At 37.5% G+C, this 144,179-nt stretch overlaps 1 pseudogene; it reads right to left on the bottom strand.

The window, feature by feature from the left end:
* Nucleotides 1-31,926: 31,926 nt before the first annotated feature.
* Nucleotides 31,927-137,750, bottom strand: LOC124529103 (CWF19-like protein 1; annotated as a pseudogene).
* Nucleotides 137,751-144,179: the final 6,429 nt, after the last annotated feature.

The following is a 144,179-nucleotide window of genomic DNA, read 5'->3' as shown; positions in this document are numbered from 1 at the left end:
CTGACCACCCTATTCAATACTGCCCCAGCTCTCTTCCCACCTTTCTGTCCTCTGGATTTCCCTTCCCCTGTTCCACATTTCTTTTTTCCCATGACACTCTTCCTAACAACACTCTGAGATCCACAATCCCTGTCCCAAACCCTTGGGAATCCCAGATGCATTTCAGAATTTATCCTTTTTCAGATTTTACTAGAGAATGCAATGCACACCATGTATTACATCTCATCCTTAGCAAAGTTCTGTTATCAAATACATGACTATTTCTGAAGCAATACCTAGAAATATGCAATATGCGTATCAACTAGAATAAAGACTACACACAGCTGTTCTGTTCAGACCAGGTTTACTGACAAATAACTTCAGGGAAAAAATTCCAATAATTAAACCTGTTTAGACTTTGTTTTGCAATGAAAGGATTATGGACCTGTATATATTTGTTGGGTTCATCCCTGCCCTAGAGGGCAAACTCCATGAGGCCAGAGTTCATTGTCTTTGATTTGCCCATCTACCCCAGACACTGAGTGCAGTGCCTGGCATCTAACACACGTGTGTTGCTTAAATTAATGAACTGTCCCATGAAATTGATCCTTTCCTTCTTTCTAGATTTAGCCAGCTAATCATCTTTTGTTGATGTGTCTTAAAGGTATGCTTTTCCACCTGGACCTTTTTGTTGGTACTCCAGTCCTCCCTTTGTTCACTTTCCGCTTTCACAGTTTAGGTGTGATCTCACCTCCGCACAAGCCCCTCTGGCCAATAGTTTGTGATGCCTTATCCTTATGAACTGCAATAGTAATTTGTGAAAACACATGTATCATTTGCATCTCATTCTCATGGGCTTCATTTCTTTTTTGAATGATTTTTCAGATGAATTATCAGTGCTCCAACTAAATTACAAACTCTTCGAGAATAATAAGTAGGGCACTAGGTAGTTTTTATTTTACAGTAGTAGACTCACCATTTAATAAATTATTACATATTTTAGTAGATGCCGGGCCTATAATGGCATATTAGATTACTTATAATGACTACTGAGTGGTGGAGGGAAAATAAGAGAAGAAAAGAGATCATTGTAATTGAATTGATTAGTGCAATGGAATTGATTGAGCGATGGGCATTTAGTCCAGTCTTGGAGGACCAGAGATTTTTCCCAAGGCAATGGTAGCTGAGACGACAAAAAAAAAAAAAAAAAAAAAAAAAAAATTAGGAACCACCCAGAGGAGGAGGAGGGCAGGGGGGGAAAGAATATTGCAAGCAGAGGACTCTGTGTGCTTAAAGCCCTAGAGGTGGCAGCACTAGAGGCAGCCCTAGGTGACATACCCTACAGGGGTATGTCATTATGTAAGGCAAACTGAGATGAACTAAAGGCATTATGGTGTGGTTGATGCACAAATTGCAAGGAAGGTGGGATAGTGCATGAAGGATAACACTGGTCCTGGAGGGAGGTAGAAGCCAGATCATAAGATGTGTGACACATCTTGCTAAGGAACTGAGGCTTATTATGAGAGGTGTGGTGAATTATTCAGGCATTTTCAGCTGGGGTCTAATGACTCTAGCTGCATTGTGAGGAACAGATTGAAGAGGGCAAGTCGACAAATAGAATCCAGTTTTTATCCCCCCCCCACCCCACCCAGTATTTATGGCAATGCCTTCTTGAAGAGTCTGCTAAATGGATGTGCTTGCGATTCATCTCCTGTAGGATGAAAAATAAATCTTAGTGATTATGCTGAGGGGAAATATGGTAACACATTTATTGATTAAAATGTATTAGCTTTTGTTTTATCATCTTGGGGAAATGGATTTCCTCGAAATAGAAGAAAAATGCAACTGTGAAATATCTGAGTGGCAGGTATGTGTTCTGCAAAACAGGATGTGATGGAGGCTGAGCCATCCCTCTGGGAGTAGATATGGGACTCCAGAGGGCAGGGAAAGGACTGATCAGAAATGTGATGGAAAGACTGACGGTGACACATGGCGTGTGAGCTCTGAGAGAGTGAAGAACGTGGTGCCCCCCACACTCTATCCTGATGAAAGCAGCCTTCACAGACCCTTAAAGAAATGAATCTGTTAAACAGATGCCTTCAGCATGTCACTTGCAGACAAAGCTTCCTTTACTAAAACCCCTCTCAGAAAGGTCGAGAATGGATAAGTCTGGTGAGAGGAATAATTTGTCAAACTAATTTATTATAGTCCAAAGAAGTCTCTGAATAATACAGGACTCCAGGGGATAGAAGGCTGTCATCTAGTGGTGGTAGTGACCCTCCTCCCACAGGCTGGGGCCTCTGTTTGCTTATTTGCTTTTGGTTTTGTTACATGGAAGGGGTTAACATCGTTCCCAGTTCTTTGGTTCTGTTAACAGTCGTCCATTTTATGTTCATTTAGAAAATGAGAAAATGGGAGCCCGTGTGTAGGAATGCAGGGTCTCAAACAGGACTTACCAAGGAAAATTGAATCCAGGAGTTCAAGTGACCGATAAAACAGGAACTGGATCAGCCTGCTGTGGTTCTCCTGTTTGGCTGTGAATAATCTGTAAGACCTTTTGGGAAAGGACAACACAAATGGGGCTTCTAAGGTGGTAGTTTATGCCTTTATCCTCCCCTAGAAGAGCTCGCAAACCAACCCAAACTGCTGAGCACTATGGGAGAAATTTATTGACTGCCTTTATAAAATGAGAAAGATCACCCAGCACCCCACCTCCCACCCTGCAAGTTAGCAATAACTAAATGAGAAAATTGTCACCATTCTGACAGAAATGATCATTTTTCAAGAGAAAGGTTTAAAATTCCTATTTCTAATATAATGGGAATTGGGCTGTGCATTTCTGAAAGAATAGTTTTCCTTGGTCGTGTTGTAACTGTTTCTGTCAAACTATTATAAAGAGAAAACAAAAACAAAAGGAAGAAAGAAAATAAAAAAAAAGAGAAAATAGGAGAAGAATACATGAGCTTAGTCTGGTGCAAGAGCTCCCTGGGAGCCCTGTTTTCAGGGATGGGACTTTCCAGATTGCACCAGGCCATTATCGGTCCCTTATGTTGGCCTCAGTTTTCTAACATGTATCTCATGATCTCCCTATTAGCATTTCAGGATTTACAAATAAATGTCCTACTAAATGCATTGTGGCAAAATTTAACACTTTCAGAAATTGATAGAAGTTCTAAAAGAAGACTATTTGCTAACAAGGCAAGAAATCATCATGACAGTGATCCAAAAGGCATCTTTGCAGTGTGGTAGAAAGAGGTAGGGGCTCTGAATCTGCTATTAGTATCGTTTTAGAAAAATATCCCACTTTCTATCACAGTTTCTTACTCTGGTAGATGAGAAGCTTGGGCTAGATGATCTCTATTCTTTTTCAGATCCCAAATGTGTGGACACATTTGAATTCAAACAGTAAATATTGCTATTGCCAGGTTTTGGGGATCTTAGGATACTAGGATATGATCCATACTTTTGCAGAGTTCATATTACACTATGTGTAGTTCTCACTTGTGTAAAATGAGTAGTATTTATGCTCTTTGTTTTTGAAACACATTAATATAATCAATACACAGGATTTGCATTGAGATATAAGTAGATGGAAATCAATATGGCCCATTGGTATAAGGCACATGGATGTGAGGTTATACGAGTTGATTCAGCTTATGCTGTTGAATTGCCAGAGATGAAGTTTAGAGGAACTCAAGAGATACTAATTTGTAGGGGCTTGTTTGTACACGTTTGCACAAACATGTACAAATTTATTCTTTCATTTGCCGCGAGCTCTCCCAATGCTGAATTGTACTCACAACCACTCCTTCCACCCACACACATATTTTCAGCACAAAAAAATTATTGAACTCAACCCTAGATGGTTGGCCAGATGAATCAGTAAGAGAGACTCTGTGTACTTTCCTCCTGGTTCCCAAGTGGAGTGCTAACACAGGTGGGGAAGAGCGTTCTCATCCTGAATCTGACAGCTTTTCCATTTTGTTCCCTGACAGGCAGAGGCATGAGCAGATGATGCCATTGTTGGTGCCAGCTTGGCACAGTCACTATCCAGATCTGTCAGCCCTAAGTTGAACTTCCTATGTTGGCGCATGATGTCCACACTACAATAAACTCTCGATACCGATCAAAGTCTTTTATTCCACCTTTCTATTTTTAGGATGTTCTGACTTTCGTGAAATGTCACGACGCATTTTCTCTGAAAATTAGTTTCTGGGAAGCTGCTTAATACTCCATGTTACTTTTCTTGAAAAAGTCCATTTCAGATGATATACCAGGCCTTTGGACTTTCAACATTCCTTAGCCAGATGTTCAACAGCAAATATTTTCTCAGCTGGGAAAAAGAAGAAAAAAACAGTGAAACTTGTCAGCAGTGGTGGGAATTATCAGTATCAATGAATGCTTATTTTTTGCTTTTGCACGGGAGACTGGCAGAAATATTTGAAATATGAATCTGGGTTCTATCCCTAATATACCTTAATAAATTCCAGCTCTGGAGTAGCAAACGAAAACTGATACTGGAGACTGCAGAGCGTGCAAAAATATGGAACATATTCAGAAGTTATTACTATTCATTTTACTTCCAATCATAGGTTCACTCAACCTCTATGTGATAAATGAACCTTCAGGGTATGTTTGCATTGACATTTATGAGTTTCAAGAATAAATGACCTGACTTTTTTGGAGGGACGTTCCCCAGAGGGCTTAAAGGTAACTGAAATATCTTTGGCCCAGAATATTTCTTAAGTAGCTTTGAAGCTAGAGAATTTAATTGAATTTGAAAACCCACTTAGGAATAAAAATCTGAAGGCACTTTGGGCATTGCATTATGGGGCTAAGCCAAATATTTCAAAAATATTTAACTTCAAATGAAATTTTCATTCATTTGACTAGTTAATTACATATGATTCCCCCCGCCCCCCCCTCCCCCCCCAGCCAAACTTCCCTGAGAAGGAAAGAACTCTTTGAATGCCTGGTACTAAAAGGAATTCTAAATAAATTGGAACACAAGAGGCCTTTGGTTTGGGGCAACTTTGAAAAGTAACAGCTTTTTATCAAGGAAGGAATTATATTACTTTCTTTGATCTGCTCCTTCCCTCATTTGCCTTGAAGCTATTAGGGTCCCCTTTTTGGTCTCTCCCAGCTTGGATGGTCACTTATTCTCCAATGAATGTGACTTGGAAAGGAATTACAATAAACTGCTGATTTGTCTCAAGATCCTCAGATTCTAAAGGGTTCTCAAGTGAGATTTAGCAAAGAAGTATACTTCTGACTCAAAATATCTTTGGATTCAGACTTGGTTTTTTGCAATTATTGACTTGGAATCTCTTCAAATTTGGTTCCTCTTGTGAAAAAAGCTCATCTTTAGTGACATGATAAATTATCTTGTAATTAAAAAACTCAACTTTCATCTTAAAATCACTTTTAAGATACAGCGATCAAAACTGGCAAACCAGGGCACCACGGATCACCATTCATTTTTCTCAAATGATTCCTTTGTTTGTAGTTTTGACATTACAATTTCGAGAATGTGACATTGGAGTGTATACTGATATGTTACTTGAAAAGTTGAATGTTCAAATTTAAATCTTGGAAATTTGGGGGGAGCTGGTTAAAGAGCAATCTCAACTGACAAAACGATGATATAGCCATGGAGTTCTTTTTGGTGGATGATAAAATACTTCAAGAATCTTCTTTTTATTTGAATGAACATGACATTTTAAATATGAAGATTGGAAATAAATATGCTGGACTTGAATCACTAGGATTGATGCTTCTCAAGTTCCAAGGTGTAGGGAGATAGAGTCCAGCAAGTTACTTGCCTGGTCAAATCATTCTTACAGTACAGAATGAGCATAGGAAACTATTAGTTTCTATTTAAACAGTATCTTTCCCCCTGCAGTGAAAAAAAAATTGCTTTCATTTTTATTTTTTATTCATTTTTCAAGACCCACAAATTTTACATAATTTAGGTAGAAAAATCAGAAGACTTATTTGTTCAGAAAGGGATTGGCAAAGTGTTTGAGAATTTCTCCTTATTATATTACCCATTCCTTAAGTAACACTAGTGTCTGTAACTTGATTGAAAAGGTGCTTTTAAGGCAAAATTAAAGCTCCTAAAATCAGTAAAGTTGGATCAGGGCATACTTTTATAGCACTTTGATATTATAGTTGGACTGAAAGATCTGGAAGATAGCCAAACAATTCACATACAAATAATTGAACATTCATTTGCTGTTCACATAAATCTGATGTAATAATGCCTTGATAGAGAGTCACTTTCCACTTCCTCTGAACCCTTTTCCAAACACCTTTCAACTTCAGAACTGGTCCAATGAAAGGAGCCAAAAGTACTGGGTGTCCTGCCAGAAAATCTCTTTGCATTTCTGTTACTGGAAACCAATAGGCTTAAAACAAAGAAATCTTCTAAGGGAAATTGTGAAGGACTTACCACCCAAATATTGGAGCAAATAAATAAAACTAAGATAACATTTTGAATGAAGATTATTTCACCTACCAACAATTATGAACATTCCAATTTACTCAAGGTGATGGAGAGCCAACCAAGTAGATTTAAAAATACATGACACATATAGAACATACATATAGATGTAGTATATACATATTATAGTAAATAACATGTATGATATAAAATAGAGCTGTATAAAATTGTTAAATTTCAGACAAATACTTTCTCCTAATATTACCTGGTCCTAAACTGTAACTACACCAAGTTGTCCAATTACTAGTGTCACTTAGGTGGTATTAAAAAATGCAGGTCGAGGGGCGCCTGGGTGGCGCAGTCGGTTAAGCGTCCGACTTCAGCCAGGTCACGATCTCGCGGTCCGTGAGTTCGAGCCCCGCGTCGGGCTCTGGGCTGATGGCTCAGAGCCTGGAGCCTGTTTCCGATTCTGTGTCTCCCTCTCTCTCTGCCCCTCCCCCGCTCATGCTCTGTCTCTCTCTGTCCCAAAAATAAATAAACGTTGAAAAAAAAAATGCAGGTCGAGGTGCCTTTGTTGGTCAAGCTTCCCATTTTGGTTCAGGTCTTGATCTCACAGCTTGTGAGTTCAAGCCCGTGTCAGACTCTCTGCTGACAGCTCAGAGCCTGGAGCCTGCCTCAGATTCTGTCTCCTTCTCTCTGCCCCTCTCCACCCCCACCCACCCCCCCCTAAAATACAAATAAATATTTTTTTAAAATGCAGGTCTTCCTTCCTCTTCACTTCCTTCGTGTTTCTGATTCATTAGGATTGGAGAAAGTCCTAAGAAGCCATTGTTTCAAAAAATGTCTTGGTGTTTCTGAAAAGGAACCAAATTTCCCATCTCCTCGCTTAGGCCACCTGTTAGCCTGGCACCTTAACTCCTTTAGAAATGGCGTGGATAAAGCAAATTCTCTGACTTGTATACCAAACGCTAGGATGGGCTGCTTTAATACTAATCTCTAGTATTTGTTGGTGTTGCTAATGCAGACAAGAGAAAAACTTGAAAGGGTTATAGTTACATTAAATGGGAAACCCATTCCTGGAACTGTTGTGAACAGACTTCAGTCTTGAAGTAGCTGGAAACTTCTTCTTAGAGAAATCAAGTTGAGATACACAAATTGAAAGCTGTCCTTCAACTAGGGATTTGTAAAAAGAGATCAGAGTCCGGGGTGTTTAAGGGGGCATGGAATGAAAGCATTCCAGGGATAGGTACCAAAAGCTGGAACTTTAACTTACTGATTTTCTTTTATTTCTGTTTGAAATTCTATTTTCTTATTACCAAAGTAAATTTTGGAAAATAGACCAATTATTTTTAAATTGGAAATTTTTTTCAAAATCAAAGAGAAAATATGTACTCACAATTATTCAGCATTTTGTGGTAATTCCCTTCTGTTTTAAAATATGCATATCTATATGTCATTGTTGAAATGCATATACATATTTACAAAATTTTAAGCCCAATAATTATGGGAGTTACTCTAGTTGACACCATTGCTGTTTAAGATGATTTATTTATTTATTTATTTATTTATTTATTTAAGTTTATTGATTTATTTTGAGAGAGAGAGTGCAAGCGGGAAAGGGACACTGAGAGAGGGAGAAAGAGAATGCCAAGCAGGCTCCATGCTGTCAGCACAGAGCCTGACTTGGGGGCTCGATCTCAAGGAACCGTGAGATCATGATCTGAGCCAAAATCAAGAGTCTGATGCTTAACTGACCGAGCCACCCAGGTGTTTTAGCTGGAACTATGATCCAACTAAATTAAACAATACAGCAGCTACCATTTAAATGTTGTTTATACTAGGCACTATGTGCTTGACGTATGTTCCGGTTTTTACTCTCCAAAATAGTGGGGTAGATACTTTACCATTTCCTACTTAATTGATGAAGAAAGGAGGTGCAGAGGGTTTGAGTGGTTTTGTTGCTACTTTGCAGTGGAAACAGGACTCTGGGCCTGCTGGAGCCCTGTTCCTCTTACAGCCTTGTGGGCCCACTGGGGGGTGAGTGGACAGGACGTGGATTTGGAGTAGCAATTCCCTGAAACCCTCTTCTGCTCCCGCAATTCTTTTAACATAAACATTTAAGTGGCGGAAATGAATTAGGCGCCCTTGAGGTTCTTTGAAGGCACGCTGTAGTGCTACAAAAGCAGTTTAAGAACCCTGAATCTCAATGTTTCCATCAGGTTGAGTTTTTGCCTCAGTTTTTATTTTTTAAACACAATAGTGAACGAAAGAGAGGATTTCGCGAACAACTAAAAGCCTACCAGAGGCACATTTCATTTTCTTTTTCTCAGTAAAGCGACTCTGATCTTTTCTTCAGATCTGAAAAGCGACTCTAAATTGGTCTCTGCAAAAGTCTTTGAGGCAAATTTCTAAATCCTTGAAAACAATTCAAGAGAATATCTTCATTTTCTTTCAGATTAATTTAACAGTCGGATTCCTAGTTCTGATAAACAGTCTCTTTTAATTTAGGCTGTGAATTAAGGCAAGAGGAATCTCGGACCCTCCAATAGGGCTTGGTATTTTAGGACAATCTCCTAAGCCTTTGTGCTGGTCCTGCTAAGTTAACAAAGCTCTTTCCCTGGGAAATCAGCCATCTTAATTGCTCAAGCTTCCGCTGAAGGATATCTGAAGTGACCAGACCCCAGAGGGACAGAGCCATAATGAAGAATGTTTGTTGCTCTTCTTGTGTCCTCATTGTTCAGTGACACACAGAAGCATCTCTGTTTTTTAGTATCATGTAATCAGTATCAAATTATTTTCTCTGGAAACCTTGACGACCCTATGATTATTAAATCACATGCACACTGTTAAGTGATTTGCAAGCTGTCCAGCTTAGTTTCATTTTTTACATCTCTCCAATGAGGGCATTTTCATTTTATAACAACAAACTTCTCATAAGTCAAAGAAAGCATCCTCTCAAGGAGGTCAAATGCCCTTTACTTCACATTCAATTTAATGAAACAGGATAGGAAATCACTGTTTTTGACCCATCGTTTCCAGCTCTCAGTGATAGGGCAGCCCAGTACTCTTGAGCGATGGAAACCTCTAGGCTGACAGCTGGTGTTAGATGATTTCAGACACACAAAGGAAATGCACTTGTTTTGGGGCTGCTGTAGAAGCAGCTGGGCCTGGAGAGTTAAACAACAGCATGAAGATCATGCTTGCCCAACTTCTGAATTTAAAAAATAAAAAATAAAATAAAATAAAATAAAATAAAATAAAATAAAATAAAATAAAATAAAATAAAATAGTGATACTGCTAAGACCAGTATAATGTGAGAGAATGATAATGTGGGAAAATAAAGTAGTAACAGCAAGAATCTTATCCCCTTTGAGGTAAATTCCTGTCCATCTAAGATATAGAGATCCAGTTTTGGTTTTGGGTACATCTCAAGACATCTGGCCCAATAGGCCCTCGTTTTAGTCTCAGGTTTCTTCCAAATAGTTTATTTTATATCCCCAACACATAGTTTTTCCTATTTTCAATACCTTGTATGGTTCTTCACACACAGTTGATATTCAATGGGTGATTTTAGAAAGACACATAATCTGTTAAATTTGCCAGATACTTAGAAAAGCTTTGATCTTCTCTTAGATCTCTTTCTTTTTTCTTTTGTGGAAAGTTTCCAACAATCCACAGTTTATATTGCATTTGAAAAAAAAAAACCAACTTGGATTTACTTTTATGTATTTTAGTATGGAATATTTCAGACACAAAAGAAGATATAGAGAACAATATAATGAACACCCACATACCTACAAACAAGCTTTAAGAAATATCTTAAAGTTTTGTCATGTTTACTTTAGAGATATTTTAAAAAGAAGCAAAACACTGAAGATACAGTGAAGCCCCTACCCCTTCATGATTCTGCTCTCCTCCCCACCCATCTTCTGCAAAGCCTGCATCTATTCAGCGGTTGGTATATGTCATTCTTATGCACGGCTTCTCAGTACATACTCACAGATTTTACTATATGAATTGTTTATATTTTACTATTTTATTTTACTATTTGAGAAATATACATCTGACTATGTACATGTTTATGTATAAAATCATTGACCACACAGTGTGCATATAATTTTCAAGTTTTCTCTTTTCACTCAATATTCTGTTTTTCAAACATATCCATGTTTATTCACCTGATTAAAGATCACTGCTTCTCCAACTCTGGTAAAGATTTTTTTTTTTTAATTTTCAGCCTATCATCAGCCATCTGTCTAATCAAAATACAATAAAATGGATTATTAGAAAATATAATAAAACAAACATGTACGAAATACAAGTCGCACTTTTGATTATTATATTTAACAGATACAAATCACTCTGTCAAGTTGCTATAAAAGTTTCTAAATGCTTGCTCTCAGCTTTGGTACTATCCTGATGCAGATTGGTGACAAATAGTTTGCGAACTGACGTTAGTCCATAGAATGTGCCTTGAGTAACATTGGTCTAAATCATCTACTTTCACCACGATACACATATATTTGTCTGCATTTGAACCATTTGTTCGTTCATTATTCTTTTGGTAAGTACTTGTTTCCAGTTTTTGTTATTGCCAACAGTGCTATGATGAATATCCTGACCTATCATATCTCCTTGTACAGGGGGCATTGTGCCCAGAATGCAATTGTTTAGTCAGAAGAAATGATCATCTTCTTCCTTAGTAGTCCTAACACATTTTTGCTTTCATGGCCCTAAAAGAATTTTAAAACCCAAAGAATGTTAAAAAGCTACACTAAAAACTAAAACCAAACCCCTCACACATCTTAAGCTCCTATGTAAAATTTTTGGACATGAGTTGAATCACAAAAGATATGAAGGCTGGTATCTTGCAAGTACAGACCATCCCTGGCATATGAAGGTTGGACTTACGATTTTTGACTTTACGATGGTGCAAAAGCAATATATATGCATTCAGTAGAAACCATACTAAGAAGTTTGAATTTTGATCTTTCCCCAGCTAGCAATATGCAGTGGATACTCTCTCATGATGTTGGACAGTGGCAGAAGGCTGCAGACCCAGTCAGCCACACAGTCACAAGGATAAATAACCAATATATTTACAATCATTCTGTACCCATTCAATCTTTGTTTTTCATTTTCAGTACAATATTTAATAAATTATATGAGATAGTCAATAGTTATTATAAATTAGACTTTGTGTTAGACAATTTGTCCAGCCGTAGGCTACTGTAAGTGTTCTGAGCATGTTTAAGACAGATTAGTCTAAGCTATGATGTTTGGCAGGTTAGATGTATTAAATGCATTTTTGACTTAGTGATATTTTCTTTTTTATTAAAATTTTTAATGTTTACTTATTTTTGACAGAGAGAGAGAGAGACACAGTGAGAGTGGGGGAAGGGCAGAGAGGGGGAGACACAAAATCTGAAGCAGGTTCTAGGCTCTGAGCTATCAGCACAGAGCCTGACATTGGGTTTGAACTCATGAACCATGAGATCATAACCTGAGCTGAAGTTGGATGCTTAACCAACTGAGCCACCCAGATGCCCCGACTTAATGATATTTTCAACCTACAGTGGGTTTATTGGGATGTAACCCCATGGTAAGTCAAGGAAGATCTGTACTGACATTTAAAAGCAAAGTCCATAAAGTAGTCTTTAAAATTTATTAAATGAAATACAAACATCAGCAATATTACCCTCTATTTTCTTTCTAAAAATACATGAACAGGTTCTATTTTAACACTTGGTAATTTTGCACTGTAACTTTTACTTTGCAAATTCACATTTCCACCCCATTTTCCTCAAGGGATTTTATGTTAATATACTGTTATATTTGAAAGTGTTTTATTGATCATTCGACCATAGTTTTCTTCACCAATAATATATAGATATATTGAAACAAAACTTTTTACTTTCTTGTTACATTAGGCTCTAAAATTTTTTTGTACTGGGTTAGCATTACAATTATAGCTATCACATAAGTGCTCAAGACCACAAAAATATCTTAAAATTTTTGATAAAGGTAAATTATATTGGAAATATATTTCTAAATGAGATAGACTTGGTTAATTAGTTCATATAAATGAATAATTAGTTCATATAAATGAAATGATACATTTCAGTATCAACTTAATTCCCACTTATTCATATAGATGTCAAGATGAGAACAGGAGTCTTTTGTTGTAACAACATGATATATTTCTCTAAACTGCTTTTGTGTTTAAACTGAAATTAAAATCATGATAAGGCATAGTAATTATTAACAGGCTTTTTTTAGCCAAAAAATTAATTAAGTTCTTTAGTTTTGTTGAATGTAAAGAATTAGAAGCCATCTCACTTTTTGTTCTTTGGTTAAATAATCTGCTATATTAACAAACTGAATACCACATTGCTCTTTGAAAATATGTAAATGAGGTAGGGATGCAAAAACCTAGATTCTGTAATGTTAACTAAAATAAAACTTTAAAATAATATGGGTATGTTGATTGCAACTATGAAAAATTATACCTGTATAATATTAAAGCAAAGAGAGACCATTGTATCTTATTTATTTATTTATTTATTTATTTATTTATTTATTTATTTATTTTTGAGAGAAAGAGGGAGAGCACAAGCAGAGGAGGGACAGAGAGAGAGGGAGACACAGAATCCTTAGCAGGCTCCAGGCTCTGAGCTGTCAGCAGAGAGCCTAACAAGGGGTTTGAACCCACAAACCGTGAGATCATGACCTGAGCCGAAGTCGGACACTTAACCGACTGAGGTTCAATGGTGAAAAAGGCTGAGGTTTTTCTCTTTTGATTCTGCTTATATTTCACCATAAAGTTGTTAATATATAATTTAAAAACTTAAAAGCCCATATGGAACATTCTTTGAGCAACTCTAAAAGAATGGCACTCCAAAAATGAAATCACAGTCCTCAAAATATTATCCCATCGTGAACACGCACAAGTATGGTCATTAACTTCCGGTAACTAGGCTCCTGTCAGGGTGTTGGCGTGAAGTCTCTGCGAATCTGCTTGCGTGATCAGCGTTGCAGTGCTTGCAATGGTCAGCCTGCAGTGGGGACTAACTTAGGTTTTTTGGAGGCTGCAGGAGGGCTAGAATATGTGTACATATGTGGCCCATGAGGAGAAATCATCTCACTTTGAAAGGTATTGTCGTTTCATCCAAGTTATTAATTTTATCAATTTCTGGGAAGTGTGCCAAAAAGACTTTTCTAAGACTTAACAAATACTTGTTAATTACCTATTAATTTTTCACTTAAAGTTACCCTACCTAATCCAATTAGTAAAGATTGGGAAAAATAAGAATTTTTTATTTTCAATAAGTCTTGAAAATGCAAGTAGTTTTCATGAAATACTTCTACCTTATCATGTGCTTTAAATAATTTTGTTGGGGCACCTGGTTGGCTCGGTGAGCTAAGCGACTAACTCTTGATTTCAGCTCAGGTCATGATCTCATGGTTCTAGCGTTCAAGCCCCACATCGGGCTCTGAGTTGACAATGAAGAGCCTGCTTGGGATTCTCTCTCTCTCCCTCACTCCAAAGTAAAATAAATTTAAAGTTAAAAAAAATAATTTTGTTAATATCTTGGAGACATAGGCATGAATCAAGACATCATAAGGAAATGAGAATGCTTACCAAGTCCTTCTCCAGCACAGACAATGGTCACATGTGGAGAGAACACACGTAATGACAGACTGGTATTTGCCAGCATGCTATTCATTTATCTTTAATATTCTAATTTTAAATAGATAAAACATAAAGTTTTGGCATGAGTGTGTCCTATGGATTAAATAAGGCAAAACCATAGGTAACATTTTTTTTTTACAATTTTCTTTTTCTTTGCTTTTGTGAATGTATATATGGAGGGTAAAGTTCTGGAAATTAATATGTATGTATGTATATATGTACATATGTATACATTTATTTTTTGTAGTTTCAATTTTTTATTTAAATTCCAGTTAGTTAAGATAGAGTGCAATACTAGCTACAGGTGTAGAATTCAGTGTGGAAATTAATTTTTAAAACTTCTTCACGTCTATGTACCATTCAGAAAGGCTTCACATCTCTCTAAAGTTTGTATTCTGAAGACTGCTGTTTTATTTAACTAAACATGATCAAATTCCTCTTAAAAATACTTGTATACCCCTACCATTGGTGTTTGAATGTTACCATTTCTCCACATGCCTGCCAAAGCCTGTATTATCAGACTTTTCTTCATGTTTGCTAATTGGATGGGTTTGAAAGGGTATCACATGGTTGTTTAAATGCGCATTTTCATAATCGCTTGTGACGGTTAGTGTCATTTAATATATATGATGGCCATTTGTATTCGCTTTTCTCTAAATCAGCTGGCCATATATGTTTTCCACTTTTGGGTTTTTCTTTTTCCTGTTGATTTTTAGCAGGTCTTGATACCTTCTAATCTTTTGTCAGATTTAACTGAAATCAGCATTGCCCATCTTCTTTCCCACTGACGTCATCACTTTCCCTGTTTATATTATGTTGTGCTGTATTAAGATCAGAAATTTTCACAGTTTACCTATCTTTCTTTCATAGGTTTTTGTTTGTTTGTTTTGTTTAGGAAATCTTCTTAACCCCGGGATTATAAATGCATTCTCCCATAATTTCTCCCAAAAATGTTAGTCTTCTTTTTGTACTTTCCAGGGTTTAATCCATCTGGAAACTATCTTTTTATGTAGTATGAAATAAAAATAATTGATTTTTTTTTTATGGACAACAATTGATCTGGTACCATTTATACTATATCCCTTTTTCATCAATGGATAAGGCCATTTCACCGTACGTCAAGTTTCTGTATATTTCCACTGCCGGTTCTCTACTCTCTTGTTTAAATAACTACACTATGCTTCATACCATTATTACATATTCTTAGGTTATTTGGGCATAACATAAATATCATAAAATTCATTCTGTGCAGGTGTACATCTCAATAATTTTTAATAAATTTATACAGCTGTGCAACTATCACCATGGCCCTGGTATTAGAACATTTGCGTCATCTCCAGAAGTTTCCTTATGCCTGTTTGCAGCCAATCTCCACCCCATCCCCAGCCCCTGGCAAACACAGATCTGCTTTCTGTCCCTTACAGATTTGCCATTTGTAGAAATTTCATACACACAGACCACAATATGTGGTCTTTTATGACTTAGCATGTATAATATTCTTGAAGTTCCTCTATGTCTCAGCATGAAATCACGGTTCATAATTTTTAATGATGAGTGCCTATTATCCATTCACATATCTTCTTTGGTGAAATGTCTATTTAAATCTTTTGCCTATATTTTAATTGAATTGATGCCCTTTTAATACTGCATTATGAGGTTTTTTTTAATTAGGTATATGATTTGCAAGTATTTTATCCCAGTCTCTTACTTGTTTCCTCACTTAATGGTAACTTCAGAAGAACAGAAGATTTTTATTTTGACAAAATCCAATTTATCAATTTTTTCCTTTTATGAATTGCACAGTTGGTGTCACATTGAAGAAATCTTTGCCTGCTTTGAGGGCACAAAGGTTTATCTTATGTTATAGAATGTTTATAATTTTAGCTTTTACGCTTATGTCTATGACCCATGTTAAGTTCATTGTTGTAATGGTGTAAGAATTTAAGTTAGTTTTTAAATATTTTTCCTGTAGGGGGCGCCTGGATGGCTCAGTTGGTTGAGAATCAGACTCCCTCTAACTCTTGATTTTGGCTCCAGTCATGATCTCATGGCTGTGGGATTGAGCCAGGTGTCAGGCTCCAGGTCAGGCTCCGGGTCAGGCTCTGGGTCAGGCTCCACATGGGGTTCTGCGCTGGGTGTGGAGCCTGCTTAAGATTCTCTCTCTAACTCTCCCTTTGCATATTCTTTCTCTCTCTCTCAAAAACAAACAAATGAACAAACAAACAAACAGATACGAATTTTTCCTGTGGTTACGTAATCGTCCCAGCCCCGTGTGTTGAAACGACTCATTTCCCCCACTGAATTTCTTGGCACCTTTTTTTGAAAATCAATTGTTTATTAAAATTAAAGAGGGAGGCTAGAATGAACCATGTGGTACCCAGTTAGTGATGGAGACACTATATCAGTATAAACTTATGTTTACCTTCATATAAATAATGATCTATTTATCTATCTAATCATACCATTATATATAAATTTGTATAACTATAGATGTATGTATGTTGGTTAGTATATATACACATATCTCCTAGCTTTGTCCTCTGAGAGGGCCTAGAAACAATGTCATCTTTAGAAGCAACATGCAGATTGGCAGTTAGGTTTTCGTTTTTATTTATTTATGTAAAAAATTTTTTTTAATGTTTATTTACTTTTTGAGAGAGAGAGAGAGAGACAGAGCGCAAGCAGGGGAGGGGCAGAGAGAGAGGGAGACACAGAATCCGAAGCAGGCTCCAGGCTCTGAGCTGTCAGCACAGAGCCTGACGTGGGGCTCGAACCCACAAACCGTGAGATCATGACCTGAGCCAAAGTTTGGCGCTTAATTGACTGAGCCACCCAGGCACCCCTAGGTTTTCGTTTTTAATACCATTCTCCAGTGAAAGAAACCAGGGCTCCTTGGAGAAATAGCAGATTCTAGGTCTGGGTCAGGGAAAATATAAGATGAGCCAAGAGATCTTGTGGGAAAGTACAAAAGCCCTTGAAGATAAAATGATGGCAATATGTGAAAGTGACACAGGAGTCAATGTGAAAAGTTCCTAATGGCCAAAGCTGCAAAGATTTGAAGAGCAAAATAAATAATGTATATCAGATTATAACCCAAAGTACAAAATAAGTGCTCATTTATATCAAGTTCATACTGATATAAATAAATGATCAAACAAATACAAGAGTAAGAAGAGACAAATATCCCATTCTAAGGAATCAGAAATAAGTTGTGTAGATATGACTACCTGAAGGAGGTGGTGTGTAATTCTATACTCCTTAATTGAGGGCTGTGTTTAGTAACTCCCTTCCAAAGAAAGAGTACAGTGTGGAATAGGTTGGGGAGGTGCTGAAGAGTAACTTTCCACTAGAATAACCTGACAAGTATTACTGTGGCCAGGTGATCAAAGTCAAAATCCTCTGTGATGTCGAGTTGATAACAGGTATCCTTTTGACAATGGTGTGATAAGACAAACATTTTACTTTTGTGGTCTTTCTTCCCTGACATGCATGACCACGGTCTAAACAATGAGAAAGACAGTAGGAAAACTCAGTGTGAGGGACATTATGTAAAACACCTGACTAGTAATCCTCAAAACTATCAAAGACGTAAAACAAACAAACAAACAAACAAACAAACAAAAAACTAAGAAAGTTTGAGGAACTATCACAGTCCAGAGGAGCCTAGGGAGACATCACAACTAAATGTGATGTGGTATCCTGGATGGAATCCTGGAACAGAAAAAGAACATTAGTCCAAACAAAGGGAATCCAAATAAAGTATGGATTGTAGCTAATAATATTGTATTAATATTTGTTCATTAGTCATGACAGATGTACCATAGTAAAGCAAGATGTTAGCAATAGGGGGAACTGAGCGCAGGGTATGACAAAACTCTCTGCATTTTTTTTGTGGATCTAAAACTACTCTAAAACAAAATTTTGCGTGTTTTTTTTTAAAGGCTTTTGAGAAAAGTTAATATAACCAGGAAAATTTACATAAATACTGTTGCCCAGAAAATGAATGAAAACAATTGACCATAAATAGAAACATTTATTTGGAGATTTTCTAGTCTTTTTTTTTTTTTAAGATTTTATTTGGGGGGCACCTGGGTGGCTCAGCTGGTTGAACGTCTGACTTGATTTCAGCTCAGGTCATAATCCCAAATTCGTGGGATCGAGGTCCCATGTTGGACTCCACGCTGAGCTTGGACCCTGCTTGGGATTCTCTCTCTCTCTCTCTCTCTCTCTCTGTCTCTCTGTCTCTCTGTCTCTCTGTCTCTGTCTCTTTCAAATAAATAAAATGAAAAAAAAATTGTAAAGATTTTATTTTTAAGTATCTCTACACCCAACCTGGGGCTCAAACTCATAACCCAGAGATCAAGAGTCATATGCTCCACCAGATGAGCCAGCCAGGCACTCCAGGACTTTCTCTTCTGATCCATGATCTATATATCTCCTTTTATAAAACCACAGTATCATAATTACTGTAGTTTCATAGAGACCTTTGAATGTGGGTAGTATAAGTCCTCCAACTACCTTTTATTTTTCAAAGATTCTTTGACATTCTAGGTTCTTTGTTTGGATCACCTTGTCAATTTTGCCAAAAAAAAAAAAAAAGGCTACAGGGATTTTACTAGATTTTAATAGAGATTAGATTAAATATATACATCAATTTGGGGAGAACGGACATCTTCAAAATAATGTTTTACAGCCCATGAATGCAGAATGGCTTTCCATTTTATTAAAGATCTACTTTAATTTCTCTCTGCAATCTTTTGTAGGTGTTTCTATACAGATTTTTCATTTCTTTTGTTATTCCTTAGTATTTCTTTCTGATGCTATTGTGAATAAAATTGTTTTCTTAATTTAAAATTTTGATTATTTTTTGCTGTATTACACAATATAGTTGATTTTTAAATTTTGATTTTGTATTCTGTGCCTTTTCAACTTGTTTACTAATTCTAGATTTTGCTTTGTTTTGCTTTGAGTTTTGGAGGTGCCTTAAGATTTCCTAGACATAGGATCATATTGTTTGCATATAGAGTTTTATTTCTTTTTTCCAGTATATACTTTTAATTTATTTTTATGACATGATTCTACTGTCTACAATCTCTAGCACAGTATTGAATAGAAGTGGTGATAACAAATATTTTGGCTTTGTTCCTAATCTAGGTGAAATTATTCAATTTTTTACTATTAAGCATGATGTTAATTTTAGGTTTTTCTTAAATTCCCTTTCTGAGATAGAGGAAATTCTCTTTTATTCTTAGTTTATTGCAAGTTGTTTTTTCATGATAAGTGGATATTGGATTTTTTCAAATGATAGTGTGATTCCATTGAGATGACCAGGTGATTTTTGTCCTTTATTTTATTGATATTGCATATTTGAACACAAGAAACTTTGTATTCCTAGGGTAAATCCCACAAGGGCATGATACATAATCCTTTTGACATGTTGACTACATTTGCTAACATTTTGTTAAGGATTTTGTATCTATAGTCATTTAGGATATTGTTTTACAGCTCATTTGATATATTTGTCTGGCTTTGGTATCAGAGTAATATTGGCCTCAGAATGAGTTGAAAAGTGTTTCTTTCTCTTCTGATAAAGGTTGAGCAGGACTAGTACGTTTTTTTCTTTAAATATTAGATAGAATGCATAGTGAAATCACCTGGATCTGAGCTTTTTGTGTGTGTGCATGAGAAGATATTAATTTAATTTCTTCATTTATTTACACATCTATACAGATTTTCTGTTTCTTCTTCAGTCTCTTGATAATGGCATATTGTATCAACTTATCCATTTCATCTAATGTGTTTAATTTGTTGGCATAAAGTGGACTGTAAAATTTTCTTGTAATTATTGCCATTTCTGTAGAGAAATTACTGATGCCCCCTCTTTCAAATTCCTGATTTTATTGATTTGTATCTTCTTTCTCTTTTTTTTCTTTGTCACTCTCTTTATCAATTTTGTTGACTTTTCAAGAACCAGCTTTTTGTTCTCTTGATTTTCTTTTTTTTTTTAATGTTTATTTATTTATTTTGATAAAGAGAGAGAGCAGGGGAAGGGCAGAGAGAGAGAAAGAGGGAGACAGAGAATTCCAAGTAGGCTCTGCACTGCCAGCACGGAGCCCCATGCAGGACTGGAACCCATGAACTGTGAGATCATGACCTGAGTTGAAACCAATAATCAGACACTTAAATCAGTCCACACTCTGATCTCTTCTTTTGTTCTTGTGGTAGGAGCTTAGATAATTTCCTTAGATCTATCTTTCTTTCTAATGTAAGTGTTCAAACCACTAAATTTCCCTCTAAACACTTCTCTCTCTCTTTTTTTAATATTTATTTGTTTTTGAGAGAGAGAGAGAGAGACAGAGTACAAGTGGGGGAGGGGCAAAGAGAGAGGGAGACACAGAATCTGAAGCAGCCTCCAGGCTCTGAGCTGTCAGCACAGAGCCTGATGTGGGGCTTGAACCCATGAACCATGAGATCATGACCTGAGCCGAAGTCAGATGCTTAACTGACTGAGTCACCCAGGTGCCCCCTTCTAAGCACTTCTATAGCTGTGTTTCCCAATTTTTATGTTGTGTTTCCTTCTTCAAGTAATTAGAGATTTTCTTATTTTCCCTGTGGTTTCTTATTTGACTTTTGGGGTATTTACAAATGGTCAATTTCCAAATGTTTGGGATCTTTCAAATTTCTTTCTATTGTTAATTTTTAATTTAATTTTTTTGTGCTCAGAAAACATATTTTACATGATTTCAATTCTTTTAAATTTACTGAGACTTATTGTGTGGCCAAGACTATGGTCTATCCCAGGGAATGTTTTGTTTATCCTTGAAAAGAATGTACATTCTGCCGTTTTGGGGTGGAGTGTTCTATAACTGTCATGTTAGGTTGTTTGACAGTTTTCAAATCTTCTGTTTCAATGTTGATTTTCTGCCCATTTGCTCTAGTAGTGGGTATTGAAATCACCTTTAATTGTTGAACTGTCAGTTTTTCATTTTAGTTTGTGTATTTTGGGACTCTAGGTATACTCCAGTATAACTTCCATATATACTGACTCATATCATAAAATGCCCTTCTTGTTGTTAGTAGTATTTTTTGCTTTAAACTGTATTTAAAACATTGATAACAGTATAGTCACCCCAGCTCTTTTATGGCTCCTGGGTACATGGTATGTCTTTACTCACCCTTTTCCTTTCAACCTAGTTGTATACTTAAATGCAAATAGTGTCACTTTTAGACAACACACAGTTGTGCGTTGTTTTTTAATTCAATCTGACAATTTCTGCCTTTTCATTGCATTGTTTAATTCATTCACTTGAAAAGACATTAATATAGTTGGATTTAGGGGCACTTGGGTGGTTCAATCGCTTAAGCATCCGACTTAGGCTCAGGTCATGATCTCACGGTCTGTGAGTTCAAGCCCCATGTCGGGCTCTCTGCTGGCAGCTCAGAGCATGGAGCCTGCTTTGGATTCTGTGTCTCCCTCTCTCTCTCTCTCTACCCCTCCCCCACTCATGCTCTGTCTCTGTCTCTCAAAAATGAATAAACGTTAAAGCAAATTGAAAGAAATATAGTTGGATTTATTTCTGCCATTTTGCTCTTTTTTTCTATAATGTCTCATGTCTTTTTTTTTTGTCCCTTTGTTCTTCCTGTACTATAGTTTTTGTCTTTAATCAATATTTTAGTATATTTTAAAGTTTTCTTCTTTTAAAAATAACAGCTTTATTAGGATATAATTCAAATATAATACATTTCACCCATTTAAAATGTGCATTCCATAGTTTTTGGTGTATTCACAGAATTGGACAACTATCACCACAATAAATTTTAGAACATTTTCATTACCACCAAAGAACCTCCATACTCATTAGCAGACCTGCCCATTTCCCCCTAACCCACCCTCTACCCCCAGCCCCTATCCAGCCCTAAGCAGCCACAAATCTACTTTTTGTCTGCAGAGATTTGCCTATTCTGGTGAGAGTAGATATCTTTGTATTATTTCTGATCTTAGGAGGAATGCATTTAGTCTTTCATCATTAAGCACAATGTTAGCTATGGGTTTTTCATATAAGCCTTGAATCAGGTTAAGGAAAAAGTTATCTTCAATTCCTCATTTGTGAGTATTTTTATCAGGAAAGATGTTAAGTTTTGCCAAATATTTGTTCTGCATCAATTGAGATAATCATGTGATTTTGTTTTAATGTCTGTTGTTATGCTGTATTGCAGTAATTAATTTTAGGATGTCAAACCTTGCATTCCTGGAATGAATTCCATTAATAGTATATAGTCCTTTTTGGAGGTTGCTGGATTCAGATTACTAGTATTTTATTGAGGATTTTATCATCTGTAATACTCAGAGATGTTAGTCTATAGGTTTTTTTTTTTTTTTCTTGTGATATCTTTTTCTGGTTTTGGTATTTGGGTAATACTGACCTCATAGGATGAATTGGGAAGTAATTCCTATTTTTCCATTTGGAAGAGTTTGTGAAGAATTGGCATTACTTCTTTAAATGTTTTGTAGAATTCACCAGGGAAGGCATCTGGGCCTGGGTTTTTCTTTGTAGGTAGTTTTTGCTTATTTTTTTCAATCTCTTTACTTATTATAGGTCTATTTAGATATTCTTTTTGAGTAGTTTTGGTTGTTTTTGTTCCTCCTGGCTTTTGTCTATTTCATCTAATTTATGTACTTCGGTAGCATACAGTTGTTCATAGTATTCCCTTATAAATCTTTTTTATTTTTCTGAGGCTGATAATAATCTCTCCTCTTTCATTTTTATTTCTTTAACTCTATATTTTAGTGTTATTTTCATAGTGGTTATCTAAGCATGCTACATCTTAACTATCACAAGCTAGGCGAGGTTAATATTGACTTAATTCCAGTAAAATATAACAACTTCTCCTAATTTTGTGGTATTATTGTCATATATTTTCTGCCTATATATGTTATGAACTGAATAATACAGTACTACCATTTTTTCCTCTGATGGTCTATGGCCTTCTCAGTCTTAGGGTTTCTCTACAGCTGGGATTACAAACTCAAGTTAGTAGAGCATAAGGTTTTCCCTGCTCATTACCTAATGAATTTACTGCTTTCATTGACAACACTGCTATCCCTGAGTTATTACCCTTTGCTCCAAATCACGTCTGCCTCAGCTGGCAGCAAAGACACGGGCTTTGCTGGGCAGCTCCACTCTTGTAAAATTACCATGTCAACTAATTGGATGTGTTGTGTGTGTGTGTGTGTCTGTGTGTGTGTGTGAGAGAGAGAGAGAGAGAGAGAGAAGGAAGCAGGTAAAAAAGGCTGCAGACAGACTCTCACTGTTCCTATACAAAGCATTGTCATTTTTCATAAATAAATTTCTTAATTTTGTTGTTTGTTATGGTCCACTTTTTACAGCCCTAGAATGTTTGTGTTTCCCAATTTTGTCCAGTTTTGATACTTGTATTCTGCGGGGGGGGGGGGGGGGGGAGGAGTCTCCACTATCCTTATGCTGCCACATCCAGAAAGCCAAACTTTCTGTTTTACAAAGAGAATGCTTCTTGTAAAAAAGTTAAATAATACATAGAGGAATAAAGAGTAAAAATCAATTCTTCTGTACTTTCACAACTATTATTGACCCCAACTCCTATTAACCTCAATCCGAAAATCCTTTCGTACTCTTAATGTATTACCATACAATTTTATATTAAAAGGACCACACATTACAGAATGTTTTACAACCTGCTTTTTTTTTTCTTTCAACGGAGTAGTGCGTATTTCACTGTTAGTGTGAATAGATTTATATCAGCCATTTTAATGGCTGCACAGGAGTCCATTTTATGACATGTTGTTCTAAAATTTATTACCCTGTCCCTTATTAAGGAATTTTGAGATGGCCTCCTCTTTTTTGTTTTTTTTTTCATTCTATAAACAACAGTGTAATAAATGTACATCTTAGCACATTTGTTAGGAATCTTGGCAGGATGAATTTCTAAGGGAAATATTTCAGGGTGTGGTCATTCTGATTTGGCGAATAGTTTGTCATATAGTCCTCCAATTTACAACCCCTCCATCAACACGTATGGATAGCTATTTCTTCATATTTTCATAAGCTTCAAGCATTATTCATTTCTTTCATGTTTCCCAGACTATTAACTGGCATTGATAATTCCTACTTTTGCTTGTATTTGCTTGATTACTAGTGCTTTCAAACATGTTTTCTTGTTTCTATTGAATATTTGTGTCTCTTTTTCTGTGTGAATTTCCCATTTCTATTCTTTGCCTATTTTTTTTCTATTGTTTGTTTGTCAGGTTCTTTGTCGTTTGCCGTATTATCTTTTATGCTATCTCCATTATAGCTCTTTCGTATTTTTTCACGACTTCTACTTTATAACATATATTTCCTTTTAATGGTCTTTCACTTAAAAATATTTTATTTTGGGGGCACCTGGGTGGCTCAGTTGGTTAAGTGGCTGCCTTTGGCTCAGGTCATGATCTCGCAGTCTGTGAGTTCAAGCCCTGCATTGGGCTCTGTGCTGACACCTCGGAGCCTGGAACCTGCTCCGGATTCTGTGTCTTCCTCTCTCTCTCTGCCCCTTTCCCACTCATGTTCTGTCTCTCTCACTCTCAAAAGTAAATAAACATAAAAAATATTTTATTTTTATGGAAGGGCACAGGGTGTGGAGTCAGAATACTGAAGTTCCAGCCTAGCTTGTCTAATTAGAAGCTATATAACTATAGATAATGAGCAACTCTTGCCTCAGTTTTCTCAGATATAAAGTGTGAGTAATGCTAGCAACTACCTCATAGAAACTGCGTGAATGTTAAATGTTATAATAATTGTAAAACATTTAGAATATTGTTTATAAGTCCTTAAGAAGTGTTAGCGTATTGTTATATAATAAAAATCTATCTATATTTTTTAATGTTTATTTATTTATTTTTGATAGAGAGAGAGAGAGAGAGAGAGAGAGAGAGAGAGAGAGAGAGAACACATATGAGCATGCACACAGGAAAGGGGCAAAGAGATGGAGAGAAGGAGAATCCCAAGCAGGCTCCATGCTGTCAGCACAGAGCCCTATGTGGGGTTTGAATTCACCAACCATTAGATCACAACCTGAGCTGAAATCAAGAGTCAGACCCTTGAGCTAACAGATTGAGCCACTCAGGCGCCCCCCCTCCAAATCTATGTATTTTTGAATTTGTTTTTCACATCCAGCCTTACCTAAGAGTTTGTGATCACTCTAAAAATTTAAATATATCTACTCATACTTTATTCCAGTACTTCTATAGGATTAATAGTTATATAATTACACATCCAATCTATTCGCATTCATTTTGAATGAGATTGTATACCAAATGTTAATTTTTTTCCAAATGGCTCTTTTGTTTGTAACTCATTTCATTAAAAAATTACCACAGAACTTAACAATTTGTTGCACAGTACACTTTATCTTAGTAATTTGAAATGACTGCTTTATATTAGATTGAATGCCCCCATACAGCTGAGTCTCAGTCTGGACTCTGTTTTGTTCTAACTATGTCTATCTACTTCTGTATCCAGATCATATTACTAATATTTAATTATTGAAACAATTTTAATACATTTATGTTTATGTGATCTTGTTTTCTCATTTATAAAACTGTGAAAATAATTGAACCTATCTCAGGGAGTTGTTTGAGAATTAATATATGTTATGTACAACAGTTGTTTGACACTTGTAAATATTTTAGCACTTATTATCAGTTGTCATAATTATTATTCTGTAAGAATAGTCTTAGGTCTAGACTGTTGGGTTATTATACTAAGACCTTCCAGTGAATCATACCTGCCTGTGTTCACGCCTCTTTGCAATGTGAGTTTCTCAGTCCTCATCAAGAAGTGGAATCTATCTTCTACTTCTTGGATCTGGGTGGGCCTGTGCCTTGATTTGACCAGTAGAGGGTAGAAGTGACTTTGTGTGATTTGTATGCCTGGGCCCAAGATCCCTGCTTTCATCCTATAGGAAATATTGGATATTCTGCTGAATAGGAAAACTGAGGTGCCTTGGGTGGCTGTCCTGGAAAGCCACTAGACACATGAGTAAAGCCAATTTTGGACCATCCATTCCCAGAAGAAATCTCAAAGTGAGTAGTTACATGAGTGACTTCAGGAGAGATTAGCAGAAAAACTATCCAATGGCGTACACCCAAATTGCAGAATTAGGAACAAATAAATAAATGTTGTCTTAAGCTTCAGTTTTATTTTTTATTTTTTTAATTATTTTTTAAATGTTTACTTATTTTTGAGAGAGAGAGCGAGCACAAGCTGTAGAGGGGCAGAGGGAGAGAGAGGGAGACGCAGAATCTGAAGCAGGCTTCAAGCTGCCAGCAGTCAGCACAGAGCCGGACGTGGGGCTTGAATTCATGAATTGTGAAATCGTAACCTGAGCTGAAGTCCGACGTTCAACTGACTGAGTCTCCCAGGTGCCTCAGCCTTAATTCCTTTGAAATGCCACAGCAGATAACTGATATACAGACTTTAATTTCTTATTTTATTTTAAAGTTAAATCATTATTATTACTATTATTATTTTACACAACTATTTTTAATTGGATTTGAAGATATTTATTGCATTTTGTGTTTGGTAAAAAAAATGAAACAAATATGTATTTAGTACAATTTTGTGAAATACACTCAGCATAACTGGGTAAGAAGCAGTCTCTGGCCCTCACCCTCCTCTGAGAACTGAGTTGTGAGCTGTCCCACTGTGATGAAGTATTTTCTGCAACAATTGGGCACCAACTGTAACATTCACTAATTCTCTCCTTTCAGTACTGACAGCAACTCCCCATTGTCTTTCAGTTCCTTAACTATATCCAGACCTCCAACAATCTTCCCTTTCACATACAGCTAAGGATATGTGGGCCAATTCAAGTAAGCTTTTAACCCCTGTTGAATTATTCATCCTCCAATCTATCAAATGTCTCATATTGAACACTAGTATTATTTTGTATTTCCAGAATTTGTTTGCTGAATCCACATCTTGCTTCCTGTTTGTTTCCTTCCATAAAGAGCATCACAGAAGCTTTATTTGTTAGTGCTTTGAGCTTTTCTTCTAATTTGGGAGCTTTGGGGCAAGTTGAATGTAGCTTGTCAGATGCTTCCATTCCAGCTCCTTAATTATAGGAGGGGGAGGGGTCAGGAAATCAGAGGAAAGACTGTGTGCAAGGAGGCAGTGGGTGTGGGCTTTGTTTAAATGGGGAAGGCGAGGGGGCAACTGGGTAGCTCAGTCGGTTAAACCTCTAGGTCTTGATTTTGGCTCAGGTCATTATCCCAGGATTGAGGGATTGAGCCCTGAATGGGGCTCTGCACTAAGTGTGGAGCTTGCTTGAGATTCTTTCTCTCTCTACCTCTGCCTTTTCTGTTCTTGCTCTCTCTCTCAAATTAAAAAATAAAATAAAATAAAATAAAATAAAATAAAATAAAATAAAATAAAATAAAATAAAACAAATAAAATAAAATAAAATATAAAATAAGAGGGAAAGGTGAAGATTAGGGTAACATAAGGAATTTTCCCTTTTTTGGTAACTGTGCCTGGTTGTAAGTAGCCCATTGGTTAACTAGGGCCTATGGATACTTTGAGATGGGTTGCCTGATGGGCCTGTCTATATTCAGTCAGGTGATCACTGGGGGCCCTTTCCACATTCTATTGCCCAAGACTGTTTGCCTAAAAGCAACTTCTACATTAATGAGCAGCTTCAGCCTCCAAGTTCACGAATGAAACTTGAGGGTTTCTTTAGCTAACTCTGCTATCTCGTTCATCCCATGGTGCCCGGAAATGAACCGAGGAGGGACTTGGCTCTGAAGCGAGGCAGCTCCTCCAATTGCCTAGCCGAGCTGACCTCCATCATGGCTGCGGCCACCTCAGTCACACCCGTGGCCATGCTGCCACCAGACAGAAACACTGGAGCCTAAAGTTAAATTATTACTTCAACATCTCAATAACTAACATTTTGCATTCTCTAAGAATATTTTACTCTCTGTTCTGTAATTTGGGTTTGAATTTCTACTTAAACCATCATTCTGGCAATGCAACTATCTATGAAGATATAGAAAAAGAAAACCCACAATAAAACCTAAAATGAAAATCGCAAAAGGATTAGATTACCTGTGAGCATTTTTTATCATACTAATTAAATAGGGGACCGCACTGTATTTAGAACAAATACTGGCTCACCTGTGCTTCATCCCAGACATTCTGGTCATCCCACTCCAAGCCCTACTGCCAGCCTTTGTCCACACTCGGCTGTACCATCTAGAAATCTAGTATCAGTAGCAAGTAAATCATGTTATTCTGCACAGAAGTTTGTCAGTTTTTATTCGTAATATAAATTTCGGTTGATTACAAAAGACAAATGCAAACCACTGCCGCTTTAGGACATAAACCAGAACAAAATATGATAATGAACTCTTCCAAATCAGTAGCTATTATTTTCATGTAGTCAAATCTATTTAACTCTGCTTCTTTATTATGCATGAGAGATATTCTGAAGTCCAAGATTTTAAGTCTATTCACATACAGTTGTTTTCTGATACTATGCCCCTTACTTAGTGTGTGACATATTTTATTTCAGAATTTAGGAAAAAGAATAACTAACACTGTTTAGGAAATCAAGAAGAAAATTAAGACCAGCATAAAAATGAGCAGATTGGCATAAAAAACTACTTTTCCTTAAAGTAGTTCCTAAAATAAAGACAGTCAGAAAGACTGATCTCTGGTATGTCTAAAGAGACAACTAGAAAACAAGCAATATTCTCCGAAGAAGACATGTGGATGGCCAACAGACACACATAAAGATGCTCAACATCACTAATCATCAGGGAAATGCAAATCAAAACCACAATGAGATATCACTTCAAACCTGTCAGAATGGCTAAAATCAAATACACTGGAAATAACAAGTGTTGGTGAGGATGTGGAGAAAAATAAACCCTTGTGCACTGTAGGTGGGAATGCAAACTAGTGCAGTCAATATTCAAGACAGTATGCACGTTCCTCAAAAAGTTAAAAATAGAATTGCCATAGGATCCAGTAATTCCACTGGGTATTAACCCAAAGAATACGAAGCATTAATTTAAAAAGGTGTATGCAGGGTGCCTGGGTGGCTCAGTTGGTTAAGCGTCTGACTCTTGATTTTGGCTCAGGTCATGACCTCATGGTTTCTGAGTTCGAGCCCCGCTTTGGGCTCTGTGCTGACACTGTGGAGCCTGCGTGGAATTCTCTCTCTCTCTCTCTCTCTCTCTCTCTCTCTCTCTCTCTCTGCCCCTCCCTTGCTCATGCACTGTCTCTCTCTTTCAAAAGAAACTTAAAAAAAAAAGATATATGCAGCCCTATGTTTATTGTAGCATTATTTATAATAGCCAAATTGTGCTAGAAACCCATGTCCATTCAGTAGATAAGTGGGTAAAGAAGAGGTGGTGTGTATATGTACAATGGAATATTAATCCTAAAAGAATGAAATCCTGCTATTTACAACAACATGGATGGAGCTAGAGAGTATTATGCCAAGTGAAATAAGTCAGTCAGAGAAAGAGAAATACCATATGATTTCAATCATATGTGGAATTTAAGAAACAAAACAAATGAACAAAGAAAAAGGGAGAAAAAACAAACTCTTACCTATAGAGATCCAACTGATGGTTATCAGAGGGGAGCTGGGTTAGGGACTTGGTGGAAAGGTGATGGGGATGAAGAGTACATTTATCTTGATGAGCACTGAGTAATGTATAGAATTGTCGAATCACTATATTGTACCCCTGAAATGAATAGAACACTGTGTGTTAACTATACTGGAATTAAAGTTTAAGAATAAGTTTAATTGCCATGAAAAAACTAGCAAAGTTAGTAATGATAAAGCTGTCAATAACTACAAAAAAAGATGATCCAATAATTCAACCACAGGGTATGGCATTTTAAGCTTTTGTTGTTGGATAAAAAGGAAAGTAAATTAGCTGGAATTAAATCCTCCAAGTCATAAAATTCCTATTTCTCTAATTTTTAGTAGTAAAATTATATCTATTTTTAATATTTATTCATATATTTTTGAGACAGAGAGAGAGAGAACCTGAGTGGAGGAAGGGCAGAGATAGAGAGGGAAACAAAGAATCCCAAGCAGGCTCTGCTCTGTGAGCACAGAGCCCCACTCAGGGCTCAAACCCACAAACGGAGAGATCATGTCCTGAGCTGAAATAGAGTCAGATACTTAACCGACTGAGCCACCCAGATGCCCCCGGTAGTAAAATTATCGTGTATTATTATATTATTATAAAATAATAGTGAATTCAATTCTGTTCTTTGTGATAATTTTCACATTTCTTGTTATTTTTCTAGAAGTCAATCATGATAAAGTTCATTTTGTGATTTCTACGAGATGGTACCATCCCATATTCTTCTAAATCGAGAATCGAGATGAAATGATGAATTTTTCCCTCTCTATCTCACTAAGGAAAATCTTTTGGGGGCTACAATATAATTTGATAATTTAGCTTGATTTTCTGCCATATGTGCCTTTTGTAGCATTGAATGAAAGGCACACCATTCTCCTCCCTCTGCTATTTGTTTGACATGCTAAGAGAGATTACCAGTAAGATAGAGGTCAAGGCAATTGCTACAGTCCGTCAAACTTATGGGTCTTTTTTCCACACCCCACCAATACCCCTCATGATTCATGCATTTTAACATGGACATGTGCATCGTATACATGGCATGGCACTTGGTTCTCAGGCCTGTGTGTGTGTGTGTGTGTGTGTGTGTGTGTGTGTGTCTGTATATAAAAACATTTATAGTGTGTGTATATATATCTAGACAAATATAGAAAAACTCAGGAGAATTTTTATGATAACTTAAACTTCTATATCATTTTAGTTTGCAAAGTATATTAACATCAATCATCTCATCTTACATTTCCCTACCTCACCTGTGTTTGAGGTAGAAAAGCAGGAAGTAGTCGCTTCCCCCTGTGGAGAAATGACTGTGATCAGAGGAAGCCAAGTAACATGTCCAAGGTCATAGAGTTAAGGAGGAGCACAGGTGGGACCCCTGAGTCCTTGATAAGTGCCCTTTACCCAATGCCTTGCTGGCCCCATAGATTTTCATGATGCCGAATGGGTGCAACTGAAGAGTGAGGTTCTTCTCTTTACTTCTTTTTTTTTCCCCCAGGGACATTTTTTTCAAGAAACATGTTCAGTTTGTCATCTGGGTAGCATTGTAAAGGAATATATAAGGATGAAATCTGGTTAGTAAATAGCGTATCTTTTATTTTTCTGAGTACTGATACCCATTAAAAATCAGGTTCTAGAATGCCTTTGTCTTATTCAATTTTGAGAAAGAGATCTGGAATAGCATGCTACACCCTTCCCTACAGCACACACACACACACACACGCACACACACACACACCCTGTCAGTATCACTGTATCAGCAATTAATAATAAATAAATAGTCAACCAGATACCTGCTAATTTAGTATAAAGCAAAAATATCAGAATTTGTGTTAACCCTACTCCAGATGCATTTTTTTTCATGGTAAAGCATTTGGATTTTATTTGATAATTTAAATGTTTTTTTTTTCTTGATTTTATTTTTAATGTTGATAAATACAATCTGTACTTGGAGCTGGATAACAGACAGGCTTTTAACATAAGGTTTTCAACCTAGAATGTGACTTTTTCCAAAAAAAATTTCAATATTAGGCTTTTTGCTGCAGACAGTTTCCATGAGAGTCTCCTGAGAAACTAGTTTCTTTAAAAACAGGTTGCTACTACTTCCTGTGAAATTCATAAAGTGGCTTTCCTTTTGCTCAGTCATCCAGAATGAAGTCAAAAGGCTCAAAGTCTCTCCAGAAGCTATAAGCCAGGGTCACCTCTTACCTTGCTTGTCTGACACTGCCTCCAGTCAGACCAGTCAGGGATATTAAGAATGGCTTCACTGGCCAGCACCTTCCTTCTCAACTGCAAGGGAAAAATTTTTGTTTTAATTCTGTGGAGAAGTTTCTCTCCTCTGTCAAGTTCAACATAAATATATGTTGCTCTCGGTTGTGCAATGGGCTTGATGTCAGAGTGCTCTGGATTTCCAACAGCTGGTTCTATTTGTTGTTCCTTTGCCTGGGTAACGAAGGCATCTTTAATGCCATTCTCGAAGCAGTGGCTGAGTGGCACGAAAATGACCTGTAGCTGGAGGTGATAGCTCTTATAATTTCTCTAAAATAAAACACACTATTTCCTTCAACTCTTAAAGAAAGGCCTCAGTGTAGTCTTATACTCCTCCACCTCTTCCGCCATCTTGCTGAATGAAAGGTCCATCACTGACTGATAGTGTCCGATGGGCAGGATGAGGACATGGTCATCAGCTAAGCCTCCTTTGACCAGGGAAAGGTAGCAATGTGGGTCAGTGTTGACCACCAAATGCTTTTCCACTTTAGGACTGGCAAGGCAAAACCAGCAAGGTCCTGGAAGCTAAGCAACTTTGGAGGCTGCTTTGGGTGAAGGTTAGTCCCTGCCTGTAGATGAATGCTTTCCTTCTCTGCTTCAGTCTATCTATCCCCTTAGCCATCTTCGAGAATAACAGAGTAGTTACAGATGATTAAAGAGATAAAAATGTACATAGATAGTCTTTAAAATCTCATGTAAGCAGGAATGGTTTCATCTTCTGTGTGTGGGTTGAATATAAAACACCTATTTAATTTTAACCATCATTATTGTGATCCAGCTTTGTGGAAGTGGGAGAGAGCCATCTGCTCAGAAAGGTGATTATGAGTAACACATAATGAAGCTTCATTCAAGCAGCACTGACTGGGGCAGAATTACATGGTGACCAAGACAGAGCTTGGAGATCAGGAAACAGAGCTTTGAATAGGAATTCTCCCACGTACCACCACTGTGACCTCAGACAATTAGTCTTTCTCCCTTCATCTACAAAATGACAACAATAGTGTCTACTTCATAGAGTTCTTGTGCAGATGAAATAAGAAAGTGCTTGTATAGCCCTGTGCATGATGGCACATCATATGCAGTCAATAAGAGGTTGCCCTTGTAAGAAATTTGCCAAGAACTTCATAAAACAAGATTTCCTACTGATGCAAGAACTTGTATATGTTTTTAAAACATCCCTGAGACTTTTGTTCTTTGACATAAAACTTAATATAAGCGCTAATACTGTAAATATTTGCCTGTTACATTACTGATAGTCATTATACATATGCATACATATACATGTACATATACATATATATATATCCTAACCCTACATTTCTTAATCTTTTCCTAGTCCTTACTTCTAGATATTCTGTCAAATTCCCCCAGATCATGACTATTTCACTCTGAGAAAAGATTAATTTGTTTACTCTTCTGTTCAGTGTCTCAGGGAACTGATTTCCATAAACTTGATTTTCCATACCCCCTTTGCCATTTGTTTTCTGGATAGATATGGCTAATGGGAGACCAAATAGAAAAAGTGGAGGACTAAGGGAGAGAAGCCAGGTTACTTCACTGCCTTTTTTCTTGGCTTTTGGCTATATATCTAGCATAGACTGAGTCTCCATAGTTCCATCCCTTTCTAGCAGACCTTCTCTCTGTGGCCACAATTTCTGTTGAGGCAATCCTTGCCATGATCCCAGTCCCCACCTGGGCCTTACTTTCATGAGTGGCTGTTTCTCTGTGGTTCCAGCTTCTGTCTAGATGCTCTGTATTCTTGGGCCTTTGAAGCATCAACTCTAGATGTCTCTTCAACTCTATAATAACTTTTGGGGCACCTGGGTGGCTCAGTCTGTTAAGTGTCGGGCTCTTGATTTCGGCTCAGGTCATGATCTCACAGTTAGTGAGTTCGAGCCCTGTGTCTGGCTCTGTGCTGACAGTGCAGGACCTGCTTGGGCTTCTCTCCCTCTCTCTCTTCTCCTCCCTATCTCAATATATATATGTATATATATATATACATATATATATATATATATGTATATATATATGTGTGTGTGTGTGTATGTGTGTGTGTATATGTATATATATATATATACGCACATATATATTTATATATGTATATGTATATATGTATATATATTAGATATAGATATAGATATATAGAAATAGAGATAGATAGATAGATAGAATGACTTTTGTCTGACACTAATCTTTGGCTCCTGATGTGAAATTCTGGGTGTCTTCACCATTCCCTGATTGTCCTGTAGACCTTCCTCCTCCTTTGTAGCTAGTAGTCTGTATTAATGTCCTCAATTAAACTACTTGGTTTGGATTCTCCCCTTGATTAACCCTGACAGATTCAATGATGGTAATTCCACAATTGTTTTCTCATCAACTGACCTAGTGTAGACATTTGATTTTTAGAATTTTTTATAGAATTTGAATTTCAGAGGTCATTTTTATTTATTCTATTTATTAAGTTTTTTGAAAGAGAGAGAGAGAGAGAGGGAGAGAGCATGTGCCTGTGCACTCATGCATGTGTGCAAGTGCCCTCACAAAGGGGGGGAGGGGCAGAGTGGAAGGGAGGGAGAGAATCTGAAGCAGGCTACACGCTCAGCCGAAGCCCCACCAGGGGGCTCAAACTCAGGACTGTGAGATCATGACCTGAGCTGAAATCAAGAGTCTGACACTTAGCTGACTGAGCCACCCAGGCACCTCAGAGGTCATTTTTAAAAGGTAAGTATTGAACTATGAGTCGTTTCTTTTTTTATTCAAGAAAGTTAAAAAAATGCCTGCTCCAGACTAGCTAAATAGAAATTCTGTGCCCAAGATCTATCGGTGAAAATGTACAATGAAGTCCAAGGCATGAGTACATTATCAAAGAAGAAAAGATTATTTTCATAATTTCTTCCTGTTAGTATTATAGTTCATAATATTTTGGAATTTTAAGCAGGAATAATTTAATTCGTTTTGAGTTTATCCTAAATAAAAGAACTTGAATTCTAAACTAAACCTCAAAATTTGTGTATTAAGATATATTTTTTTCCCTGTGACTTTCATGCATGTAGTTCCCACAAATTTAATAAACAAAAGAAAAAATATGAATCAAATACTAGAAAAAATTATAACTAATCTCAGAATATAAATTTTCTGCTAAATTACAGAGAATATCATAAAATAAGCCTGATATTTTCAACTTGCTGTTTAACTCAATGCAAAAGAATCAAACTTATGACTTCCTTTAACTTTGTAGATCATTTGTAATTTAAGGGGAAAATTTCTGTCCAAAATGAAAAGGGTGGATTGAATTCTGAAGTTCAAGAAAATCATATTAACCTAACATCTCAAGTATAATAAAACCAGATTCTCTTAGGCAACCAGAGGGCTATATACATAAGTTTTCATTTTTGTGCAGATGGGTTGCATTCAAAAGGAAAGAGAACATGAAATAGGGTGTCCTGAGACATATACTTTTGTTTAATTGCCTAAATTGGTTCTTTTCTGTTGCCCATGGTCATTGGGAAAATATTAATATATCAGGGTTATGGAACTTGTCTAAAGTTGCAGAATATCTACTCTGATGGATTTATGTGACCAGCGGTGTTACTGTAAATAAATAAATTTATTAAATTGATCATTTTAAGCAAAAATACACTGAGGTAAGCTAAGAATTATCTGAGTTGGTGCAGCTGGTGCTTAGCAAATGTTATTGACCTTGAAAAATATTGCAATTCGCCAACAATAATAAAGCTCTAATTAAAAAATGGTTATTCAGGAAGGAAATCAACATTAATGAGAACATTTCTTAAAACTGTCTCTCAAAGTAATATACCCATAAAAATAAGTCAATTAGGAAAAAATGTAGTGTTTCAATGGTACATAAAGAGTTTGTAAAAGAAGAAACTAGGTCCAAGACTTAGACAGCTGTGGATTCCATCATTATAAAAATGTAATATACTAATGGAAAAATATGTTTAAAGGTTGATGCAATTGTAAAAGGAACTAGGAAACATCTTATGAGAAGAGGTAAATTAATACAATACTTATTTATTTATTTTTTAAGTTGATAGACTATTTTCTATTAGTTTTAGTTTACAGAAAACTGAGCAGAAAATATGGAGAATTCCCATACACCCATTCTCTCCCCTGAGCATAGTTTTCCTTATTATTAAACCTTGCATTAATGTGAATATTTGTTACAATTGATGAGCCCATGTTGATACATCATTATCTGAAGTTAACAGTTTAGAGTTCACTCTTCGTTCTGTGTATTCTATGAGTTTTGACAAATGTGTAATATATATCTCTACATTACAGTACCATGAAGGATAGTTTCACTGCTCTAAAAATCCCCTGTGCTCTCTATACACCCTTACCTCTGCCTCTCCCAACCTCTGGCAACCACTGATATTTTACTGTCTTCATAGTTTCACCTTTTCCAGAATGTTCTATGATAGAAATTATACAGTATGCAGCCTTTTCAGATTGAATTCTTTCACTTGCCAACATGCATGTAAGCTTTCTCCATGTCTTCTCATGGCTTGATAGCTCATTTATTTTTATTGCTGAAAAATATCTCCTTGCATGGATACACCACAGTTTGTTATCCATTCACCTAATGAAGGACATGTTATGCTTCCAAGTTTTAGCAATCATAAGTAAAGCTGTTATACATATCCATGTGCAGTTTTTGTGTGGACCTAAGTTATAACTCATTTGGGTATTTCTAGGATTTTTAATATTTGTAACAGTTTTATAAAAATTTTATGCTATAAATTAAAAAATTCAACTAGGTTGACCAATTTTCAGAAAAAAATATATATAAGCAAACGTCCCTAAAGAAGAATTAGAAGGGCTGAATTGTCCTGTAATTACTAGAAAATTGAATCAGTAGTCAAAAATATTTCCACTAAGAAAATCCCAAGCACAGAGTCTCTATCAAGTCAAACCAGTGTTCAAGTAACAAATTATTTCAATCTTAATCAAACTTTTTCAGGGCACTGAAAACTTACTTATGAGGCTAGTGTGATTTTAATACCATAATGCAACAAAGATGGTAAAAAAAGAAAATCATGAGCAAAATTTATTTATGAAACATAGATGCAAAAATCATAAGTAATATGATTAGCAAAAAGCATTTAGAACATATGTATAAAGTGTAAGTGGCATAATCCATGATGACAAAGTTGATTTTACTTCAGGAAGATAAAGTTGTATCAATATGAAAAAGTTAATTAGTATAATTTGCCATATTATGAAATTAAAGATCATAAGATACCTCAACAATTACAAAAAGAGCACTTAATTCGTTGATGTTGATGTTATTGAAAAATTAGACACAGAGGGGAACTTCCTTAATATGACTCTAAATCAGTGGTAAACTTTATACACAGTGAGAACCCACTGAAGGCTCTACCTCTGAGTTCAGAAAGAAGACTGAGATTCCAAGCAATACCTCTTTTATTTGATATTTTACCAGTGTTTCTAACTAGTGCAGAATGACAAGAAAAAGAAATAAGTGTGTAAGGATTGGAAGGAATAAGGAAATAAAAACTCATTTGCAAATCATTTGCAAAGGAATAACCAAAAATACTTACAAATAAATTATTGCAATCAATACAAGAGTAAGGAGAAGTTGCTAAATAAAAATCTGCATAGTCAAATAAATTATGTTCCTAAGTTACAGTAATAAATGTAAGAATACAAACAGAAAGTTTAAAGGTAACATTTATAATAACACCAAGCATACAAACTACGTAAAAACATACCTGGCGGAATGTGTTCAAGAATTCTGTGAGAAAAATTTTAAGATTTATTAAAAGACTTTAACCAACATGTAAGTGAAAAGATAAATTATATTAATTTATTCCCCCAAATGATTCCAGTTCAGAATCATAGCATGTTCTTGCCATGGAAATTGACAAGCTGATTCTAAAATTTATATGTAAAGTCAGAGGGTGCATATAACTAGACAGTGTTGAAATAGAGGAATTAGTGCAAAGACTTGCTTTATTGGATATTAAAACTCATTACACAGCTATGATAATTAAGGTAATGTTGTGTGGGTACAGAGAGAGACTAATGAAATAAAATGGAGGGCCCAGAAGAAGACGCATAGTTATACAGACATACATGTGACAGAGATGGCCTGAAAGATTGGTGGACGATGAACAATCTCTTCCAAAAATACTGTTCAGACCAAATGTATCCATCTGAACAACAAATCAAAATACTATTTTACAACACACATAAAATCAAGTCTGGGCTGATTAAAGATCTGAGTGGAAAAGACAAAATTATCAACACAGGAAAATATCTTCATGATGTCAGGGGGAGCAAATGATCTATATCTGTTGGCTTCGGCTGGAGTATAAATTATGAAAAAATATACTAGTAGTCCACCAGTAATATTCTTAGAATTGAGTTTTTCATTCTTTTATGTTTTAACATGTAACTTTTATGTTTTAATATGTATACTTTAAAGCATTGTTTCATGAAGAAAATATAAAGCACTTCAAATGTAAAACAGTATAACAGCAATATTTCCTCAGCATTGCACAGTGAAAAATACAAAATTTGTATAAAGGCCTTTGTATATGCATTGTAGTAAAACTTTAGTGTAGGAATATCTAATAGACTTGAAACATTCTTTGCCATTTACTTTATCTAACTGTTTCTATTTTGTTATTCAAATAATATTACAAGTTGACAATTTATTTCTAAAATATAAAAATAAAAATATGTGAGAAGGGAAATAATAAAAATGCCAAGTAAGATGTGTATGTGCACTTTGAAAATTAATTTTCTATTTTGCTTTATCAAATATGATTTGATTTAAAGACTACTTTTACTTGCAAAAGACTAATTACAGAGCTATGATAATTAAGATAATGTGGTGTGAGTACAGAGATAGACTAATGAAATAAAATGGAGGGCCCAGAAGCAGATGCATGGGTATACAGACATATATGTGACAGAGATGACCGTATTTATGTGAGATCATAAGGGTAGGGCCTTCATTCTATGGGGCTCGTGCCCTTATAAGATGAGGAGACACTGTCATGTGAGGGCACAATGAAAAGAGGATCCTTTGCAAGCCAGGAAACATTCTCACCAGGAACCACTGAGCTGGCACCTTGACTCTAGGTTTCCCAGCCTCCAGAGCTGTGAGAAAATAAATTTCTGTTGTTGAAGCCACTCAGTCTATAGTATTTTGTTATGACAGCCCAAGCTGACTAATACAAGACCTAAACATGCACAGCCATAAAACCTAACCCTCTCTGCCTAAATGTAGCATTTATGACACCTGGCATTTGTTCCATAATAATAAGCCTTTCCTTTCTGTCACCATTTGTAATTAATTAGCAGAGTTCCTTACAAACAATATGTATTCCATCCCTATTTTTTCAACCACTTTTATCATTTCACTGATCATCCAAAAGTTAATGAATCAAAACATCCATTTACTCTGCTCATAATCTTGTGGGTCTTGCATACAGGTCTCAGCTGGGGAGTTCTATTCTTCTAGTTCGTCTGGTCGTAGCTGGGATTCCACATGTGTTGGCAGCCACCTAAAGGTCTGCCTGGCAGAGGTGTCTCTGGAGGGTGGCTGGTCACCAGCTGGGACAACAAAAGTGATTGGGCTGCATGCATCTCACCCTCCGGCAGGCTAGCCTAGACCTATTTACATGGCAATTCCAGCATTCCAAGAAGCCAGGCCAAGCCTAGGCTTACGACTTGAACTCTGTTCCTTCCACCTCAGACTGTTGTCCAAATCAACTCAAAAGACTAGGCCAGATTGAAGGGACAGAGAAGACCAAAAGCCGAGCATTGTGGCCATTTTTGCCATCTACCACAATTAAACAATGCATATGGATATTCAAATAGCATAGCTGAGGTAGTGATGGTGTTCCATCCCAACTGCCATGGCAGAGATGGCCAACAGTAATCTAAGGCAACGAAAATTGTCTTTTTAATTAGTTGATGGCATGACAGCCTATTCAAGTTACAAAAAATCTTCCAGAGGCGTAAAATCTTAACTCCTGGAGGGTGGTAGTCCTTTCCATTCCTTTGTGAATTAACCTTATCCATATCTGAAGCTCAAAGGAAGTAAACCTGTTTTTAAAAATCTATGCACTAATATTTTCCTTGTTACATGGAGTGATCTCTTAAATAGGTTGATCTAGGCTAGTGAGAATTTCCAGAAACCTTCCATAATCAGCCTAATAGAAGCATGCATTTTGAGGCTGAAATAATAAAGCAATATGCTTTTTTGTCTCCCAACTGCTCTGCAAATCTCTGTGTGCTAGTTTTTCCCTGCCCTTGGATGAAATCTCAAAGAAGCTCCGAGATAATAAAGCCCTCTAGGCTCTTTGACCCCTAAAACAGTTTTAGACCAATAATTAGTATGTTCAGTCCCAAGTAGTAATAGAAACTCCAAATTTTATTCTAGGTTAACTCTTCCATCCTTGTATTAATTAGGATGGATCAGGTTATACTGTGGTAACAGACAAACCCCCAGTAGTTTTGGGTTTTTGTTTGTTTGGTTGTTTTTGTTTGTTTACTTACCCTAAGTCCTCTCCAGACCAAAGTAGTATCTCCTCTTTGCAGTAACTCAGCAACAAAACCCATCTATCTTGGGATGCTGCCATTTTGATATGGCACCTCCTTACTGCTGCTGTGCAAGGGTCACACAGAGTCTTCTCGCTGCTACCGTTTGAAAGCGACACATGGCATTTCCAGTCCCATTTCTTCAGTTGCGCATGGTCACATGCCCCATGTAAATGAAAGGGTCTGGAAGTTGTGCCTTTCATAATTAGAAAAAGAAACTAGAACGATATTGATGAGTTCTACTTCTGGGGGCCCTACCACTCTCCCTGCTTGCGCCTGCTAGGAATAGGAGATATGGGAGACTTCGTTTCTATTTTATTGCCTCGTGTTTCTGCCCCTGATCCTCTACCCCCACAGTTCATAAAATCAAGGTATAGATGCCATTACTCCTCCAAGATGGAACGAAGAAGAGAAGGGAAAGTAAGGGGCAGTAATGGCCTTACTTTCCTGGGACTGTTGTGAGCTGGTGAAACACTGTCTGGCTTGGCCAGTGTTTTACAATGGATTCTTTCTTCTGTCGTGGGCTGCATAGGTTCTTTGGAGGTTCTCCCATTACTGAAGACTGCTCACTGGTAGTTCTCTGACATTTTCCCACTGACAATTTTCAACTCTTGTTGGTCCGTCTATACCTGGGTCTCTACCACACTTCCTGGACAAAGTCCCTTTGTCTGACTGAGGTCTGACACAAGGTCACTTTTCCCTAGTTCAGAGGAAAATCACGCACATCGACTTGTTGATAGAAAAGATTATATCCCACATTGAAGCCGTCTTCTTGGCTACCATCATCCACTTTACCCACTTCCAGGCTTTTAAATTCTTCAGCTCTGGGACAGACACCAGTCTTCTGTATCACCCATGCTTCAAGAAATATAAATCAAGTCGGACGCCTGGGTGGCATAGTTGGTTAAGCGTCTGACTCTTGATTTTGGCTCAGGTCATGATTTCACAGTTTGTGAGTCCCAGCTCCACCTGCTCCACCTTGGGCTCTATGCTGGCAGCAAGGAACCTGCTTGGGATTCTCTCTCTCTCTCTCTCTCTCTCTCTCTCTCTCTCTGTCCCTCCCCCACTCGTGCTCTCTATCTCTCAAAATAAATAAATAAACATTAAAAATGTAAATCAAGTCTTCTGATTCATCCTCTTAGTGTCATCGGGTGAACTGGGGAGACCTGGGCCCCGGGGCCTCAACCCAGCCAGACTTGGAAGAGTCACTGAAGATTCTTGGTTTTGTCTCAAGAAGAGAAGGAATTCAAGGACAGACACACAGCACAGATGAGTAACATAAGCAGGAAAATTTATTAAAGCAAAAAGTACACTTTCAAGCTAAGAGAGTGGGCTAATTCAAGAGAGGGAGACAGCTGCATCCCTGGGACGTGAGTTTCTGTCTTTTTATCTGCAATTGTTAACTAGGGGGTAGAATACTCATTATTTGGAGTGATAAGCAGGGTTTCAAGCTTTTTCTTCCTAATTTGGTCACAGTATCCATCATCTTGGGCCTGTCTGATTGAGCTTCTTGTGGAGTGCTACCAGGACAGGCCTTTGACCTTGCCTGGCTGGCCATGACTTCCTCCTTGCTGCCCTCCAGGTAGCCTGTTAGAGCCTCAATGTCTACTCTAACATTAGCATCCCTTTTAACTAGTCTTCATTGTCCCATTCTTATTCTTGTATTTCACTGTGTTTCACAGTATATCATATAGATATTATAAAAATAAATTGAGTTCTATCACTCCCTACTTAAGACTTACAGTGGTTTCCCATTGCACTTAGAAGAAATTTATACCCTGCCCTATAAGGTTATGTCTGATTTAGTCCTTGTCTATCTTTCAACCTTACTTTATATCAGTGGTTTCCAAACATTTTCGATATTAGATTTACATGGTATGCTTTAAGGGAAAAAAAAAGAAAAGAAATCCTGATGCCTTGGTTTTACACTTTGCTATTTAAATGAGAATATCTGAAGGTAGCAGTCAGACATCATTGCTATTATTTTTTTTTAATTTTTTAAAAGGTTTATTATTTTTGAGAGAGAGAGAGACAGAGCATGAGCAGGGGAGGGGCAGAGAGAGAGGGAGACACAGAATCGGAAGCAGGCTCCAGGCTCTGAGCCATCAGCCCAGAGCCCGATGCACGGCCCGAACTCACTGATGGTGAGATCATGACCTGAGCCGAAGTCGGACGCTTAACCAACTGAGCCACCCAGGCGCCCCCAGACATCATTATTTTTTAAAGATACCCACATGATTCCAGTGTGCAGCAAAGTTTGGCAACTCCTGTTTTACACCATTCTCCCTTGCTTCCTAAGCTCTACTTTCATTGGCATTCTTTTCATTTCCTAAAGGTTTTCTGGCATAATAAACAATATATATGGTCTTTGTCCTCATTTCCTGGCACAGGAAAACCCTTGGCATTTCCTAAGTGATAGGACTGTCTTCATTATGCTACTGAGGTGAGCCAAGGTGCGCTACTAGATAGCTTCAGGAAGGCAGCTGCTCACTGAAAAGAACAAGCGCCAGATTAGAAGGTGGGAACTTTGATTCAGCCCAATACCGTTGGAGGAAAGGGAGGTTAGAAAATGAATTCAGTCACCTAGCCAATGATTAATCAATCATGCCTATGTAATGAAACTTTCTTTTTTTTTTTATTACTTTGATGATAATGATGATGATGACGGTGATGATGGTGACAGTAAAGTTACTTTTAACTACTGCTCGACTGTCTTGTTGAGAAAATCAATATAAACATATATTCCCCGAAATGATGCCAAAAAAAAAAAAGAATACTGGTAAAGAAAAAAGTCCTTTACACTGCATTTATATATTTACTGACGGAAAATTATTGAAAGTTGCCATGCATAGTGACAGTATTTCCACAAAGCAAAATGAACGTGAAACTGCTCTCTCGGAGCACAGGAGCTTTCTAGTTTGGCATGCCTCTAAGGCCATGTTCTGTGTAATGAACTCCCTATTCCACTACCTCACTCTTTTTGAATCACTTATAAAGGCATACTCACACACCGTGCCTTGATGTTATTTGGCTCTATTCTTCTCCGAAACACAATCTAAACACCAGTGAAGTTTCATAACAATATTCTGTTGTAAAATGTTCACTTAGATAAGAGGTCATCACACTTTGGTCTACTGGCCTAATCTGAATCCCCCCTCCCCGCACAATTTTTAAATAAAGTTTTATTGTAACATAGTCATGCGTCAATTTTTTTTTGTTATTGCCCGTGGCTGCTTTCTTGCTATAATGGCAGAGTCAAGTAGCTGTGATAGAGATTGTATGGCCCATAAAGCCTGAAACATTTACCATCCAGTCCTTTAGAGAAAGAGTGTGCTGACTCTTCGTTGAAACAATTGACATTATCTCTGAAATGAAAGAATGCGTATGCACAAAATTCTCTCAGTACTCCCCTGATACTTGAGACTGTATCTGTGGATCCCAGGTTTAGAAATCTTCATCTATTTCCTTGAAAGCACTGATCCGAATTACTTTCCTCTAGTCAATGTTGCATCTCCAAAAGCAAAACTACAGTTTGAGAAGTAAAGGATGCTTTTCCTTACATTTTGTCCCAAAGTCTGAGAGGTGTAGTTTGTAGGCTGGCAGGGAGAAACTATCTGTGTGAAGATATTTGTGAAATTCAACAGCTTATTTACTAGCTTCTTTTGCAGGAGAATTTTAAGGCAGGTATTTGAGACATGTTGCAGAAAAATCTTTCAGAATTTCTCTCTTACGTTTAGCTTCACGTGTATTTATAGATGGGTTTATGCTGAACTTATGGTAGTAATATGATGAGATTTTGGCCTCTATTTTTCAAAAATTTTCTCAACTGAAATATATACTAATCTGAGAACATTTCTCTAAACATGCATTAATTTTTTTTTAATGTTTATTTATTTTTGAGAGAGAGAGACAGACAGACAGAGTGCAAGCGGGTGAGGGGCAGAGAGAGAGGGAAACAGAATCTGAAACAGGCTCCAGGCTCTGAGCTGTCAGCACAGAGCCTGATGCAGAGCCCGAACCCATGAACTATGAGATCATGCCCTGAGCCAAAGTTGGATGCTTAACCTACTGAGCCACCCAGGCGCCCCTAAAGATGAATTTTTTTTAAGATCAAAGAAAAATGGGCATTACTTTTGGCCAAAATGAACTGACTTTCTAAGCATCAAAGCTGTTTAAAGTGTTTTGAAAATACAATTTTGCTATTCATTTGTTTTCCCTTTAGAATCAGTGTATCGTGCATGCCAGCTATGATACTTTGCTTTGGATGGGATGCTAAAGAGTGATCTCAGTTCAAATAGGTTGAAATCCCTCATTAGATACTAAACAGCAGCATGAGGGAAATTGGTTTCTTTTAATCTTTCACATAAAGAGGCAATCTCTTTATATGCAAATACAGCGTTTTGCATATTGATTGTATTTTCTGATGATTGAACTTACACATTTATAAGCTAAATGTCATTCTTTTAAAAGAGGGTGCACAGTAAATATCAATTTCCATAATTTCCCCTAACAAGTTACTACTCCAGCGTGCCAAACACTCTTAACAGTGCAATTCATGTCTTCTTTTTATACTTCTGTAAATGCATAAAGAATTCTTAGCATTCAAACCAAACAGCAAGGAAACTCCTCTCTTCCATGTCCAATGTAAATTCTCATCCTGTATTTGGGGAGTAAGGTGACCAAGTTGCCCTGGTTTGCCGGGAACTTTCCTGGTTACAATGATTCAAGTTTACACCCAAGGATACCTCTTATTCCTGGGCAAAATGGATGGTTGGTAATTTGGAGTGCTGATGGTGACCTGTGTTTTTTTATATACTTTTAAATTTGTATGTAATTTCAAACTTTTAGAGAAGCTGAATACGTGTGTGTGTGTGTGCATGTGTGTGCGTGTGTGTGTCCACACACACACACACGCACACACACACGCCTTTTACTCAGATGAGTAACTGCTTAATTTTTCGCCACTTGTTTACTTAAAGTAATTCTTTCATACCTAGCACATTAGGTTTAAACTAAATTAAATACTGCCCTTTGTCTTTTCTGGATGCTCACGTTATAATAGGGATCCGTATTATAACTACCAATATAATTTATGCATTTAAAATTTATTTCTTGGGACTTGGACCTTAATGATCTTTTCCAGTAGTTGATAATTATTGTATGTTTACTTAAAAGACATATTGTTGGTCATGTTTATGATTCCTTTGTGGCTGACTCTGGTTTGGAATGACAACCCTAAACAGTACATTGTTCCTATGGGAAACTCCATCTGCTTGAGAGTGATTCACTTTTATAGATGTGGCTTGTGGTGAGAATCTGGACTGTCTTCCTCTGCTTACATCTAAACAAGCTGGGGTTCACCCACAGATAGACTTCCCATGAAAGATCCTATGAGAAAGAAGGGAGAAAACAATCTGAAAGTAGTAGTCTCCAATGTTGAGGGGAAAAGGAAAAAAAATAGTAGAGAAAGAAAGGAAAAAAGGGTCATCTGAAAGTAGAGGAGAGTAGAGACAGAAAGAAGGCAGAAAAATGCGAGCTAAGTGATAGGTGAAATACGGAAAGTACTTTCAGAAAAACAACTTATATATCATCAGAAACCCCGTTTACTATTTCAAAACTACCAACACAAGAACTTTTATATTTTTAAAATCACCCCTATTCTTCATAATCACTTCTTATCTATGCTATTTTGTTTTATGGCACCACAAACGTACCAGTTTAGGCAGATACCACAGAAAGATATGAGCACCAGGAGAAGAGAACAAAGACTGTGGGTTAAGCACTGTGCAAAATGTCATAATGATAAACGGATTAGATGCATGCTATATATGAGGAACAAGATTTTAAGCCAAAGATTGAAAAAGTTCTAAATAGTTGGATTGATAATAAATGAATGACATTGTTCATGAGGCTGTACTGATTTTTTAATTTTTGCTGAAATTCCAGCATTTTATTGGCCTGAGCAGAATTGCATGTAGCTGGAACCAGGTTGATTTATATGTGGAGGGTTACTACTAATATGGTCACAATTTCCACTTAAATGAACGTCTGTAAATAGTAAAATATCCTAATAAAATAGTGTCTTTTAAATACGCCAAGATGGATTGATCACCAAATATTATCCTTTCTCTCTCTTTCTTTCTTTCTTTCTTTCTTTCTTTCTTTCTTTCTTTCTTTCTTTCTTTTTTTTTGTTAAAGTGTTTTACCTGCTCAATTCAGGGTCATTCCATCACCCTCCCCTCCCCTCCCCTCCCTTCCCCTCCCCTCCCCTCCCTTCCCCTCTCCTCCCTTCCCTTCCCCTTCCCCTTCCCCTTCCCCTTCCCCTTCCCCTTCCCCTTCCCCTTCCCCTTCCCCTTCCCATCCTTCTCAGATAATCCTTGCCATCTTCCTTTTAGGGTGAGTCACATTTCTTCTTTTTTATACCATTACTGAAATGTTATAGACTAGTACATGAAGTATGGTCCACTGACATGATGCAGTCACACAATGCCTGTTTTGAGGACTTGTATAGAAAGTTTGCTCAATGCCATAATGCTCAGAATGTTCCTATTCTTGGACAATACATGTTATCTCTGAAGGTGTGATTCAGATGTTTAAACTGTGAGAACAGGTTTCTGATTGTCTCTTGATCACTGTCATTATGGTGCTGTGCCTTATTTCCAGACCTGGATATCTTTTCTTTCTTTTTTTTTTTAGTTTAATTTTTAAAATTTACATCTAAATTAGTGTATAGTGCAACAATGATTTCAGGAGTAGATTCCTTAATACCCCTTACCCATTTAGCCATCCCCCCTCCCACAACCCCTCCAGTAACCCTCTATTTGTTCCCCATATTTATGAGTCTCTTATGCTTTGTCCCCCTCCCTGTTTTTATATTATTTTTGTTTCCTTTCCCTTAAGTTCATCTGTTTTGTCTCTTAAAGTCCTCATATGAGTGAAGTCATATGATTTTTGTCTTTCTCTGACTGACTAATTTCACTTAGCATAATACCCTGCAGTTCCATCCACGTAGTTGCAAAGGGCAAGATTTCATTCTTTTTGATTGCCGAGTAATACTCCATTGTATATACATACCACATCTTCTTTATCCATTCATCCATCGATGGACATTTGGGCTCTTTCCATAGTTTGGCTATTGCTGATGGTGCTGCTATAAACATGGGGGTGCATGTGTCCCTTTGAAACAGACCACCTGTATCCCTTGGATAAATGCCTAGTAGTGCAATTGCTGGGTTGTAGGGTAATTCTATTTTTAGTTTTTTGAGGAACCTCCATACTGTTTTCCAGAGTGGCTGCACCAGCTTGCATTCCCACCAACAATGCAAAAGAGATCCTCTTTCTCTGCATCCCACCAACATTTGTTGTTGCCTGAGTTGTTAATGTTAGCCATTCTGACAGGTGTAAGGTGGTATCTCATTGTGGTTTTGATTTGTATTTCTCTGATGATGAGTGATGTTGAGCATTTTTTCATGTGTCGCTTGGCCATCTGGATGTCTTCCTTGGAGAAGTTATCTATTCATGTATTTCGCTCATTTCTTCACTGGATTATTTGTTTTTTGGGTGTGGAGTTCGATAAGTTCTTTATAGATTTCGGATACTAACCCTTTATCTGATATGTCATTTGCAAATATCTTCTCCCATTCTGTCAGTTGCCTTTTAGTTTTGCTGATTGTTTCCTATGCTGTGCAGAAGCTTTTTATTTTGATGAGGTCCCAGTAGTTCATTTTTGCTTTTGTTTCCCTTGCCTCCAGAGACGTGTGGAGAACAAGAAGTTGCTGCAGGCAAGATCAAAGAGGTTTTTGCCTGCTTTCTCCTTGAGGATTTTGATGGGCTCCTGTCTTACATTGAGGTCTTTCATCCATTTTGAGTTTATTTTTGTGTATGGTGTAAGAAAGTGGTCCAGGTTCATTCTTCTGCATGTCGCTGTCCAGTTTTCCCAGCACCACTTGCTAAAGAGACTGTCTTTATTCCATTGGATATTCTTTCCTGCTTTGTCAAAGATTAGTTGGCCATATGTTTGTGGGTCCATTTCTGGGTTCTCTATTCTGTTCCATTGATCTGAGTGTCTGTTCTTGTGCCAGTACCATACTGTCTTGATGATTACAGCTTTGTAGTATAGCTTGAAGTCTGGGATTGTGATGCCTCCTGCTTTGGTTTTCTTTTTCAAGAATGCTTTGGCTATTCAGAGTCTTTTTCTGATTCCACACAAGTTTAGGATTGTTTGTTCTAGCTCTGAGAAGAAAGCTGATGTTATTTTGATAGGAATTGCACTGAATATGTAGATTGCTTTGGGTAGTATCAACATTTTAACAATATTTGTTCTTTCTATCCAGGAGCATGGAATCTTTTTCCATTTTTTTGTGTCTTCTTCAATTTCTTTCATAAGCTTTCTGTAGTTTTCAGTGTATAGATTTTTCACCTTTTTGGTTAGATTTATTCCTAGGTATTTTATGGTTTTTTGTGTAATTGTAAATAGGATTGATTTCTTGATTTCTCTTTCTGTCGTTTCATTGTTGGTGTATAGGAATGCAACCGATTTCTGTGCATTGATTTTATATCCTGCAACTTGGCTGACTTCGTGAATCAGTTCTAGCAGTTTTTTGGTGGAATCTTTTGGGTTTTCCATATAGAGTACCATGTCATCAGTGAAGAGTGAAAGTTTGACCTCCTCCTGGCCGATTTGGATGCCTGTTATTTCTTTGTGTTGTCTGATTGCAGAAGCTAAGACTTCCAATACTAGGTTGAATAACAGTGGCGAGAGTGGACATCCCTGTCTTATTCCTGACCTTAGGGGGAAAGCTCTCAGTTTTTCCCCATTGAGGATGATATTAGTGTTGGGTCGTTAATATATGGCTTTAATGATCTTGAGGTATGATCCTTCTATCCCTACTTTCTTGAGGGCTTTTATCAAGAAAGGATGCTGTATTTTGTCAAATGCTTTCTCTGCATCTATTAGGCTACCACACAACATGGAAATTGTAGGTAGTATACACCATTGTTCCTAGCAAGAACTTTGGTCTAGAATGAATATTTGAAATCACAGATGACACCACAGCTTTACAAAATCCAGTTGTTAAATCTTCCTTTCTAAGGCCATGGTACTGGGGCTGACAGAGGAGACACTGATTGGTTTGAATTTAGGGTCAGATTATAAACATCGAGGTAATCTGTGCTTTATGTTCTCCTGGAAAAGTCCTACTCACCCAGGGAAAGGGAAGCTCCAAGATTGGAAGGTCAGCTACCTCTTAACCCCTAGGGGAATGTGGGGAGGTGGGCTGGGGAATGGTTGCAGCCACAGAAAGAGGATAACAATGAGCTGTGTCTTTTCTTTTTTTAAATTCTCGACCATAGGGGCACCTGGGTGGCTCAGTTGGTTAAGCGTCTGACTTCAGCTCAGGTCATGATCTCATGGTTCATGGTTTTGGAGCCCCGTGTCAGGCTCTGTGCTGACAGCTCAGAGCCTGGAGCCTGCTTTGGATTCTGTGTCTCCTCTTCTCTCTGCCCCTACCCTGCTCATGCTCTGTCTCTATCTGTCTCTCAATAATAAATAAACATTAAAAAAATTCTCAACCATAGGCTATTCGTAGGACAGTTAGCTTCATATTATGAAGCACAAGCTTTAATAATTCTGTGACTCATACTTTTAAATTACTCAGAGAATATGCAGTATATTTCTAGTACCTTAAAACTTACTATAATAGGCTTTCATGCACATTATTTTGTTTGATCATCACAAGAATTTTATGAATTATCTCTTATCCCTTTCGTGGGATAGGAACCAAGAGTCTGAGAAGCTGTGATGTCCTCAAGTCTATACAGCAAATAAACAGGGGTTCACTTGTGTCAGGTGTGCTGCTAATCAGTAAGAGTAGAGCCAGGATAGCGACTAAAATTTAGAATTCTGAGTCTCCTATCCTATCTTGTGTCCAGATGCTTCTATTCCTGATGAGTATAGTTGATAGAACTCTTTCTTCTTCCCTTTAAAGTATGTTTATGGTCCATGCTACTTTCATTTCTGGCTGTGTCATTTCACTTATTAGAATGTAAAGTCCCTGAGAACAAGGTTCATTTTTGCTTTTTGTTGTTGTTTCTTTTATTGTACAGGTTCTGTAGGACAGTTTCGCTCACATAAATCGTGCAATGTAAAATCACTGTGATATAGGAAGTTCTGTAAATATAATTATTAGCCTGTGGGTAATTAAAAAGTAAATCTTTTTTTTTTTTTAGGGGAGGGGATGAAAACTAGCTTGAGCTGCTCTTTTCCCAGGCACTTAATTATTTTAATTGATTGACATCTAGTACTGAAGCATGAATAGGTGGAAGTAACACATTTGTCACAATATGTAGAACAAATAAAATCTTACTCATAAAAATATACATTATTTGGAACATTCAGGTTTGTCGTTTGACCTTGTAGGTACTCGTTGTGTGTGTGTGTGTGTGTGTGTGTGTGAAAGAAGAGAATGTAATACTAGTTAAATCCAGAAATGGAAGTAATGAGAACTATGGACAGGGAAGCTGTAGCATTTTTTTCATCCAAAACAATGTCAACTCCAACAGCAAAGCTTTATGAGAGAGTTCAGTTATCTGTGTGAGCTGATGAGCACCCCTTCCTTTTCACTTCCCTTTCCAAAGTATACAGCTGAAAACCATTATTAATGGAAACACCCTGTGAAGTCAGTGATTCATACACCCTATCTGTTAGTTTTTGTTGCTAAAATGCCATTTTACCTCTTAACCCTTTGGGAAAACTAACAGGACATTCCAAACATAGTCCCCAAGTTTTTACTCGCTTACATCCAGTTGCAGAAAGTTTCTGAGTTACATGTAATTACTGCGTCCGGGAACTGACAAAACTTGACAAGAGATCAGGTATTTCCTGGCCAAACTCTGTATCTCAGGCTATTGTATCCTTAAAGCCAGGGAAGGATGATTCCAGAGCAGTCACCAACAGAATTTGGGGTTTGGGAGGATTGAAATAAAAACTGTGAGTGAGTAAATGAGTGAGTGTGTGGTGTGTCTGTGTACGTTGGGATCAGAGGCCAGGAAGGGAGGAAAACAAGGAGGCAGAAAAAGTCATGATTTAAACGCATTTAAAATAAATTCGTTAAGAAATAAATCAAGGGGCGCCTGGGTGGCGCAGTCGGTTAAGCGTCCGACTTCAGCCAGGTCACGATCTCGCAGTCCGTGAGTTCGAGCCCCGCGTCAGGCTCTGGGCTGATGGCTCGGAGCCTGGAGCCTGTTTCCGATTCTGTGTCTCCCTCTCTCTCTGCCCCTTGCCCATTCATGCTCTGTCTCTCTCTGTCCCAAAAATAAATAAACGTTGAAAAAAAAAATTTAAAGAAATAAATCAAAAATAAAATTTGAATATTTTGCTGCAGTTAAAATGAATAAACTAGATCTATGTACCAATATGGATAGACAAGATGAAAAATAATATTGAGTAAGAGTCATGATTTAAAACTCATTTAAAATAAATTCGTTGAGAAATAAATCAAAAATAAAATTTGAATATTTTGCTGCAGTTAAAATGAATAAACTAGATCTATGTACCAATATGGACAGATAAGATGAAAAATAATATTGAATAAGAGTCCATCTTGCACAAAATTATTTAGCAATGATGTCCTCCAACTAAAATTTAAAAGTAAAAAATTATATATGGATATATACACGTGTAGCGTGATTATTTTTTTAAGTGCCTGGATATTCTGGTTAATGTTTTTTGGGGGGGGTTATGGAGAAGGGGTAGGGAATAAAACTGGGGAAACATTGATTTAATTTTAATATTTTATTTTCTCCAGTGAAGAAAAATTTTAGTGTCACATGTGGCAGACTCAATTATGAGTGGTGGTTCCATGGGTGATGGTTGTTCTATTTATATATGTATGTGTGTGTAAATATATATATATATATATATTTTTTTTTTTCCAAATTAGGAAGAAAAAGTGAATTTTTATCCTTGAACAGCATTCGTACCTTGAGAAAACTGATGGTAATAAAAGTGTGGTGGTTTAAGATGTACATTACAAAAAGGAGTAATTGATCTCATTTTTAAGTGTTCTTCTGATAACACTTTAGTAATTTAAGAAGTGACAGCATTTTCTTTAAAAATGTTCACCACATTACTTAATCTTTAAGGTCCATCAATTGTATGAAATACTTTAATGTTGGGTTAACAAAGATTTTCTGTATTCACTTTACGTTCAGTGCTGATACATTAACTCAGAGGTGTTTCCTTTGGGTTTTCCATTCCTGAGACGATTGGTAACGTACTTTTGTTTACCTATTTTATTTCATTCACCGTTGGTGTCCTTGTGAAATTTCCACTAAATTTAGGCAGAAAAAGAGATCCTCCTTCAGATCTTTGTGTGGGGCAGAGCAGAGATTGGGTCTACTTCTGCCCCCACGGGTCAAGTGTTGGTTTCTGAATCAGCCCAACAACTCACCTCTGGGTGGGCCACACGAGATGGACAGCTCTGTGGTCTTATTTCTGCTTTAGTTTCTGGTTCCTGGGTTGATATATTAACCGCTCAAACATAAAAGAATGTTTTAAATTTAATAAATTGTTTCATTTAAAAAGGCTGTTGTTCAAACATGCAAAATAATGCTGGACACAGTAAAAAAATGGGACTCTTCTTGGGTCCCGTCACCTGCTTCTCCAGGATCTTTTCTGCAATCTTATTTGCCATTAGGGGTTCTGCAGGTGAAAAATTCTGTGTTCATTAGGAAGATATTTTTTAAGGAGGTAAACCTTTTCTCCATACATACCATTTTCCTCCCTCCCCTCTGCCCTCTCATCGTTTCTAAGCAAAGGACCTTGTTCTTAGTTGACTCCTATCATTTGACGTTATTTCTACTATAGGGTATTTGTATTTATAATAATAGTATCTGCTTCAAGAGAGAATCTTCTTTAATATCAAAGGGAATGATGCTGTTTATGAAGGTAAAGAGATGGGCAAGAGGGTCAAATTCCAAGTACTGGTCCTGCTCAGAAGCTGCTCAAATCCTACCTTAAGTCTGGATATCTCTCTCCCCTTTTGACCAAAAAAATGTTTTTAAAGATAGTACATCAAAGTTTACTTTAGGAACCGAGGATATTTATTGAAGCTGAGACCTTGCTGGACAAGAAAAGGCATTTACCCTGCAGCATTTTCAATATTATATAAGAAAAGTGCTAGTAGTATCAACATTTAAAAGTTACAAACCTTTAATAATTTGTGTTTCTTAACTTCCTTCAGTCCGTCACCAAGAGATGAACATTTGTTCACGTTTTAATTGCTTGGCACATAGTGGAAACAAATTCCATACACATTCAACAATTTGATATAATATATTTGAGAATGATATATTTTTATAAGCTGGCAGGTCCCAGTTTCCCAGTAGATTTTAAAAGAATCTTAGGAAATATAAGTTTTGATAGAAAAAAAAAACAAGGTGCTAGTTGGACATTGACTCTATTGAAAAAGAGCCACAGTTCTTTTTTTTTTTTTTTTTTCTGTCTCAGGTACTATTAACATTGTGCTTTAACAATTTAAATACTTTGAATGGAAAGGACAATCTTTTTATATATTTTTCACGTCTGTGTTAATATATATTACAGGAGAATGGAAGTAGCTAAATGTTGATAGTGAAAAAAAAACATCTTGGTGATTTCAAATACATTGGAATGAAAAACTGAAAATAGGAGAAATGTCAATAAAGTCAATTAAGTTTTGAGGTTATATCGGTAATAAATAGTACATGTTGCCCGTCAACAATGCTTCGCCTTTCCTCAGCAATGTCCCTTCTGTGTTGACCATCTCCAAGATCCTTCCAATTGGAATAAATCCTTATATAATAACGATACCTAAAATATCCACTGCTAGGCATTTTAGAAGTAGGAATCATTCTAGTTTATAATTGCAGTTTGTGGAACATGTTAATTACCTCTGGATTTCCAGTGTGTGTTCCACAGAACTTTAGAACTGAGAGTGACTGCATAAATACAAGGGCTTTGAAGCCAAAGGAATGTGGGAAATATTTCGTATTATGTTTTTCCCTTGGAAATTCGTAATGAACTTCTGTAAAATTTAAGAACTGAGATCTGGGGTATAGAAACTTGTTTAACTTGTTTAATTACTGACTTCCCAGACAATAGAGCTGTTTCATTTAGTGTTATGGAGCTAGTGTTCCAAGAGCCATAATTTAGGAAGCAGTGGATTAACCCAACATTTATATCTCAACAGTTTTGGAGGTTAATTTTTCAGGCTATTCTTCTTAACTTGCACTTTGTTTTTTTTCTCTTGTTTTATTTGTAAATTATCTCCAATGTGGGGAAATTATTTCTAGCAAAACATAATTGAAAGCAGTTACCTCAATGTTACCTAAGCTACCATGTACAGAAATAAATTTAAAAGAATCAATAATATCATCAAAAACCAGAATTTCTACTAAAAAAAAACTTGTTGCTATTAGTGCATCTAAAAAATTCAGGATAATACTATTGGAAATTTTAAAACTTTTATGTTGGTAGTTATGAGATGCTTAGAAAAAATGAAAAATAACCAAAAACTAATGTATTACTAATTACAGCCCAGGAAAATTTTTTAGGAAGAAGTAGCTGCCTTTTTCTTGAATTTCCTAACCCAGTGTGTTATTACAATAAAAATGCATTACCACGGAAGAACAAAATGGAAAATACTAGCTTGGCCTTACTCAAAGTTAAAGAATTTTTGTACTTCCAATGTGGTATCTGTTAAGAGACAAAGGAAGTGAAAACTCATGAAGAATAATTTGAAGAATAATAATAATTTTATAAAGTGGATAAATGGGTTCTGTGTTATTACAAAATTGGGAGAAAATAGAGCTTAATAAAAATAATTAAAAAGAAACACAAGAGTAAATGAAGACATACCTAAAAATTTTAAATTAATGGAAAATGTGAGTAAGATCCCAATTCATCAAATACAGAGCATGTAAAATAAAGGGGCTCTCTGCCTCTTAAAGTAGTAGTAAGTATCAAAAAAGACACTTTACATAACGATATAATGATCATTACAGAGTGAAAATGTAAATAAGTTCAAGAAAGATTTTAAAATGTTCATAAATAACTTTTGTGACTTTTAAACATGTTATGACTACCTCAAATAACTATTGGAAACAGATAGTATGGGTGTCTGTATGTATGTATGTATTTTTAGCTTATTAATTTTATTTTTGAGGGAGAGAGTACACTCATATGAGCAGGGGAGGAGCAGAAAGAGAGGAGAGAGAGAGAATCCAGCATGGAGCATGATGTGGGCTTGAACTCATGAACCATGAGATCATGATCTGAGTTGAAATCAAGAGTCGGATGCTTAACTGACTAAGCTACCCAGGCACCCCGAAACAGCATTTAAATAAATAAGAACCCTGACTTCCTGAGGCAATATAATCGAGTGTAGCCTCTGGAGTATATAACCATCCAGTTTGTTACCACATCTCCACTTAGGTGTGATATTAGAATGTTACTTAACTTCTTTAAAGGTCATTATTTTCATCTGTAAAATGGGGAAATAACAAGCCTATCTTATTGGATTGTTGTAAAGTTCTTAGCACAATGCTAAGCACACAGCGAGTAGGTAAAAATGCTATTTTTTTTACTATTATAATATGCATAATTGGTGACACTTCATTGAACTTTTGAGGACAAAAAAAGACCTTCGACAACTCTTCAGAACTATTCTAAAAGACCAGATATTGAACTTGGGGAAAACTGGCAAGATCTATCATATTTTTAACCTCTTATGTAATATTCCCAATGGTACAATTTTGAAATTATGTAACTATTTTAAGATTTATTATATGCCTAAATCTTTCTCAACTGTATTTGATGATATCCCACGCCCATCATTTTTTCTACTTGATTATTTATATTATACGAAGCATCATTGAATATTTTAACAACTTTTATTATTTTGCAAATATTTACTTATCTCTAGACTGGAAGAGAATTCTTTGCCCTGTCCTAGTGATCAAATTCTTTCTATTTTAATTTTGTCTGGTATGATGTTAAAAGAAGAAAGTTGCTTTTCCTTCACTATTGAAGTTTTCTGAATATATTTACTGTAAGTAATGAACTTTAATTACTTTTGCAATTACAGCTTATTTGATTGAATTTTCCACTGACTGCACAAAACATCTGTCCTACTGGGACCATGCATAGTCTCTGATCTGGGTACAATATGCTGTTAAAATATAGTAACATCTGTAGTCCATTAATTTCTAAAGCAATAGGCAAGTTGGGCTTCCAAATGGTTCAGCCAAGTTTATACTTGGGAATTCTGTTTCTTTGCTTTCCATCTCTAAGTGGACTGAGACAACTCATACTTTCTGCTTTGTTTTGGTCTTTACTTAGTATTTGATAAAGCAATATCAACAATTAACAAAGTACTTGATTTTATGCTTTACTTTATTCCGACTGCACTATTCCCAAAGATAATAGAAATAAAAGTGGTGCAAAGGTGCTTTATTACAATTACACTGACATCAGTATGCTGTTACTGAATTGTTAAGTGATGTGAAGATATTTTGTGATAATGGCTGTTTTGTGTGGACTTCTTTGAAGATTAAGTCTAAGGGTAGTTGAAAGGTGGGCAAGAGGCTCCTAGGATTGCAAGTTTTTAATTTTGTCTGAATGTACAATGAAAGGCTATCATTACCATTATCCTTGTCTCTTGTTCCTTGCAGAAATATTTTGTCTAATACAGAAATATTTTTCTAATAAAGTCTAGAGATAATTTTTTGCACCCTTATGTTTTAGCAAAAAATAGGTGAGGCATAAAGAAATCATAGAGAAGGACTAATGTTAGCATAAAAGGGCCCAATGCAGCTACCAATACAGGTCATTTGTTTGTCATGTGGATTTTGAAACTGCCATATCATTTTACCCAAGTCTGGTGTGTATTCTTCAGCCAATAACAACAGTGACTCCAATTTCCAAAATAGAAAATACTGCCTAACAAAGTCTCCATTAGCAAACCGTAGTTGTAGAAACTGCTAATGTTCACATATGTTTTCTATGCTTTCTTGCAGTTCTGATTGTCTTTTGACTGGTTTCTGGCCAATGAGATATGGGTAGAAGTAGTATGCCACCTCCAAGGTTGTCCCCTCAACCTTCTCTCTTTCCCTCCCAGGTCAACCTTGGAGATCAAGTACTTTAGATGGCAGAGCTACACGGTAAGGGGGCTGCTCTACTCATATCAGGCAGGCCATCGATAAAAAATTAAGACTTTTAGTATTAAGTTTCTGAGATGTAAGTCTGTTGCAGAACCCATATTAAATCATTCCAACATCATTACTACATATAATGTATAATTCTAGTTTAGTAGTTATCTATAAGAGTGAACATTACTTCAAGGGGATTATCCACGAATCTCTGGCACTCCCTAATCTATATTATGTCTATTTCTCAGTTCAATAGGATACATAATTTATGTTCACACACATATTTTTTTTTTTTAATTTTTTTTTTCCACGTTTATTTATTTTTGGGACAGAGACAGACAGAGCATGAACGGGGGAGGGGCAGAGAGAGAGGGAGACATAGAATCGGAAACAGGCTCCAGGCTCTGAGCCATCAGCCCAGAGCCCGACGCGGGGCTCGAACTCATGGACCGTGAGATCGTGACCTGGCTGAAGTTGGACGCTTAACCGACTGCGCCACCCAGGCGCCCCTATGTTCACACACATATTATTGTTGGTGTTGTTGTTATTATTTTGAAAATGCTTATTCAATTGCCAACTTAGCAGAGCAGTGACAAAAATAGTACAACACTGCTTTTGTGAGGGGGGAAGAGAGCCTAGGAGTAGGCCTAGGAAAGCCCATTAAAGGATGACCTTGTATATTGACAGGAGTAAGAACTAGATAATCGTCAAGAGTCAAGGAATGGGTGAAATGCCTCCCTCAGGGAAGAGTATTCCTTGAGAAGAAATTTTCAGCAGTCCAGAGCAACATTAAGGCCTTGAGGAAAAATCGTGGCCATGGCATCTTCACTTTGGGACTTGCTACATACAAACCGCCAGACTCACATGGAAGATTCTTTCTTTCTCCCTATCACAGACATGGATGAAAATACACTGATGGGGAAAAACTGAGCCCCTTGAGGTAATCTGATGCACTCTTTCTACCACTTTTGCACATCTTAAATGGGTTTTAAACATCCCAAAATGACTACAATGTGTTCATTTCCTGTGGTGGATTTACAGTGTGTGACAGGAAATCCATTTCTTTTCCTGTAGATGCTAAATTCATTACCTTGACACAGAATGCAGACTCACTTTTTGCACTTGCTGCCATAGCAACCAGTATCAGGCATTTTTTTTTTTTTTCTACTTTTCCTTCTACTCAAGCAGGGTGCTGCAAGAACTGTACTCCATTTAAAAAATTATTTTAAAGACACCTAACAGTGTTATACCAAGGGTCTCTTCACACTATCACCTCTGTAGACTATATACTTCATAAATCTATCATCGCATCATAGACCACAGCGTCCTAAACTAGCAGAGTATGGCATTAAGATCTCTTCACGAGAAGATTTCCTTTTTTTTTCTTTTTCTAATTTATTCACATCAATGAGCGCTATTTGAAATAATGGGTGTAATATATTTTCCCCCACCTAACAAACTGCTCTGCAGAGCAGTGATTGTTATTGGAGGCAAATCCTGGACAGGTTCTAGACTTAAATGATCTAAGTGTCGCTGTGACTCTGAATAATGTCATATTACAATTCCGCGAGAGCTAGAGTGTCATCTGCTGCTTTCTGCTTCAAAAAAGAGAAGAATGCCACCAACTCATCATGCCAAGTATTGGCCTAGTTTCCTAAATGGCAGGGGGGATAATTATAAAAAGCAAAACAAAGTTGATGGTTTGCCCTGCCCTGAATATCAGTCAGGTTGGGTTAGCATGGTGGCTGAAGAGGAAGAGAAAGAACACTTGATGTGCTTGCTTGAGTCTTAGGAGGTCTTGCTGTCGAGGGTCCAACATGAAACATATTCACATGTATCCTATTGCTAGAGTTTGGGGCGTACCTATCCAATGGCACAGAGAAAAGCATACAGACGCTGGGAAATTGTAAGCGTGTGGCATCGCCAGGCTAGTTACCAAACAGCAACAGTCATCAGAATTGTATGTACTAAGGGTTCACACCATAAAGGTGAGGTAGTTTAATTTACTCTGACTGTTTAACTTTTATTTCAGTGTGTGAAAGGCATGGAGGGATTCTATTTATTACCTGATAGCTACAATTTAATTTGAGGTAAAATATAAGCAACACGTAAAATTGCTAACTTTGGGGGCGTCTGGGTGGCTTGGTGGTTGAGTGTCCAACTTCAGCTCAGGTCATGATCTCATAGTATGTGGGTTTGAGCCCCGCGTCGGGCTCTGTGCTGACAGCTCAGAGCCTGGAGCCTGCTTCAGATTCTGTGGCTCTTTCTCTCTCTGCCCCTCCCCAACTCATGCTCTGTCTCTCAAAAAAATGAATAAACATTAAAAAAAATTTTAAATGCTAACTTTTATTTTAAATGTAGTATCCAGAAACTGCTGGAGGTGGGATGGTTGCTCTAGGAAGAAAAAACCATTAAGTTATAAAGCTCAAAGCAGATACATCATGGAAGCTGGAGGACAGATGATGCTTTATAATCCTTTTTACTTCTTTCTCTGGTTACTTCATGTTGTCTCTTATCTTCCCCACAACTGATATATTTTGCATTTAGTGATTATCTCATTTTCCTCCATATTCTTAGGTCTGAAATAAATCCAGATCTGTACTATGAGATTCCACTATTACATATTTCCAGTTCTTTCTTCCTCAAATTATCTCCTTTATTACACATTATTTTGCTTATTCAGTAAATGAGGGTTGAAGTCTTAGTAATGCATTATAGTAAGGCAAAGCACATATAATCCAAATAATGCAAATGTGATTTAAAAAGTAGAGCATTTTAAGTCTTGCATTGGAATTAGATTCAGCTATCCAAGGTTTACTAACGCATTGATTGCACTGATTAGGGAATATTCTGTTGAAATAGTATGATAAAACCTGTAACAACGATATATAAGGCAAACATAAAACCTAAGAAAAGTATGATGAAAGTAAACTCAGAATCCATAAGAGCTTTAAGAGTTGTAGGCTAAGCAGATATAGCAGCAGATATAAAGCTATGGCACCTTTCCTCGGGCTGCTGGCCTAATACACAAGAATTGCAACAGTAAAGATTTATATAATACACCCTGAATTATATATGCTGGCAGGAGGAGGGGGAAACTCAGAGCTGACTAAACGGGGAAACTTCATAGGGAACTGGAACCTGATAGATGTAACTAAAGGAAGAGTTCAAGATTGAAAACAGAGCTAGGGGAGGGAGAGGTATTCTAGGGTATGAGAAGTGCAAGAACTGGGACCTTGTCAGGAAGAGCTATTGGTGGGGCCTCTTGGATGAGGGCGGGATATGTGTGAAAGTCAGGCTTTAAGGAATCGAATGAAGAGATGAAGAGAATTCAGTCTGTTAGTCTGGGGACATCCGAATGGGCCAAACACTGAGGGACTGTACTAGGGTAGTGGTTGTGATATGAGGAGTAAAGGAAAAAGATGAGTTATTTTAAGGAAAACAAAAGTTGATGGAACTGAGTGATTAAATTGAATCTAAAGCACACATGGTAATTTCAGAGTCAGTATTTGTAGGAGATAAAAGAAGCCATCTATAGTTGATATCTTTTTTTGTTTCCTCTGAAAAGCACCACATTCCCTTATTCTTCTGGAAGTACCTTAAATCTTCTCTTGAGAACCTTTTCGTCCTTGATTCCAACCAAGTAGTTTGGGGGGCAGCTCTACTGGACTTCCTCCACTTCGCGTCCTGTGGGTGGTCACACTATGCTTGTGTAATCAGGGGTTCTCAGCTTCTAGCTAGCTTGATTGCTTTTTCAATTTTTTAATGTTTATTTTATTCTTTTTTTTTGAGAGAGCGAGAGACAGCAAGCCAGGGAGGGGCACAGAGAGGGGCGGGGAGAGAAATCCCACACAGGCTCTGTGCCGATGTGGGGCTCAAACTCAGGGACTGTGAGATCATGACCCGAGCAGAAATGGAGAGTTGGAGGCTTCACTGACTGAGTCACCCAGGAACCCCTGAGCTAGTTTGATTTAAAGGTTGGGCACAAGACACTAGATAGACCTTCTTTCTCTGTTGTTGGAGTTTCAAGGATGGAACCTCAGAGCTGCTGGTGGCCATGTTTCCTGGCAAAGATGAAATGTGGTGGGAAAATAGAGCTGATAAACGGAGGGCAGTCAAGGTGAGGTGAGTCTGCACTCACCACACACACACAGAGGGAGAGAAGGAGCCAGAAAGGGACCAAGAGAGATAGAGATAATACCTTCATCATTTGAATTTTTGACGGTAGTCCCCAAAGTCTGTAAAACTGTCTTCATTTCTGAATTTCCTTCTCAATTTAATGAATTATTCCAGTATACACCCAATGAACTCTGTTATTCTTGTAAGAGAGTTTGGGTTGGGTTTCTGTCATTTATAACCAGAATTCTAATTAGGGGACTTCCCAATTAGGTTGAGAGAAGATTATTAGAAAAACTAAAAACGTATGCTTTGATTATTAATTGGAAATGATGCATCTGTGCGTATGTCAATCTGACTTGAAACCTATAAACAGTTTATGTTTGGGGCAGTAATTATAAGGACAGATACAGAAGTAGAGGCCTAGACTTTGCCCTGTCAGTCTGTTATTAAAAATGCCTGGGAACTGTGGTGGTAGTGGTGATACAAAAGGTGATTTCTGGAAGAAATATACCAGAAATAACTATGAAATCTTTCATAAGATTTGATAACTTTACAACTAAAAACACTGCTTTGGTTCAGATTATTTCTATTGAGTTGTGTTATGCTCTGGAAACCTATTTAATTACTTCAAACATTACATAGAGTCTCTAATGAGAAATGGTTGGGTCAGGAGCCAGGCTAATGCAGAGCTAAGAACTTTCTGCAGGCCTGCTGCTTTAGACCAGTGGAATGGTGGTGATTAAAGTATTATTTCATTCATTTTCTGCGGCTTGGAGATTTAAATGCGCTTTTCTTTTGGGGCGCCTGGGTGGCTCAGTCGGTTGAGCAACCAACTCTTGGTTTTAGCTCAGGTCATGATCCCAGGGTCATGGGATCAAGCCCTGCATTGGGGCTCCACTGGGCATGGAACCAGCTTGGGATTCTCTCTCTCTCTCTCTCTCTCTCTCCCTCTCTCTCTCTACCTTTGGCCCTCTCCCCACTCATGCATGTTCTCTTTATCTCCCTAAAATAAAAATAATAAAAAGTAAACTATTAAATATGCCTTTCTTTCATTTTCTAAAGGACTTTCATAAAGATATAAGCTTTGTTTATGACAATTAAGTAGTCATATGTTATAGGTGAAGAATATCAAAGCTAAATGATATTAATTTAAAATTTAGGAATACATAAGAAATTACAATATGACACAGTATTTGAACTGAGTGGCAGCAAAGCCTTTAGGATTTGATTTTGATAAGTGAAAATACAGTAGGAAGATGACTTAATAAATCTTGGTAACAAATTTCAGAGCAGTGGGATACAATCCAAAACATTGCCACCCTTTGGCTACTTGGAGGCAGCTTATAAAGTTTCCTGATCAGGTTAGTCCTACTTTTATTTTTGAAAGTTTTTTTGTGGGTCCTAACCTATTGTTTCCTCCAATAAATGTTATATCTTCCAAGTGCATGTGCTAAACGTGGAAATAAAAGATGTCTTTTGGAAACAGGAAAGTATGACACAGATTGCTTAAGGACTTTATGAACTCACGGTATTGCTCATCTTTGGATGACCAAAGAAGAATAATTATTTTAAGTGAGTTGATAAATAGTCTCAGTTTCAATTCCAGTTATGGTAAATAGTAATGGATATATCCCAATTCACCAAAAGCTCTTTGGAGTTCTCCATAATTTTAGAAAAACTTATAGCATACAGGGGTCCTAAAGCCAATAAACATAAGAACTGTTGTTGCTTTACAAAGTATTCATGTAGTCTTCCTTATCAATATGGAAAAGTATAGAGTTAAGCTCATGGACCAATGAATGATAATTTTCATGATCAAGTCCAAGAAGAGACAATATAAACCGAGAGCAGTCATAGTGGTGAAATGAGCCATCTTTTATTGAACTGTATGACAAGTCCTCACTCCTCAGCCGTCGCCAATTTTAAGCATACCTATTTTATATTACAAGAATTATATAACATTTAAAAGAATCTTTTCCCTTCCCCCATATTGTTACATTCAGTGTTTAGAATGTCCTCTGTGAAAAATTCCAGTGTGATAATTATAGCTGACCCAGGGATTAGCCTAAGTAACATCAACTGCTCTATTGCCCTGACCATCTAAGGAATTAAAAAGGTCATAACATAAAACTGGAAAATAACTGTATTTAATTTAGATTATAAAACGTGGGGACACTGCATGTCATACCTAGATCATAATAGAAATGTGGTATTTATGGCTTTTATCCACGCAAGGAATTCATCTGGAGCCAATTATCTGGAAATGCTCAGGAAGAACATATACAGGAAAACAAACTAAATTCCTTTGTAGGCCTCTCAAGATAATTGGTTTAGGGCAGAAAATGCTTGAGAGATCGTATTCATACAAATTACCCAGTAGAATGAAATATGTCTCTAATTCATTTCAAACCAGAAGTGCTCTGAAAAAGGATCGCCGCTCAGGAGGGTGCCTGCAGTAGAGGGCAGCTGATCCTACTTGCCACAAAGATGCACCCATGGATTCTCCCTGAGAGGCCAGGTCTTGTGCCCCATCAGATATGGCGTCAGATGTGTATCCGTGCTATCTCTTTGTGTGATGTTGTGAGCATTTCTCACTGATGAAAGTCCAGTTTTCCTGAGCCTTAAGATTGTTTTGGGTAATCAAATGGACAGTTGACAAAATAATGGGGTCAAAGTATCAAGATCATGAAAAACAAAGAAAAATAGAAGAATTGTTCCAGATAAAGGAGACTAAGGAGACATGACAACTAAATGTAATGTTTGGTCTTGGATTGGATCCTGGGTCAGAAAAAGGTCGTTAATGTGACAGTTGGCAAAATTTCAATAACATTCATAGATTAGTACTGTATTAATCAATTAGTACTGTGTTAATATTAATTTCCTCATCTAGGTAATTGTGCTATGGGAGTCTGGGTGAAGGGAATATAGAAATGATTTATATAATTTTTGTAACTTTTTTGTAAGTCTGAAATTAGTTAAAATTTAGATAAAAAAAGGGAGGGGAGGGTGGGTGATGGGTATTGAGGAGGGCACCTTTTGGGATGAGCACTGGGTGTTGTATGGAAACCAATTTGTCAATAAATTTCATATATATAAAAAAAAAAAAAGCATTACAGCCATGGAGACATTTACTAAAGAACCTAGATCTCCGTTAGGGTAGTTCATTGAAAATGCACATTGTGGCAACACAGTTCTTGGGTTTGAACTCCAGTTTTATTACCTGCTAACTGTTTAACTTCCCAACTAATCAATCTCTAAAATGCTTCTGTTTCCTTACCAGTAAAATGGAGACAATAATGCTCTTGTAGTGTGGTTGCGAATATTAAATGAACTAAGGTGTATAAAGAGCTTAGAAAAGTACCTGATTCAATGAATATAAATAAATAAATAAATAAATAAATAAATAAATAAATAAAATATTTGTTAGGATTCTGAAAACTGTGCAGTGGCGATTGTTACATAAGGAATATTAGAATAAGATACGATACGGTTAATTCTATCTCCAGGTGAGAAGCTCTATATAAAGCTTTTTAATTGTCAGCTATACAGGAACTTAGACAAATTATTAGTGGAGGGAGAAGCAACTAGATACAGTGATGGAATGTTTGATGTTGCAACAGAGGAGCACAGAGGCAAAGAGGTTAGGTCAGGGGAAAACATTAATGTGACTTTTCTAAGAGATTTGAACTTTTGGCAAGGCAACTCACTGTTAGCTCAAGACATTATTTCTGAGAAATAATGAGATGTAGAAGAAATGAATTCTCATTTAGTCTGAGAAAAGTTTGAGGTCTATTTCCCGAAAAATCTTATTTTTCATATATGCATCTGCTTTGATCCATCCTAGTGCAGCACACAGAGGGGAGAATGTGGTTAAGATTAGCATTAGAAACCTCAACATTCCAATGCAGCAAGGCCTGCAGGAACGGGGAAAGAGTTTCAAATCATGGAAGCCATTAGCTGTGGGAGGATATGCTGTGGGAAAACCGGACCTGGGATCATAAAATACAGTTGGTCTGGCACAGCGTAGCTTGAGGCTTAAGATTTCTACCCTGTGGCTTTGCTATTAAGACCAGCTGTGGTGCATTGGGCAAATTTTATATCCCCAAATTTTGCTCCTTCTGTGAACCCTCGCAGCACAAACTTTGAAATTAAGCATTAGTCTGTGAAATGAGTGTAATGAATACTTGTATGTAACAAAGTATAAGAATTAGATGACTGAAACTGACTAGGGGTCTTAGTAAGTTACCTGGCTCATTCTTTTATTCTCAGTGTTAAAATCCTCACCTATCATGGCAGTGTCAGCCAGGGTCCAGCCAAGAAGCAGGACTCACTAAATATTTTAAACAAAGGGATGAACCTCAGCAAGGGCAGAGGGGCACAGAAGGTGTTGTTAGCAGAACCCAGAATTAAGAACTATCTCTGTTGGGGCGCCTGGGTGGCTCAGTCGGTTAAGCGGCCGACTTCGGCTCAGGTCATGATCTCGCGGTCCGTGAGTTCCAGCCCCGCGTCGGGCTCTGTGCTGACAGCTCAGAGCCTGGAGCCTGCTTCAGATTCTGTGTCTCCCTCTCTCTGACCCTCCCCCGTTCATGCTCTGTCTCTCTCTGTCTCAAAAATAAATAAACGTTAAAAAAAAAAACCATCTCTGTGACCAAGGACACAGGACCATAAAGATACGGGATGTCTGGCAGGGAGCTGGAATCATGTAAAATGCTGCCTTGAGACATGGAGAAAGAAGGAGAAATTCTCTATTTTTTTTCCCTCCTTCCACCCTCAGTCATCTACTAGTGCCTCTGAGTGGCCAAATATGCTATCAAGGCAGTTAGCAAGGGAGCCTGGGAAATGTAGTTTATAGGAACAGGGCACACTTGGCATATGTGTGCAGACAGGCAACAACCACCATGATGCCTCTGCCAGTGCAGGAAAAAATTAACGGAAGTTGAGTCCCTGCTCTGGCATAGGCACTGTCCTCGGAGAGAGACTTGCCCACCCGGGCTGTGCCTTTAACTTTTCAGAGCAATTCTGCGAATTGTCTGCTAAGATCTCAACTTTATAGATGAAACAAACAGAATCCTGAAAAGGTTCAGGTCTATGTGAGGCTGCACAGCCAGAAAAGAACAGAGGCCACCTGGTTCTACACATACTCATTTTCCTGTCCTCTGTATCTGTTCAGCACTTCAAAGCTCATTTTGTATTATGCTGGAACTGTAGAGTTTAAAGCACTGGGACTAAAAGAAACAACAGAATTCACCCAGCCTGACTTTATTTTTATATTTATTTATTTATTTATTTATTTATTTATTTATTATTTATTTAATGTTTACTTACTTTTGAGAGAGGAGGAGACAGAGCATGAGCCGGGGTGGGGCAGAGAGAGAGGGAGACACAGAATCCAAAGCAGGCTCCAGGCTCTGAGCTGTCAGCACAGAGCCCAAGGCAGGGCTCCAACTCACGAACCGTGAGATCATGACCTGAGCCGAAGTCTGACGCTTAAACCACTGAGCCATGCAGATGCCCCTCACCCAGTATGACTTTAAAGAACACTGAGAACACCGAGGTATGGGAACATTTGCTTAAAGTCACATATCTAGTGCCAGAATGGGAACAATAATGTAAAGTTTCCTTAAGGAGCTGAGTGATTACATCAATATTTAACTTGGATGTCATCTGGTGCTCTTGTTTTTTAACACAAAATCACTGAGAAATCTTGGAGGGTATGGGTTGAAGAGATCAGGTGGAAGGGATTTGCCTTGAAGAGGCACGTGTCTGCCTGTTGTGCATGCTTGGTCACCTCTACTTCCTGCGAAATAAGGAGCTGGACGGTCTGTTAAGATTTTGGGGGTTGAGGTACAGAATAGCATGGGGCATTGGAAGAGGGATCTACCTACAAATGGACTGTCTGCTGAAGGAATGAAAAACCAATCCTGCTAGGAATGACTACAGTGACAATATCTAATGGAGAGTGGAAGACCCACTCACACCTGCTGAAGGTAAAAGGGATAAATGTGAGATGATGCCAACCAACATGGCTGTATACTCTCTTCAGTAGTGCCCAGGGTCTGGAGAAGAAATAGGAAAGTGAATGCTTAAACTGATTTGGCATTGCAGAATTTTCTGGCAAGCGAAGCACATCGGCTAGAGAGCTTTCCTAACTGAGCGCTTTCCTAACATAGGCCTAAAGGGAATCATTGGACTTGGAGAAGGGTAGCATCAAAGTAAAGGGTCTCTTTGGGGTTTACCTTTAGATTTAATGACAGAAAAAATATTGGGAGGAGTAAATGGGTGGAAGATTGAGACCAGACAATCTCATTTCTTTTTTGAAAAAAATTTTTTAATGCTTATTTATTTTTGACAGAGAGAAAGAGAGAGAGAGCATGAGCGGGGGAGGGGCAGAGAGAGAGGGAGACACAGAATCCGAAGCAGGCTCCAGGCTCTGAGCTGTCAGCACAGAGCCAGAAGCGGGGCTTGAACTCACAAGTGTGAGATCGTGACCTGAGCCGAAGTCGGACGCTCAACCGACTGAGCCACCCAGGCGCCCGTGGACAATCTTATTTCTAAGGTTAAGTTTTCAGGACTGTGCAGCCCAGTACAGCAGCCACGTGTCACAGACAGCTGTTCCAAATTGAGATGTCAGCATGAGAAGTGTTGTAAATGTGCAATATGGACCAGATTTGGAAGACTTAGTATGAAAAAAAGAATGCAAAGTATCTCAATGTTTTAAAATATTTAAAAATATTTATCCCATGTTGAAACGATAATATTTGGGGCATTTAAAAATAAGGATTTTATTTCAGTGAATCTCACCTGTTATCTCTTACTTTTTTAACATGATTACTAAAACAGTTAAAATTACACAGGCAGCTTATATTGATTTTCTATTGAAAATAGTTGAAAGCGGTCGTATAGTCATAGATTTAAGACGGAGCTTTTCAAAATGTAGTCTTAACATCATTTAATGGATACGTGAAACACAATGGACTGATAAATGGAAATAAGAAAAGTTATCGCAGTATAAAACATAAAGAGTAAAAAACATTTTAATGTGTATTAAGAATAATGATCATTGGGGGATGGGCAAAATGAGTGAAATGGAGTTGGGGGGGAAAGAATGATGATTATTGATTAGTATTAGTGAGGGGGTCTTCCTAGCTTTTCGCCAAAGTCTTGGTATCAAGCTGAGTTATAGCTTTATGCACAGATCAGGAACTATGCTCAACAGTTTTCTATTCTCAGTCTTTATTTGTATGAAATTGATCCTACCCCTGTCCTCACAATCATGAGTTTGCAGCATGGAAATAATTATTTGGCAGCTGTCACATAGCGTTGACTACTCAGTTTGGATGTGTTCAGAAATTGAGAGAAATTCCTCACTTAAACTACTTTCAGTGCTGTTAGTAAACATTTCCCACTCAAAGTAGAAGTTGGGAGATACATGCAAAAACATTTCTAATCCATTCTTTAGTTGCATTTATCTCTAGAAACTAGATTTTCATTTTGAAGAATTTGAATGTGGTTTAAAAATAAGACCCTTTCATATATGGTAAAATGATCTTCAACAAGGGTGGCAAGAGCACACGATGGGGAAGGGTCAGACTCTTCAACAAATGGTGCTGGGAAAACTGAATATCCTCATGCAAAAGAATAAAGTAAGACCCTTACCTTACACTGTATACAAAAGCTAAGTCAAAATAGATTAAATACCTAAATGTAAGACCTGAAACTGTAAAATTCCCAGAAGAAAACAGGAGTAATGCTTTATTACATTGGATTTGACAGTAGTTTCTTGGGTACGACAACAAAAGCACAGGCAACAACAGTAAAAATAGACAAATGGAACTTCATCAAACTTAAAAACTTGTCTACATCCAAAGAAACAATCAACAGGGTGAACAGGCATCCTACGAAGTGAGAAGAAATATTTGCAAATCATACATGTGATAAAGCGTTACTATCCAGAATATATGAAGAACAACAGTTCAACAACATCAAAAATCAAACAATCCAATTAAAAAGCGAGCAAAAGATTTGAATTGGACATTTCTCTGAAGAAAACATACAAATAGCCAACAAGCCAAGAAAACATGCTCAACATCACTAATCATTAGGAAAATATAAAACCGTAATGAGTTATTATCTCATACCCATCAAGATGACTATCAAAACAATAACAAAACACCAAGCCACCAGAAAGTTGCAGGGCTTGGTGAGGATGTGAAGAAATTGAAACCCTTGTATACTTTTGGTGGAAATATAAAATGGTGCAGCCCTTATGGAAAATAATATGGAAATTCCTCAAAAAATTAGAAATGCAATTACCCTGTGATCCAGCATTCTCACTTCTGGGTATATATTCAAAAGAATTGAAAGCAGGACCTGAAGAGATTTATATAGCCATGTTCTTTGTGGCGTTAATCATAATAGCCAAAAGGTGGACACAACCCAAATGTCCATCGATAGATGAATGGATAAACATTATACTAATATATTATTCAGCCTTGAAAAAGGAGATTCTGTCACATGCTGCAACACAGATGAACTTTGAGAACATTCCACCAAGTGAAATAAGCCACTCACCAAGGGACAAATACTGTATGATTCTGTTTATATGAGGTACCTCAAGTAATCAAACTCCTAGAAATGTAAGGTGGAATGATAGTTGCCAGGAAGGGAGAGGAGGAGGAAACGGGGAGTTGTTCGATAGGTATAGAATTTCAATTTCACAAGATGAAAAAGTTCTAGGAATCTGTTGCACAATGATATGAATATGGTTAACACTACCAAACACTTAAAAATAGTTGGGATGATCAGTTTTGTTTTGTGGGTTTTTTTACCACGTATTTTGAAAAAAAAGCTTGATTATATGATATCACTTTCTCCAGTGAGTGAAAAAAAATGATGAAAGGTTGGGAAAGCATGAAACTTTGAGCAACCAAGCTGTTAATACAGCGATTCCATCTTGGTGAGAACCCTGGTAGTTTTTTCAAACGATTCTCAACATTAAAATGTGTGATTTTTTACATTTAAGTGCAGGTTATTCAAAGTAGAGTATTCCACTGGAAATCATTGTGAGTGGTATCAGTGTTTATAACTTACTCCCTAGTTCAAAAATAGATATAGTTTTCCCATCAACAACTAGCGAACTTTTGTATAGTTCCTGCCCAACCTATTTCTCCTTAAGGTATTCAAAAAAATCATAAACTCAGGAATCTCATTTAATTGTGTTCGCAAAGTTTCATGTTTCTTTCAATACTGAACCTACATCAAGAGATATAGTGCTCGTTACCAACAGTCTCTGTGAATGAAAATGTGTACTGCTCGATACACAGGTGCAATTAGTTTTATTTGTGTAGCAACATATCCTGTTGCTGTACACATGGTTGGAATTTGTCAGCATTGATCTAAATGGACTTTGCCAGTCTACATCCGGCTTGAACAATATTCGTTATATACAAAAAATCACATCTTCGTCATTGTAGATCTTCTACAATGATTGTAGATCATTGTAGTTCTGATAACCAGAACAAATAATCACCTAGTACTTTTCTCTCATACACATCCCACACATACCTACATATTAGTGACCTAATTCATACTCTACATATTAGTGACATTTGTTGAACTACAAAGCAAAATACTGGTTAGCACACAAACATAACAGCAATTGCTCTTTAAATTATACATTGTTATATGTGCAAAATATGCTGGTGTCTTTTGTGTAACTCTTTTGACTTTCTTTCCAATATACACACTTACTCTCTCTCCCACTCTCTCTCTTAAATTGACTCTGCTGATAGTCTTATAAACTTCCCAGTAATAGTAGGTTTATACTTGTTTGTGCTATGAGGCATATGACTTTGAATGTTGCATCTGTTGTTTTAGTTCCTCCTCTGTCTCTGGCAAGCAAATTCATCTATTCTATACTGGAAACCAATATTTGTTCCTCATTCTGGAAAAATTCAATTGGCTTACCAGAGAGGTCACAGTGCTCTTTTGAAAACAATGTAAAAGCTTTTATGGTTTTGTACCATTATTTGATGTATTTTCACCAGGAAATGCACTGAGACTAATTGATCACTGGTTCAATAAAATTGAATTTTTAGATATTCATTATTATGTAGAGTATTTTTGTTTAGTCCTCTTTTATTTATGTGAAGTGATTACACTTCAAGATTCACTTGTCTTGCACAGAGAGGTTCACGTAAGATGATATCCTGGAGTTGGGTATACTATAAATGACTTTCTTGGTTGTAGTGATTTGTTGATTATTTTTGCCACTTTTATGCTTTAATAAACAACTTTTGAGTCATTGATCTATTTTTTTTTCTGACTTTGAGATGTTTTGTAGCATAATAACAACTGCAAACAGAAACAGACAAGTTCTGAACAATGTATTAGCCAAGATGACTCTGGTACAAGATGGTACAAGATGACTCTAAGTTTGAATGTTGGATAAAACATAGAGACTATTTCAGTTGTTGTACACGTGTGTCCTTTAAACATATGATGATTATTAAAAACAATAGAATCTCTGGCACTTCTCATTTTTCAGCTCTCAGGTCTTCTCTCTCTGAAGGGTTCCCTAAACACCATATTTATTCTCTTCTTCCCACACCTCAAACCCTAACCCTCATCTCTATCACATTATTTTCATATCACATACCTATTTATTTATCACATGTTATTTATCACATGTTTTATTTCCTCAGGCACTATCCTCTGAAATAAATTTATTTATTACTATTTGCTTATACATGATCTCCTCCACTAAAAAGGAGTCTCCAAGAGAATAGGAGCATTGATCATTTTGGGGAAAACAAATGAAAAACACCACACTGTTCAGTAGATAAGAAACAGTAGACCTTCTCAACTTCATGGCTGAGGAGAATCATGGCTAAGGAGAATCATGGCTAAGGAGTTCTCAGCTGAACACTTGAGCAACGGTCCTTATACAGACGGTTGCACAAACACCTGCATGTCTTAATCCCAGACACCTTGGTAATGATAAAGAACAAGTTTTTGCAATACGTTGAACATCATGGACCAACTCTGTCTAAAATAATTTCTACTCTAACGATGAGGTCATATGATAGGTTTTATACCATTATCTCTCTTAGGAGTGAATATTTCTCTGGCTTTAACATTTTATGGTTACTGCTACATCCCCACTCTGTATAGCAGTGACTGATACAGAGTAAGAACTCAAGGAAATAGTTGTTGAATAGATGAATATTACATTTGACTACTTGATACTGTGTTGCTTTTTTTCTTTCTTTTCGTAATTATTTATAATTATTTCTTTCTCCCTAAGATCATGAGTCCCATGAAAACAAGATCTTATGTGTCTTGTTCACTGCTATATCTTCAGGGTCTGGCAATTCATTGGCACATAGTATTTATGGAATAATTGAATGAGATTTGTGAAATGAAAGTCAACAAGATAGCTTCATTGTCTTTTGCTTGAAATTGCCACACATTTGCTGACATCATTGGTGATCATCAAAGGTCTTCCAGGTCACATTTTGAGAAACGGGTTAAGGTACACCAATGAGAGTAGGTTTCTGAAATATAGGAAAAGGTGAACAGGGCAGAGCTTAGAGAGGTACTCAGATGTGTGCTCAGGGTGAATGCTGGCATGCCCTAAGACGTCAGCAATGGAGAGGAGCAAAATGAGTCAACTGAGAGTCTTCAGGGACGGTGGATATATATGAAAATTGGTAGGTGGTAGAAGTAAGAGTGGAAGTCGGTTGGATTAACCAGACAGAGAGGACGTATGATGCTGTGAAGAGAATCTCAATGGGTGTTCAATTTCCAGTCCACTTCAGAAATGAGGTCAGATCTCTAAGCTGTTTGAAACTTACCTTCAAGGAGTGTTATTTGGAGATAAAAATGAAGTGAAGTGAGATTTATGGAAAACAAAACAATGTCCTCAGACAATGGCTGTCATGTTATTAGCTGCTCATAACACTTTTTTAAATATGGGTGAAGATAGGCATTGAGGAGGGCACTTGTTGGGATGAGCACTGGGTGTTGTTTGTAAGTTATGAATCATGGGAATCTACTCCTGAAGTGAAGGCTACACTGTATACACTGTATGTTAGCTAACTTACAATAAATTATAAACAAACAAACAAACAAACAAACAAACAAATAAGGGTGAAAGAGTAATGACCTGAAAATGTTGGTGGGAAATTGGGAGTGTTATGATCCTTGGAATATAGGGAAAACAAAAACAAACAGCTTCTACTCGGGGGAAAGAGAAGATCATGAAGAGGTAGTGGAAAAATTATTCTATGAAGAGATAAAGTTTGAAGTCAAATACATTGATAAAGAAATGGTGGTACCATTGGATTCACTGAAATCGATTTTTTAATGGGGTCAACAGAGGGAGGATGGGGAAGGGTAGGGGTTGCAATGGATCAGTCTTGGCAAAGTCTGGATCACAGAATGCAGGAAGCAGCAGGTAAGAATAGACAGTAGAAATGTGGGCTGCACCAAGATTCCATTAGAACTTAGGAGCACAGTTACTTTTACTTCCACAGAGTTTTAACTCTGTTACATATGAAGGGCTGAGCGTGGTATTTGTTAATCCAATTTTGGATTTCAGGTCCTGGCCTTCATGGTCTTCCAAAGAGCAGAGCTGAGGGAAATCTGAAGCACTGTTCCCTGGGCTTTTAGAGGGGTCCCAAAGACAGTACGAGTATGATGACAAATCCTTTGCATTTTTGTTCTTTAGGTTAGAACAAAGTGGGAGTTAGTCAATGCTATCTGGTATAACGTAAGCAATATGGAAAAAGTGAAAAATCATGAGTGGGTTGGGTTTGAGTCTCAACTTCTTCAGTGGTGTAAATTTGGGCAAGTAACTTAGCTTTCCAGGAATTCACTTTTCTCAGTTATAAAATGGGAATGATAACATCTCTCTTCCCAGGTATTGGTGAGTGCTAAATCAGACAACATGAGCATGTTGCCTATTATCTTGGAGATGGCAAATAAAGGTTCATTCCTTTCCTGTGCATTTACAAGTTGTGTCTCACAGTCTTGAAAAATGGTTCATCTTACTCTTTCAATAGTCAACAAATAGGTACCGCGCACCTGCTATGGGCAGGCTCTGTGGGGGTGCTGGGAATATTATGTGAGAAAGGTAGACATAACTGCTGCCTCACAGTATATAGACCAGTGAATATTCTGATCCAGACCTTTTCTGTTTAAATCATTGGATGGTGGCATAAGTTTAACTCCTATACAACCAAGCCCATAATTTATCAGGGCACTTCTACTTAGTGCTAATTTCCAATATAATCTGACCTTAACAAAAGGGCTTTTCTTCAGTGGTAATGTGCTTATTTTTAGAGCATTGAGGAGAGTTAGTCAGCCACCTGTCACCTCCTCTTGGTGCCATTACTATTTTACTCTTTACACTAAGCCATTTATAATCAGAAGAAAATACTCATAAGGATCATTTTCATCAGATAAATACAGTTCTATATAGTTGTATTCCTTAGGAACAATATACTGCCTTCTGACACATGAAACACTGTTGTCAGGATTGTGAACCAGAGGTGTATAGTCAAAAGTATGAGAAACCATATGTATCTGCCTTTACATGTCCTTCTCTTCTTCTTAAGAGAAGGAAATAAAAATTCCCCCCTCCATTCCCCCCCCCATAAACTTCACTCCTGGGTACAATGATAAGGAGAAATGCACACAAAGTTCTAGTCACCTCATATTATTTTATTGTGAAGGCAGAAGACAATGTACACATGAAGATGAATTCAATATCTTTATACATCTAAGCTGAAAACTGTAAGCCAAACATACATTCCCAGGCAAAGTGATCTTTAATCACTGAAGCAGTGCATTACCAGAGGATGTCAGATCTCTCAGAATATACACTCTGTTATGGATCACGTCACAGCTTTACACAAAACACTTATTCAGCATAAACTAGCCTTTCAGAAGCTGCCACTGCCCTTCCCCCTCCATTTCCACTTTTCATGCTCCCTTCCTCCCTTGGGAAGATGCTTGCTTGTTCCATTTGCTCTCGGCACCAGCGTTGCCATGGAAACTAGCCTCCTTTTCTTCCCCCTCCCCAGTTACCAAGTACAGCTTCTGGACTCAGTGCCAAGACCTCCTCTGTACAACCTCAATATTCTTTCAACGTTTAGACAAATCTGGTGGAAAATGTTGTTTACATTTTTTCCGCCGTGCTATAGCGGCACGTTTTGTGCAATCCATTTCCCATGGATCTACCCGTGTTCTAAAAGAGATCCCTTTTCCTATAATAGCTTTAAAAAATGTTACATTATTTGGTCTGATTTTTAATGAGGCCTGAAAAAAAAAACCCTCAGGATCACAGAATTTCATCCTTGTCATCAGTTTCATTGAATTCTAAATTTAATATGCGTGCATTATTTTGGTAATTTGGGAGATAACATCTGTTTTGCAAAAATTGTAGCATTAAATCCAAAACAGTTATTTAAGTTAGCTCTCATACCTTAGAGGTCCACTGAAGTACATCTGTGGCCTTTAGGTTATCCCAATCATTATAAGTCGGATGCTTAAATAATATATTGACATTCCTGTTATGTGTACTTATTCCTAGAAGCCTTAGTACATTTTAGGCAGACATGTAAAGTATTGCCTATGGTTTAATTAGTCATTCTTACACTCATTTATTCTGGCACAAAACATTTTGTTGGCGAAATGACTTTTTTGTCCCTGCCCCCACCTTGAAAAGTGTCAATTTTGCTTACAAATTTCTCAAACATTAAAAAGTAGGCTCAGCAAAGAACTTATTTACTTAACGTATTTTATTTTAAATAAATCAGATAAGCCATGCCAGTCATCCCACCGTGCTGACACTACCATTTTTTATTATAAATATTTATATTTAAACATTTAAAAAAAAATACGTGTTCCAACAACTTGGAAAAAAATCCCTCTGATAAACAGAAGAGGGAGCAATATTTCCTCCTTTTTCACGCGGGATGGAGTATTGTTTTTAAAATTCTTATTTCACCTTTTTTTCCCCCTAAATGTAAACCTCCTCTGTCATAATCTCTGCTGTGGATTTTCTTTTCCCTTCTTTCTATTTTTTTTTTAATGGGGGGAGGGGTGTCTAGTGGTGGCGGGAATAGGACCACCCATTTCGATCCAGGAAACAAAGGCTAAATTCTTTCTGGTTTGCTACTTTCTCTTAGGATATAGTTAAATATTGGAAATCTTTGTCTCTACTGTATATTTTTACTTGCAACAATACTTAAAAAAAAAATCTACTGCATCACTTTACAAAGAAGCCCCGGCATTGTGTAGCCAACTGGAGTGAATGTGTGCATTCTCCAGGGCCTGCCCTGTGAGAGACTGTCTCCCCGTCGTTCTCACTCTGGTCTGAGTAGGAGCCGTGCACATCTGAATAACAGAGTCTTTTCTGCCTGGTGCAATCCTGGATTGTTACAGTCTAGAGGCCAGCCATGCTGTCACCGGCACAAATTGATTTAACCATCAATTGCTGTGGTCATTAAAGCTGCTAAAAGTCCTCGCCAAACTGATGAATTGCAACTGAATGTGAAATGAGTCTCTAAGTCCGTTTCCCACCATCTCATATCAAAGGCTATTGTATCCCTGCAAAGTAAAGGGTCGGAGGTTCAGGCTGGAGTTCAACAATGGGCTCTGTCGAAGGATAGAGCTCCATTCACTCTGGCACTCCCAATTACAGTGTGCTTTCCATACCTTATTGTATAAAATTTGCATCCAACTAATACATTGAATTATTGGCATACTTTGGGTGTCAAAGGAGTCATTGAATGGTTTGTCCTTAAAATACATGGAATTCTAAGCATCTGGTGGCCACTGGGTCGTGACAATGAAATGATTCCCTGGTTTTTCACTGCTTGCAAAAGGACTAATTTTCTCTCAGCTCAGATTTAACACTTCTGAACACTCTGCACAACTTCGTCCACATTCACAGCCGTGAACTCATTTCTGGATTTTTTTGAAGGGAGCGGTAGGGGAGGAGTGGTACTGTTCTTGCCTAACAATAATGTAATTAAATTTTTAAAATGATTCACTATAATCTCTTTAGGGCCAAAATAACTGGATAAAACTGGAACTACAATTTGATAGTTTTTTTTTTTTTTTCACCTGAAGGAAAATGGGGACTAAAATAATAGTGAGGCAGAATTAAAATCACATTTGGGTACACATTGCAATGCCCAGATAACTTTTGTTCATTCTTTTAGGAAAATATATAGGTTACAGTATAGTTTTCCACAGTTAAGCCAGTCAAAGAGCTATGAATCAATTGGACAATGAGCATGTCTCTGTTGTTACTGATGATTACTTTTTTTAGTCAATAATGAAGTCTGTGGAGATAAACGATCATAGACAAATTCTTGAAGCTTTGATATTGCAAAATTAATAGGGAATATCAGAAGATTTCAAATTCTGTAGCAATATGAATGTGCTCCTGTTGATGATAGAACTCTAATTTTTCCGTCCGATAATCATTTGAATAGTTCTTACATTCTGAGTCATAGCTCTGTCAACATTTTTATTTACACATTCACTTGAGTTTTTTTTTAAGTATATATATATAGAGAGAGAGAGAAAGAGGATTTTTAAGTATATATACATATATATACATATACATATACATATATATGTATATGTATATATATATACACACACATATATATACATATATATACATACATATATATATATACACATATACATATACATATATATATATATGTATATGTGTATATATATATATATATAGGTTAATATTTAAGGTCCTTATTTTTAATTCCAGAGACTTCAGTGGTCTGTTCTTTCTTCTTCTCTCTTCCCCAAGTTCACAGTAGTGTGACTTCAGCAGCTAATGTTTGCCAAGATGTGCAGAGGAAACTCTGCAGGGAAAACATGGCTTGGGGATCAAAGAGAGCTCCATTTTTACTCTCACAACCCCACACGTTCTGCTTATTTTCCTTCCCTAGCTCATCTTGCCATGAAGTGCTATCATTAGGGCTGAGAAGAACAGATGTGGGAAACAAAATAAATCTGACTTGATATTGGAATGGGGTTGCATGAATGCATAGTATAGAAGGAAATAAGCAAAGCCAGTAAGACTACAGTGCATAGAGAAGAGAGAGAGAGAAGGGAAATTTTGCTTAGAGACTCAGTGCATAGGTCAGGGGTTCAGGCCATTCAGATGTATTAATAATGAGCTGGCAGACAGATCCAGGTTTGTGTTTCCCTAGACTCTATTTACCATAGACTTTGAGTCTCCAGTAACTTTGTGTAGAAATCCATCAGGAAGAACTGTTACATTTTGCCCAAGGTTCCAAATGACCCTTGAAAAGGTCGTTGGATTCTTGTCTTTAAAAGATCTATTGTTCAAAAAAAAAAGGGGGGGGGGAGGGTGAAGTACAAACTCCCTTGGCCAAAAGGAAAAAAATCAGCCTCCAAGTTGCTTAAGCATTGTAAACCGAATGGAATGTCTATGTTTTATGACCCAAGGAATTATAGTACATTTTAGATGAAATTTAATGTGTAAATCAATTCTTTTTATAACCTTAAACTGAACAGCATTAGAAATATCATGCTTACTTGGGAGATAAAAGCAAGAGAATACAATCTCTCAAAATCTCTCAAAGATAATTTACTTCTGGTTATTTTTAACATTAATGTGCTGTTAAAATGTCTACATTTATTATGATTATTAATTTATACCTTGGTTTACTTAAAAGTTTCTAAGCCAGATTGATATGTAAATAGCTTTAGGCTGCCTAGTACCTATGAAAGCATACACTAAAATATATATGCTTATTGAAAATCCTAGCATAGCATAGCACAAGAGCTTTGGAAAGCCTAAAATCAACCCAGAAATTAATTTAAATTTAATTATTATTTTACTGGCACCTACATTTTAAAACAATTTAAGAAGACTTCAATGAGAATTTTATCATTATTTCCTTCCACTAGACTCAGGATAGCAGCAAGCCTGTCTACTAGGTGTATGTAATACGCACTGGATAAATATGTGTGTGATGAACAAACACAGTCTAACAATACTGTTATAAGTAGAACAGAGATTTATGCCCATTTACAGCTGAAGAAATTGAGAGTCAAACTTCGTTATTTCCACATGTCACATGGCTGAGACAACACAGATTAGAGCTTTGGGTCTTCTGTGTAATAGATTCATTCTTTAGTACACTGTTTAGTGTCTCTAGAATAATTTGAGGTTGAAAACATGATAGAGATTATCTTGAATCCCTTTTTAAAAGAACGAACACTGTTCATGGCAGATATATGTTCATTCTCAAGTTAGAAAACATTGTGTCTCCCTTTATGCGTGGACACATTTTATCACAGAACCAGAACTCATAATAGTATTTTGTGTTACTTTCTTTAAAATGCTAATTTCATATTCATATACATTTTCTAAAAATTCTATTTAAAGATTATTTCTTTGTGTCCTATGGCCTAAGAATTTTAATTTTAAAAGTTCATTGACTTGCAAATGCTCTACTTACCACTTCTTTTTGATAGCATACTTGTATAAACAATTATAATGAACAATTTACTTTTGATGCCTGATTTTTCTGAAGAAGAGGGAAGGGAAGGGATGAATTGTAACACTTTGTTTAAATAGTGTTTCTTTCCAACATTTCCTGGGCATCATATGTGCCAAAGACATCTTTTAAAATTAATCATGCATTTAGTGGGTACTCTCAGTTTGAAGGCTCATGGCTCTACATCTGTGAATTTTTCTTTTATCATTTTGTTTAATTTCTTCTCTCTTTTTTTCTTTGTTTTCTCTCTTTGGAAAACGTAATGATTGGATGTGGGACATTCTTCATGGATTCTCTAAGACTCTTATCTTCTCTCTCAATTTTTGTTCTTATGTAGGTATATATTATGCATTCTTGCCTAGGGATAAATTCTTGAGTGACCCCACTTTTAGTATGGAGAGGGATTATCTTATTCCAAAACTTCCAATTAACTCCAGTTTTTAGCCCCACTTCTCAGTCCATACTCTATACTAGCTAATTCTGTATCTGTAAAATAGCTAGATTTCTGCTGGAAAGACCTTCTTTCACAGGTTTAGCCACTCAATGTATTTTAAGTATTTATTTATTTATTTTGAGAGAGAGAGAGAGAGAGAGAGAGAGCAGGGAAGGGGCAGAGAGAGAAGAGAAGCGGGAGAGAATCCTAAGCAGGATCTGCACAATCAGTGCAGAGCCTGAAATGGGGTTTGAACTTATGAACTGTGAGATCATGACTTGAGCCGAAATCAAGAGTTAGATGCTTAACCGACAGAGCCACCCGGGTGCCTGTGTATACATCAAATGAATTACATGCTATGTGAACTCTATCTTAAGAAAGCAGTTATATAAAAATATAGGTTCAATGTTTGGTCTTGAAAAAAAAAAGAATCTGCTGACATTCATGTCAACCTTTCTTAGTAATTCAGAATTGAAACTACTAAGTTTCTTCATTTATTTTGACACAGAGCGAGAGAGAAATCAGGAGGGGCAGAGAGAGAGGGGGAAAGAGGGAATCCCAAGCAGGATCCACAATGTCAGTGCAGAGCCTGATGCCTGGTTTGAACTTACGAACTGTGAGATCATGACCTGAGCCAAAACCAAGAGTCAGAGCTTAACTGACGGAGCCACCAGGCACCCCCAGAATTGAAACTATTAACATCAGATATTGTACTTTGTTTTAGTATTGGGGTATCCATTTAGCTAGTTTGTCCCCATGCTTAATGGATTAAAGAATTTTTCCATTTTTTTCTTTACTAAAATTTTTAGACACATATTTTCCCCCCTGCCAGTTTGCCTTTTCTTATAGCCACTTTACTTTTGTTCTGTTAGAGGCTGGGTACAATTGTAGGAATTGTACATAAATAAGAGTTCATTGGTTCTATGTTGGATAGTGTTAATTAGCCCTCAAGCAAAATATGTTGCTTTATTTTTAAAAAATAATGAAGTTGGATGCCAAAATCTATTCTGTGTACATCAGTCCTTATTCGTGTGTGAGTAAGGATTCTACCGAGTGATCCTGAGATGAGTATTGGGATTGAATGCACCACATGGAACCTCCTCAGAACTTTCTAGCAAAGAACGCTTGGTGGCAGAAGACAAGGAAGATGAATCTACCAAGGCTGGGCCTGGAGAGGTAAGAGAGGCACTCAGTACTCTAGAGACAGAACATTTCTTTCAACCTCATGCTTGTATTAAAAATTAACACAGCTGTTGCAATTTAATCATTCACTCAGTAAATATTTATTTCCAGGCATTGTTCAAGACCTCAGGGTAAAAAAGTATACAAAACTGCCCAGATTTCACTCTTTGTGAAGCTTTATTCTACTGGGGAAAGGCATATAGTAAGCAAATAGGTAAAAATACACGGTGTATTGGATGATGAATAAATGGAGACAAAGTGCATAGAAAGGAGGCAGTTTAATGAGAAAGAGTGTTACAATTAGCATACAGGGATCAAAGCAGACTTTCTGAGAAGATGGCATTTAAAAACCTGAAGGAAGTTAGGAACCAAGAGACATTATTGTCGGGGCAAGAGTGCTCCAGAGAGTGGAAACAGTCAGTGCAAAGACCATCGGGCAGGAATGTGGCTGGTGTGGTCAGGGAATAACAAGAAGGTAAGTGTGGTTAGAGCAGCAAGCAAAAGGGAAAATAACAGTGGCAGAGCTGAGAGAAGGATTGGGGTTTGGATTGAACAGGCCTTGTAGGAAACTTATTTTTTCTCCAAGTAAGCTCTTTAAGGGTTTACTGTATTTTGGATAGGCTTTGAAAACATCACTCTGGCAACTATAAAGAAAAACCAAACAGTAGCAGGCAATGAAGAAATCATGTCAAACAGTTGGGTGGCTAGTGCATTACTGGTGAGATGATGGCGGCTTGGACTAGAGTAGGGTTTTGGGGTTTTCAGCAAGTACTTATTGTCTGAATGCATATTGAGAGTTGAATTGACAGGGTTCACTGATGGATTCAGATGTGTGGTAGGAGAGGAAAGAAAGAAGTTAAGAATTACACAAACTTTATAGTTTGAACAACTGTAATAATGGGGATGCCATTTACTGTGATGAGGGGCACTAAAGGAAGAGCAGATTTATTGGGAAGGGGTAGTGAGAGGTTGAGATTCGGGTGGCTTGAGTTGAAGCATCTGTTAGACATCCAAGTGGAGATGCTGCGAAGCCATCTGTACTCATCGAGGGAGTGAGACCTGCTGGAGAAAACAGATGTTCCAAGAACAGAGCTCAGTGGCACTTTACCTCCTTCATAACCAGAGGACTGCAGAGAATTTAGATGTGGATACTTAGGTAGATGTAGGTGGGAGCTTATGAAATCTTCTTAGCAAGTATTTCTGTTTCTTAGTGAAGTGAGAAGCATGGATATCATCTGAGAGTGATAACGGTAGAAATGGAGGCTTCAGGAGAGAAGAGATGTAGGAAAGAGCCATCTAGAACAGTGAGATGGTATTGGGACCAGAGTGGCACAGACAAGAGACTCGTTGGGTCAGAATTCAAGGTCATAAATTTAACCTGAAGCCATTCAGTGTGGTTGTATCGCTTACTCCAGTGATGCTCAGCTGTGTGAAACTACAAAGTGAGTAGAGAGTCAGATTCAACAGCAATGGGCTTTTGTCAGGTAAGGATGCTGAAGGAAGGAAGGGACAAGGCAGCTGGGATCATTCAAGGAAGTGATTATTATGAAGAACTGTGGAATTTAAGCCGAGTAAAGAAGAATTAGATGTCAAGGTAGTTACAGAAAGTGAAAAGATAGGTCAATAAATGGGTTTTAGGTTTCAGTAAGTTGGAGAATTGTTGAAATACTCTGGGTATACAGGAGGTGTGTTGCTTGTAATTGAATTTTGGAGGGGTTGCAGCTATTGATAACAAAATGATCCAAGAGGGAATGATAGAAGTTCATGGCTTAGTGGGGTAAAGAACAAGATCTTTGGAGGGAAAATGGTCAAGATGCTGAGATGACAGGATAGGAGAGACGTTACACAGGAACATTTTGACATCTCCATGAGTCATGACAATAATTAAATAAGAGAGAAAAAGTGAGCCAGGAGCTAATATCCTCAAGGCATGAGCCAGAGTAACTTATAGCTCTGAGCATGACTATAACAAGAATGAATGAGTGCTATAGTCTGGCAATGTGGGATTCAAAACTGGGATTTTTAGAAAGGAGAGAATGGAGATGTGGAAGCTGCAATGAAATACTAGGTTTGTGGAAGTGGAAATCACCTTCTAAGAAATTACGAGGGAAGCAATGTTGTGATTCCAGTTGGAGCTAGAAAAAATGTGAAGGGAATGTTTAAGATGTAGGGAATATGGTGGATAACTGACCAGAAGTGTCAGAGGGGACGGTGGTTGAGTTTCAGGAGCTGGAGTTGGAGAGGGATTGGGAGATAGAGTCATATATGGGCATTAGAGTCTTAGGACTGACAGATGGCCTGGGAGTACTGGTCTTCCCTCTAGGCTTTGATCATAAGATTAGTTCTGAAAGTGCCAAGGTAGACAGTGGTGAGACTAGGTGTGCCAGGGAGGCAGGCCAGGGTTGGGTCTTATTGGAAGCATGCAGAATTTGAAGTCCTTTTCTTCCTTCCATCAATGGTGGTGAAAAGGCACAGGAAACAGCATTTTCATGGAACACACTTTGGTTGGAAGCTCTGTCTTTAGTCCTTCTCTGGGAAGGAGGAGATTAAAACAGTGGTCTATGGCAAATGGAACACTGAGGCTTCCTTTTACTCATGGTCAAGCTAGAATGCTAAAAAACGATTTCATATATATGTTTCATGTATATATGTATATATTTCATATTTCATTGTATACATACATATATATAAAGAGAAAGATTGTAAAAGATAATTATATGAAAATCAATCATAGGAAGATATGCTGTATTTGTTTCTATGGCACTGAGTGCCCCTGGGGTTATAAATACTCTTCAAACAGCACTACCCAATGATGCAAATATGGTTTAGGATCACGTTATTGTGTACAATTTTATTCAGTGTGTACAAAAACACCATGGAGGAGGTAATGATATTCCAGGTGCACAGTTCCTTTCCTGCAGTACTGACATCCAAGAAAGCACTGATCATGGAAAATTTTTTTCCTGACTCATTTGGTAGCAAAATCTGACCTGGCCTGAACTGAATTAGTAGTAAGCTGTTTGTTATCTTTATTTGATTTATTGAAATAACCCTGCATTTCTCTTCTGAAATATTAGTGTGATTATGGGGAACTGCTTGAGACCCCAGCTAATGTAATGGTACGTCCTATATGGTATGTGTGCCCTATTAACTTTTTTTTTTATTTTATTCTAATCTTTTTTTTAAATCTTTTTTATTATTATTATATGAAATTTATTGTCAAATTGGTTTCCATACAACACCCAGTGCTCATCCCAAAAGGTGCCCTCCTCAATACCCATCACCCACCCTCTCCTCCCTCCCACCCCCCATCAACCCTCAGTTTGTTCTCAGTTTTTAACAGTCTCTTATGCTTTGGCTCTCTCCCACTCTAACCTCTTTTTTTTTTTTTTTTTTTTCTTTTTTCCTCCTCCTCCCCCATGGGTTCCTGTTAAGTTTCTCAGGATCCCTATTAACTTTTTAAATTCTGGGCAAGTCGCAGCTTCAGAATACATTAGGCCCTGAGAGTTTTCAATACAGGATTGCAACCGGTACTCAAATTCTCTAGGAATGAAAACTGATGTTTAAGGACTTAAGTAACCTGCCCAAGGCTGAGTGGTAGGTGACAGAGCCAGGCCTGGCTCTGTGTGAATCCAGGGAACGCTGGGATCAACAGTGGAATCTGCCTTGGTCAGTTGTCCTCGCTGGATATACGCTGAAGTGGAATACAGCCACTTAACATCCATTTTGTACAACCAGGGACCTCCATGCAGAGGAAAGAGAAGTCCTCGTGTAATCATATCTTGGGTGTACTTTAATTTGGATGGGCATGAATCGAGGGGTATGTGTCTCTCTGTCATAACTAGGAAGACGAGTTAGAATCAGAAGGAAAGAAACTAGTTTTTAAAATGCAAAGTAAGCAGCTCAGAAGCAGAATGTCTCCAGTTCGAGAGGTTGCCTTGTCTAGCCAGCACCTGCCTTCCCCCAAATTACCCAGCTAAATGGCTCTATGTGCAAAATGTGTGAGTTCTTAATCAAAATGGATTTATTTTCCAAAATCCACTGTTTTTTTGTTTTTTTTGTTTTTTTTTTTTTTACAGCACAGCCACTGCTAATAGTAGTTAGCACTGACTGAATGTCCACAATCTTCTAAGCACTATGGTGAATATTTTATATGCATTATCTCGTTTGATGCTTAAAACACCTGTACGAAATAGGCAATATTTATTATCCTCCCTTTATGGATGAGGAAATCAAAGATTAGAGAGGCTTGGAAAAGTGGTCAATGTCAATAGCTAGAGAATGGAAAAGACAGGCTTCAAACTTGTGCTGCCAGATTCAAGAGCACTCTGTTTATAACTGTTAAGCATACTGCTTATATTTATAACCACTGAGCATCTGGTCAAGAAAACTTGGAAACTTGAATAAACTAATAACCAGTGAATCAATGGAGTTGATAATCAAGAATCTTACCCCCAGTGATCTCACTCTCCCCCAGCAAATCTCCAGGCTTCCATTGTTTTATATATTTCTTTTGCCATGCCAGCAAAGGAAAAAACAATAATTCCTATCACAACAAATTGCTTCAAAAAATTTTACAAATGGATACAGTGCTTCATTTTATAGGACCAAAAGGACTTGAAACTAGAATCAGAGATAGTACAAGATAAGAAATGTTTAGACCATTCTCACTTTTGAACAGATAAAAGTATGCTATATAAAACTCTAATTGTATAATGATATTTAATATAATATTATCCTAATATAATTTTCTAAATATGCAAATCTAAAACTTTTTTTTAAATGAGAGACCAAACTGTTTCTGTTCAACAGTATACTGAAAATTTTAGCTATGGCAATAGGATATTTTTAAAAAGTAAAAAACAACAACAAAACAACAAAAATCCACACAAACAGTGTATTGCTACACAAGTGGCAATAGAAAAAGCAACAACAACAAAAATCCACGCAAACAGTGTATTGCTACACAAGTGGCAATAGAAAAAGCTACTCTTTTTTTGCAAGCCCACTGTGGGTAATACTCTTTATACACATCTCTTTTCTTTCTTATAATAATACTAGAAGGTTACTATTATTATTTTCAAGTTACAGCTGCAAGAACTAAGATTCAGATAGTTACTGTATTTGCCTGTCTTTGCGGCTACTTGTTCTTTTCTGTCACCAAGCCAAGTCCTTAAATCCTGAGAAGGAAGAGGGTTCTGTGTATGGTTGACCATTCTGCTACACCCTGGAGAGTGTTTTTAGCTAGTGCAGTGTAATTTTTATGATAGGGCCAGAGTCAGAAGCAATGAATGCAGGGACTACTGACCTTTTTAACCTATAGTCCTGACACTCTACCGGGTTTTCTTACCTACTTATCCCTTTCTTTCTTTTTCTTCCTCTCCTCCTCTTGGAGGGTTTTTTTTGTTTTGTTTTGTTTTTTGGTAAAAGAGAGAAAGAGACACTGACTCTGTTAATTTAAGTCGTTCTGCTACTGAAAGCAGAGAGAGAGGGCGCACTAGCAGGGGAGGGGCAGAGAAAGAAGGAGATCGAGAATCTCAAGCAGGTTATGCACTGTCAGCGCAGAGCCTGACATGGGGTTCAAACCCATGAACTGTGAGATCACGACCTGAGTAGAAGTCGAGAGCCGGTCGCTTAACCGACTGAGCCACCCCAGCTCCCCAGGACGTGTGTTTTTTCTTGCAGGTGTTTATCTCTAAAGAAACTGAAGGATGTAAAGTCACCTTCTGTGGAATGGAAGATCGGTGGGTCTGCTTCTCTACTGTCTCCAGGGAGCCTGAAAGGGGCATAGGATATGCTGGAGGAGATGGAGAAGGGAAAAGACTGGGGTGATCAGGGAGAGAAGGGACTTTTGAATGTCCGTCTGAATGAGGTCGCCCAAGTTGAGTGCTTACTCAACAGGCAACATAAAGAAATGTTTAACACAACCCCTGAGCTTGAAGGGTAGTAAGAAAGTCAAATGGCAAGACTTCTTTTTGAGTCGTGGCCTGTTGTTACCCATCCTTCCTGATATTAAGGACAGAATTAAAGGTTATACACTAAAGTGAGGATCGCCCTTTAGTCTGTCTCTAAACACCACGAGCAGAGGTTCAATAAGAACTTGAGTAAATGCAGAAGAAAGTTCTATGTTCTTTCCTTTGGAAATATTTGAACATAAATGGGAGAAATAATGAATGTTGCGGGGTGACCAAAAGTGGGGGGACCAAGATGAATTGTTTGTTAGCCTGCAAAGGGTGTAGGTTAGTTACCATAGAAGTAGGCTGAGTTTCATTTGTGAACGCTCAAGTGAAAATTGGATACTAAGAAATTTAGCAAATATAATGTCGGATGATATTTCAAGAGCCTAGTGCCTTAAACATTATCTGTAGTTTTTAATGCAGAGATGCTTTATTTTATGCTATGATTCGTTAGTTAAAATTCGTTAAATTTTAAATTTAAATTCTAGTTAGTTAACATATAGTGCAGTATTGGCTTCAGGAGTAGAATTTAGTGATTCATCACTTACATGTAACACCCAGTGCTCATCCCAACAAGTGTCCTCCTTAATGCCCATCACTCATTTAGCCCATCCTCCCACCTACCTCCCCTCCAGCAACCCCTAGTTTGTTCTCTATATTTAAGCATCTCTTATGGTTTGCCTCTTTCTCTGTTTTTATTTTATTTTTCCTTCCTCTCCCCTATGTCCATCTGTTTTGTTTCTTAAACTCAACATATGAGTGAAATCACGTGATATTTGTCTTTCTTTGACTGACTTATTTCACTTAGCATAATACCCTCTAGTTCCAACCATGTTGTTTTAAATGGCAAGATTTCATTGTTTTTGATCGCTAAGTAATATTCCATTGAAAGATATATACCACAACTTCTTCATCCATTCATTAGTAGATGAACATTTGGGGTCTTTCCATAATTTGGCTAATGTTGATAGTGCTGCTATAAACATTGGGGTGCATGTACCCCTTTGAATCAGTATTTTAAAAAAAATTTTAATGTTTGTTTATTTTTGAGAGAGACAGAGACAGAGTGTGAGTGGGGGAGACGCAGAGAGAGAGAGAGAGGGAGGGAGACACACAGAATCTGAAGCAGGCTCCAGGCTCTGACTTGTCAGCACAGAGCCCGACACGAGGCTCAAACTCACGAACCGTGAGATCATGACCTGAGCCAAAGTCGGATGCATAACTGACTGAGCCAACCAGGCGCCCCAGCTCCTTTGAATCAGTATTTTTGTATCCTTTGGATAAATACCTGGCAGTGCAATTGTGGGCTCGTAGGGTAGTTTTATTTTTAACTTCTGGAGGAACTTTCATACTGTGTTCCAGAGTGGCTGTTTGCATTCCTACCAGCGGTGCAAAAGAGTTCCCCTTTCTCCACATCCTCACCAACATCTCTTGTTTCCTGAGTTGTTAATTCTAGCCATTCTGACAGGTGTGAGGTGGTAGCTCATTGTGGCTTTGATTTGTAAACATTAGTTCTGAAAAAATAATCTTGAGGCCACTCAAGAGTAACAAAAACTTTCTCATGCTAAGAAATTTTGACTGTACCTGGAGTTAGATCAGATTTCATAAGTTAAGGGTATAACCTCTACAAATATTTCTTCGTTTCAGATGCCAGCTGCAGGCTTTGGAGTTCCCAGGCCATTTGTACTTCTGACCAGTTAGCTATAAATTTGGAGCTTTTCACTACCCTTCTGGCTTGATAATTTGCTAGACTGACTCGCAGAACTCAGAAAAGCACTGTATGTACTTTATTTTATTAAAAAGAGTTCAAGTCAGGACTAACCAAAAGAAGAAATGCAGACCTCACCCTGGGAGGGTTCTAAATGCTAAGCTTTCATGTCCTCGGGATGCATCACCTTCCTGGAAGATGAATACAGGTCACCATCTTGGAAGCTCACTGGAGCTTTGGGTGTCTGGAGATTTATCGGGGTTCCAATACAGATATGATTGGCTATGTGGCTGAAGTCAGGTTCCAACACCCCTCTCGTCCCCAGAGATTGGGCTACATCAAAGTTACAACTTTCTGATCATGTAGTTGGTCCTTCCAGCATAGCCAGCCCCTTGTCTTAAAACTAGGGACCCACCATGAGTCACCTCATTAGCATAAGCCCTTGAGTTCCCAGGGGGGCACCGTGAATAACAAACATATCCTTGTCACTCAAAAAATCCCAAAGGTTTAACGGGTCCCTCGGAAGAATCAGGAGCAAAGCCAACCAAAATTTTTATACAATACTCAGGTTACATTAGAGAACAAAATACCAGTAAACACACTATTTTCTGGAGTGTTTCAGAAAACTATTCTCTTTTTTCCTAGTCCCTGTCCCTACTCACTTCCCACTTAACTTCTCAATTAGAGAGGAGCACATTCAGCTACTCCTACTTTCTGGCACAGGCTCAGGACCTCACCCTCCCTTCAAGGGCTGATGTGTATCGATGCTCCTTCTCCCTCTAGGTCCACACTTTTAGCTGAATCAGGCAGCCCCTGTACTGAGGACAGGGACAGAACCAATGGCAGCTCATCAACTTTTCATTCCACACAAGTGGATTTTCTGTCTTACCCATGTTCCCCTTCCTCATGCAGTCCTCCAGTGAACTCTAGCCATCTGCCCATTCTCTATCAGAAACTGATCTGTCTCCTAATTTTTAAGGAGCTGCACTCTGCCAATGATCAATGAGACTCTTGACCCCACCTCATGTTTCATTTAAGGCCCTTTTCTCTTCTTGGTCCTCTTTATTCTAAGGGAAGTAGTTTAGTTAAAGCTCTTTATGGAAGTTGGGAGTTTTTCATAAGAAAGTTGTACTATGGGGTTTCTAGACTGACACTGGAATGTTAGGCATGGCTGGAACGTTTGGGGTTCTGTCTTCTTAAAGAAGTTGACAAAACTGAGTGTATTGTAACCACCTCAGTTCTAAAGATGGCAAAACAATTCCTGCATTTATTAGCTTCATTGTGACTTTTATGGATGAGAAAAAGGAATTGAGAATATCTATACACACAAAGAATCTTTGGGAAACCTAAGCTGAGGGAAGGTTGAACATCAGTTAAATTTTTTTTCTAAAAGGGAGCACATTACAAGAGATATTCTAGTATTTTTCCTAAGAAACTCTGGTAATATCTCTCAAAAATTACTGTGAAATGTTTTAGGACTCTTAATTCAATCATCATTAAAACTGGGGAGGTGAGTGCATTGAGGGTTTTCATTGTGATATATTCTGATTCCTTCTTGGTCCATATTACAGGGTATTGCCCAGTAGTCTTTACTTTTCTATAGGAGAAGATACAAAATCAACATTTCGATAATCCTGCTAAGCTATAATAGGATCTAGTTTTTATCGTTTGGGGTAGAGCATCTTAACCTGAATCCCTGCTGAATTCCCAAGAGCAGTGATTGTCCTTCCCTGAAATGTCTTTCCCTTACACTACACAGGACTGTCTTTAGGGGTCCTGAGACCATCTGACTCCAGAGTGGAAGACATATTTGGGGGTACACTTTGCCTTTGCAACGTTGTGCTGCTTTGTCTTGCCAGGCACATTAACAGGAGTGTTAATGTCAATGCTTTTAATCTAGTAGTTAAAGGTTTAAATGAAAGAAAAGAAATGAAATATGAAATACAATATCCAACTAGAAGAAATACAGCAAAATATTTATTTTACTAGCAGCAACCCCAGAAGTCTGACTTACCGTGGGCATTTTAGAGTTTAGAAACAGTTACTCAATGTTACAGATTTACCTAGAACTCCTAGGAAGCAAACCATTAAATTAAGGGATTGAAAGCCGGGAACCTCTAGAGACCCCATGGTTGAAGGGTCACAGGCACAGAAAACTGAAGCTCTTTCCTCTACTTGCTCCTTATGTTGAGGCAAACATGTTATATCTGAAGGAAAGAGACTGAGTGCAGCTAATAAAAAGCCGAGGCAGCTGACCCATCAGCCAAGTCAGCCTTCTGGAAAATAACAGTCCACACATTAGGTAAAGAACATGTCTTTTCATTTGAAAGGCAGCTTGAGACTAACCAAGGATGATTTTAATTCAAGGATAGAAAAGCATTACAGACTCATTGTTGTATGATACAGAGTTGTTGCCCAGAATAGTGGTTATCCTTTGTTACCAGACAAAAAACACAAAAATATCAACTGTTAATAAAGAGAGTGGAATTTAGGTGAGATGGGAGATCAACAGCATGTAATTGATTTCATAATTACTAGGTTTGTTTAAAAAACTTTATATATGTTTCTGCTTAAAAGCCTTAAACTGTACTTTAAAAAGAAAAAAGAATTATAACCTTTTTTGGAATGAAAATTAATACACGTTCTTTTTAAAAAATTCAGAAAATATAAAAAAGTGTAAAGAAAACAAAAATCCCCTTTAATCACCTCCAGGGATAAATGCTATTAACAAAATATTTGTATAACAATATGTGTGAGTTTAAGAACAGAGGCGTATTTTATATGGTTCTTTAAAGCTTATTTTACTTGATATGTCCTAGCTTTTCTGTAGATTAACAAATATAGCTATGCATCATTATTTTAATGGTTTCTTTTATTTCATCACATGTCTCTACCATATGCTTTTCAAGAAATGCTCTTCTTAAAATGACCAATCTCTGTAATTCTAACCATTCTATTCTTGGCTTCCACCCATTGTGCACAATCACATGTGGCTGGGATACAAGTCTACTGGTTCCTGGGCCAATACAGATATTTATCAGAACCCTTTCTTTTATCAGAAAACTGGCTTAAAGATGATTTCTCTCCACTGTTGAAATATAGGAAGACAATGGCTGATTAGGCAGACATTGTTTCAAACAACACCCTCTAAATGAGAAACCTTAAGACAAGGTACCAAGGAGTAAAAACTAAATTATATTCAAAGAGAATAAAACATTGAAGTTATATATATTTCTGAAAGGATGCATGAATAGAAAAATAAATATTCTGGGAAAGTTTATAAAAGCATTCAAGCATGGGGAAAACAACAGTTAAAGTAACAATGACTTCTTATAATTGAAGATTGATTAAAAAGAAAAAAAAACCCCAGCTACTTGAGTTTCCCTAATTTGGTTCTATTTGCATAGTCTTTGGTAATATACTGATTGCAATTATTGGTTAATATTTTTATTTAGTTGTATTTAAAAAATTTTTTTTTTCTAACGTTTATTTTTGAGACAGAGAGAGACAGAGCATGAATAGGGGAGGGTCAGAGAGAGAGGGAGACACAGAATCTGAAATAGGCTCCAGACTCTGAGCTGTCAGCACAGAGCCCGACGCAGGGCTCGAACTCACGGACCGCGAAATCATGACCTGAGCCGAAGTCAGACACGTAACCAACTGAGCCACTAGGCGCCCCTATTTAGTTGTATTAACAAAGAAATGTCTTCCTAATTTACGTAAAGGCATCAGTTAAAAAAATGAAAATAAATAAACATATCATTTACTTACCAAATTAAAACCTGTAGTAAGCCTAACAAGTCAGTTCTTACAGCAGTATTCACCTCAAAGGCATATTTGGTCTTATACAAAATATCTATTTAAAAAAATAACAAGCTTTTATTGTAGGCATCCTCAAGCTATAAGCTATCAATAAATTTCATTTTGACTTATCTTAAAATATTATGGTATTGTAGCATCCATGAACATAATCGACAGAGCAACTTTCTCTTAATGTGTCCCTATAATAACAATCGGAATATTTGAAATTGGTAACAAATGTCAATGGATGAGTTACTATAGAATTTCCTGCAGAATATGATTTCTGTCTATTAATATGCAGTGAGGTTACCAAACTTTGCCTGAATCTTTGAGAGAGTACAATTCTCATGTGGGGCTACCTATCAGATAACATTAGTGTTGCTATAACCAGGAAGGTTTTTACATTATAAATAAATAACCATACTCAGACAAAAAAATCAAGTGAGCTTCCAAAACTTCTCATTCCTGATACATCAAGGAGAAAGGCACTTAGCAACTGAACCTACTGCACCTTAGTTGTAGAGTATTAACACAATTACATTAGAATGCATAGAAACATGAAATCTATGGAGTGTAAACTTGTCAACAAGGCACTTTCATCAAATGATGCAGAACATCTAAGGGGTCAAATGTATTGCTGAGATATCAAATGGCTCCTGCCTTTTCTTCACTTGGAAAATACCAGGCGATATTTCTGTGGATAAGGAGACTTCCTGAAGTGGATTTTTGTTACCTGTTAATTATCAATTCCTCCTTCCCCCTTCATTATGGTTTCTTGGTGCTCATTCAGAGCCTAATCCTTGTCCATGCAGCACAGAAGCTTCAGGAGAATTCTATCCCTTCCCTAGTGGAATAGGGATAGGATGAGTGGACCTGTTTAAAGGGTAATCACATATTCCTTTCCACAGTAAGTAATTCAACATATGGTGTTTCTAATCCCCTCCCCCCCGCCACCCCGCCAAATTGATTCATAACCAAGTATGTGATCCAATCTAGCTAAATGGGAAGAAAGTTTCCTTGGGCTTCTTGAAGGTTTCATCATTGTTAAGAGAGAGGTATCAGAAAAGAAGTGTTCTTTTCCTCTGAGTGCCATCCTCAGTAGATATAAGGCCTGGAACGCTACACCAATTTTCCTACTCAGGAAATTAGTAGGGGGATGAGTCAACAGATAAAGGAGGCTCAGTCGGGAGAACACAAAGAAATTGAACAAGATCCACTAAATTAAGCCAACTCTGAAAGTCTTCCCTCTAGAGTTCCGATACCATGAGTTAACAAACTCTCTACTTTTAAATCACTTTGAACTGGGTTTAATACTATTTGTAGACAAAAACTCTCATATTTTACAGAACTTTCTAGGTTTTTTTGTCCTATAATGTGTAGTGTTATTTTATTCAAGGCCTCTTTTATAGGCATTAAGTCATACCTTCTATGAAGACTTTTTCTAAATGTGAACAGATAATTACATAAAAGTTTCAGGATTTTTTCCCCTCAGGTGATACAATAGGTCTTTGGAGAATTTATATATGGGTCTTGGTTATTTTCAGTAATTTTTAAAAATTTATGAAGGAAAGTTTCCTTCCTACCTTATGTGAACTAAACTTTTGAGCCTCCATGTCTCTTTCCACTGACCTGGAGTAAACAGCTTACTGAAATAGTTCTACTCTGAACATGAAAATGGAACATATTTTTCACATTCACTACACAAGGATATGAATCCTTGTCCTTGAACTTCTGACTATGCCCTCTTAGGACAGTAAGATAATTCTGCACAGGAATACCTGTCTTCGGGACTTTTAATTCACATACACTCTCAGTGCATGGCCTTTTACATAAATGATAGCCCATCTTGACCTTTGAATCTATTTATCCCTGTACCGTTTCTATGGCATGTTACAACGCGGTTCATGTTCTTTTCTCTTGCCTCTGACACCATACTATACATGCGTTGTTCAAGTTTATGGTTATACTTAACCTATAGCAGAAGATTCAAGGCCTCCTTAATTCTAGACTCTGGGTTGTGACTAATTCTGGGGGATCCATTCTAGCTGGTAGAGGTGGGTAGAAGGCTCTAGCAAATCAGCAGATCAGAAATTAATCTCCTTGCATCACCCAATTTCTACAGAAACCAGATAACCATGGAAAATGGGGGAAACGATTTCATGGGTAATTTTTTATAGATTTCTATAGATTTCCTCCACTTGATAAACTCACATACCACAGCCTAAGTGTGGTTCTCTAGCTAGTCCTGCAATTTTGACAACATGCCCCAGAAGTTGTAACCCCAATTTTAGAATCATCTCTGTGACATTCCTTTGAATTACTGCTGTTATTCCAATTATCATTATATTTGGGGCTTGCCTGGCACCCAGTTTTTGTTATATTATCCCACCAGTGTAATGGTCATGTTGAAAACATACTCTTGGACAGTCTGATAATTTAAATTCATTGATTCTAGACTCAGGCTCCCCAAGTCCCATTCCAGACTGAATCATTATCTTTGAAGATGCAGGTTTTATATACTTAAATTTCTCAGGTGATTCTAGTGTACAACCAAGTTTAAGGACACATATTTTAATTCAAGATGCAGCACAATGAGAAAATTTAGATGCACGTTCCTTATAATTGCTACTTCCTGACTATAACATGTATATATACTCAATCCTACGTTTAATCAATTTAGGACAGACTCTGGCTTAAATCATATATAAAGAAGAACGGATGGCAAATGGAATGTATAATGTTCATCATTGCAACTGGTTTTCTTCAAAGGAGCTGCCTGTGGTTTTACATGGTGTATCTTACAGAAGGTTCCCGAGGTTTTTTCTAGATGTTATTACTTTTCCCCAAAGTTTCATATCTACAGACCACAAAGAAAAAAAAAATCTTTTCACGATCTCTCTCATTTCTTTATCTCTCTCAGTCTCTTTCATTTATTCCTTCTGTTCCCCTCTTGTCCCTCTCCCTCCTGTTGTCTAGTTCTGTCTGGTACCAGAGGAGACCTGGAGAGACCATGTGACCCCATGCTCCTGACACATAGAGCCATAGGAAAATGGAGTCTTTTCTTTTTGTGTGTGTGGTACAAACTTCTTATGGAACATTTTCTCCAACTCTATAGATTTCTGTTTCTTCTACATTCTACACAGCTTTTAGGAATAAATATGTGCCCCTGAACATTTTCCAGGGAGTATATAAATGCCTCTTACTCAAAAAGTGGTAAGTCCTTTTGTCTAAGCCTTCCCTAAGGAGTAGAGACTAACGGGACCTTACACCTCTCTGAGGTGTCAAAGGTTCTGTTGTTGTATCCTCTGGAAAAATAGGAGCATAATTAAGGTATACACCAAAGCAATGTAGAAAAGCAGCATGAGATCTTAATACATCTCTTAATACATGACTTCACAATAAAGAAACAAATTGCTAAACTGTTGTATAGGTTAAGGTTGCCAGATTTAGGAGGAAAAAATACTGGACATCCAGTTAAATTCGAATTCCAGATAGATAATGACTATTTCTTAGTATGAGTATGTCCCTTACAGTATATGGGACATACTTATACCAAAATTTATTTGTTGTTTATCTGAAATTCAAATTTCACTGGGCATCTTGTAGTTTATCTGGCAACCCTAACATTTAGTTAACTTACTTAAATTCTATTCTAAAAAAAAATTCACTTTTCCTCCTTGGGTTTTTCTTAGAAATTTTTATGTGCTCTCTACCTCAGTGATTCTCAAGGTACAGTCTCTGAGAACTTTCAGGCTCCATCTCAGACCTATTGAAAAACACACTTGATGCGGCAATTTTTGTTTTGACAACCCCTCTAGGTGCTTCTGATGAATGCTCAAATTTGAGAACTGCTGTATCTCAACCCAGGTTGCCTTTCTACCAGTGTAATTAACTTCTACACATCTGTATGTCCAAAGAATCCAAGTTAAAATAAAATAATACTAGCGTGGAATTCTAACAAGTTGAACGACCAAGGAAATATTCTTAATATTCACCTGAATAAGTCATATGGTAGAATCAGCTTCAAATAATTAAATTTTTTTTACGGCTCTTATCACGAAATTACCACTCAGTAACTGAGTAGAGCTACTTTCTTATGACCATCATTATCATTCTATATAAGCATTATTCACATTCTTTGATGAGTGGCATGAAATCAATCACCCAGGACATGGACTTGATTCTAATAGGCAATACTTAATAGTAAACTAGAGCAAGAACATTTGACTCAAATACATGCCTTGCTTGAGTGAATGGGATTGTGTTAATACTTGAGTTCCTAGAGGAAGCACCAAAACCAGCCCCAAATTATGATTTCATTTTTTACAAGGAAATAAAGTGAATCATTGGAAATGAACATAGTAGTTTAAATAAATGCTGATTTCAATAAAGTGGGTTTTTCATTAAAGTGTACCGAATTGTATAACATGGAAGTAGTTTGTTTTGTTTTGTTCAATTTTTTTTTAATAAGGCAAGAATCCAGGGCAACTCAAAGGTTCATTGTACACTGTGGGGAGTCAGGGGAGGGTATAATTTGGGTCGTTGTTTATTTTATTTTATTTTATTTTATTTTATTTTATTTTATTTTATTTTTTTAATTTTTTTTTCAACGTTTATTTATTTTTGGGACAGAGAGAGACAGAGCATGAACGGGGGAGGGGCAGAGACAGAGGGAGACACAGAATCGGAAACAGGCTCCAGGCTCCGAGCCATCAGCCCAGAGTCCGACACTGGGCTCGAACTCACGGACCGCGAGATCGTGACCTGGCTGAAGTCGGACGCTTAACCGACTGCACCACCCAGGCGCCCCTGGGTCGTTGTTTAAATTGCATTTTATAAAAACAGATCTCACTTTGTGGGGGCACATTCAACCAATGTGAAATACGGTTTCAATGACATACCAGGACCAGAAATAATGTGTCCTGAATTAGAACAAATGACGGCTTCCTTTTGGAAGTATGAGAAAGGATGCTAGAATTTATATTACTATAATTTAGATTACAAGAACAGGCAAGTTTCTTCATTTGTGTCCTGAGTATATTTATAAATATGAATAGAATATTTATATTTGCTACCTATTTCATAAACTAATTGTTAAGGCAAATAAAATTCTTGGAGCTGATGTTAGCTACTGTTTTAGTGTGCAGGGCACCTCCAGAGGCCTGAGACTAGCATCGGATCTGCTCTTTAACATACAGATACAGGCTAGTTGGTCCAAGAAGTTTTGTGAAATCTACTGTGGTTCTAGCAGACTCTGGCGTACAGGGTTCCTAGGATATCCAGGCTTTCTGAGCAGAAGCAGGCCCACTGGATGAGGGACAGAACAGACTGAAGAGCAGCTGGCTTGGGAATGGTGGTAGTGTTCGGAATTTCTGAGTTGTCATTGAACTGAACTTGATGAAGTTTCATTCAACTCATTCATCAGCCCTATTCCATTTCCTCCCATATCCAGGGTAATACTGTAAACAAGCAGCCAGGACTTCCTTTGGATGAGTCTGTTCCGAATGACTCAGCTATTCTCAGGTGGTAAAATGGCCAGGTGAACCCTTCCTGCAAAAATATAGGGATGGTTTCCAAATCTTTGGAATTGCCCCTAGCTCGGACTCTTCCATCCATGATTAGTTTTTACATTATAAAATACGTGCCTGACCTAAATGAGTACTATACCACATATCTCTACAGCTGGAGTCCAGGGAAGGAAAAGCTTACTGCTTTCAAAACATACATGTCAGAGATTGAGCTCTTAAGGATCAAATTAAAGAAACCCTTTCTCCATGTATTCAGTCAGAGTTTTTCTCAAAATCACATTCTTGGATGTAATATAACTTCTAATGAGTATTGTGATTATAGATTAAAAAAGAATTAAATTAAAATCAGAACTGTGAGTTAACATAATTATTTAAGTAATACCTAAGGCTGTATTTTGGAGAGTTTCTTCCAACTAGCATTAGGGATGATTACTAAGGAAAAAGGACTAGTGCTATTAGAAGAAAATATGCAGGGGTTCCTGGGTGGCTCAGTTGGTTGAGTGTCTGACTCTTGATTTCAGATCAGTTCATGATCCCAGGGTTTTGGGATAGAGCCCTGTGTCAGGCTCTCCACTTAGCATGGAACCTAATTGAGATTCTGTCTCTCTCTCTCTCTGTCTCTCTCTCTGTCTCTCCCTTTGCCCCTCCATGGCTTGCTCTCTCTTAAAAAAAAAAAAAAAAAAAAGAAAGAAAGAAAACATGCAAATGCAGTCATACCTTGAAGTTTTGGAGTTCAGTTCAGTTTCCATGAAGATGAAAATGAGTTAAATCCAAATATGAGAGTATAAAATTAAAACAATCTGGTTATTTTAAGAGAGGAACTTAATTACAAAGCCATGTTTATAAATTTGGATTTTTGTTTATTTATTTTTGCCAGTTCTTTCACCATTCAAGTATATTTTTCATAGTGGGAAAATTTAAATTGTAATCTCTATCCTTTAAAGAAGTTTGTTAATCTCTCAACCAAAAGAAAATAAAGTAACGTTTATTTGAGTCTCACATGTGTGGGTCATTTGAGAACATTTTTTTAATGGGGAGGTTTTATATAACATCATTATTAGCTCTGAGAATGGATGTGGACACTGATTTCTGCATTGAGATATTAATATGATTAGGGTTTTTGCTAGTTTTATTTTTTTTTTGGCTTTGCTGAAATTAAGCCAACACATTGTATATTCCATTATTTTAGAATTCCTTCCTTGTATTAAGACATTTGCTGTGATTTAAAAAAAATGTACCAGTAGTTAACGATATGCTTTTAAAACAGACTTGTAGGCCTGATTTTGTAATGAGCTGAACACATGGTGTACATCTACCTCGAATTCTTGGACAGTCAGAGGGACGCATGGCCACAGGCAGTTGTAAATTCTGCCAGGGCTTTAAAGAATTTATAGTGAAATCTTGCATTGATTATAAGAATTGATGTCTTTGGCTTTTAACTTTCCCGTGAATTGAAGAATATTGTGCAGTAAATCTACATCAGTCTTTCAAAATTATCAGAGGATTCTTGAGATTCCTCTAGGCCACATCTCCAGAGAAAGTTCCGTAACCCAAATGTTGCCCATATTCACTTTATATGTCTGTTTCCCTGATTCAGACTCAGCCTCAAATCTAACACAACATTGAAGAATATCTTTTACTTTGTTATTATTGGGGGGGGTGGGGTGGAAAGTGCTACTGCTTCCGTCAAAATATTTTATTATTGAAAATAGTGTAATTTCATACCAACAATTCTTAAAAGCCTTCATACCCTGAATATACAAAAACAGATTTAATTTTGGATTGAGAGTATATGGCCATTCAGTTAACCTAGCCAAACACAAAGGTCGGCCAACAATTACTTTAGAAGAAGTTCCTTTGCTTATAAGAGTAATCTGCTTGAACCATTTTAAGTAAAAAATGGGGGATTTATTGTTAGGATATTAAACTATCTCTTAGAACCCAAGGGGGAAAGTGCCATCAAGTCTCAGGCAAGATAAGAACTGGAAATCACAGAGAATATTTTTCTTTCAAATACAAGCTGAATACAAGAGCATCCATTAGCATATGTTGTTTTGCCAAAGTTGATAATTGGTGCACCTGAAGAAGAGAATTTTAACCTGTTGGTAAGTTTGTGATGAATTACAACATAAAAGGTTGTGAGTGATTTGAATTCTCTGCTCAGAGGGCATTTCTCTGAATTCAAGAGGGCATACCCAGGACAAATCCCACTCAATCCTGTATGTATAAGAGAGCTCTCCTTCCTTGAAAACCTCCAGGGAGATTTTTGAAAGCACTTCCTGAGTCTGACGAAGTGCTAAAAAACACACAATATGCAAACTTTCTAGTCATTTTCCCTAACAAGACGATATCTGTGTGTGGCTAAGAAGCTGTGTTTGTTTTTACCATTTTTTTTTAAATCCAAACTTGGCATATTCATAAGACAGATTCAAGATATTGTTTCAGTTTGTTGAATGGCAGTCACAACAGTCTGGTTAGGAATGATTTCTCAGTGTCCAATCCTATCAAAAAAGTCAGTGAAATACCTTCTACCATTTTAGAATATACACATGTGAGATGAAATTCTCAGTGATAAAGAACAAGAAAACTAAAGATGGAATTATTCGATTGATATAAAACCTCATTTTTATCTTAAACTGAATGATATCTAGCTGTTATCCTTCCATTACTGAGTGACCTTAAAGTGTTTTATTCTTATTATTGAGAAACATATTTTCAGTTCTGCTTTAAAATTCATAAGATTCAATATTACATGCATTTTATTTTATACTCTAAATTTAATTCCTGTTTGATAACATTTATTTTAATCTTATTTATATTTATATTTATCTTCCATTTACAATAAACAATAGAGGTTTTTCGGTTATACAGAAATAAAGGTTTGTTTTTTTTTTAAGATAAATGTGGTAAAGGTAATTTCACTTATAGAAAATGGAAGCAAATACCACTTACACGTTGATATGACAAAAATCGTGAAGATAGAAATGTAAGATAAGTAACAAGTTTTGAAAACATTATAATCGCTTTTTAATGCAATAATTAGCAAAATAAGACTAGCTTTAAAATCTCCAGATTTTACAGAGGCTTTTGAATGGGATAGATGAAGTAAATGTCATCAAAAGTAAAAAAAAAAAATGTTATGATGGAAAGTGGAAAGTGAATACAGTTTAAGAGTCTTCCCTCATATAACTGGAAGTATGTTGTAATACTTAGGTTAACTGTGATAATGAATTGCAGATAACCTCGAATCTTGGATTGAACCAAGAAATGGAAGCCAAGAGCTTAATAATGTTCAATCTCAGCTCTGAGACTAATCCATGGTTCTCAATGTCAAAGCGATTTCAAAGAGGTTCTTTGTTCCATGTCTGAAGTAGGTACTAACTCACAGGAGCGTCATACAATTTCTTCTCTTCTTTGTCAGGGTGAACCATGTCTCCCCTCACCCCTTCAGGGTATTGCATAAATAAAGAACACCTGACAATCATTTCGGAATTTTAATGGAAGCAACAACAAAGGGCTTTCACATTAGGAACCCAGGCATTGGTTCCTCATGAAATTGAAAGAAACCCATATTTATTCTGTCTGGATATTTAACATAAAGTAGTTACACTTTCTAGACCTTGAGCCTTTGAAAGGGGGCCCAGGGATGGTCATATTATACTTGTCATTTCTTAGGTAAAGCTTTTATAATTGTAAACATTATGGAAATTCCATTCTCCATAAACTAAGCCTGATACTACTAATGATAGGTTCCAGGCCAGGTTAGATACTTTATTCATTTAAAAAATTTTTTTTTGTCCTGAACTCTTGGATGTCAAATGACTGTAATGCTGACTCCGAATTGAAGCTACTTATGATATATGCAGGGAGGCAGTTCATTAGACCAGTGACCACAGGAGATGTTTCACGTGGGTGGCCTCTGATCTGCTCTGGCTTCCTCTTGACACGAGACTAGCCTTCTGTCCTGAAGCCTGCGAGGCACCCGGGCTGACTGAGAGATTCCAGATTCCTCCTGGGATCTGTCCTCTCCCACTAGAAGGACACTTGGGGGCCTCACCTCAGAACATGCTTATCCAACCCCTTGGGCCTTGCTTGTTAGAAATCCTATATAAGGGGGCTGAGTCTCAAGCAGTGGGAATCAGATGGCCCTAGCTCTTTCTCAGAGCACACATATACCCGTGTACACACCCACATAATGTATCAAATACAATGTTTTAAAAACACCATCTAAAGGAGAATATTATCGGTGAAGGATTTTTGTGAGGTGACGGTGATTTCATCATTTCCATACAACAAGCTTTTTGTAAATCATCTTTAAATATCACTGATATGTTTATTATTTGACTGACAGCTTCTTAAAAGCACCTTCTTTCTACCTCCTCTCTGGAAAAGCTGTTTTCTCCCCCTTTTTTCTATTGTCTGAAGCAATCTCACTCTTCCCTCAGCTTGCCTCTCCGTCAGCAAATGCAGCATCGCTGGTCGCCCAACTAGGACTGCCTGTGGTTTCTAAACACATGGAAGGACAGACAGGAACATGGAAATAATTCCCCTGAAGGAAGTGAGGCAAGTAAGAATACAACAGAAAAAAAAATGTGCCAGGACATGTTTTTTTTTTTTGTACTCAGAACACCCAAGTCAATCCTCATGGGTAGACTTAAAAAGTAAGAATGTGAGGGCATCATACTTGATGATTCTAGAGTTAGAAACCTCAACAGATCTGAAGATCTTCAATGAAGATCTTCCTGAGAGAACCAAACAGTATGAACTTTATTCTCAAAGATATGAAAAACCATTACAGAATTTGGAACAAGGAAATGGTATATCATGAGGTTTGGGTTTTGGAAAGATTACCTGGTTCTGGTGTTAAAAAAGAATTTGATCAATGGAGAGCGAGAGCAGAGGCTAACGCCAGTCAGGAAGCTGTGGCAGGAATCTAGGGGAGAAATGGACAGTATGTGAACTAACATCTTGGAGATTGGGATGGAGAGAGACAGACATATGGGGGAGGTGAAGAACACATTTTCAGGGAGGGGACCTGGTGGAATGTATGTGGGTTTAGTAATGAGAAAGCACCTGAAATGGCCTGTGGGTTTAGTGATGAGAAGGCACCTGAAATGGCCTGAACTGGACAGTAGGTTGAATACAGATTGATACAGAGAAGGAGCTGTTTTGAGAGAAGAAATGGTGGATTTAGTGAAGAAATTTATTTTACTAGCTTTAATAGCCAATTCCTTTCAAAGGTCGAATTCATGCATGAGAAAAAGAATGTACTAAGTGTTTGCTACTAGAATTCACTGATTCCATGGAACAGTTTAATTATAGCCCAGACTCACCCTAAAAACAGAATCATATCTTTTATATTTTCAGCTATATTTATATTTTCTACTAGCCATAGAAATGTCATTTATTTCAAATAAAAACAATTCTTTTGAAAATTCAGAAAATTCTTATAATTCTACTAACAAGGATGATAATACAGAAAAGATCATTTTGCTTTAACCTTCATGTTTTCTTTTGTTTTTTATAAAAATGTTTGTTTATTTATTTATTTTTAAGAAAGAGAGAGAGAGAGAGAGTTCAAGGGAGGGGCAGAAAGAGAAAGGGACAGAGAATCCCAAGCAGGGTCCACACTGTCAGAACAGAGCCCAGTGTGGAGATCTATTTCACGAGCCATGAGATCATGTCCTGAGCCAAGATCAATAGTCAGAGGCTTAACGGACTGAGACCCCCAGGTGCCCCTAACGTTCATGTTTTCAAACAACCTTTCTACAGAATAAGGGTTCAAGGCATGATGAAGAACGTGAGAAAAATCGGTCTTGGTCCAATTGAATAGGCAAAAACAAAATAAATGTATACAAAAAACTAATTAGGAAAGTTCACCAGAAAAAAAAAAAAAGGTGTATTCAAAAATAGATGGGAAATTGTAAGACATATTACTAGAATTTGAGTTTTGTATTTTTTAATTTTAATTTTAATTTATTTTTTGAGAGAGAGAGAGAGAGAACTCAGGGATGGGGCAGAGGGAGAGGGAGAGAGATAATCTTAAACAGGCTCCACGCCCAGCACAGAGATGTGCTCAATCTCTGATGCGGGGCTCAATCCTACAACTGTGAGATCATGACCTGAGCCAAAATCAAGAGTCAGACATTCAACCGACATATCTATCCAGGCACCCCAAAGTTTTAAATATCATATTAATACATTTTACATTCCTTATACTCCTCATGGTGACCTTCACGAAGGAGTCAAATTTTGTTTTGTTTTGTTTTGTTTTTGTGTTTGCCTTTAACATAGAATAAAGTAGTTTTATCCAGAATTATTATCAAGCCTATAGGTTTTGGTTTGTGGATATTTTCATTCATTCGTTCAACAAATATTGGTTAAGTGCCCAACAAATGCCCAACACTGTTCTAGTACACTGGGAATGTAACAGTGAATAAAACCAAGTTTCTGCCATCACAAAGCTGACGTTCTTGGGGAGCAAACAATAAATAACAAGTAAAAATATAATAAGCCAGACTGAGGTAGCTCTAGGAGAAAAGAAAGCTATAGCAGGGGAAGGGAGTTTGGGAATGAGAGCAAGGGCTTGCTTGGGGAAGGTCTTATTGTGGCGTGGCACAGAGGCAAGACATGAGGGAAGGGAAGGACGGAGTCACATGAATATCTGGGGAGGAATGTTCCAGGCCACAGAACATTATAAAGAGAATGCTTAGCTTGTAAGTAGGTATTTATTTAATGTTGGAATTACTTTGCATTTATGCACGAAGCTGGTTGCATCTGGGTATCTGTAGCACTTCCTAGAAAATATTCAGCCTTGGGGTGCCTGGGTAGCTCAGACGGTTAAGCGTCCGACTTCAGCTCAGGTCACGATCTCACGGTCTTTGAGTTCGAGCCCCGCGTCGGGCTCTGGGCTGATGGCTCAGAGCCTGGAGCCTGCTTCCGATTCTGTGTCTCCCTCTCTCTCTGCCCCTCCCCCATTCATGCTCTGTCTCTCTCTGTCCCCAAAATAAACATTAAAAAAATAAATAAATAAATTAATTAATTAATAATAAATAAAAAAGAAAATATTCAGCCTTGAGTCCCAGATTGTAAGAAGGTGTGTGCTTCCCTTCCCTCCCACCTTCAGTCTTCCGTCTCTCCTTGAGTCCCACATCCTACTGGCACCACCCTTCAGGCTGGTTTTAGGTAAAAGACCAAGTTTTCCCTAAACACACAGTTTGGACCCCCCATCCACACCCTAACCTCTGATTCTATTGCGCGAAATAAACTTTTTACTGGGTTACTCTGAGTTTAGAATAAATCGTGTGATCTTCTCTTCATTATTTAACCTAGTTTTGTTCCCGGCTATGGTTCTCCTTGAAGAATAAGAACTAATGAGTTGGTGAAAACATCAGCAGAGAATTAATTCAAAAGAACTCTAAAGCCATAAGTTCCGCAACTGAGTTATAATGGCACAGCATCAACTTTAATTGGTCAAGAGATCTAATAATCTATGTATATATATTTTTTAAAATTTATTCATTTTTGAGAGACAGAGAGAGACAGAGTGTGAGTGGCGGAGGGGCAGAGAGAGGAAGACACAGAATTTGAAGGAGGCTCCAGGCTCTGAGCTGTCAGTAGAGAGACTGACTCGGGGCTCGAACTCATGAATCGTGAGATCATGACCTGAGCCAAAGTCGGACACTTAACTGGCTGAGCCAACCAGGCGCCCCTAATAATATTTTTAAAATATCCTCGTGATACAATTTCTGCTCTGAGATTACTTTAAACTGATTATATTATTTGTACTGAAATATCCAAGTTGTTCTTATATGCATTCTAATTTCTTTTCTTCTCTCCATTGTTCGGCTCGTGCCAGAATCCAGGACCCCCTGCACCTGTTGTTCAGTGAATTGAAATCGTCTCCTAAGTGGTGTCAGGGTCTCTTCTCCAAGGCACGAAGTAGGATTGATCTTAGTTATCCCTCCTATCACGTTACATAAGCGCCCAGAGTGTTTATTGACATGCTGCCTGTCAAAAAACACTCCTACATTTCAGTTTCGTAGAGACGCACTATGTAAAACAGGGATGTCTAGTATCTACATGTAATAGTGGGGTAATAAATGACCTTTCCCCTCTCGAGTCTCAGTGGTTTCTAAAGAACATTTTTTTTTCTTTTGCTCAGGCTGTACCTTAGCAGCTGTGGGTCAGCTGCCATGGATCTGGTCCATGTGCCTTTTCATTCTGAGACTCAGACAAAGGAACCAATCCTGTCTAGATATGGGAAATGAACGAGTGCTCTAGCTGAATCAGGACTCCCCTTGAAGCCTCTGCTCAGTGCTGGCACATTGCCACTTCTCACATTCAACTGGCCTAAGAGAGCCACAGATTTACAGGAGGCACTATGGGTCACAGGTCAATGAGCCTCTTACTTAGAAGGGGGTAAATGTTTGGAGACAAGATTAAGGAGCTAATACACATCTAGTGTTTAATATTTGGCATATGGCAAATTCTATATAAGTGTTATTATTATTCTTTCCTCGTACCAGGCAAATTCCCAACGCTGGGTCAGTGTGATTATCCACATTATCTTTCCTCTATCCAATCAGTAGAAAACTATTTGGAAAACTATGTAAATCTGTTGAGTGGTGTCTCTATAAAATCAAGACCTTCACATCACCTGGATCCCCAGGGGTTCTCTATATCTTTACTTCTCCTGTTTTAACTTTTCCTTCCACTCCCCTCGATGTCTGTTTCAAACTTTTACCATTTGTCTTCAAATTACCATAAGACTCTCTTCCACTTGTCCTTCTGCAGATAACTCACCTATTTTACAAGCATAATTGGGAAAATTGAGCCCATCAGGTGGGATCTCATTTCCATTTTTTTTGGCCTGTCCAGCCAACCTACAACCCTGGCAAAGCCTATTCTCATCTTTAATGCCTTTTGTCCAGACACCAATGATTAAATGTCTATTTTTCTGTTTAAGGCCAATTTTTCCACCTGTGTTCTTCATGCTATGTATTCCTGCCTTCTCTTATATGTCATCATTTTCCCCCTATTTTCTTTTATGGTTTCAGCTTTTTTATTATTCTGTCCCTAAAGAATATTTGAACCATGTCACATGCATCTTTATACTTCCTCTACTGCGCAGAACTGTACTTTTCTATGACATGTGTTTCATATATATTTGTTGACTGAATACACAGTAACCCCCAGAAGCTTCCAGTAGTCAGCACTGTCTTCTCAGGGTCAGGCTACTTGCTGCCAGCCCTCCTTCTATCCTTCTATTCTTTAGGTTGACATTATCAATGGCTATGGTCTGATTTGCTACTGATAAAAGTCAATACTTACAAGCAGTTTCTATGTCACAGACACAGTTCTAAGTGCTTTATATACATTAACAAATTTAATCTTTGTAATAACCCTATGAAGTGGCTATTTTATCTCTAGTTTATACCAGAGGAAACACAGGCACAGAAGGGTTATTAATAAATAGGTATTGTGTCTTTTCCTATATGACTATGGAGAGAAATAAAAAGAATAGATAGATATATAGATAGATAGATAGATAGATAGATGATAGATAGAAGCATAAACATAGATTTAATCTAGTTCTAGCTAGTAAACAATGAAGCCGTGGGGTTTCCTCTTGGGTTTTTTCTTATAGTAACTGATGAGGTCCATAAATAAGTATCCTGAGGAACCAAAATGTTAGCAGAAATAATCATTTAGCTGGTGTGTGCATCAGAATATAAATGAAACACTCCCCCCCCCCACTCTTTTGGCTCCTGATGAAGCTTAAGTATTTAACTTTCATGTTGCTTTACTTGGTCTGCTGTTGCCACAGCAACTAAAGAATGCCTTTCCTCTGCTCTTGTAGGTATCTTACAAACACAGTTTTTTGAGAAAGGCAATGAATCACATTAAAAAAAAAACCACAAAAAAACAAGTGGTCAACATTGAGAACTACTATTTGTGAGTTTCTTAAGACTTAATGAATAGACCTCAGATATTTTTCCTAGCAAAATTCTGTCCATTTTTAAACACACATCATGTCCTATGTCATATTGGAAGCTAAAAAGTAAGGTTTTTATTAGCTTAGAATTATACCAAATATGAAACCCCAACATGTACTTACCTATAACTTATTTATAATGTTTCTATCATCTTGGAAGGTTGGTACCTTTCTGAAAATTTGCTTTTACAATCTCATGTTCCACATTTAGGAAAACGTCATATGTATTTTCCTTTGCCATTTCAAGTTTCTCTCCTCCACTTAGGCATCTTTTAGTTTTTTGTTTGTTTGTTTGTTTTAATGTTCATTTTTTCTGAAAGAGGGAGACAGCCTGAGTGGGGGAGGGTCAGAGAGAGAGACACACCCAGAATCCAAAGCAGACTCCAGGTTCTGAGCTGTCAGCACAGAGCTTGATGTGGGGCTTGAACCCACAGACTGTGAGATTATGACGTGAGCCAAAGTCAGATGCTTAACATACTGAGGCACCCAGGCGTCCCTACTTGGATTTTTTAAAGAGATATTCTAGTGTATTAAGAAATTCTAAATTTGAGAAAAGTGATAGATAAATACTGCTGTTTTAATCAGGACTCTTTCAATTGCAAATGACACAAATACAGCGGAGGCTTGATTAAGCAAAGGGAAATGTATTAACAACTAGCTTGGGTACCTCACAGAAACCAGAGGTTAAAAATTGCAGCATGGTAAGAAGGGAAAATCCAATGAGGGTCTCAAGTAATGCCTGGATGCTCTCTGCTACTCATTGCTATTTGTCCTTGCTCTTTGGCTCCGTGTTCTCTCTCAATGCAGACTAGCTTTAATCACGTGGTTGAAACATGACCAATGACAGCATCTTAAATGTTGCCTTTTATGGCCAAAGCCAGTAGAGAAATATCGCACTAATTCTTTTTTCCTTTATCTAAAATAAATAATAAGCAAAGACAAAGATCAAAAAGAGAAAAGGGACTACTCATTGGCCCAGTTTTGGTGAAATGCCCCACCCATAGAACAATCAGTACTGGCCATGAGAGAGGGTCATGGAACAAGTTACTTCGGCGGGGGTGACCATTTCCTCCTTTTTGAAATTCATCCTTCACTTGGCTTCCTAAACACTATTCTCCCTCTGCCCTCTATCTTTCTGGATGCTTGTGTTCAGTCTCCATTGTTTGTTAAAGGTCTGTGGAGAGAAGAGACAACCACACCAAACCCCATCCTCATAAGACTTCCCTGTAGTAATTGAATTTTGCCTAATTCCTTTTCATTCTGGTGATTAGGATCCCTGCAGTGTTGAACGTAGCCCTCTACCAGTTCATGTTTAAATGAAGTCTTTCTCATTAACAAATTCTTCCACTACTCTTCATATCTTTAATTTTTAAGTATACAGTCAACTATGGTTCATTTAACCGTCAAGGAAGTTGTGCAATATAAAAGATGAAGATGTAGCTAAACAACCTGAAAAAAAACGGGTCCCAGTAGAAAAAGAAAATGCAAGCAATGGAAAACAATTTTCAGCAATAAATTAATATAAAAGGAAATTTCAAAATGGAATAAACAAGCTTGGCTAAAAGAGTCTCTCTCCTTTTTTTTTAATGTTTTATTTATTTTTGAGGGAGAGCACATGCATGCAAGTAGGGGTTAGGGCAGAGAGACAGGGGGACAGAGGATCCAAAGTGGATTCTGCACAGACAGCAGAGAGCCTGATGTGGGCTTCGGCTTCCAGAATAGAGAGATCCTGACGTGAGCTGAAGTCAGTCACTTAACCCACTGAGCCATCCCAGTGTCTGAGAGTCTCTTTTAAAATAGTGTTGGGAGGCCATAAAGGAGAAGGAATTTATGCACGCCCTCACAGAAGAAACTATGAACTTTTTGGCAGCTGCAAGCCCTGGATTTAACTACCATCTTACCATAAAACTGAATGGTTAGAATTCTGCACTTCAAACAGAGCCGATAGAATTTGACAAGTTTCAATCCCTCATTTGCATATTAATCCAACCAATCCCAGTTAAGTTAGTTTCAATCCCTGTTTTGCATAGAGGACCTAAAGGAGAACTGTGCTCATGACCTTTTGTCTTTAAAATTCTGTCCCCTCTTTGTCTTCCTGGGAACATCAGTCAAGTTTCTGCCTGAATCTGTGTCTCCCAAATTGCAGTTCTCGTTGTCCAAATAAATGACTGTATACCTAAATTTTCAGTGATTTTTTTTCTTGCTTGACGCTAATATGCATTTACCTTAACTAGTAGAATTAGAGAGATTTAAGAAGATTTTATATTCCTGAAAAAAACAAGGTACTATGAAAAAGAACTTTTAGAGAACAAGGTGAGCTATTGGTAATTTAAAAATTTACTTGCCAAAATTAAAAAAAAAAAAGAAATGGAAGATAACATTTGGGAAGTCAACTAGGATGGAGTAGTAGGATCTATTATCTGAATAGTAAGAGTAGAATAAAAGGACAATAAAGGAAACTGAGGAAGAAAAAATGCAAAGATATTTATCAGAGTGATAAAAGATATATCATTAAAGGGCCTGGGTACTTCTGAGTACTGATAAACTGCCAAAGATCCATACCCAGACATATCAATATGAAATTTTAGAACATCAAAGATAAAAATGAAATAGTTAGAAAATTTTAGGGAGAAAAAAGCAGTTAAGCTACAAAGGAATGACAGACTGGTCCATGATATTTCATTTATATTATGGCAATAGAAAATAGAGGAATGATGCCTCCAAGAAATTAAGACGTATCATTTCCCATTGAGAATCCTAAACATAGCCAGAATACCATTCAAGTGCAGTGGCAAAGTGTAGCCAGTATAAAATTAAGAAAATTCATATGCCAAATACTCATTCTTCAAAAATCTGAGGATGCACATTAACAAAATAATGGTGTTGACTAAGACAAAGAATGACCCAGGAAACGATTTGTACACCAGAAAGCAATGAAAGGAAAGAGAATTTGCACGACTGGCTTATGGCAGCTTGGAGGGCTAGCATTCAAGAGAAGGAAGGAGGTGTTGGGAAGCTGGCCTCTACGGAAGAAAATGGGACTGTAGAACTCACAGTAGCATGGAGAGCTTGGAAAAAAATGAGAATAATGATGTAGGCACAAAATTTTATAGACTCATTAGAGACAGAGATTAAGCAATGAGAAAAGGAGTTCTCAAAGGTCTGAGACCGAAACATCAAATGTTAACTTACAGGGTCAAATTAGAACAATAACCAAACCGGCATGATGTTGAACCAACCAATTTTTGAAATGGCTACTAATGTCATGCCAGGATTAATTCCAGAAACACACTGAGTCGCTTTTCCTGAGGAAAATACAGTCTGATGGAAAATCAAGATAGAAATAGAAAAACTGTTCCCCCTGCCCCAAATTTGGAGGAGACCCCATGTAAAGCAGGGCTTGGCCTATAACCCACACATACAGAGCACACTTTCAGAGTTGGGTGAACTTCCCTGTGGCAGGCTGGTACTCAGGAACTAAGCAACAGTCTCATTGGCACCTTCATCCTTCATTTAAAGCAGAGTAGGCATGGGATAAAGATTTGGTATACATCTCTTCTTGTCCTTAGAAGTAACTGCTTTCTTCTCATGGTCTCATTTTCCCTTAAATGTCAAGTTGAACTGCTCTAACTGCTGCCAGGGTCTCTGGGTCCAGTGCTCCAGCTTGTAGGTCACCAGATTGGTTTCCAGTAAGGAGCTAAGTTCTTTTGACAGTTCTGCTCTGTCTTGTGGTAGTCCAGTGCCTCTCAATTTCTGGATTTTCAGGAAATTTCCATGTTCTCTCTGTTCTTTATGTTTATGATATAGACTGACTGCCCTTTAACATATATCATCATACAAACTTCTTCTTTCTATGTTTTCTTAACTTGGTCTGGTTCTTCAGTCTGACATACTTTCAGTCTATGCTGTTTGCTCCTCCTTCCTCACTTGTCCCCTCTCTTCAGTTGCATCTGTCTTGCCCTTTTCTGTCCTGCCTTTTTAGAAATTAAGTTATACATTCACTCGTCCTTTCAGCAATATTATGTACTGTACTATAAATGAAAACTGAAATGTTCTAAAAGATTTCACAATCTGAGAGAGGGAAGATCTTTAAGTGAAAGAGTAGAAAATACAAGGCCTTCTGTTGAGGTATGATATCATTATTTTGGGAACGCATAGGACTTAGCACAAGAATGGGACAGGCAAGTTTTGCCTAAGACGCCTAGGTAAAGATTTATGGAGGAAGTGGAAACTGAGCTAGAGTCTGAGGGATGAGTAAGAGTTTGTGAAACAACAACAACAACAACAACAACAACAACAACAGGGCCTAGGGTAAGGAAGATATTCTAGGTAAATGGAGTAGGGTATATGAAGTTACATAATGAGCTACTCCATATCTGTGGTTACCTCTGGCTGTATGTAATTCTTCTCTTCCTGAGTAGGCAGCATGGACACCATTGGCATGTCCATTGTTGCATGGTGGAGTAGTCAAAGGAATTTTTCTGGATAGCTCTTATATTGGATAAATTATATCAACTCTCACTGAAATTTCCCATTCTTCATCTTCTTCTTCCAGGATTTCTCAGCATATCGTATTATTCCCAGATATGGAAAGTGGTGAAATTTATTAACAAACTCATCTTCTTAAATATTAAACAAATTACTGGTAATGATAGACACTGGGGGGATTTTTTTAAGCCTGTATTTTGAGATGTTTAAGCAATAGTCTTTGAGGGCAACTTACCAAATGCATTAGAGGAAGTCATTTGGAAACCTCTTTACTGCTTTCAGAAACAAGAGAATTGAACTTCTCTTTTTGCAGCCAATTCTCTTCAGCCACACACACACACAAATGAAGGTTTACTAACACTCTTTCTCCTGAGAACACTATCTACTGTGAGAAGTGCCAACAGCTGAAAGCATCAAGCCTGCCCTCGCACTGTGAGAACACAGCTCTCTCCCAGGATCTGCCCAGATGCTCATTAAAATCCAATGAGTACCCTACAAGGATGTGTTGTTTTGTCCAACATCATAGCTTTCAGAAAGAAAAGAATTTCAACTAGGTGTGGGAAGTCGGACAAAGTCGAACACCATGGTAACTGGGTCAAATTAACTCTTTAAACAGGAGCCACCAAACATGAATGGATGCTGGCCATGCGTAACCATTTAAGACCTTCCAACATTACAGTTGAACTTGCTTCTGCCCCAGTATAACTTCTGCTATTCCCCAAATTTGACAGGACCCATTTCCCTTCTCTTCTCACTCTAGCTTTGTATCTTTCCTTTTTACTCTGCTCCTTCTTTTTGTATCTCTGGCACTGACTGATGAATTTAGTCTCTGGAATATCTCATGGTCCTGGTCATCTTTTTTACTTCATTCACAATGGACGTCTCCATAAACCGCAACCACTTACTCCCATGTTTATATCACACATGGGAAAGAGCCACTTGCCTAGCTTTCTTGTCAAACAATGGGTATTACCATCGTGCTCTTCTTCAGCAAGCATGGGGACAGAGGAGGGCACTAAAAATAGTCCCCATTTTTAAGGAGCTTAAAATCTATTTGGCTGTCACAAAGAATACATTTGTTAAGCCTCACTTTGTGAGGAAATGTTTATTTCTCCCAAAGAATTGGAATGTTTTCTTTTGTCATATATTGGAAATTATAGTATTTAGAATCTTTCTCTTGTTTGCTTTCGCTGCCAGGATGCTTAGCACCAAGTGTAGCATTCACAGACTATAATTACATAAGCTCTAATTGCTTCCTTTCCTTTGCATGGCCTTGACTTTATATGCTTATTACTAATGGATAGATATTATTGTAAGGTTAAACTCCTCTTAAGCTTTTTTCGGAGCGACATGGGTGTAAATAACTAGACAAAGATTTCTAGCTTTGAATTGGATAAAGATTTGAAAGACTGGGGTGCCTCGGTTAAGCGTCTAACTTAGGCCCAGGTCATGACCTCGAGGTCTGTTGAGTTTGAGCCCCGCATGGGGCTCTCCGCCTTAGCTCGGAGCCTGCTTCAGATCCTCTGTTCCCCTCTCTATCTGCCCCTCCACGCTTGTGCTCTCTCTTTCAAAAATAAATAACATTTTTAAAAAAGATATGAAAGATGAGCTCATCTCAATACATAAGAAGTTAGACAAGAACACTGCTGTATTTAGGATGATACTGGATAGAAAGAAAGAGCATTTGTTCCTCGGATTTCCAGAGACCTACCACTGGGAGAAAAACAAAGTGGGAAGGAGAGAAAGTCACATAATAGGTGATGGGTTTCTGAGGAGTGTTGGTGGTAAAGGACTTTGTGGAGAGAGGATGGGAGCTTCCGGAAGTGAATCGTAATGGTCTGAGGGCCATGAGTAAATTCTTAAGGGATAAAAGACGAGACTTCTGTACTTGCCATAAGGGCGAGATTTGGGGGAAAGGGAGATGTTTTTGATAATGATTTTAGAGAAGTATTCCTAATATAATGCTAATATAATGTAATTCCTAATATATTTAAGAGCTTTTCCTTCAAGGCTCTTGGGGTCATACTGGTGTTTATTTGAATTTGGTGACACGTATTTGTTTGACTTCGTGACATTAACAGAACTTTGATTCAGAATGTGCAAATAGCTCCGGAAGCCACGAGGACAGGTCGGACTGTTAGAGGGAACGCTGAAAGGAAAAACAGCCTGTTGTTTAGAGTTCAGGTTCAAATTCCAAGTGAAACATTATAGGTTTTATTAAATATCAGACATAATTAAAGATTTTGATTAACATGAATTATATGTGTGATGTGGGTTTCAAAGAACAGGTACTTATGGGCAGCACGTTCAGAGGGTAGCATGCAGGACAAAAGCGTGGTTGTCCCCGATGAATTGCATTCCCTTCTAGACACAAAAAGTAAAGAGGAATATATATATATATTTTGACTACATAGAGTATATAGTGGCCAAGTGGAAAAGCAACTAACTATGGTGTTATACGGGAATGGTTAAGTAACTGTACACTTTTAACTCAAGAAAAGTATGAGGTTTTGAGATATTTGAAGAGAACTAGTATGGCTTCAGGGGAGATGTGTATGATTTGAAGGCAGAAAAACTGTGATCTGCAACTGACGTGTGACGTACACACAGGAGATATGACCTAACCAGTGCCTCTTCAGTAACAGCCCCATGCTCGGTGGTGAACAGAGAGCAAACATATGGCAATTAATAGGCCCTCAACAAATACTGATCTTCTTCCTGTCATTAAGAGCATATGGGAATGTAATATGCATATTCTCTACACTTCCAAAGAACTAGGCATGAAACCAATATAGAGAAGCTATGAGAAGATAGATTCTGGCTCAATTAAAAAAAAAACAAATAAAAGATGTACTTTTGAAGAGAAAATGAGCTTTCTCCGCAGGTGCTTTGGTTTCCCAACCCAGAAAGTATTCAAACCTAAGCTTTCCGATCCCAGTGTAACCTAAGAAATCTGTGATCTAAGTGATAACTCCGATTTTGAGACTTCCAATGGGATGCAGGCTACAAGGACTATTTCGTCTTCTCTTAGAAATTACAGATGGAGGAGATGTAGAAGTGGTGGAAATTTGCAGATAGACTGAAGTTAGCTAAAGTCAGAAAAAAGCAATATGTTGCTCTGTCAATCCAGGACCAATAAGGATACACAGGCTGACCTGGAATAGGACAATTTGAGGAAAGTTTTCGCAAAGTTCCCATTTAAAGAGTCAAGTGAATAAGAAGCACAGTCCAGCATTAAGGACAAAAAGGGATGACTAGAACCTGGAAAGGAGACATCAGGTAGAGGAGACTGTCTTGAGAGGAGCAGGGTGATTGGTGAAGGGATACTAACAGCTGTATGAGAACTTGCAGGGAAGGAGCCGAGGGGAAAAACACCCTGACCTCCCTGTCCACTCTCAGTCTTCCTGGGCTCCCCATTGGCCAAAGACAAGTGGAGGCTGGAGAGCAAGGGAGCATGTTGACATTTTCTAAATGAATCGTCCTTCCAGGCAGGGAGAAAGGTAGAACTTATTAGTCAGTGAGAAATGTTCAAAGGAGTAATATGAGCCCTTTTTCATGCCTTCTAAAATTCCTTTATACAGGCATTCTAACTAAATGCAAGGAGTGAAATCTCTCTTGACAAAAGCTACATTGTCTTTCCATTTATCCCTCTTCTCCTCATGCTATTGGCTCTTCGTGAATCAGCTCGGACTATCAGTTCTATCTCTGTCTTCCATGCTCAGTGGCTGGATCTGCAGATGGGTCACAACAGCTCTATCTGAGAAACTGAGAACTCTATCTGAGAAATTCCTGATGGGGTCCGGCTGAGCATCTGTGAGTTCTTTACCACTGCCCAGACCCTGTTCGCAGTTGGCTGGTCACAGGGTACTATTTTGCCTTTTTGATCCATTAAAATTGAGTCTCTACCTTCCATCCGTGATTCCTGGAAGGCATATAGTTCCCGAGCATTGGTACTCTCTCCTCCTTATTGTTCTCATTGTCATTCATTCATTCATTCATTCATTCATTATTTTCAAATATATTGATATCCTATAATATATACACACTGGGGATATAGTGAGAAACATGCCAGTCACGGTCTTTAACTTAATGCAACTTATTTTATCTTATTCATCTTGAAACATTAAAATGTCACAGATACTGTCAAAATTACTCCAAGACTTTCCTTTATAAACTTAATACAAATGTTCATTTCAGACCGGGTATTCTAATTATTTTGTTTATTTATTTATTATTTGAGAGAGAGAGAGTGAGAGAGCACGAGCAGAGGAGAGGCAGAGAGAGAGAGGAAGAGAGAGAGAATCCCAAGCAGGCTCCACGTTGTTAACATAGAACCCACTGCAACTCGGGGCTCAAACCCACCAATGTGACATCATGACCTGAGATGAAACCAAGAGTTGAACACTTAATGACTGAGCCACTAATTTTTAACATGGAAAATGTGTTCCTATAGCCATTTGGAAGACAGAAGGCAGAACCAGAGTTGAGTGTTTCTACATTGGTGATCAAACGATAGCTTGGAATGCATATTCTCTAATTAATAAAGAGTCATTGGTAGCTAATGGTTTTATTTAGTTTGATGGCAATGATAAGTATAGAATGTATATTTAATCAAAGTGCCATAAAAATTGAGATATTAGAAAATTTTATAAATATGAGCCAGCTTACAGGTATTAGAAGACATTGTTTTAAAAGTATTAGCAAGGATGACTCTTTCAAACATATAAGAAAATTAAAAATAATTTTATTAGGGGCGCCTGGTTGGCGCAGTCGGTTAAGCGTCCGACTTCAGCCAGGTCATGATCTTGCGGTCCGTGAGTTCGAGCCCCGCGACGGGCTCTGGGCTGATGGCTCAGAGCCTGGAGCCAGTTTCCGATTCTGTGTCTCCCTCTCTCTCTGCCCCTCCCCCATTCATGCTCTGTCTCTCTCTTTCCCCCAAAAAATAAATAAATAAATAAACGTTGAAAAAAAAATAATTTTATTAAAATGAATTGCAATTTAGGCCTATTTACATTGTACAAGTATAAAAGTGGTAGAAAATAAATTGTCTTCCATGAGATGAAATTTACATTTGTTAGTGATGATTACTTTAAAAATCTAGTTAGAATTCTTGACGAAACTAATTAAGATTTTGCTTATATGGAACTTGTGAAACTTATATGGAACTTATAAAGATTAAAAGTAATATACTGTATAAACACTCAAATAAAATGAATATCTAATATAGTTCTGAGGTTCTTACGCATAATTTTGAGACTTTGTTCATCCAATATGAAATAGGTAGCAAAATAACTTACAAGTGACAGTTCTCATTAATTTTGTCTATAAATAGATAGAATTTTGTATAAACTCCATAGAGTTAGAATGGGCTTTGTGGATTTATCAAGTCCAAACACCTTTCACAGGTCAAGAAATTTAATTTCCACAGACGTGAAAAGAAGAAAAAGATATTCTCCAGAAGCCGCCTACCTTTAATCCTTATATCAAAAAATCTTCCTTTAGGATTTTGACTCCCAGCAGCAGGTTTGGGAGACTGAGTTGACCTTGACCTTCTAAGTGCAGCTCTGAACTCTGGGGTTGTCACCATTGGCCCTTGTCTCTACCTGAGTTGTACCATCCATAATTGCTCAAATTAATTTGACCTCGCGAGCCCTCTCCACAGTTTGAATGCAACTGCTGCTGAATATGGAATCTATACATTTTCTGGAGGAAAAAAGAATTCTCCGACAGAGACCAAACGACAATATGCATATACGTTGTGTACTCGTGTTTCCTAAACCGATGGAATGACCTTCAGCAAATTCTTAAATTTATTGTCTTTGAGAATTCTTTTTCATTTATTTGTTTTTTTAGCTTTCATCTCAATGTTCATCTCTAATAACACCTTAATATATGTTAATTCTCAGTCATTTAAATAATCGCCTTTATAATGGAGCAAGGCTAGGCAATTTCAGTTGTTCTATTTATATCTATCTAAGATTGAATTTGGCAGGTTAGATTTGCTCTAGGTGCTGAAGTAGTTGGGGCTAAACCTAAATTTTGAAAAAAAAATGCATTATATGAACTATGTTTATGTACATACCACTACTTAATGCATTGCCTCTGACTGTGTTAGCCAGTACGCAAGGAGGCCATTTCTGCACCTAATTTCAGCAATAGTTAAATTGCATATTTGTTCATTCATTTAAGTATTTATTTGGCCAGGGCTAGGGTTAGGTGGGAAGATAAAGCAGCAAACATGGAGTTTATATTCTATTGTGGGAGTGAAAAAAAAGGATCAGAGAACAAGCAACCTAGTAAGTAAGAAGATAAAGGCACAAAACCAAGAAAGCACCAGTTAGTAATACTTCATGCAGATGTCAGTGGAGCCTTATGACAACCTTATCTTCACATGAGAGTTAAGGAATTAAATGATGCTACAATAAAAATTTCCTTTGCAGATGGGTTACTGCAGAATTTTAGTTAAGTGTGGAGTTTGATTATCATAAACCAGCAACAAAGCCTTCAAGTTATGAATGTCATTTTGTAAAGCATGCTAATGTAAACAGGCGTTCATTCTCTACATTAGTATAATTGAAGTGAAAACAAGGAAACAGATTAAATGTAGAAACAGACCTGAGGCTACGTTTCTCTAATATTAACTCCAACTTCTGCTATCTGTTTTAGCACATCAATGGCATCTGTCACTTTGAATTCATGCTTTAATTGTGTTGGCTTTTTAGTTTACATTTAATTTGTAATCTTGATTTTTATTTCATAGTTGTGTACGTGCTCTAAGCATGGAATGTTTACACATTGTTCCATAAAAACGTTATTAACATCACTATGTCAAAACTAGAGATTCCTGATTTAATTTTCTTTAATAAAAATTGATAAAAATATTGATAACCTTTAATGTTGTTAAGATTATGGAAAAACACTTTCACAGACTGAGGAAAGAATGAATTGCTATAAACTTTTGGGACTGCAATCTGACAGAATCCATTGATAATCAAAAGGCTCACACCATTCAGCCCACTTTGGGGAAACCATTCATCAGAAATAAAAAGATGGTTATTGCAGTATTTCTGATAATGCCAAAAAAAATTAGCAAATCAAATCCAACAATATAAAATAAAAACATACTTCATGGCCAGCTGGGCTTTATCCCCAAATTACGAAGTTTATTGGTTTCTTTTTTCACTTTATTCTTTTGTGAATGCTTAGTGGTGTTTTCCAGAGACTACATGATGTGTGACAACAATGTACTTTTGATAGCCAATGAAATTTGTGCTGCTCATGTGTTCTCATGTTTTAAAACATTCTTGGTTTTAATTTACAGTAAGGTACTGTACCTGTAAGTAAGCTACCGTACTGGTAGAAATAACACACATACACAAAAGCTCTTTGGAGTCCTCAATATTTTTTCTTATTATAAAATCTTTTTTTTTTATTTTAAATAACATCCAGAAGTTTCTGGTAGTTCTTATTGCTAGGGTTTGTGAATCTAAGATTTCTGTTTTCTTTCAGTCAAGTGACTTTTAGTGAATTAGCTTCCATTTGGGAATTTCTGATAAAAATATATTCTAAAAATATATATACTAGAAAATTTTTCAAATACACTTACAAGTACAGAAATAATGTAATGAAGAGACTTATGCCAACAACTCAGTTCTAATAAAATATCTTTCATATTTGCTTCAGGTCTTTTTTCGTTGATGATCTTTTAGAACAGTTTATAATGTACGGGGAAATTGAGAATGTAATAGAACAAGTTCCCATGTATTTTGCACCAGTTTCCCTTATTATTAACATCTGATATTAGTATGGTCCATTTGTCACAATTAATGAACCAATATTGATATATTATTATTTTGTGCAGTCCATGCTTTATTCACATGCTTTATTCACATTTATTTCTTATTTTTTTACCTAATGTACTGTTGTTTTTTGGTTCTAGGATCCCATTAAGGATACTACATTATATTTAGTTTTCATGTCTCATTAAGTGTCTCTTGGTTGTGACAGTTTTCCAGACTTTCCTGGGTTTCAGTGACCATGACAATTTTGAAGAGTACTGGTGACATATTTTGTAGAATACTCTTCTGCTGGAATTTGCTTTGTGTTTTTCTCATGGTTAGACTGCAGTTAACATATTTTGGGGATGAAGAACACAGAGGTGAAGTGTCATGTTCATCATACCAAGGTACATACTATCAATATAATTTATCACCTTTGATGTTGACCTTGGTCACCTGGCTGGGGTGATAGTCGTCAGGTTTCTTCTATGTAAAGTTATCCTCTCCTCGCTCACCTTTCCAGACTTTCTTTGGAAGAAAGTCTACATGCAGCTCACAGTTGAGGGCTCCCCATCCTTGAAGGCATAAACTATTTGGAATTCTACTACATGGCAGATTTGTCTCTTTTACATTTGTTTGTTTGTTTATATCAGCACTACTCATGAATACGTATTTTTCATACTGAGTTATAATTCCTTCCTACTTTATTTTTGTTGCTAAAATGGTTCCAATTTTGATCATTGACCATTGATCAATGACCATTGATCATTTCCATTGGCTCTTATGTACCTAGGAAATACTATTACAAATATGGGTTTATTTGTTTGTTATCACTCCCTTACTTTCTGGCATTCCAAGATACTCTAGGCCCAGCTTGTATATTTCTTGCCCCATCCTGGAATCAGCCATTTCTCTAAGAATACCTGTTTCCTTTTACTGGAGAAAAGTATTAGAAACCAAGATCTAAGTACTACATGCTCAGTAATTTTTAAGAGTTTTAAAGAGTCCTGAGACTAAAAGTTTTCAACTGCTGGTTGCCACTGACTAATAACAAATAATTAAAATATGAATCCATGGGAGGAAGCAGTGTATTTAAAAAGGCACAGGGAGACTTAGATTTGAGTCAAAGCTCTATGTCTTAGAGGCAGTGTGACCTTATGTAAATTACTCACTTTTCTAATTAGTTCCTCAGGCTCACTAAAACTTGACAAATGAACTTTAACTTATTTGTAATTTTCTTAAGATATATATATATATATATACATATATATGTATGTACATATATACATGTACATGTGTATATACATACGTATATATGTACATATATGTACATATGTATATATGTGTATGTACATATATATGCCTTATATATTATGCCTTAAGATATATAATATTATATATATATTTCTACCTTAATTATATCTCATTATCAACAGTAATTGTTTACTCAAGTACTATATTTTAAATCCATTATATCATTTAATTGTTACAGCAACACAATGAGATTTGTGCTGTTTTTTAAAAAAATTTTTAATGTTTATTTTTGAGAGAGAGAGGGAGAGAAAGAGCACAAGAGGTGGAGGGGCAGAGAGAGAGAGAGGGAGACACAGAATCCAAAGCAGGCTCCAGGCTCTGAGCTGTCAGCACAGAGCCTGATACGGGGCCTGAACCCAGGAACCACAAGATCATGACCCCAGCCGAAGTTAGATGCTTAACCTACTGAGAGGTTTGTGCTCCTCTCATCCTCATTTCAGAGGTAAGGAAACTGAGGCTCAGATAGGTTAAGTTAAAGTGTGAAGTTCCTCTTAGTGTGGCAGGCACATACACAGTTCCGATTCATGTTATTTCTCTCATTTTCTTCCTTACATGTAACAAATAGCGGTCAAAGAGTAAAATTTTGTTCAGTCCTATAGGCCAGGGAATTGCTTACCATGTTATATTCACAGTGTCTCACAGAGTCAAGCATGTTGTGGGCTTCTTTAGTGAGTCTCTTGGCTAGAAACCATTCTCATCTTGCCAAAGTTAAAATGGCCTATCTACACACTCTTCCGGAGCTGTCGTGACAAAGACGCAAGTAACAACAATAATCATCAAAAATAACAATAATATCTGACAGTACTTGAGATTCTATTTAGTCAACCACTGTGCTCAATATTTAATATTATTCATTGCCTTATTTCATTGTCACCATAAATCCGTAAGGTCTTAACTATTCCATTTTTTAGGTGAGGACCTGAAGATCAGAGTGGTTAATTTTATTTCCCAAAGTGATGCAAATTGTTTGTGGAAGAACTGGTGTTTGAAGCCAGGACTGTGCGATCCCAAACCCATTTACTAACACATTATATGAAGGAGAACAGCAGCTTCGGGAAAGTGGACGCTGCTCTGGACATTTTTCAGAACTCAGTAACAGCAACAAGCTTCTCTTATGTTCTAGGGTTGAGGAGTTCTGCAATGCAAATAAAGAGTGGGCTTATGAGGGTTGTAGAAGGATAGCTGATGAACACTTTATGCTCAAAATCTGAACACTGTATATGGAGAATTTTCAGCAGGAGACATACAAATGCTGATACAAGAAAGCAGAGATCAACTAGCACAGGAACGGAGATCACATACAACACAGAAGTAGGGTAAATGATGAGAATTTAGGGAAGATTAAGGCAAAGATAGATTTCTCAGACATTTCTAGCGAAGTATATCATCATTTTCATACTGAGGAGAGATTGGATATTGACCTTTTCTTTTCTTTTCTTAATATAATTTATTGTCAAATTGGCTAACATAACAGTATATATAAAGTGTGTTCTTGGTTTTGGGGGATAGATTCCCGTGGTTCATCGCTTACATACAACACCCAGTCCTCATCCCAACAAGTGCCCTCCTCAATGCCCATCACCCATTTCCCCCTCTCCCCCCCAACCCCCCATCGACCCTCAGTTTGTTCTCTGTATTTAAGAGTCTCTTCCCTCTTGCAGGGTATGCTTCCCTCCCTCACTGTTTATAACTATTTTTTCCCCCTTTCCTTCCCCCACGGTCTTCTGTTAAGTTTCTCAGGATCCACATATGAGTGAGAACATATGATATCTGTCTTTCTCTAACTTATTTCACTTAGCATAATACCCTCCAGTTCCATCCACGTTGCTGCAAATAGCATGATTTCATTCTTTCTCATTGCCGAATAGTATTCCATTATATATACAAACCAAATCTTTTTTATCCATTATCAATTGATTGATATTTAGGCTCTTTCCATAATTTGGCTATTGTTGAAAGTGCTGCTATGAACATTGGGGTACATGTGCCACTATGAGTCAGCACTCCTGTATCCTTTGGATAAATTCCTAGTAGTGCTATTGCTGGGTCATAGGGTAGTTCTATTTTTAATTTTTTGAGGAACCTCCACACTGTTTTCCAGAGAGGCTACAGCAGTTTGCATTCACAACAACAGTGCAAGAGGGTTCCCATTGCTCCACATCCTCCCCAGCATCTATTGTTTCCTGAGTGGCAGTGCTGGTCTGGAGGGGCTGTCTGGTCAGCGTCAATCCCACTCTAGTAGATATGCAGTTACCAGGCGCAGAGGGGCGTGGTTTGCTGTAGGCAGGTCCCGCCTCCACTGTGGACTCCGTGTGCATTCCCTGATGCCTCACCTTGTTGGTGATGGGAAGAAAAATAGCAACACTGTAGTCTCTCCTCTACCCACTGGGTGTCCCAAACCACTCTGTTGGGTGTCGCAAACCTCCCAGTGCCGTGGGCACGAACAAGATGGTTTGTCCCACCCTGCCAACTGCCGTGCCTCCCTGGTGCTCGTCTGAGATTTAAACCCTGATGTCTTAAAAGGTCTCGCTCCGTGCACCCCTATTCCAGGAAAGTTCCACTCGGCACCACCAATATATATATGGCCTCTGGCTGGCAGGCACAGGCAATCTTTGTCCTTTGAATGGTTATATACCTTCTTCTGACAGCACTCCAGGAAGGGGATTGTTTCTCCCACTGCTGACTGTGCCTCTGAACTAGTTACCAAGCCCAGGGCTGGCTCCCCGCCTCCGCCTCCGCAGGTGCGGGAAGAGGACAGCCATCTCCAGTCTAGAGAAAGCAGTTCGAGATTGGATCTTTCTCTGTCCTGGTCCGTGGTTTTTCTTTTGTCCAGATACAGTCTTAAACTTCCCCAACCTTTCTTTCTCTTCACTTTATCTCTCTGTGGAAGGGATTCTTCCCATCCATGCCTACACCACCTGTTTTATCTCTCCCAGTTTGCAATCACCCACGTATGGCCTGCCAGTTTGTCCCTGTGTGCCCCTGGAGACGTCTGTGTCACTCTGCAGCTTGGACCCTTGGAATTCAAAGTCCTTTGGCCTCAACACTTCTGTGTTTGAGGGATGAGGGAACTTTGGTCCCTCTACTTCTCTGCCATGTCGGATCTCCGCACCCCCCCCCTTTTTTTTATGAGAAGAGGGAAAATATAATTCAGGATAAGTGAAGTACAAGAATCGCTTGAGTTACAGTTTGCTATATATTTAGAGAATGCCACCAGATTGGCAGAAATATTTCATTTTAAACCCAATTTATCCAAGAACATGTCCTAAGGATTCTTTTTCATTGAACAATTTATCAAGAAGTGAAAAAGCATTTGTAATATTGAATTTACTTAAGAAATTAATTAGAGAATACCCAAGCATACCCAAAATCATATCTTGCTCTGTTTCAATACCAGATATTAGTAAATAGCATTTACTTCAAGAAAGTTAAGAAAAGTATTTGAAATTTAAATGAAGATTGCAACCATATCAACACTATGTAAAAAAGGGTAAAATTTTTATTTTGAGCTGTATGCATGCAGCCAGTATGCTGTTTCCCAACATTTGAAGATCCATTTTTTTAGTATATATTGATTAGTTGACCTAATAACTTCCACTTACCAATTCATTACAGCCAAAAGTCTCCAGGTTTGAAAACACAGAATATCGTTTTGGGTGTACATAAGGACTCAACCCCAATGTAGGACAGTTTTAGTAGGTAAAGGCGATTAAAATTATTGTTGGAGTGAACCAGTGATACATGGGATTATAATCATGGACTGTTGAAAATTAAAGATAACACAGGACCCAGCACAGACTCACTCAGGACTGTTAGGAGTGTTTCAATCTACTTTAAAGTAGGTTGTAACTATTAAACTTATGTTCTTTACATTTTTTAAACATTTTTTTTGTTAAAAAGAAACAAAACTCTGGAGAATAACTTGATACTCATTTAACACTTAATTTTTTTTTTTTGCCATATAAGCTTCAGATTAAATAGTACATATCAGCATTATAGTTAGCATTAAAAAATGGCATCAGCTTTAGATTTTGAAATAATAAGTCATTCTGATAGAGTTGAAACGACTCTATACCTTTCTCTAATCCCACTCACTCCCCTTCCTACCCAAGAGTAACCTGCACTCTGAACTTGGTATTTGTTATTTACATTATGTTTTTATACTATTTCTACTTCTATATGTACCCAAAAGCAGTATATATTAGTGTTTGGATTATTTTAAAACTTTAAATGAATGGTAATATGATGTACAGATATTTCTGTAACTTTTCCCTTCACAGTAATTTTGTGATCATTTTTCTTGAGCATGTAAGTGATTTTACTTCATGAAGACTGATTTTCATATAATATTCCTTTGTGAACATGCCAAATATAGTTATCCATTTCCTATTTATTGACCTGTACAACTGACCTTGAACGACACAGGGTAAGGGGCATGAACACCCCTCCCCAACATAATTCTTGACTCCCCAGAAGCTTAACTACTAACAGCCTACTGCTACCTGGGAGCCTTACTGATAACATTAACAGTCAATTAATACATATTTTTATGTTATATTTGTTAATACAATGTACTCTTATAATAAAGCAAGTTAGAGAAAAGCAAATATTAAGAAAATGACAAAGAAGAGAAAATACATTTACAGTGCTGTACTGTATTTAAAAAAAAATCTACCTGTAAGTGAACCCACACAATTAAAAGCCGTTTCGTTCAAGGGTCAATTGTAGATCGTTTCTAATTTTTCTTTCTTTCTTTTTCTTCCTAAATGATGCTAAATGAGTGGTTTAGTTTGGATTTATTTGTGAAAATGCAGTAGAGTATCACTAGGGCATGTACTTCGATAGAGGAATTATTAGATGCCATCAGATTTTTAAATTCTTCCCAAACTAGTAGGAGAGAAATGATGTCTTCTTTTGTTTTAATTTGTTTCCTCCTGATTGCTCATGAATTTGAACATCTCTCTGCCAAGGTCATTGGCAATTTGAATTTCTTCCCCTGTGAATGGACTATTTACAGCCTTTACTCATATGTTGATTTGATTGCCTTTACTTAATGCTTCATAGAGGTTATTTATAAATTTCAGGTACTGAGCTTTCTCAGTTACATGTGCATTGAATATGTTGTCTCAGCTTGTGGTTTCTCTTTCAACTTTATTTATAGCGCCTTTTGTCATACACAGCTTCTATTCAAGATCTTAAAAATAATCTCCTGTATGGTCTCCTAACATACTAAGTTTTTGCTTTTCAAATTTAGTTCACGAATCAATAGATTGTTGTGTGCAATGTATACAATGTGGGATATAATTAATTTTTCCCATACGGTCGATTGTCCCAGCACTGTATGCTGAACAAAATATTTCTCCACTGATTTGCAGTGTGGCCCTTGTCATTTATCAGGATTCCTTTATGTGGCTTCTGGCTCTGTATAACAGATTGGGAGGTCCAGAAGCAGTGCCGAGTTGGAGTTTGGTGTGCAGGTTGTTTATTAGGGACTGACATCAGTGGAAGGAGGAAGAGAAAGTAGGATTAAACAGATGGGAAGTCAACCTGCCAACACAGGGTCAGGAAAGACTCAGCAACACTGCGGGGGCTCCGAATATTCAAAGCCCTAAAAATTGTCCCATGGCTGAAAATCTCTGGCTTTATATCTTCCACAATCAGTCCTTGGATGTGGGTTACTCTGGGAAAGCAGGCCTCTGCTGAGGCAAATCCTGAAGAAACTAACTCTGGAAGATATCTGCACGTAGCATTAGCATCAGCTGGACAAGTCCTTTCTGAAGAAGGCAGATAGCATGGAGCATCTTTGACTCTGCCACATTATTCCATTCCACTTGCATATTCTTCTATCTTTGTATCAAGAATGAATCCCGGGGGCGCCTGGGTGGCTCAGTCGGTTAAGCGTCGGACTTCAGCTCAGGTCACGATCTCGCGGTCCGTGAGTTCGAGCCCCACGTCGGGCTCTGGGCTGATGGCTCAGAGCCTGGAGCTTGCTTCAGATTCTGTGTCTCCCTCTCTCTCTGCCCCTCCCCCGTTCATGCTCTGTCTCTCTCTGTCTCAAAAATAAATAAACGTTAAAAAAAAAAATAGAATGAATCCCTAATGAGCCAAATAATTCTTCCTCAAAACAAAATTGTCTATATTTAGCCCTATCATTTTTATTTCACTTTGGAGGTTTATATACCAAGTTCCAAGAAAAACTGGATTTTTGTTGAAATTGCATTGAATTTATAATTCAGAAAGAAATGATATCTTTCGATCGTCATAATACAAAATACGTTTCTGCTCATTTATAGTTTATTTTATAACCTTTCTGAGGCTTTGCAATTTTTCCATAAAGAATTTTCCCATTTTATGTTAAATCAATTTCTACTTGTGGTAAAATTTTTGTGGCTATTTTAAAGCGATTTTATTTTCTTTGGCTGTTTCCAAAGATTTACTATCGATGTATAAGAACATTCTTGATTTTTTAATTTTCATCTAGCATCTGCAAACCGTGTTGAGCTTTGTCAGTTCTAACAATTTGTCCAGAGATTGTTTCATATTTTCTATGTAAAATCATATCACCTTTGGGGCAACTGGGTGGCTTAGTCGGTTAAGCATACGACTCCTGATTTCCTCTCAGGTCATGATCTCACAGTTTGTAAGATCGAGCCCTGCACCAGGCTCTGAGCTGACAGTGCAGAGCCTGCTTGGGATTCTCTCTCTCTTCCTCTCTCTCTGTCCCTCCCATGCTTGCACCCTCTCTCTCTCTCTCAAAGTAAATAAAAAAAAATTAAAAATCATATCATCTTCAAAGTAAAAGCTTTTTTTTGGCCTAATTTCATTCATCACTTCATATGCTTTCCATTTCTTTATTGCCTTATTGCAATAGCTAACATTTCCAGTATCATGTTGAATAGAAGCATTGTTTATTTTCTCATGTTAAAAGGAATGCTTCTAGAATTGCATCGTTAACTTTTCCTTTAGATTTAGGTTTTTCATAGGTGGTTTTTATCTGTCCAAGGAGTCTCTAGTCCTTATTGAATGAGTTCAATAGGTTTCCTTATTGAATGAGTTCTATGCAGTATTGTGCAGTTAGCGACATCTGAGATGATCTATGGATTTTCTCTTTTGCCATCTTAACGCTGTATTCTATGTTATTAAATTTTCTGATGTTGTTCCCTGAATTCCTGGGTAACAGCTAAGTTGCTTATGATTCATCGTCCTTTTTATACATTTTATATGAGAGTTTTATATCGTATATTTGCTTTTCTTCAAAGTGAGATTGGCCTGTATGGTTTTTTTTTATACTTTCTCTGATTCTACGTTCCAGTTATTATAGTCCTATAAAATGGGCACTTTACCCACTTTTAAAATTCTTTGAAACAATTTGTTGTGATAGGAACTATCATTTTTTCTTTGCTACTTGACCAAAGAAATGGATAGAAACAGTGAGAACCTGGAGGTTTCCAGGGGAGAGTGAAGTCATTGGGAGTAAGATTTTTGATTATCAGTTCAAATGATTCACTGGTTATTAGTTTAAGTTTGAGATTTTTCTTGAGCAGATTGCACAGTTTATATATTTAGGGTTAATTATTTTGCCCTTATTTGCAAATGTATATACAAATTTTTAAATATTTTTTAAATGTTTATTTTTCTTTTTGAGAGAGAGAGAGAATGAGAGAGAGAAAGAGAGAGAGATAGAAAATGAGTGGGGGAGGGGCAGAGAGAGAGGCAGACAGAGGATCCGAAGCAGTCCCTGCAGGAGACCTATGTGAAGCTTGAACTCACGGACCATGAGATTGTGATTTGAGCCCAAGTCAGGAGCTTAACCCAATGAGCCACCCAGGTGCTTCTACAAATTTTTTCATCCTTAAAAATTTTCAAAATTGGGTCTTCCTTTCATTTATGTTTTAAGTCATTTTTTCCTTGATCAGCATCTATTTTTGTCTCAGCTTTTTAAAGATAATACCAAATTTATTGTATCGATTGTTATCTTATTTACTAATTTTTGTTCTTATCTTATTTTTGTTTATGTGTTGCCTCTCTTGTTCTTTTGCTAGCTGCTTGACTTAAATGCTGAAATCATTTTTTAAATCTTTCTTAATTAAAAATATATGTACTTCAAGGTAGATTTGTTCTATTTGGACTGCTTTCAATATAATTAACATGGTTTTATATGTTGTCCTTTTAAATTCAATTTGAAATGCTTTTTCATGACCAATATGATTTAACCTTTATTAAACAACTTATTCATATCTGTATATTTAAGTTCTCAGTCATATGCGTTTTTAAAAAGAACTATTATGAATTACTGATATTGTATGCTAGATTCAATGGTTTTTGAGAGGTAATATCAGGGAATTCTGTGCTTCATGCCATAGAATTATGGATTAGATAAAGGCTAATGTGTGAATTAAAAGTATTCTCTTTATTATGCAATAATATGATAGCCAGTCATAAATAACCATTGTGCTTGGTAATGATGATTGTTTTCCAGGGGAAGTGTTCTGTTAAGAATATTAGAACTGTGGCATGAGCTCTTGCTGTTTCCAAAACATTACAAATCTATTTGGCCTTAATTTTTTAAACATGCGAATTGGACAGTCAGTCCTGCTTAATCATCGCATAATCCACTACTTTTAATTATCTCCATACCTCCATGCAAAGGAAGGAACATACATATTTCTCAATTTCAGGTGAGATAGAAGGCAAAACAAGTTTCTACAGATTATTATAAATTTCATAAATTAATGTCACTTGCCAAACAAATAAGGTATTATTTTGCTATTGCACATCTATAAAAAGTTATCGCCAAACATCTATGGATTTGGTATGATTTTAAACTTAAATTCCCGACTTTATTCAGATTTTGCCAGTTTTTCCACCAATGTTTCTTTTCTGTTCCAGGATCTAGTCCAGTTTATCATATTACATTTAACTGTCATGTCTCCTAAGTCTCCTCAGATTGGTGACAGTTTCTCGGTCTTACCTTGAATTATTTTTTTTTCCTTTCTTTCACTTCCTTCTGCTCCCTCCCTCCTTTCCTTCCTTCCTTTTTTCCTTCCTTCCTTCCTTCATGTCTCTGATAATTTCGAGAAGTATTAGTTAGGGCAGTATTTTGTACAATGCCCTTCAGTTTGAGTTCATCTCATATTTTCTCAGGATTAGACTGAGGTTTTGTAGTAGAATATTTTTATTTCCTTTTTTTTAATTTTTATTTTATTTTTTTATTTTTATTTTATTTTATTTATTTTTTTTTATTAAATTTTTTTTTTCCAACGTTTATTTATTTTTGGGACAGAGAGAGACAGAGCATGAACGGGGGAGGGGCAGAGAGAGAGGGAGACACAGAATCGGAAACAGGCTCCAGGCTCCGAGCCATCAGCCCAGAGCCTGACGCGGGGCTCGATCGTGACCTGGCTGAAGTCGGACGCTTAACCGACTGCGCCACCCAGGCGCCCCATTTCCTTTTTTATCATAAGAAATCATATGTAGAAATAAAATCATGGCTCTAGGTCACCTTCTTTCATTAGCGTTTAACTAATTTTAGTTAATTAATTAATTAATTGATATACTTTTTTTTTTTAATTCAAGTTAGTTAACATACAGTGTAGTATTGGTTTTAAGAGTAGAACCCAGTGATTCATCGCTTACCTATAACACCTAGTGCTCATCCCAACAAGTGCCTTCCTTTTAAAAAAATGTTTATTTATTTATTTTGAGAGAAAGAAAGGGAGCATGAAGAGGGGAGGGGCAGAGACAGAGGGCGACAGAGAATCCCAAACAGGCTCCATTCTGTCAACGCAGAGCCTGATGCAGGGCTTGAACTCACGACTGGTGAGATCATGACCTGAGCCAAAATCAAGAGTCTGAGGCACCCAGATGCCCCCAAACAAGTACCCTCCTCAATGCCTATCACCCATTTAGCCCATCCCCCACTCCCCTCCCTTCTAGCAACCCCCAGTTCGTTCCATCAGAGTTTAATTTAAAACTAGTTATAAAAAATAAATAAATAAAACTAGTTGTAACTCTGTGATGTAAATTGTTCAACCTGCATAGCAGTGAATTGCATACGGCATTTGAAAATTCAGTTATTTGCTTCATTTTGGATAAAAGCTAAAAAAACGTCCTGAGACTTCTTGTGAATTTAATTTCTCTACTACTAATGTAATTAAAACAAAACACATGAAACATTTTAGCGTGCATTACTTTACTCCCTGCGAGGAGTAATTCCAAACTTGATAAGTTAATACACAAAAAGCGAGCCCATCTGTCACATCCAAAGCTTCAAATATTTATTTATATACTTTGATCTCCAAGTATTTAAGAAGGAGAAATCATTATATCACTAATAACTTTGCAGAATTTCAAAAAGTTACTAATGTAATAGTGTTTCTGTGTTTTAATTGCCTAGATGCAACCTTTTAAAGTAGACATATAATTTTTGAAATTCTTTCCTTTTTTTTATAATTTTTTCAATGTTTATTTATTTTTGAGAGAAAGAGACAGAGCATGGGCAGGGGAAGGGCAGAGAGAGTGGGAGACACAGAGTCCAAAGCAGGCTCCCGGCTCTGAGCTGTCAGCACAGAGCCCAACACAGGGCTCCAACTCACGAACTTCGAAATCACAACCTGAGCCCAAGTCGGATGTTTAACTGACTGAGCCACCCAGGCGCCCCTGAAATTATTTTCTAGTTTCCTACTTTGTGTGTGTTCCGATTATACTTATTAAAGTTTAATTTATGACGATTGAATATTATAAGAAATTTTGCTTGTATTATATAAATGTAATTTCATGAGCTGGTAGTTGATTTTTTAAAAATTTAACATTAGACATTTTAGAATATTGGTTTTCAAGTCTTATTCTGAGTAGAAAAAAATGCAATGTGTCCGCTTTTTACTTTTCTTCTATTTTTATTTCTCTTGCTCATTCTTGTCCTCTGCTGACACTTCTCTGGCTTTGAGTTTTGTGATTGCATTCCTCCAGCCTCCCAGGGCTGCCGGTCCAGAATCAGACCCTATAAGTGCATCTGTGATCCTTCACCGTCATGGATAATGGGATCATGATGATCCTGGTACCAAACAAATGGGCAACTGAGTTCGTTTCCTGAATTTATGATTTTTGTCTTTTGGGGGCCGGGTATCTTTCTACAAACCACAGCAGATTATTTCTAGTAACTCTTGAGGTCCTGGCTTCAAGTACATTTTGGCTCTCGTTTTCTAGCTCTTAAAACTCCCACTCACCCAGAACCCCTTCAACTTTTTCTACCCAGGAAAGCCAAAAGCCTGGCCCCAACAGCCTACTCCCCAATGAGGAGCCAAATGGGTCTCTGCCTTCTGTTCCGCTCATCATTTTAGGTTTTTGTTCTATTCTGGACAGTGGAGAGGTTTTGATTCTGGAATTCCTATTTTATATCCATCATCACTATGACAACAACAAAGAAAATTAAGCCAGAGTTTGCATTTACAGATCCATGTTGACAAGGAGTCTTCAGTGTTTCTCACGTCAAATGTTTTATTAGGAAAGCAAAATTTCAACTTTATCAGGCCTGCAGTTAATATATTTTTAATGTTTCTTTAGTCAAACAATGGAAATTCTGGATATAATTTGCATTTGAATTCCAATAGAATTGGAATTCTATTCAGAATTTCCACTGTTTGGTCTGTGATGATACGTTTATTAAAAAAAAAATTTTAATGTTTATTTACTTTTGAGAGAGAGAGACAGAGAGAGACAGAGCATGAGCCAGGGAGGGGCAGAGAGGGAGGGAGATACAGAATCCGAAGCAGGCTCCAGGCTCCAAGCTGTCAGCACAGAGCCTGACGTTGGGCTCGAACCTACAAACTGTGAGATCACGACCTCAACTGAAGTCAGATGCTTAACTGACTGAGCCACCCAGGCGCCCCTGTGATGATGCGTTTAATTAGAAAAAATTCTTACTCCAGACATTGAAATCTAAATGAGCTAAAGCCTGACGTCCAATTCTGTCCCACTGTCTCCTCCCATATTTTTCAGGAACTGAGATAATGCCATGAGAAAAAACACGGCATCATAGAAATTCATTAGATGCTAATTCCTCTTCATCACATCAGAAAAGTAGCAAAATATATCACCCTCTTTCCAATGGAGCTTGCTTTCAATTATTAGGAACCTTTTGCTGCTGGCCTGTTTCATCATTAATTATTCTCAATATGCTGTCTATTTCCCTGCCGCTCTATGGCTACATGTCAAAACTTAAAGATACTTGAAGTAGGGCTAGCTAGCTAGAATTCTTCTTGTGAATGAGTTATATTACTACTAGTAGGCTACTTTTGTCTTTATAGATTAACAGATCTGAAGGTGACAGGTTCATTATTTGTGTTTTATGATGGAGAAGATCCTTTTCCATGGTAAAGCATCTTAAATCTACCCTTTATCCATCTTTCTGTTGCTTCAGTGATTCCCCCTTTCACCTAGAGGCCTCATAACCTCTGCCCTTGCCAACTCCTGGTCCCCCTTGTCTTTTCCTTTTCTCAAGGAGAGGGAGAAAGATGGGGGAACTACCAGTCGGCAGAACGGTCAGAACATACACAACACGCATCAATAAAGTTCTCTGCCTTAAACGGGCACGGTTCATGGTGCCTCAAAAACAGTTATAATAGTAACATGAGGACTAATCACAGATCACCGTAAGAAATATACTAATAATGAAAACGTTTGAAATGTTGCAAGAAGTATCAAAATGTGACAAAGAGACCCAAGGTGAACAAATGCTGTTGGAAAAACGAAGCTGATAGCTTGCTTGATGCAGTTACCAGAAACTTGCAATTTGTAAAAGAAAAAAAATGCAGTCTCTGTGAAACACAATAGACCAAGGAATGCCTGTATGACCTTTTTTATGCCTTTTTTTACAGTCTATCCTTCCATTAAGATGTGTCACAACAACTTGTTTTCATATATCTTCTCTGTAACCTATTTTGTGCAATGTCCAGTTATCTGACCACTGGGGAGATTTTTATTGTTTATTTATTTATTTTTTCGGTACAGCCCAGAGTATAGGAGAGATCTATGTTCTGAATCTAATTTATGTGTGGATATATGAACCTTATGTGACAGCAGTGGCTTTAATCCTATAACTCTCTTTCTCCTGGGCTAGGTGGTTAGAAAGAGAATTAAGAAGACTATTCCCATCATATTGCTGGGCCTTAAATTGAATAGGATGTGCCAATATCTTGGAGCCATTACTGCAGAATCTTTGCATGCAGAGATTTGTGTGAAAATATGACACATCTGGAACAGGAGAGAGAGCAATCTGTTATTCTGTTACTAAAAAATAGCAGTAAATTCCTTATTGCTACCGGCTACTTATTTTTATATAGCTGAACATGAAATAGAAAACGTAAGGAACAATCACCTAATTTACAGAGTCCATAAGAGTCCGTTGTAATCTCTTCGTGAGGGAACCTCATTAACATGATGTCAGCGTATCAATGAGAGTTTATTGAGACAGCATTATCATGTCACTTTTCCACAGCCATGCTGGTTGGATTAAGTGGCTCTCCAAGTGTCAAGGGTTGGGTGTTACTGCCAGAAACAATACAAGCATAAAACGAAGAATCAGGACACCTTCAACACAGAGTGAATTTGAAGATATTTCACCTGAATGTCGATTTCAAAAAGAAAATAATTTAAGCCATTCATTAAATCAACACTAATTTACACACAAGAATTGGGTTTGGTGAAGGACTCTTCTTGATCCAGGGGAATACAAAATGGAAAGTGGATTAGATCACTCAGAATGGGAAGTCCCTGCTTGGAGCATTAGCCATATGCTTTGGGGTTTGGGAGACAAGAAACGTGTCAAGTTACTTCGTAATTCAGGACTGGAGCTGTCTCTTTAAATGCACGGCTGGTCTTTATTTTCAGTGAACATATTGCTCATTAGTCTTTCTTCAGATACAATCTTGGTGTTCATTTCTTCTTTGGCTGCTGAGCTCTGCATTCTGTGGCTCCAATTATGGAATGGGTGACCTTAATTGTCTCCTGCGTGTTGTCCAGGCCAGAATGGCAGCTGGATGGCAGGAGGGCCGAGATTGCTCAGTGATGACGGTCATGGAAAATTGGAAGCTGGTGCTTTCACTGAGGCAGGAGAGAATGTAGACTGCAAAAATGGTCTGATTCTTGGGGCGCCTGGGTGGCGCAGTCGGTTAAGCGTCCGACTTCAGCCAGGTCATGATCTCGCGGTCCGTGAGTTCGAGCCCCGCGTCGGGCTCTGGGCGGATGGCTCGGAGCCTGGAGCCTGTTTCCGATTCTGTGTCTCCCTCTGTCTCTGCCCCTCCCCCGTTCATGCTCTGTCTCTCTCTGTCCCAAAAATAAATAAAAACGTTGAAAAAAAATATTTAAAAAAAAATGGTCTGATTCTGAAAAGTACACTTGCAAGGGACAGCATACACCCACTCTGAAGCTTACAGGTGGGGAGCCTACCCTCATGCTGCATTATTGGCTATTTATCCCACAGTGTAAGAATCCTTTGGATTTAGCAACATTGAAGTCAGATGTATTAAGTGTGAATTATTTTAGTAGACCGGCAGAGGCAGAATCCTGAATTAAGTGGCTTGAGAAATTGGGGTAATATGAGAAAATGGGAGATAATAATGGCCAATATTTCTTTGAAGAAGTCAGTAAGTCAAACACAAAACTTGGATGACCCCCCAAACTGCTCCTCTCACTGCCCAGATAAAATCAATCACCAAACCTGGCGTCTTTACCTCTTCTTTTCCAGATACGTCCCTCACCATCTCTCTCTGGATTTTTACAGAGCACATCTCACCTGTAGCCCTCCTTCAGTACACTGTTCAATGGCCACCAGCATGACCTTTCTAAAATGGAGATACTCTAGAAACCCTTTCGTGTCTCTCCTTACCCTGAGTGATGGCTGCCTGTCCCTCCAGCCAGACCGCCTGCCCTCCTGGTGCACCCCACATTCTAGCCACAGCATACCGCTTCCACTTCCTTGAAGTGTCTTCTTTGCTTGGCGTTTTCTGTTCATTTTCTGATGCCTTTGATCCTTCCCTCATCATCCATGTATCAAGAATACAGATTCTTCTTCATCCATCAAAATTCAGCTCAGATTTCACCTCCTCCAGAAAGTCTTCCTGGCTCACCCCTACAGACTGCACACGGCGTGTTCATCAATTTTAGCATGAACTATTTGCTTGTCTGTCTTTCATGCCTTATCCCCTGAACCGTGTGCAGAGCAGGAGACTCAATGATATCCACACATTGACTGACTGATCAGCACATTGATGTATGCTGAAAGAGCAAATGAACGCTTCGGAGACAAAGGGAAAGAGACCCAGATAACCTATCGCTCCCCCTGTCCTGCCCTGCCCATCTCCTCTATTTATGTATTTATTTAGTGCTAAACTCAGGTGACTCGAAAGGAAGGATAATTGGTCCTTATTTTTCAGGTAAATAATTTAATATTTCTAGGTATATCGACACCAAGCATTCCGAAGTAATTTTTATCATACAAGGTTTAGCTTATGCAGAGCTTGTAAATCAATTGAGATGACATCCCAAAACAAATATTTGGGATTTCATTCTCTGCCGTCTTTTTTCATAAATGTTGAAGATTTTCCCAGACATGCGTATTTTTAAATCCTATTAAAATACGGCTTAGCAATTAATTCCATGTGGCATTAATTCCAGGCAGGAATATATATGTATATATAACTTTCACACACACACACACACACACACACACACACACACACACACACACTTTAATGGTTCCTGTGTAATTAAATAGGTTAGGTAGGCAATATGAGGACTTGTGAATCAGTCTCCAGTTGTTACCATGGAAACCCAATTTTTAGAGTTGTTCCTCAGAGTTGGGTGATGCTGATTAAAGAGTTGAAGCACTTCATTTTAAAATTAGTCCAAAGAATCAGCCAGGAGGAAGCCTCCGGTGGCTAGGCTGGGCTGGGCTGAGCTGGGCTGCTGATGCCATGCTGTCCCTGCCCAGGGCTCTTTTCAATCTGCGTGATCGTAGGGGGCCAGGATTTCCCACATGGCGGCTCTGGCCATTCTCACCAAGAGGTTAATAGTTATGAACCTCGCAGTTAAGAAGGGCAGTAACGTACTGCTCTGCAGCTGGGGGTGCTCTGCCCGAAAGGGCTCCGTGACGATGGTATCCTGGCATTTTACATTCTGACACGAAATTCATAACCATTAAAAACAACTGCTGGGAAATTAATGGCTGTTGGATCTTTATTAACTTGCAGTGAAATATACTATGACTTTCATTAAAGTACGTCCCTGAAAAATGATGGTGATAAAAACGTGATCAGCTTGACAGCGACCTGTGAGAGGGCCCAGGGTGGCTTATTTGATTACAGTTGCAACTGGCCTTAAATACACACACACACACACACACACACACACACACACACACAGAGTGAGTTTTGGTTTAGGAAATTCTAAAGCATAAATCTACTTGCTAACTAATTGCAAATTTGTCCTTTTTAAAGCAAGGTGTTATTTTTAACCTCCCTCTAAAACTGAAATTTTTAGATTCCTTTGTTAGAAAGACAGATGCAAAATGACTCCAGGCCAATTGGAATTTAAAATAGTCTTAAAACATGCAAAAAAAAAAAAAACTTTTGTGTAGCTGATTTTTCCCCCTTAACCTCTCTAAACCTTAATCCCTTTGCTCTCTTTAACTTACAGACACTGTCTAGCATTGTGTAATGTATGAAAATGTCAGTGTTTGTTGCTACAAATCAAAGTAGTAGTACCTGACAAACCATTGAAAGGGAAGTTAGTTCCTCACAGTGTTAAAGGGCTCTAGAACTGTTTCACACAATAAAAGTATAGCGCCCATTTCGTTGGATATGGTTGGTAAGGCCAAGTCAATTAGGCATCTTTTCTATACAATGTTTCTCAACTTGAACCAAGCTGTGAAACACACAAATAAACTGCTACAGGTGTATGTGAGTGTTTATAAATAGATCAGACAAAGAATGCATTCATGCTGAGGCACTTGACCCCAGTAAAGCAGACTAAGTTGAGGTGCATTCAGCTGAAAACGGCCGAACTGTGAGTTAAATTCATTCATTTATTCATAAATAATTTAAACACTGCTATTTCTGTGTAACATGATAGGGACGCCAAGTCCGAGCACCTTTGCACACGAACCTGTTTTCACCTTCACACACACTCCTTGCCTCCCCTACTCACTGAGGATGGAACGGTGATTGTGTTGAAATAAAAGATATTTTGGTTGTAAGGTCTTATAATAACCTGCATTCTGTGGCTGATTAATCAATGTCATTGATGATAATGAAAGAACCGATAGTTTCCTTTTTACTCTGCTCAAGAGCATAGCGTTTTTTGGGGCGCCTGGGTGGCTCAGTGGGTTCAGTGTCCCACTTCTTCTCAGGTCAAGATCTCTCAGTTGGTGGGTTCGAGCCCCACGCTGGGCTCGGTGCTGATGGCTCGGAGCCTGGAGCTTGTTTCAGATTCTGTGTCTCCCTCCCTCTCTGCCCCTCCCCACTCGTGCTGCCTCTCTCTCTCTCTCTCTCTCTCTCAAAAATAAATAAATATTAAAAAAAGAGCATAGTGTTTTTAAATTAAAGATCAATAAAATCACCGATTTTTAATCTTTGGATAAATAAAAAGGAGAAACTCCTTATTTTTGCCCTGCCTTCAGTCTTCATTTTGGGCATGAAAAATGTCATTTCACAAATCTTTTTTCAGTAGGCAGTGCTTTTTCCAGTAGTGCATCTATTAATTTGTTACTTTTCCTTCCTCTGTTCCTCCTCCAGGCTTCCTGTTCCCCATCACATCAACAGTAACAGCACATCATTTCAAATATCAAGGTGGGATCATGCTTTTGGCAGATGTCTCTGGCCATCCCTACTATCGCTTCTCTCAGAGCTGGGAGATTTCCATAACCTTCATGAGAAGTTCACATGGATAAATATGGACACGTGCCCATCAACCAGCCCTTCCCCCAATGGGCAGAACCAGGATGGATTACCAGCTTATTGTGTGTGGCTTTTACCAAAAAGTTTATTTGAGCCCCAGTTTAATGATTTAAGAGCTAGCAGTGATAATAATACTTATTAAACTAGGTTACCGAGAAGATTAGACAAATTTCTGTTGTTTATAAGATTAGACAAACTAGGTTACACAGAAGTGCCATATGTGCCTGGCTAAAGAAATACTTGTTCCTATCTTTATTTCTCCTTGCTTTCTTTTTCTTTATTTCCATAATCAATGGAATCTTATTTTTACCCAAGCTAAGAACTCAGGATGGGCTTGGCATGGAAGCTTAAACAAATAGCACTTACATTTTTATGCACCAGTATGGTTGGTAGGTGGGCATCTTATCTCAGTTGCAAAAAAATTCTCTAATTCTAGGCATTTCTTACCCTTAGAAGAGAGAAGAAGACAGTGAAAAAAAGTAGGATCTAGCCGCATGTGTCCCTTTTATTTACTCATTTTCTCTTATTTTGAAAAAATTTCAAGCCCACAAAATAGTTGCTAGTGCAAAAATCTTTTTCTTTCCCTGAACCACTGGAGAGTAAGTTGCTAATATGATGCACCATCACCTCTGAATACTTTAGCATGCATTCCCTACAAACATAACCACCCTCAGAGTATCGTAATCGGGAAATTAACACAGACATATCACTACCATCTAACTGCCAGACTCCGTTAGAGTTTTACCAGTTGTCCCAATAACATCCTTCATAGTCAAGGGATCCAGTCCAGTATCACATGCTGTATTTAGTTTTCATAGCTTGTTAATCTACCTCAGTGTGGAGTGGTTCCTTAGTCTGTCCTTGACTTTTATGACCTTGGAGCTTTTGAAGGTTATAGGCCTGTTATTTCATAGAACATCCCTCAACTTGATTTGTCTGATGTTTCCTCATGATGAGATTCAGGTTATGCATTTTTGACAGAAATAACTCAGAAATGTTTTCACTTCTATAATTTTGATCTGTACTGTTATCGTGATACCACTGACATTAAGGTTGGTGAGCTTGATCAAAGTGGTATCTGACAAGCTTCTCCACTGTGAAGTTACTCCTTTTTTCCTCTGAGTTAGTGGGTATTGAGTTAATGAGTATTTTCAGGAAGATAGTTTGAGGCCATGTTTATATCCCTTTTCTCATCAAATTTTCAGTGTATTTAATTTATTTGCGTAAGTATAGATTTCTGTTTTACCCAATGGGCCATAATTCATTATTATCATTATTTAGTTGATGTTTAAATCGTCCTATATTTCCATAATTTGGCTATTGTTGAGAGTGCTGCTATGAACATTGGGGTACAAGTGCCCCTATGCATCAGTACTCCTGTATCCCTTGGGTAGATTCCTAGCAGTGCTATTGCTGGGTCATAGGGTAGGTCTATTTTTAATTTTCTGAGGAACCTCCACACTGCTTTCCAAAGCGGCTGCACCAATTTGCATTCCCACCAACAGTGCAAGAGGGTTCCCGTTTCTCCACATCCTCTCCAGCATCTATAGTCTCCTGATTTGTTCATTTTGGCCACTCTGACTGGCGTGAGGTGATACCTGAGTGTGGTTTTGATTTGTATTTCCCTGATAAGGAGCGACGCTGAACATCTTTTCATGTGCCTGTTGGCCATCTGGATGTCTTCTTTAGAGAAGTGTCTATTCATGTCTTCTGCCCATTTCTTTAAGAAATTGTGGTTTATATACACAATGGAATACTACGTGGCAATGAGAAAAAATGAAATATGGCCTTTTGTAGCAACGTGGATGGAACTGGAGAGTGTGATGCTAAGTGAAATAAGCCATACAGAGAAAGACAGATACCATATGGTTTCACTCTTATGTGGATCCTGAGAAACTTAACAGGAACCCATGGGGGAGGGGAAGGAAAAAAAAAAAAAAAAAAAGGACGTTAGAGTGGGAGAGAGCCAAAGCATAAGAGACTGTTAAAAACTGAGAACAAACTGAGGGTTGATGGGGGGTGGGAGGGAGGGGCGGGTGGGTGATGGGTATTGAGGAGGGCACCTTTTGGGATGAGCACTGGGTGTTGTATGGAAACCAATTTGTCAATAAACTTCATATAAAAAAAAATAAATAAATAAATAAATAAATCGTCCTATATTTGGCCAGGGGGGATCTTTCAAGTTGGTTCCTGTGAACTTTCATAAGATTCCATTATTCTTTGAATGCCTCTACTTTTTCTACTTTCTGGAACAAAACAGATGTTCTGGAATTATCTTGTACTTTCCCTGCCCCAGTCCTAGAATCAACTGTTTCTCCCACAAGCCCCAGCTTTTTTAGGTGGAAATGTTGTTCGGAAACTTTGATGTGGTCATTAGGCATGCTTTCTTGTTACCTGGACATTATTGTTCCCAGGATCTCTCAGGGACTAGAGCTAGATAATTGTGACAAACTGAATATGTGTGTCCCCCAGAATTCATATGTTGAAACCCTATCCCCCTATGTGATGGTATTAGGAGGTGGTGTTCTTGGAGGTGATTAGGATTAGATGAAGCCATGAGGGTGGAGCCTTCATGAATGGGATTTCTTCCCCTATAAGAGTCACCACAGAGCTTGTTGCTTCCCGGTGCTAACCACCTTGTGAAGAAACAGTGAGAAGTCAGCAGTCTGCAACCTAGATGATTTTCACCAGAACTCAACCATGTGGGCATCCTGGTCTCAGCCTTCTGGATTCCCGAACTGTAAGAAATAAATTTCTGTTGTTTATAAGCCACTCAATCTACAGTACTTTGTTACAGTGGCCTGAACTGACCATGAAAATAATACACATATATATGTGTACCTGTGGATATATGTATATATGTGTACCTGTGGATATATGCGTTTAGGCACACACACTTACAACTCTATTGATACATCTATCTGTATATATTGAAAACTACATGTCCACACTAGTGCCTTCAATTTCAATCCAAAGTCACAAGACTTACTTGAGTTTTCTCCCTTACCATAATTTCAACTCTCATCTCCAACAGTGAGACACTTGGCTTTCAATATTCTTGGTGTATTTACTTACTGATCTGTCCCCTGTGTGGAACCAATCTGAGACCATACCCACCCCACACAGATGCTCTCCTTACCCTGTTTGGGCCACTCTCTCACTCTGATATCCTCCTCAGCCCCATGGGCTCCGACACTCTGTGCTAGCCTGCCCCACTGTGTGAGCTTCCATCCCTCTCAACCTCTGTTACCTGATCTGAGTTGTTCTCCCTCTTCTTTCCAACATTGACCTTGCCCTGCCTTACCTAATACTTGGGGACTGAATTGTTTAGGAAGGGAAGGAAAAGAAGTGAAGGAAAGGAAAAGGAAGGAAATGAAAGGAAGAGAAAGGGAAGGAGAGCAGGAGAAGGGGAAGAAGAAGAGGAAGAAGTGTAGTTTTATTTGTTCCTATTTTCCTCACTCAAATTCTATTCACATTTTGATTTTGGGGGTAAATAATAATAATAATAATAATAAT

The sequence above is a fragment of the Lynx rufus genome, unplaced genomic scaffold (genome assembly GCF_022079265.1).
Source record: "Lynx rufus isolate CCGP_SWC_20201006 ecotype Redwood Valley unplaced genomic scaffold, mLynRuf1.p SCAF_6, whole genome shotgun sequence".
NCBI lineage: Eukaryota > Metazoa > Chordata > Mammalia > Carnivora > Felidae > Lynx > Lynx rufus.
This window is presented reverse-complemented; position numbering and strand designations above follow the sequence as displayed.